The 144179-nt window shown below is 40.0% G+C and overlaps 1 long non-coding RNA gene across 3 annotated transcripts; it reads right to left on the bottom strand.

The window, feature by feature from the left end:
- Window positions 1-24686: 24686 nt before the first annotated feature.
- On the bottom strand, window positions 24687-143708 carry LOC307182694. 3 transcript variants are annotated; one of them, XR_013827240.1, is made up of 7 exons: window positions 143573-143708; window positions 137533-137712; window positions 124439-124587; window positions 55564-55663; window positions 51500-51684; window positions 34230-34301; window positions 24687-24884 (listed from the first exon to the last, which is right to left on the bottom strand). It is a non-coding gene; the product is annotated as an uncharacterized lncRNA (long non-coding RNA). The 3 variants fall into 3 exon arrangements; XR_013827242.1 differs by having other exon boundaries at window positions 137533-137703; window positions 143573-143707; XR_013827241.1 differs by lacking the exons at window positions 24687-24884; window positions 34230-34301 and adding an exon at window positions 47090-47228.
- Between the last annotated feature and the right edge of the window lie 471 nt (window positions 143709-144179).

The following is a 144179-nucleotide window of genomic DNA, read 5'->3' as shown; positions in this document are numbered from 1 at the left end:
GCCTGTAGCCTCGGGGCGGGAGGAAAATGTGCAGGAGCTCCTGCCCGGGCCGGATCCGCTATCAGCAGCGAGGCGTCAGACACGCATTGCAGTGACCAAGAGAGCAGCCAGCAATTTTGCTCCGGTCTAGTGGCAGTGGTTTTTAACAGCAAGCGTTTTCCTTCCTGAATCCAGAACACTGATCGCCGAGATGCCTCGTTCATGAAAATACTTGTTTAAAATGGAAAAGGTGAGGGTAGGAAGCGGGAAGTAAACAGAATGGGTGAAAAAGATCCCCGGTCCACAAACACACTTTTAACTTCAACTTCTCAAAGTTACTCAAAGTAATATAAGACCTGGTTGAAGCAGCTGAAAGTTTCATTGCAATCTTGAATCTCAAAGGAAGTTGAACAAAATAGACGGAAGTGTGGAATCTTGGTCTACTGCCTTACGTTTAATAATCTTAGGAATTCCCACATTTGAAAACTAGAATTCTAGCTAATTAGGCAATGTTATGGATACCCTTAACTACAGGTTGGAGTCAACAAAGATACAGCATTGTTCCTAATTAGAACACAGAACAAGGGAATTTCAGAGAAGGACGTCGGGTACCAGCCTCCAAGTCCTCTTGCAACTGACCTATTTTTTAATATATAAATTTAAAAACACCCTGTCATCATGAAGGAATTACATAACCAAGTCCTAGTGATGCATGTTTCAGAAACAGCAATTCCTCAGTGGGAATCACTGTTCCTGAAAATGTTAATTCAGATTAATAGTGTGGGAATAAGCAAGTCATTGGCCAAAAAAAAAAAAAAAAGGTTTGAAAACAAGATGGTGAACTGGCAGCTATGCTGGTACATATGAACCTTCTAAGTTGGGCCGCAAGTTTGTTTCTAAGTGTTCAATGTCAACAGCTAATTAGTGATGCTGTATTAGCAGTTCCAACAACCTGGCAGACATAGCCACAGTAAGTAATGGCTATTTGATGTGGCAGGCCTAAGTACTCCTTCCTCTGCAGGGTTAACTTTTTTCACATTCTAATGTGACTGGTTGTTTGCATATCTGTCTTGCTTCTAAATTTATAGTCTTCAGGGCAGTAATTTTGTCTTCCTTTCCATGGGACCCAGTGCAGTGCCTGGTAAATGACAGGCACTTAATAAATGCATGTTGATTTAATTAATTGTTTTTTAAATAGTATAAAATAACTACATTTAAAAAATGTTTAAACTGACTCATATATATAATATACATATTTATATATGAAATAGAAAGGAGAGGAGCAAGAAGGGGAGGGGAGAAGAGGAAAAATAACTCTCAAAAGAATAACTGTCATAGCTGAGTGGGCGTTTAAATTATCCATAGAAATATCACCTGCTGCTCTTATTCTATGAGAATTCTTTCATGTTTGTCTATTGACATGTACATTTAAAAGTTTTGTGTTTGGAGAGTGAAGCAAGTCAGAAAGAGAAAGACAAATACCGTATGCTAACACATATATATGGAATTTAAGAAAAAAAAAAGTCATGAAGAACCTAGGGGTAAGACAGGAATAAAGACACAGACCTACTAGAGAATGGACTTGAGGATACGGGGAGGGGGAAGGGTGAGCTGTGACAAAGCGAGAGAGAGGCATGGACATATATACACTACCAAACGTGAGGTGGATAGCTAGTGGGAAGCAGCCCCGTAGCACAGGGAGATCAGCTCGGTGCTTTGTGACTGCCTGGAGGGGTGGGATAGGAGGGTGGGAGGGAGGGAGATGCAAGAGGGAAGAGATATGGGAACATACGTATATGTATAACTGATTCACTTTGTTATAAAGCAGAAACTAACACACCATTGTAAAGCAATTATACCCCAATAAAGATGTTAAAAAAAATAAAAATAAAAAATAAATTAAAAAAAAAAAGTTTTGTGTTTGGAACTCAGAAGTGCTGTCCAAAGTGAAATATTATCCTATTTTTCAGAATGCAGCATATCATTTAAGTTGGGTGTATGCATTTCTGATAAGGTAAGAAACATTGTTAGCTCAACTCACCCTGGACTTTGCCTTAATCAATGTGGTAGTTCACAAAAGTTCATGCACTGCCAATATGGCCCAATAGGCTGCAGACCAAAGTTTGTATGACGTGCCCCCAAATAGAGGCACTATAGTTGACAAGGCAATTCAACTATCAGGCACATTTCAGAGACCAGGTGGAAAATTAGCTACACACACACACGCATGCACGCACACACACCAATCCATAGCTACCATAGAGCCAGAACATCAAGTTTACAAAGAAGGAATAGCTCTGTTGGGAGTAGGGGTGGTGGTGTTCCAGGGGAGGGACACTATTTTAATATAGCAGTGGCTTTTCATAACATAGTCTGTAACCATTAATGTCTCTAAATCAAACCCTCTAGCAAATACATGTTGGCAAAGCTATGGAGACCCAGAATTCTGGCCTTCCAGAAGCTATCTCCTGAGCAAAACAAGCTCAATACACCTTCTCACTTTCTGCCCCCCGCAAAAAGAAATGGCAAGAATAAGGATAAAAATTATTTCACATAAGACTTACCTAAAAACCAGTTAACACATATATCTTAAATATACTGTTATCTATATATCTCAGTTATAGATTATGGTCAAAATGATTTTAATAAATCTGTTCAATTATGTAATACATTTTCTAGAGAAACATTTAAAAAGAGCCTAAATAGCTCATGATAAAGAGAACATTATCAAAAATTTTAAACACTGTCTTTAGAACATAGCAAATTTGGTATTAAACACTGGAATTTTCCCACAACTTCTCTCAAGACTTGGATTTGCTCTCAATATTTCATGCTTCATGATATATTAATAGCTTTGTATTTGAACTTCTTGTGTAGTGCCCTCTAATCTTAATAGAGTTAACCCCAAAGACAAAATCTAAGTGGCTGATTTCTTTTAAGAAGTTGAAGTCCTAAACTGATAACTTCAAATTTCAAAACTGTCACAACCAAGACAGGTAGTTGTCATGTAATTACATTAATTTATAGCAAATACTCCTAAAGTACTATTACAGAATAGCAACAAGTTTGTGATGAAAGTTGGATTTTGGGCTGGTATTATTATATCAAAAAATAATGACATTTTCCTTATACATGTGTTCATATAGAGTAATTATACTTCACCATAGATTTCTAAATAGCACATAGAGCATTCCCTAGGGATGTTTTCTCATGAATTATGGAGTACTCATCCTAAATGGGCTGTATTGGCACCAAAGAACACTTTGGTCACATTATAAAGCCTAAAGAGCAATAGTAAAGAGACAATTTGTTGTTGTTTTCAGTTCACATTTGAAGGAGGGCTTTCACAGGGGTAGGTTTCTTATAGCGTAGATTTTTATAAGGGGCACTCCTGTATGTGGATTTGCTTATATGTGAAAACAGTGCTGCTAGTTACAAAGGCTTCATTTTTCCCATCACAGGTATCAAGGCAAGAAAAATCCTAGCCAAGAGAATGGATGCAGAAGGTCAAGTGCCTATTAGACTTCATTCCTGCCTTCAAACAACCTACAATCTGGTCTCTTTCTATTTTTCTGCTTTCTTTGTGAAGCCCCTAGGAGCGGTGCTTTGGGATCTAGGAATCCATACAGCTAGACCTGGGCCAGTCGGGTACAGCTAAATTTACAGAAACCAATTGAAATTTATTAGTTTCAGGAAGTATCTCTAGGTGGATTTAGTTACAGTATTTGATTCTCCCTGAACTGTTAAGAGCAATTTCAGCCTAAGTCTAGAAGGACACGCACTTTTTATCCTTTGGTCCTTCAAGAACACTTATTTCGTTAACCCCATTTTCTGCCTGGCCCCCTTCCACTTTTGCACAGAGTAGCTTTTTTTCATTTACATTGTCTAAGTCAGGCAGTTAGAACTGGGCACCTCTGGGCCGAGCCCTTGTCTGCCTACATGTTTATCAAGCATTATATACACTTACTGCACTCTATAAATAATAATAACAGTAAGCACCTTCTATGCAAAATTAGAATGTGAGCATATTCATCCAGTCTAGAATGCTGATTTGCTTTAGTGCATCGTAATTATCTCATGAAACCAATGGTATAACGGGCACTACATTATACAACCTTCCAAAAATATGTTACTATATATTCTGGCAGGGAGATGCACCTGCAGGTTTTTCTCCACCCACCTCTAAGATACAGAAAAGACAGGGTGATACTTAAGTTGCATTCATGTTGCAAAGTATTCAAAGTAATCTCCTTTTCAGCCTTTTCCATCCAAAGAGCCAGCCAGTACTAAGTATGTTTAAGACATATTTGTCCAGGAGGAGTAAGTTGAACAGGAAGATGGGAATGTATAATTTGTCCCACATAAAGGACATGAGAATTATAGATTGCCACGCACTTATTGCAGGAAACGTAGGGCCTGGGGGCATTTATATAAGTGTTAACCATTGATAACTGCCAATGGCCACCATTGTAAGCTGGTTGAACTTTCATTGTTCGATTAAACAGCAATCAGAAAATTAGCCTTGACTTCACTGTAAAAACAGGGAACTTCCTCCCATTTTCAAACTCAGAGGAAAGAGCAAAGAAATTGCTGGAAACATTGTCAAAAATACTTCCTGGTTTGTAATATGCAGAGCTGCCATCTCTTCCTGCAACAAACTTACCAGGTTGAGGCAATTAAGCTGGAACTGCAGCTTAAATCATTAAGCAGACAGGTCATATGCCCAAAATACCTGTGACATTTGAAAATATATAGTGTTGAAAGAGCTGTACTACATAAAATTGAAAAACACACACGATTTTACTAAGAAGAGGAAGCTCCCTTGCTTTTTGCCCAGAGGTTTTCTTCTGATGCAATAATGTTATTTTAATGTGTCAGGATGGAAACCTTGGTCAGAGACTTCTGCAGTCACAGATTCCAGTGTCTCTGGCTGTATTTTTAGTCTTCTGAATTAATTGGATATAGCACCATATAGTAAGAAATCCCTTTGACACTGCTGCAGAAATATACATAAGGCGTAGTTCCCAGAAAGAGCCGCTGGCTGGCCATGGAGCAGAGAGATGGGCAAAGGCACCAAATCTGCACAATCCCGGCTCTTTCTCTCCAGCAGAGCAAAACCCATTGATTTTTACAGTACATGGAGCTGACTTGGGAGGATTTTATCATTTGAAACATTATCTAGTCCACCATAGTAATCATTAGGTTTGTATGTCTTCACTCGAAACTGCTTAAAAAAAAAAAAAAAAAGATGCTTGACCTAGTCTTCAGATTTGTGTGTAAAAGACCATGGCAAATGAGAAATGCAAGTCAAACTGTCTCCAGGACATTCCCATTACTTACAATAGCCCGGAGATGGAGGCAACCTAAGTGTCCATCATCGAATGAGTGGATAAAGAAGATGCGGCACATATATGCAATGGAATATTACTCAGCCATAAAAAGAAACAGGGTTGAGCTGTTTGCAATGAAGTGGATAGACCTAGAGTCTGTCATACAGAGTGAAGTAAGTCAGAAAGAGAGGGACAGATACCGTATGCTATCACATATATATGGAATTTAAGAAAAAAAATATGTCACGAAGAACCTAGGGGTAAGACAGGAATAAAGACACAGACCTTCTAGAGAACGGACTTGAGGATATGGGGAGGGGGAAGGGTGAGCTGTGACAGAGCGAGAGAGAGGCATGGACATATATACACTGCCAAGCGTGAGGTAGATAGCTAGTGGGAAGCAGCCGCATAGCACAGGGAGATCAGCTCGGTGCTCTGTGACTGCCTGGAGGGGTGGGATAGGGAGGGTGGGAGGGAGGGAGATGTAAGAGGGAGGAGATATGGGAACATATGTTTATGTATGACTGATTCACTTTGTTGTAAAGCAGAAGCTAACACACCATTGTAAAGCAATGATATAAGGAGAAATGTATAGTACCCGTTCTCTAGCAACTACTTATGAAGTTCGAAATTAGACATCTTAGTTAAGACACCATCAGAAGATATGTCCTTCTCAATGCTCCGCATCAAGGGGGAAATATTTATAGCCGGGGGGATGGGTGAGGTTAAAGTGAGAGAGGACATTTCGGGCTTGTGTGTAAGCTTATATCCCAGAGGTCTATTGGCAAGAGGGGTGTATCAGTCAAGGTTCAGGATAGGGAACAGAAATTACTCTGGGTATTTTAAGGAAGCCATGATTCAATGTCTAGAATTTGGTACCCCAAAAATCATTGGAAGATCCATTGGAAAAAGTTCTGATGGGAGGCTTGAGACTCCAGAAATGACATGCAAAAAAATACAAACTGAATTCCCAAGCCAGCCATGATCTCTGAGACTGCCACTGGAGCTATGAGTTCAAAAATAAGTACTTCTGGGCTTCCCTGGTGGCGCAGTGGTTGAGAGTCCCCCTGCCGATGCAGGGGACACGGGTTCGTGCCCCGGTCCGGGAGGATCCCGCGTGCCGCAGAGCGGCTGGGCCCGCGAGCTATGGCCGCTGGGCCTGCGCGTCCGGAGCCTGTGCTCCGCAATGGGAGAGGCCACCACAGTGGGAGGCCCGCGTACCACAAATAAATAAATAAATAAAAATAAGTACTTCTGGGACTTCCCTGGTGCCGCAGTGGTTAAGAATCTGCCTGCCAATGCAGGGCACATGGGTTCGAGCCCTGGTCTGGGAAGACCCCACATGCTGTGGAGCAACTGAGCCCGTGCACCACAACTACCGAGCCTGCGCTCTAGATCCCAGAGCCACAACTACTGAAGCCCACCCGCCTAGAGCCGGTGCTTTACAACAAAGAGAAGCCACAGCAATGAGAAGCATGCGCACCGCAAGGAAGAGTAGCCCCCGCTCGCCACAGCTAGAGAAAGCCTGCGCGCAATAACGAAGACCCAGTGCAGCCAAAAATAAATAAATAAATTTATTTAAAAAACAAAAAGTACTTCTGCTGCGCTGCTGTGCAGCTGTTTCTGGACATTTGGAAAGAGGCCTCTGAATGGAGGTGCCTGGGCTATTGGAATGCAGATATGTGGGTGAGGGTGGCTGGTCTTGGGGGCCCTGAGTCCTTGACTGCAACTCCCTCTAGAAAACTGCAATGATGTGCTTGTGCACCAAGGCTGGTGTGATGAGGACAGATTGCCCCATGGGGCCGACCAGGCAAAGCCTTTGTAATTAGCTGGCCCTGAACAATCCCATGTAGGGTTTTGGTCTGGAGCTAGACTCCTCAGGGGCATGTAAAGAATGCTCTGTAGGTGGAGGATTAAAGCCCTATAACAGAGTTTGGGTCGGAGTGCAGGGGCGGGGGGGTTATATAAATACTACAGGTATATGTATGTGTTCCTTTGTTTGTGTGTGCACTTGTGTGTGTGTATATGTCATTAACTCCCTGCTCTTGTGGTGGCCTGGAGAAACAGATTACGTATTTTTAGACTACATCCACATAAAGCTATAGAAAAAGGTATTTAAAAAAAAAAAACTCCAAGATACCCACGAAGAAAGGGTATTCTTTCAAAGTTTACTTGCTGATTTGTTCTCCAAGACTCCAGGAATGCCTTAAAGCAGCAGTCCCCAACCTTTTTGGCACCAGGGACCAGTTTCGAGGAAGACAGTTTTTCCACGGACCGGGGCAGAGGGGTATGGTTTCCAGACGATTCAAGCGCGTTACATTTATTGTGCACTTTATTTCTATTATTATTACATTGTACTGTATAATGAAATAATTATACAAGTCACCATAATGCAGACAGGAGGCGGAGCTCAGGCAGTAATGTGAGCAATGCAGAGTGACTGTAAATACAGGTGAAGCTTCGGTAGTCCGCCGCTCACCTCCTGCTGTGCGGCCCGGTTCCTAACAGGCCACAGACCGGTACCAGTCCATGGCCCGGGGGTTGGGGACCCCCGCCTTAATGTATAACAGCAATGTTAACAATGACCCTGGTGTATGGATTTTTTTCTGGAACTTCTGAATCTTTTGAAAACAGCAAAAGGAAACCAGGTGAGGGAAAAGCCCCAAGACCCAAGCACTAACTCTTCTTGAAACACTTCAGAGGTGGTCCATGTCTGCTCATGTGCTAATCACATTTGGCCCCCTTTCTCCATTTTCTCTATGACTCTCTGGAAAAAGATGCAGTTTGGACAAAGGGAAATAGGTCATTTCTTCTCAAACTTTTGATGGAGACTTTCTGCATCCCTTAAGCTATTTTTTGTTTTTGTATCTTGTCTTCCTGAATGCCACCTACGTACACATTTTTGAAACTAAAGTGAATCAGAGGGACATGGAGATGGATGTGTATCCTAGATTAAAACACAGGCCTTTCTTGTCTTGAGGACTAACAAAAGGATTCTTATACATCTAATTTAGGGAGTTTCTTTTAAAATATAGCTGAAGCCCAATTATTTTATGTTGAATATTTTTAGTATTTGGCCTATATATGGGACATGTTTCTGGCTGCCTAACACTTTTGAAAACCCTTCTAATTTTGGGAAATGTTCCATTTTGTAAGTTCCACCTTTTCAGGATTAAAAAAGTGGATGTCTCACTGCCTCAACCTCCTTTGCAGCTAGAACACAGGCAGTTAACTTGGCACCAGTAGTCCTTTGCACCCACAGGAGACTTCAGTTCAGAAGTGAGCTGTGTGAGAAATAACCTCTGGCTGAAGTGTCCATATTACTGGAGAGAGTGATGGAGAAGACTTTCAGCTTTTAGCAGAAGCTGTGATTGCAAGGCAAAGTATAAGAGGAATCCCTTTTGGCAGCAGGAGCAGTTGAAGCCAAGAGGAGTTGCTGGCAGCCTTGCAAAGCCCAGTATACCTAATGCAGTGGCAACTGTGGCCATAATTTCTCCTAAAACCAATTCTATGGCGTGGTTTAGAAGTTTTAGTAGAACGTTAGCCCTGGGCTTACTTTTCTATATTAGAATTATGTTGAATCTGTTTGATCAATTTGGAAAGAATTGATATTTTAACAATTTTAAGTCTTCCACCCCATGAACACAATCTCAGCACGGATTGTAGTTTTCAGTGTGTAGTTTTGCACGTTGTTTGTCAGATTTATCCCAATATTTTATTATTTTGGTGCTACTGTAAATGATACTGTTTTTCAATTTCAGTTTCTGATAGCTCACTGCTAATATATAGAAACACACTGACTTTTGTATGTTGATGTTGTATCCAGTAACTTCTCTAAATTCAGCTTTTAATTCTAGCAACTTTTTTTGTCCCTTTCCATCAGATTTCTCCCATAGGTAATCATGTGAATAAAACTGGTTTTACTTCTTCCTTTCTGATCTTGATGCCTTTCATTTCTTTTCCCTGCCTGGCTGCAATGGCTTAAAAGTCCATATGATGATGAATAGAAGTGGTGACAGTGGACATCCTTGCCTTGTTTCTTATCTTAGGAGGAAAGTACTCAGTCTTTTACCATCTGTGTGATGTCAACCAAAGATATTTTTATATACTCCCTTTATCAAGTTGAGAAAAAAAATTTTTAATCAGGAATGGAATTTTGTCAAATACTTTTTCTGTGTATGTTGAGATATTCAGATGGTGTTTCTTTTTCACTTGTTTATATGATGAATTATTTTCATATATTTTCAGATGTTAAACCAATTCTGCATTCCTGGGATAAGCCTCACTTGGTCATAATATATTATCTTTTCTTCATATACGTTGTTAGATTTGATTTCTAGTTTGGTTAAGAATTTTACATCTATGTCTACCAGGGGTATTGCTCTGTAGTTTTCTTTTCTGTGATGTATTTGTCTGGTTTTGGTATACACGTAATGTTATTCACATAGAATGGTCTGGGAACTATGCCCTATGCTTCAGTATTGTGGAAGAATTCATATAGAATTGGTACTACTTACCCCTTAAGTATTTAGTAAAATTTACCAATGAAAATGGAATTTTCTTTTTAGGGAGAATTTTAACTATACGTGCAATTACTTTGATACATATAGGGCTATTCAAGTTATCTACTTCTTCTTGGGTAAGCTTTAATAGTTCATGTCTTCCAAGAGATTTGTTCATTTCCTCAAAATTGTCAAATTTACTGGCATAAAGTTGTTCATAATATTTCCTTATTATCCACTTATTATCTGTAAAATCTGTAGTTATGTAACCTCTTGTATTCCTGATATTGGTCATTGGTGTCTCCTCTTTTTTGTTTCTGATAAATATGGCTTGGAGTTCAATTTATCTGTCTTTTCAAAGAACCAGCTTTTGGTTTCACTGATTTCTTTCTATTATTTTTCTGTCTTCCACTCTAATCTTCAATTATGTCCAATCTCCTGTTTACTTTGGGTTTAATTTGCTCTTCTTTTTCTGGTTTCTTAAGGTGGAAACTGAGGTCAATGATTTGAGACCTTTTTTATTATCTAATAATATTGACATTTAGTGCTATAAATCTCCCTCTAATTACTACTTTAATGGCATCCCACATATTTTGATACTTTCTGTTTGTACTCACAGCCAGTATAAAATACTTTGTAATCTCTTTTTGATCTCTTGACTGACTCATGGATTATTTAGAAATGTGTTATTTCATTTCTAAATATTCAGATATTTTCCAGAGATCTTTCAGTTATACATTCCTAATTTAATTCCATTGTGATCAGAGAACTTGAGACTTTTTTATGACCCAAAACACAATCTATCTTAGCAAATACGTGCCTTTGAAAGGAATGTGTATTCTGTTGCTGTTGAATCAAGTGTTTTATAAATATAAATTAGGTCAAATTGATTTATAGTGTTATTCAAATCATCTACATCCTTACTGATATTCTATTTGTTCTATCAATTAGATTTAATTCTCTGATTATATTTGTGGATTTGTCTATTTCTCTGTGCAGTTCTATCAGTTTTTGCCTCGTGTATTTTGAAGTTCTTTTATTAGATATATAAACATTTAGGACTGTTACCTAGTCTTGATGAATTGAAGTCTCTATCATTATGAAATAATCCCATTTATCCAACATAGTATTCTTTGTCCCGAAGTCTGCTTTGATATTAATATAACCACTCAAGCATTCCTTAGATTAGTATTAGCATGGTATATTCTTTTCCATTCTTTTACTTTTAACCTGTTTGTGTTGGTTTCTTGTAGACAGCCAATAGTTGAGTCCCACTTTTTTAGCCAATCTGAAAGTTTCTGCCTTTTAATTACGGTATTTAAACCCTTTAGTTTTATGTGATTAATTATATGTTTAGACTTAAATTTACCATCTTGCTATTTGTCTCATCTGTTTATGTGCCTTTTCTTCATTTCCTGCATTCTTTTGAATTAATGAAAAATTGTAATAGTTCCATTTTATCTCCTTTGTTGGCTTATTAGACATAACTGTTTTGTTATTTAGCAGTTTTTTAGGGGCTTTACTATCATCTAAATATCTTTATCTTTAACTTCAAGTGATGTTATACCATGTCACATATGGTGAAAGAACCTTACAACTTCCATTTCTCCACCCTGTCTTTTGTGCTATTGTTGTCATTCATTTTATTTCTACATGTTTTAAATATATGTAAGCATAATTGTTTTAACAATTCATTGTTACTGTTTTTGCTTTACATAGTCAATTTTCCTGTACAAGATTTAAGTAAACAGGAAAAAGGCCTTTTATTTTTAAGCACACAGTTACTATTTCCAGTGCTCTTCATTCCTTTGTATACATCCATATTTCCATCTGATATTTTCATTCTGTTTGAAGGACTTCCTTGAACATTTCTTGTAGTGTATCTCTGTTGGTAATGAATTCTTTCAGCATTTTTATGTCTGAAAAAGTCCTTATTTTATGTTTGTATTTAAAAGTTATCTTCACTGAGTATAGAATTCTCATTGATAATTTTTCTTCCACTACTTTTGAGATATTGCTCCACTGCCATCTCACTTGTACTGCTTCTATTGAAAAATCTGCTGTAATTCTTATCATCATTCCCTTCTACTTAATATCTTTTTTTCTCTGGCTCCTTTTGAGATTTTCTCCTGATTGTAGATCATAGTTTGGAGAGTTTGATTATGATGTGCTTTGGTGTAGTTTTCTTCATAGATTTTTTGTTTTGGCTTGGTTTGCTTTGGTTTTTTGTTTTGCTTGCTTAGTTGATCATCTTGGATATATAGATTTCTAGATTTGAAAAAATTTCAATCATTATTTCTTTAAATATTTTTATCTCAACCTCTGTGTGCTTTCTTCTGTAGACTTCAAGTTCACACATGATAGGCCATTGCAGTGGTACTACATCCCAATAATTCTCCTGGTCTTCTTATTTGTTGTTGTTATTGTTTTCTCTTTTTTGTCTGTTTTTCATTTTGCATAGTTTCTTTTGGTATGCCACCAAGTTTCATAATCATTACTTCTGCAATGTTTAATCTGCCAATAATCCTTTCAGTGAATTTTTTCCTCTCTGAGATTTTAGTTATCATCCTTAGAAATATGATTTGAGCTTTTTTATTTATAGCATATCTCTACTTGTTCAGTCTTTCCTCCAGCTTTTTGAACATCTGGAATACAGTTATAACTATCTTAATGTCCTTGTCTGCTAATTCTAGCATCTATTTCAATTCTGGGTCCACTTCGATTGATTTAAGTTTTATCCTCATTACGGATCATATTTTCTTGCCTCTTTGCATGCCTGGTAATTTTTGATTGAGTGGCGGGCATTAAGAATTTTACCTTGTTGTGTGCTGTTTTGTATTCCTATAAATCTACTTAAGCTTTGTACTTGGATACAGTTAAATTATTGTAAAACTGTTTGGTTTGTTTGGATCTGGCTTTTCTGACTTGTTAAGCAGAGTACTGTCTAGTCGAAGGCTAATTATTCCCCATTTCTTAGGCAGGATCTTCCTGAGTGTTCTACCCAGTGACTCCAGAATTATGAGTCTTTTCATTTTGGCTGATGGCAACAGGCCCCATATAAACACCAAGTATGTTCACTCCAATCTTTTTAAGTGTTCTTTCCCCTGCTTTGGGGAGTTTTCTCATATGCATGTGTTTATCAGTGTCCTGCAGAATATTCAAAAGGTACCATTTGGCGATCTCTGGAGTTCCCTCTCTGCACAGCCTTCTCCTCTCTGGTATTCTGTTCTGCAAACTTTAGCAGACATAACATCTCCAGATTCCCAACACCATCATGCATAATACTCACCTCATTTGTTTCCCATTTCTCAGGGAAAACGGTTCTTCATTAACTATTGTTCAATCTCTTGAAAACCATTGTTTAATACATCATTTTTAGGGTTTTTGGGTTTTTTTTTTTTAGTTGTTTCTTCCAGGAAACAATGCCTGTTACTCCATCTTGACCAGGAGCAGAAGTTGAGGTCTGCTGGATAATGCATGCTGACTTAGAACACCTTTGCAAAGTTCTCTTGACTGTTTCTAGGAGGCTTCAAAAGGTGTCTTGTATGTGTCCTCCACAATTATCTGGGATGTTCCACCAGGGATCCAGTCTCATGTGTAACAATCCCAATCAAAATCCCAGAGGAATTTTTACAGATGTCAACAAGCTGACATAAAATGTATATGGAAAGGCAAAAGAAGTAGAAGAACCAAAACACTTTTGAAAAATAAAAACAAATTTGGAGGCCACATATTACCTGATTTGAAGGTTCACTCTAAAACTACAATAAGGCTGTGACATATTGGTGAAAGGATGGATGAATGGAATAGGATATAAAGTACAGAAATAGACTCACACAAATACGGACAATTTATTTCTGATAAAGGTGCAAGGAAATCCAACAGTGAGAGAATCATCTTTTCAACAAATGTTGCTGGGAAAATCAGACATACATACATGAAAAGAAATAAACCTTGACCTATACCTAACATCTTTACAAAAATTAATTCAAAATGGATTATAGATCTAAATGTAAGATGTAAATCTATAGAACTTTTATAAAAAAACATAGGAAATCTTTATGACCTTGATTAGGCAAAGGATTCTTAGATATGACACTGAAAGTACAATCTGTACAAGAATGAATTGATAAATTGTATCTCCTTAAAACTAAGAACTTCTGCTCTGTAAAAGCCAGTATTAAAGAAATGAAAAACCAAGCCACAGACTAGGAGAAAATATTTGCAAATCAGACATCTATAAATGCACTGATATGTCCAGAATAAATAAAGAAATCTTGAAATTCAACAATAAGAAAATAAACAGCCCTATAAAAATGCACAAAATATTTCAAAAGATACTCCACCAAATAAGATATATAGATGGCAAATAAGTGTGTGAAAAGATATTTAGCATTATTAGTCATTAGGAAAATGCAAACTAAAAACACCATGTGATACCACTATTCACCTAGTAGAATGACTTCAGAAACAAACAAACAGGGACTTCACTGGTGGCACAGTGGTTAAGAATCCACCTGCCAATGCAGGGGACACAGGTTCAAGCCCTGGTCCAGGAAGATCCCACATGCCGCAGAGCAACTAAGCCTGTGCACCACAACTACTAAGCCTGCGCTCTACAGCCCGTGAGCCACAACTACTGAGCCTACATGCCGCAACTACTGAAGCCCACGCACCTAGAGCTTGTGCTCTGCAACAAGAGAAGCCACCGCAATGAGAAGCCCACGCACCGCAATGAAGAGTATCCCCCACTCGTCGCAACTAGAGAAAGCCCACGCACAGCAACAAAGACCCAACGCAGCCAATAAATAAATTAATTAAATCTATTTTTTTAAAAAAAGAAACAAACAAATCCTAATAATATCCTGGTGAGGTTGTAAAGCAACTGGAGCTCTCACACATTGCTGATGAAAATGCAAAATGGTACAGCCACTTTGAAAGCAGTTTGACAGTTTATTACAAAGTTAAATATACATTTACCATATGACCTAGCCATCTCACTCCTAGGGGGTAGGATTGAAATGAAAACCTATTTTCATAAAAAGGCCCATATGAAAATGTTTGTAGCAGCTTTATTCATAATCACCAAAAACTGGAAACAATCAAGATGTCCTTCAACAGAGGAATAGATGAACAATCTGTGGTACATCCATATAGTGGAATGTTAATCAGCAAACAAAGGAATGAACTGTTTGTTGATGTATGTAACAGTATGGATGATTCTCAAATGCATTATGCCAAATGAAAGTAACTGGACATGAAAAAGTAAAGAAGAATGATTCCATTTATATGATATTCTAGAAAAGTAAAACCTTAGGAATGGTAAAGATATCAGTGGTTGCTAGTGGTTAGGGCTTGCAGGAGAGATTGACTACAAAGGACAAGCAGGAAGCTATTTTGGAGGATGAAGGAGCTGTTTTATTTCTCAATTGCAGTGGTGGTTTGAAACTCTTTGCATTCATCAAAACTCATAGAATAAAACCCGAAAAGAGTGAATACTACCTTATGTAAATTAAAAAATAAAATTTAAAAGACTATATACTGAATATCGAGACACCCACCACTTTTCCATGACTCAACTCCAAGAATGCAGGCAACTAGGCATATTCCCCAAGGCTGGAGACTAGAGAATTCTTTTCTCTTGAGATATAAAAAGACTGAGTGGAGGATGAACGGAATATTTGCATATACTGACATTTGATAATACACACTGAAACAGCTGGGCCTCTGCTAGGAAACTCACATGGAGCCCTAGTCAATATGGCCTGCCTTTACACACACATATTCCAAACAGCTTCTTAATATAAAGAAGCCATGGGCAATCAAGGGAAATAACACAATCCGGAAAGTTGAAAAAAATTTTAAAACATGCATTTATTTAATCTCCTCAAAGAGCTAAGAGAAAATACTGACTCCATAAAAAATAATAAAAGACACAGATAACAATAAAGAATTCACGGAAATTAAAAACAGGATAGACAAAAAATAAATTAATAAAATAACAGAAGGGCTGGAAGATAAATTGAGGAATACCTCCCAGAAAGTAGAATTTAAGATAAAGAGACACAAAACAGGAAAGAAAAATTCTGGAAAGTTGTGTGATTAATTCAAGCTTCCACATCCAAATAATCGCTAATACAGAAAAGGAAAACAAAGAAAACACAGGTGAGTAGATTTGGGTAATAACAAATACAAAATAATTTCCTGGGATTGAAATAATGAACCAAGCAAAATAAACAAGAAAGGACCCAAGCAAAACTTATCATAATTTTTAAAACTCCAGAGATTTTTTTTTTTAATCCAGAAAGCTTCCAGGGAAAAAAAACTTGTTAATTCAAAGGATAAAGAATTAGAATAACATTAGACTTTGTATCAGAAACATTGGAAACCAGAAGACAATGGAGCAATACCTTCAGAATTGTGAAAAAAAAAAATTAGGATCCATACCCAGGCAATCTACCAGAAGTACAAAGGTGATATAAACACATTTGCAGACATTCAAGGTCTCAGAAATGTTACTTGCCAATTCCCATGCACTCTTTCTCAGGAAGCTACTGGATGATACTGTGCAGCAAAATAAGCGAGTAAACAAGGAAACCAGAGAGCAAATGTAAGGAACAGGGGATCTAAGACAGTAGTGAGGCACAGGGGAGTCCCAGGATGCCATGTCCGCAATAAGCCAGATCATATCATCCAGAATAGGAGAGAGGGCTAGATGCATTGAAAAACTATGCCTCCAGGGGGAAACACACTAGAATTGGTAGGTTACCTGCTATGTTTCCCCTTGTAGAAAAGTAATTAAAATAGTATCATGGGTTTTATAGTTCTTGTGAAGAGTTTCAGAAAAATTTGTGATGGGAACATGAAAAAAAATTAAAAAGCAAGTAATAATGAATCAAATGTCAATTCCAAGGAACATAGAAAGTTTCATTAAAAAGAAAATACAGTCTTGGAACAAGATTTTCCTCAGGTGTGAATGATACTTTCATAGCCATGAAAATGTAACATTGGTTATTGATCTTATTGAAAAGTTATATAAATATATTGGGAAGGTGGAGGAAGTTGAGGGTTCGGGTGGTCTTATCAGAGTTTCAAATGCTCATCTTTCATACCAAGAAGTCAGCAATCAGTGCCTAAAACTGAAAAATCGAACTGAGAGTAGCATTTTAAATTATATAGGCAGTTATCAGAAGAAATAGCTAAAAGAAATAAAGAGCGTGCTTCTGAGAAACCCAACTCAGATATTAGAGCAAGGGAGTACAGTTTTTTATTAGATGTGTTAATTTCTTTAAACTTCATGTGTGTTTTACTTTGCTGAAAATAGAATTTAAACATTTTTAACAGAAATTGCCTGTTGTGAGAATGTCAGAGTGGAAGTCTGCAAGTTAATATTTTTGGAGAAAAGAGAAAGCTGTTTTCTGTTTTGAAAATCTGCCTGGGCATAGAACTCTCTTAGTTATTCTAGAAAGACAGAAGCTCAGCATGAATCTTAACTTTCACACCTTCTTCTTATAGCATTGTTTTTTTCAAGGGTGCAAACTTTATATTTTAAACTTTGCCTTTTAACTATTTTCTTTTTTGTAATATTTTATTTTTTTAAACATCTTTATTGGAGTACAATTACTTTACAATGGTATGTTTCTGCTTTATAACAAAGTCAATCAGCTATACATATACATATATCCCCATATCTCCTCCCTCTTGTGTCTCCATCCCTCCCACCCTCCTTATCCCACCCCTCTAGGTAGTCACAAAGCACCAAGCTGATCTCCCTAAGCTATGTGGCTGCTTCCCACTAAATATTTATTTTACATTTGGCAGTATATATAAGTCCATGCCACTCTCTCACTTTGTCCCAGCTTACCCTTCCCCCTCACCATGTCCTCAAGTCCATTCTCTAAGTCTGCATCTTTATTCCTGCCCTGCCCGTAGGTTCTTCAGAACCTTTTTTTTTTTTTTTTTGGATTCCATATATAAGTGTTAGCATACGGTATTTTTCTCTTTCTCACTTACTTCACTCTGTATCACAGACTCTAGGTCCATCCATCTCACTACAAATAACTTGATTTCATTTCATTTTATGGCTGAGTAATATTCCATTGTATATATGTGCCAAATCTTCTTTATCCATTCATCCGATGACGGACACTTAGGTTGCTTCCATGTTCCAGTTATTGTAAATAGAGCTGCAATGAACATTGTGGTACATGACTCTCTTTTTTTTTTTTTTTGCAGTACGCGGGGATCTCACTGTTGTGGCCTCTCCCGTTGCAGAGCACAGGCTCCGGACACGCAGGCTCAGTGGCCACAGCTCACGGGCTCAGCCACTCCGTGGCATGTGGGATCTTCCCGGACCGGGGCACGAACCCGTGTCCCCTGCATCGGCAGGCAGACTCTCAACCACTGCACCACTAGGGAAGCCCCATGACTCTTTTTGAATTATGGTTTTCTCAGGGTATATGCCCAGTAGTGGGATTACTGGGTCGTATGGTAGTTCTATTTTTAGTTTTTTAAGGAATATCCATACTGTTCTCCATAGTGGCTGTATCAATTTACATTCGCACCAGCAGTGCAAGAGGGTTCCCTTTTCTCCACACCCTCTCCAGCATTTATTCTTTGTAGATTTTTTGATGATGGCCGCTCTGACCTGTGTGAAGTGATACCTCATTGTAGTTTGGATTTGCATTTCTTTAATGATTAGTGATGTTGAGCAATCTTTCATGTGTTCGTTGGCGATCTGTATATCTTCTTTGGAGAAATGTCCTTTTAGGTCTTCTGCCCATTTTTGGATTGGGTTGTTTGTTTTTTTCGTACTGAGCTGCATGAGCTGCTTGTAAATTTTGGAGATTAATCCTTTGTCAGTTGCATCATTTGCAAATATCTTCTCCCATTCTGAGGGCTGTCTTTCATCTTGTTTATGGTTTCCTTTGCTGTGCGAGAGCTTTTAAGTTTCATTAGGTCCCATTTGTTTATTTTTGTTTTTATTTCCATTTCTCTAGGTGGTGGGTCAAAAAGGATCTTGCTGTGATTTATGTCATAGAGTGTTCTGCCTGTGTTTTCCTCTAAAAGTTTTATACTATCTGGCCTTATTAGGTCATTAATCCATTTTGAGTTTATTTTTGTGTATGGTGTTAGGGAGTGTTCTAATTTCATTTTTTACATGTAGCTGTCCAGTTTTCCCAGCACCACTTATTGAAGAGGCTGTCCTTTCTCCACTGTACATTCTTGCCTCCTTTATCAAAGATAAGGTGACCACATGTGCGTGGGTATATCTCTGGGCTTTCTATCCTGTTCCACTGATCTATCTTTCTGTTTTTGTGCCAGTACCATACTGTCTTGATTACTGTAGCTTTGTAGTATAGTCTGAAGTCAGGAAGCCTGGTTCCTCCACCCCGTTTTTCGTTCTCAAGATTGCTTTGGCTATTTGGGGTATTTTGTGTTTCCATACAAATGGTGAAATTTTTTGTTCTAGTTCTGTGAAAAATGCCAGTGGTAGTTTGACAGGGATTGCACTGAATCTGTAGACTGCTTTGGGTAGTAGAGTCATTTTCACAATGTTGATTCTTCCAATTCAAAAACATGGTATACCTCTCCATCTGTTCGCATCATCTTTAATTTCTTTCCTCAGTATCTTATAGTTTTCTGCATACAGGTCTTTTGTCTCCTTAAGTAGGCTAATTCCTAGGTATTTTATTCTTTTGGTTGCAATGGTAAATGGGAGTGTTTCCTTAATTTCTTTTTCAGATTTTTCATCATTAGTGTATAAGAATGCAAGAGACTTCTGTGCATTAATTTTGTATCCTGCTACTTTACCAAATTCATTTATTAGCTCTAGTAGTCTCCTGGTAGCATCTTTAGGATTCTCTTCATCTGCAAACAGTGACAGCTTTATCTCTTCTTTTCTGATTTGGATTCCTTTTATTTCTTTTTCTTCTCTGATTGCTGTGGCTAAAACTTCCAAAACTATGTTAAATAATACTGGTGAGAGCAGGCAACCCTATCTTTTTCCTGATCTTAGTGGAAATGGTTTCAGTTTTTCACCATTGAAAACGATGTTGGCTGTGGATTTGTCATATATGGCCTTTATTATGTTGAGGCAAGTTCCCTCTATGCCTACTCTCTGGGGAGTTTTTATTATAAGTGGGTGTTAAATTTTGTCAAAAGCTTTTTCTGCATCTATTGAGATGATCATATGGTTTTTCTCCTTCAATTTGTTAATACTGTGTATCACGTTGATTGATTTGCATATATTGAAGAATCCTTGCATTCCTGGGATAAACCCCACTTGATCATGGTGTATGATCCTTTTAATGTGCTGTTGGATTCTGTTTGCTAGTATTTTGTTGAGGATTTTTGTATCTATGTTCATCAGTGATATTGGCCTGTAGTTTTCTTTCTTTGTGACATCTGTGTCTGGTTTTGGTATCAGGGTGATGGTGGCCTTGTAGAATGAGTTTGGGAGTGCTCCTCCCTCTGCTATATTTTGGAAGAGTTTGAGAAGGATAGGTGTTAGCTCTTCTCTAAATGTTTGATAGAATTTGCCTGTGAAGCCATCTGGTCCTGGGCTTTTGTTTGTTGGAAGATTTTTAATCACAGTCTCAATTTCAGTGCTTGTTATTGGTCTGTTTATATTTTCTGTTTCTTCCTGGTTCAGTCTTGGAAGGTTATGCTTTTCTAAGAATCTGTCCATTTTTTCCAGGTTGTCCATTTTATTGGCATATAGTTGCCTGTAGTAATCTCTCATTATCATTTGTATTTCTGCAGTGTCAGTTGTCACTTCTCCTTTTTCATTTCTAATTCTACTGATTTGAGTCTTCTCCCTGTTTTCTTGATGAGTCTGGCTAATGGTTTATCAATTTTGTTTACCTTCTCAAAGAATCAGCTTTTAGTTTTATTGATCTTTGCTATTGTTTCCTTCACTTCTTTGTCATTTATTTCTGATCTGATCTGTGTGATTTCTTTCCTTCTGCTAACTTTGTGTTTTGTTCTTCTTTCTCTAATTGCTTTATGTTTAAGGTTAGATTGTTTATTTGAGATGTTTCTTGTTTCTTGAGGTAGGATTGTATTGCTATAAACTTCCCTCTTAGAACTTCTTTTGCTGCATCCCGTAGGTTTTGGGTCATCGTATTTTCATTGTGATTTGTTCCTAGGTATTTTTTTTGTTTCCTCTTTGATTTCTTCAGTGATCTCTTGCTTATTTAGTAATGTATTGTTTAGCCTCCATGTATATGTACTTTTTACATATTTTTCCTGTAATTGATATCCAGTCTCATAGCGTTGTGATACTTGATACAATACTTGTGATACTTGATATAATTTCAATTTTCTTAAATTTACTGACGCTTCATTTGTGACCCATGATATGATCTATCCTGGAGAATGTTCCATGAGCACTTGAGAAGAAAGTGTATTCTGTTGTTTTTGGATGGAATGTCCTATAAATGTCAATTAAGTCCATCTGGTCTAATGTGTCCTTTAAAGCTTGTGTTTCCTTATTTATTTTCATTTTGGATGATCTGTCCATTGGTGAAAGTAGGATGTTAAAGTCCCCTAATATGATTGTTTTACTGTCGATTTCCCCTTTTCTGACTGTTAGCATTTGCCTTATGTATTGAGGTGCTCCTATGTTGGGTGCATAAATGTTTACAATTATTATATCTTCTTCTTGGATTGATCCCTTGATCATTATGTAGTGTCCTTCTTTGTCTCCTGTAATAGTCTGTTTTAAAGTCTATTTTGTCTGATATGAGAATTGCTACTGCAGCTTCCTTTGATTTCCATTTGCATGGAATATCTTTTTCCGTCCCCTCACTTTCAGTCTGTATGTGTCCCTAGGTCTGAAGTGGGTCTCTTGTAGACAACATATATATGGGTCTTGTTTTTGTATCCATTCAGCCAGTCTATGTCTTTTGGTTGGAGCACTTAATCCTTTTACATTTAAGGTAATTATCAATATGTATGTTCCTATTACCATTTTCTTAATTGTTTTGGGTTTGTTACTGTAGGTCTTTACCTTCTCTTGTGTTTCTTGCCTAGAGAAGTTCCTTTACCATTTGTTGTGACGCTCATTTGGTTGTGCTGAATTCTCTTAGCTTTTGCTTGTCTGTAAAGGTTTTAATTTCTCTGTCGAACCTGAATGAGATCCTTGCTGGGTAGAGTAATCTTGATTGTAGATTTTTCCCTTTCATCACTTTATATATGTCCTGCCACTCCCTTCTGGCTTGCAGAGTATCTGCTGAAAGATGAGCTGTTAACCTTATGGGGATTCCCTGGTATGTTATTTGTTGTTTTTCCCTTGCTGCTTTTAATATTTTTTCTTTGTATTTAATTTTTGATAGTTTGATTAATATGTGTCTTTGTGTGTTTCTCCTTGGAGTTATCCTGTATGGGACTCTCTGTGCTTCTTGAACTTGATTAACTATTTCCTTTCCCATATTAGGGAAGTTTTCAACTATAATCTCTTCAAATATTTTCTCAGTCCCTTTTTTTCTCTCTTCTTCTTCTTAGACCCCTATAATTTGAATGTTGGTGCATTTGTTATCCTAGAGGTCTCTAAGACTGTCCTCAATTCTTTTCATTCTTTTTTCTTTATTCTGCTCTGCAGCAGTTATTTCCACTATTTTATCTTCCAGGTCACTTATCCGTTCTTCTGCCTCAGTTATTCTGCGATTAATTCCTTCTAGAGAATTTTTAATTTCACTTATTCTGTTGTTCATCGTGTTTTTGCTCTTTAGTTCTTTTAGGTCCTTGTTAAACGTTTCTTTTATTTTCTCCATTCTATTTCCAAGATTTTGGATCATCTTTCCTGTTGTTACTCTGAATTCTTTTTCAGGTAGACTGCCTATTTCCTCTTCAAATTTTTGGTCTGGTGGGTTTTTACCTTGCTCCTTCATCTGCTCTGTTTCTCTGTCTTCTCATTTTGCTTATCTTACTGTGTTTGGGGTCTCCTTTTCGCAGGCTGCAGGTTCCTAGTTCCTGTTGTTTTTGGTGTCTGCCCCCAGTGGCTAAGGTTGGTTCAGTGGGTTGTGTAGGCTTCCTGGTGGAGGGGACTAGTGGCTCTGTTCTGGTGGATGAGGCTGGATCTTGTCTTTCTGGCAGGCAGGTCTGCGTACGGTGGTGTGTTTTGAGGTGTTTGTGACCTTACTATGATTTTAGGCAGCCTCTCTGCTAATGGGTGGGGTTGTGTTCCTTTCTTGCTAGTTTTTTGGCTTGGCGTGTCCAGCACTGTAGGTTGCTCGTCATTGAGTGGATTTGGGTCTTAGTGTTGAGATGGAGATCTCTGGGATAGCTTTCACTGTTTGATATTACGTGGAGCTGGGAGGTCTCTGATGGACCAATGTCCTAAACTCGGCTCTCCCACCTCAGAGGCACATGCCTGACACCCTGCCGCAGCACCAAGACCCTGTCAGCCACACGGCTCAGAAGAAAAGGGAGAAAAAAAGAAAGAAAGAAAAAAAGAAAATAAAGTCATTAAAATAAAAAATAATCATTAAAAATAAAGAAAAATTTAAAAGTAATTTAAAAAGGAAAGGAAGAAAAAAGAGAGCCACCAAACCAAAAAACAAATCCACCAATGATAACAAGCACTAAAAAGTATACTAAAAAAAAGGACAGACAGAACCCTAGGACAAATGGTAAAAGCAAAGCTATACAGCCAAAATCACACAAAGAAGCGTACACATACACACTCACAAAACGCGGAAAAGGAAAATATATATATATATGTAAAAGAAAAGAGAGCAACCAAACCAATAAACAAATCTACCAATGATAATAAACTCTTAAATACTAAACTAAGATAAACATATAACCAAAAACAAATTAGATGCAGAAAGAAAACCCCAAGTCTACAGTTGCTACCAAAGTCCACCGCCTCAATTTTGGGATGATTTGTTGTCTATTTAGGTATTCCACAGATGCAGAGAACATCAAGTTGATTGTGGAGATTTAATCTGCTGCTCCTAAGGCTGCTGGGAGAAATTTCCCTCTCTCTTCTGTGTTCGCAGAACTCCTGGGGTTCAGCTTTGTATCTGGCCCCGCCTCTCCGTGTAGGTCGCCTGAGGGCGTCTGTTCCCCACCAAGACAGGATGGGCTTACAGTAGCAGCTGATTAGGGGGCTCTGGCTCACTCAGGCCGGAGAGAGGGAGGGGTACGGAATGTGGGGCAAGCCTACGGTGGCAGAGGCTGGCATGACATTGTAACAGCCTGAGGCGTGCCGTGTGTTCTCCCAGGGAAGTTGTCCCTGGATCATGGGACCCTAGCAGTGGCAGGCTGCACAGGCTCCCAGGAGGGGAGGTGTGGATAGTGACCTGTGCTTGTACACAGGCTTCTTGGTGGCTGCAGTAGCAGCCGTAGCGTCTCATACCCATCTCTGGTGTCTTCGCTGGTAGCCACAGCTCGCGCCCATCTCTGGAGCTCGTTTAGGTGGTGCTCTGACTCCCCTCTCCTCACGCACCCCAAAACAATGGTCTCTTGCCTCTTAGGCAGTTCCAGACTTTTTCTCAGACTCCCCCCCACCCTGGCTAGCTGTGGCGCGCTAGCCCCCTTAAGGCTGTGTTCACACAGCCAACCCCAGTCCTCTCCCTGGCGTCTGACCTCCAAAGTCCAAGCCTCAGCTCCCAGCCCCCACCCGCCCTGGCGGGTGAGCAGACAAGCCTCTTGGGCTGGTGAGTGCTGGTCGGCACTGATCCTCTGTGCGGTAATCTCTCCACTTTGCCCTCTGCACCCCTGTTGCTGCACTCTCCTCCCTGGCTCCCAAGCTTCCCCACCACCACCCACCATCTCCGCCAGTGAAGGGGCTTCCTAGTGTGTGGAAACCTTTCCTCCTTCACAGCTCCCACTGGTGCAGGTCTCGTCCGTATTCTTTTGTCTCTGTTTTTTTCTTTTTTGTTTTGCCCTACCCAGGTACGTGGGGAGTTTCTTGCCTTTTGGGAGGTCTGAGGTCTTCTGCCAGCATTCAGGAGGTGTTCTGTAGGAGCTGTTCCACATGTAGATGTATTTCTGATGTATCTATGGAGAGGAAGGTGATCTCCACATTTTACTCTTCTGCCATCTTGAAGGTCTCCTCTGTAGTCTTTCAAAATATAATTATTTTCTACCAATATAGTCACCAACTCTTTAATGCCAATATTTTGCTGCCCTAGACAGCTGACTACCAGCCTATATAATAAGATTGGACCTGACGCTATGAAATTAGCATAACTGAATGTCACAACAGGTAGGAAAATGTGGAATCAGATTTTAGTAAAGTCAGCCCTTAGGCTCTCCAAGAAAGAACTCAGCCCTCAGAAAAGGTCCCAGATTGACACCTCAAGGTTGAAGTCCTATGCCAAGGTCCATGATGCTCTAGTAGTGAAGAGCTTTGTACAAGCGTTTGTTTTAGTGGTCAATTTTATGGAAACCAGAGATACTGCTCAAGGAACTGCAGGGCTGTCCTAAAATACCTCACACCCTCAGGAAAGTGACTGATGAAATAAAGACATGCCTGTGCAGGTCTCCAAGAATCTTAGAGGCAAAGTAAATTTGACTTGTGTGACATTTGTTGGCTCAGACGTCTGTGAATTTCTACTGTATTAGGTACCTTACTACCCAGAGACAATGGACATAATTTGGTTAGTTTAGGACAGGTAAGCCGGGTGAAAATTTCCATCAACTTTTACTTGTAAACAATATATAAGTGGATTTTTTTAAACACCAGACTATCAGTCTGTGCATTTAACATTCATTGTTTCTTCCAGATTGTCAAAATGTACTGAAACATGTTATTGATAGTATTCTCCCATGTTCTCTATCTTTGATGCACCTCTAGTTGTGTTCTTTTTTCATTCATGGTATTATTCATTTGTATCTTCTCTATTTTTAACACTCTTACAGAGATTTATCTATTTTTAATTTTCAAGCAACCAACATTTGGCTTTTTTATGCTCTCTACTGTGTCTTTCCTTTTATTTTTGTTGATTCCTGCTCTTATCTTTACTATTGTCATATGCTACTGAATTTTCTAACTTTCAAAACTGGCAGTTGCATTAGTTTTCAACCTTCTCCTTTCCTAATACACATTTTAGGCTAAAAATTGCCCTTGAAGCATCTCTTGGGTTACATTCTCCAAGTTTCAATATATGATGTTTTTCCTGTCATTTAGTTTTTGTATTTTTTTAATTTCCACTTTGATTCATCTTTAATCCATGAGTTATTTAGTTATTTTAAATTTCCAAATACATGGAGATTTTTAAACTCATGGCTTTATTTTTAACTTCTCATTTAATCAGGTATGGTTAAAGAATGTGATCTATATGATAACCATTTATTGAAATTTTTTGAGACTTTTTGTGTACCCTAATATGTGATCGATCAGTAAATGTCCATATTGTTGGAGAATATTCATATTCTCTAAGTGAATTTCCTGTTGTCCGTTGAATCAAGCTTGCTAATTACATTGCTCAAGTTTTCTATATTTCTGATATTATTCTTGATCTATAAATAATGAGAGGTAGGTTGAAAATTTTCACTCTGTGGTTAGTATACGTCAATTTATTCTTGTAATTCTATTAATTTTTCCTTCATGTATTATTAGTCTATCATATTACATATTTAGAACTGTTGTGACTTTCTAATGGATATATTTTCCCACTCTCTAAATCATACGCAGAAGTCTACTGTTTTATTTTCAATCACTGCCAACCCATTCCCCAGCTTACATTCAATGTTTGTCCAGTCTTTTAGCTCCATATTATTTATTGTGACACCCCACAATTTAGACATTATTGTTTTATACTCTCAATAGTGAGCAGATTTAGTGATATATTTATGATTTTATTTATATGCCATTTTATTCCCCATAGCTCAGATCTTTTTTGCAGATTTCTTCCTTCCACTTGAAAAACACCCTTTGGAAATTCCGTAAGTGAAAATTTGTTGCTGGTAAATTCTTTCAGTTTTATTATACAGAAAATATTTTCCTCTTGCTTGTGAAAGATAATTTTGCAAGAACACAATTCTTGTTTTACAGTTGTTTTCTGTCGGTACTTTGAATATTTTAATATTCTACTTTCTTCAGTCTTCATGGTTGTCGATGACTCAGCATTCAATCTAATCATTATTCCTTCTTGGGTAAATTGCCTTTTTTTCCTCTGGCTGCCCTTAATGATTTCTCTTTATTTTTTGTGTTCTGTAGTTCCACTGGATGAGTCTAGGTGTAGATTTCTTTTTATTTATCTAGATAAAGATGTGTTGGTCTTCTGGATTGGAGGTGTGCATTTCAACAATCCTGCAAAATTCTCAGGCATTTGACTTTCCTTTTCTGTTTTCGTCTTTTTCTCTAATCAGCATTCCTCATAATTCTCTCTTCAGCTATGTCTATATGGCTCTTTAGCCATCCCATTAAGTTCTTTTTCTAAATCATACTTTTTTTCATTTCTAGAATTGCAGTTTGTTTCTTTTTCAGATCTGTCTGGTCACTGCATAGCCTCTCTTTCCTTACTCTTTTAAAGCATTCTCTTTCTTTAAACATATTAAACCTCATTGTTTTACTGCCTCTGATAATTCTTTGTGGATCCAGCTTTGTGTTTGCTATTTCTGCTAAATTTCATTCATATTGGCATCTGTGTGTGTGTGTGTGTGTGTGTGTGTGTGTGTGTGTGTGTGTGTGTGTGTGTTTAACTAAGGGTTTTACAGTTGTGGGCACTGTCTTTTGTGGGAGGCCTAAGTAGAGGGTACACTACTCCAGGAAGAAGTTGACTCTCCTTCTGAGGTCAATAAGTAATGTTTAACCAGAGTCCCCTTTATGTTAGGATTTTACACATCACACAAATAGTGCACATTCAGGGCTGAAACTTCACCCCTTGTCAAGGCTGGTGACCTTGAAATCTTCAGAGAAGATTCTTTGTCACTCCCACTCAAAATTGAGACTGGTGGAAATTCCCTGGCAGTCCAGTGGTTGGGACTCTGTGCTTCCACTGCCGGGGGCCCAGGTTCAATCCCTGGTCAGAGAACTAAGATCCTGCAAGCCGTGCAGTGTGGCCAAAAAAGAAAAAACAATCGAGACTGAGACAGTTTTCCTTGCTGCCTGAGTGTTCTGGGCTTTTCTTCTTGATCACCATTTTTCTTTTATATTAACACTTCCTAAAACCCTTTCTGGGAAAGCTCTAAGTGTGAGGCTCTCTAGATGTCCTCAGAGATGACAGCAGTTTCAGTAATTCCTTCCCACCTTGGACTGACTTTCTCACTTTGTCTGACCTCAGTGATTTTCTTGACTTTCCATGGATATGACTTTTTAAGTATATTTCTCCCATGCCTAGAATTCTTTCTCATTTGCAGAAGGAATTTTCCTTGAATTACAGCACTGCATCCATTTTATCCAGAAGCCTTTGGTGCTTGCGTCACATGGTGATTTTTTACCCTTGGGGTGGATGTAGAGCACAAGGAGACCAGAAGGAAGGGTGTACTAAGTCCATTTTAAGCAAGTAGCAGCTGCTTCAGTATCCTCTGTATGTACCTCATCAGATCCTTTTCCTCTAGAGCCAAACCCTCCAGGATTAGATCAAAGCTGCGTCTGATTCAGCATTTGACAGGTGGTCATTGCCAACATATAAGCCTCAGATGGAGATTCAATGGAGAATGTCACAAGCATCACATTGTTGTGTGTTGCAAGGATGGAAGATGATTCTAATTCATTCACTCGGTAAATATTTATTGAGTCCTGGGCACCATGCTAAATTCTGGAACTGCAAATTGAAATAAAATTCAATCCCTGCCTTCATAGAGTTCACTAATAGGGAGAAGCAATGGACAGTAAATAATCAAAAGTAATGCAACTAAGCTATGCTACAAGGATTTACTAGGATTTTTGGAAGACTGGAGAACAGAGATGTCACTGTGGCAGCCCAAAGGGAAGGGATGTGTTTTCTAGTCAAAGGATAGAAAGCAAAAGGGATGGAAGAAAATCATGATGACAACCGGCGGTAGAAGGAGTTAACGAACTTTCTCCCACGCTGTTCTACATCCCTCTCGCTCCCCCCACCCCCATACAAACACAGAACATTAGAAAATTTGCCTAGTGACTTTATTGGAAATGGAAAGAGTAAGTTAGATAGGCAACAGGAACTAAACTTGGTGACTTTCTGTAAAACAAGAAGAACTATCAGGGCCCAACTGACCCAGGGAAACAGCACTATGAAGGGGAAAACCATCCAGGCGAGGCAGAACTAAAATGGAATTCCTGGCTGCTGTGATATTCAGAGCAGGAAGCAGAATTCCAAATTGCAGTTGGCGAAACTTGGCTATGAACTGCCAAAGAATTTGGACCAAACTTGGTAACAGAGACCCACTAGGAGGGGTAATTGATTTCAAATGTTATCAAGACAGGAGCATAGAGGACAAATTTGAGGTGAAGGATAAGAGAGATGAAGACTAAACATCCACTTCCCATAAGCTCTTCAAACCCAGAGCAGCTGATTCTGGTTCCAGTTCTTCAGCAACAGAAAGATCCCCATGATCCAGTGAGCCTTCCTGACACCCCCTGGTAAAGATGGCAGCCTCAAACTCCTGAGGGAGTTCTTGGCTGGCTAACCTGAAAACCCTGCTTTCCATTCTTCCTTAAAGCTGCCTGCCCTACTCTATAGTCTGTGTTCCATCATCCTCCAAATCTGATGACAGAAGAGGCTGTTTCCCAAGCTTGAATGGACCGTTCACTCTTAGAGGGCTTACCAGTGTCTCTGTGGGGAAAAGGAGATTTTTTAAAAGACTATAACTTGGGGCAATTATATGAGTTCAGGGAATCTTACAGTGTCTTCATGGCCAGGATCTCTGGGCTATCTCCTAATTCCCATTCTTAATGTCTGGGAACTTCAGAAAACTCCCAAGATTCCAAGAATAAGTATTTCAAGCATCCCTCTTCCTCAGATTCTGAACGTAATGGGAAGTCACTTTGTTCCCACAGCCCTACTCTCAGAAATCCCTAGTCTAGCTCTGGTCTTGCCTTCCTTTGCCCACTTTTTGCTCTAAAGGGGTTTCTCTCCTCTCATTCCCCTCTCACTCCTTTACTTTTCCTCTCCTCCAGTTCCATAACCCCAACTAAAGTTCTTTTCTCCAAAAGTGGTTTCTGTGGCATGGGCAGGTCCCAGCCATAGGTTGTAGGTGACTCCAGGTATGCCCCACCCACCCCTGGTAAGAAGAGGCTGGACTTGATCTCTTGACCAGAAGTCTTCACCTCATGAAATTTCAAACAAATACGGAGATTTTCTTGTTTGTTCTGTTTTGCTCTGTTTTAAGATTGTAGAACAAAGTAAATTCTAAGACTATTCTCTTACAAAATCAAACTGTCACAGAGGGGGCAAGAGACCTTGAGAAGCCTCCAGGGGTCTTTAGAAAGAATGAATGGGGAAGTAGCAACTTGAAATGATATTATTTCTGCTTTGAGTCAGCATACTACCAATAAGCCCTTAAAAGCATGTTTATTGCCTAGCTAGGTAACGCTCTTAAAATGTTCCAAAGTACAGGACCACACTGCAGCCAAAGGAATAGGATTAGCTGTGGCTAAATATGCTGAGAATTCTTTATCATTTACAGAAGAAGGAATTTTCCTTGCATTACAGCACTGAAAACAGAGCTAACTTGTTCTCATTGGCTTCCTCATTATTTCTTTTTCTTTCTTTCTTTCTTTCTTTATTTATTTAGGGCTGCATTGGGTCTTCGTTGCTGCACTTGGGCTTTCTCTAGTTGCGGCGAGCAGGGGCTACTGTTCGTTGTGGTGCATAGGCTTCTCATTCCAGTGGCTTCTCTTGCTGCGAAGCACAGACTCTAGGCATGTGAGCTTCAGTAGTTGTGGCCTGCAGGCTCTAGAGCACACGCTCAGTAGTTGTGGTGCAGGGGCTTAGTTGCCCTGCAGCATGTGGGATCTTCCCTGACCAGGGATCAAACCTGTGTCCCCTGCATTGGCAGGTGGATTCTTAACCACTGTACCACCAGGGAAGTCTGGCTTCCTCATTTTAAGTGAGATAATGTGTTTCTGAGCAGTTGAGTAAAACAAGGAACCCGTATGAGGCATGCATACTTAGAAAAATGGGAGAAAAGCAAGACCAGAGTGCCTTAAAGTAGAGAAGAAAAGTCTAAATTACTCGATAAGAATTATGTCTCTCATTTCTCGGGTTTGGACTTCACTGGAAATTCACTGAGACATTCCGTGCCCTAGATCAGAATTTGTTAAACTATATCCAAAAAGGCATAGTTACTGAAATACCCACCTGATAAATTATTCTTACTTATAAGTATAGCAGTCATATATCTTAGACTTTTCTGGGACAATTCCAGTATAAATTTATTTTATTCTTTTCTATAAAGGCAGTGCCTTCAGTGTCTAACCAAGTGTAGTTTCCTATTATTCAGTTTAGAGATTAGAAAACATCTATTGCTGGACCACATGTTCTGATTTTAAGTTTAGAAAATTAGGTTACCATGAACCCTCAAAAAATGTTGAAGTGATATTCCACTATATTTATAATACTCAGAAATCAGAGCTAATTTAGCTTAGATTCACAAAACCATTGGAATGTAAAAGCACTGGTAAGGTAGCATAATTTATCCTTCTCTTTCAGATAGTCAGTCACACCTGAATCATCCCAGACTAATGAGAATTCATCCTGTCTCTAAAGACAGTCAGAAAAGCAGATCAACAAATCTCTTCCATTACACTCTTCCTCTGAATGCATAGCCGTGAACTGAATGAGAGAAAATGTAAAGTTCTAGACCTAATCTTCCCCCACCTGTGGTGAGGGCTGTTTGCCCCACATCTAACTGGTGATAGGGTCCAAATTCTGTTTTTTCCCTAAACCATTTCCAAAGTCAGCAAAAATTACTATATATTGTACTAGCAAATTTGTTACAATATAAAAGACCCTGCTTGTGTCCCTGTGCTATACTTTCTCTCACCTCTCACTGGTACCCTCAACTGCTCTGTAACCCATGGACCCTCTTGAACTCTCCATACCCAGTAAATAAGCTCCCCAATATCATTAACTTGGTCACTGAACACTTATTCCATGTCCTTCCTTAACTAAAATCTGTCTCTACTCTGGAGGACACTGCATTCCCACCAGCCACTGGAGATGCTCATCTCCCATCAGTGTTTTTCTAGGATCAGGGGTTAGAGTTGTCATTTTTCATCTACCTTCCTGTAAAAATACCTTCCTTTTAATGCTCATGCCACCTTACTCTACCACCTTCTTCTCCCTCCTCTGTAGGTTTATTGCTGAGGTCATGATAACTTCTGTCACTCATTAAAGACATCTGGTTCACATACTCACTTTCTAACCCAAGTCTTGCCATATTGTTCATTCTTAATGTGGATGACCCTCAACACCTCAACTCCAGTGGCTTTCACCTCTAAACCTTTCAGCCTACATTACCATCACCACAACACAGATCTTGTGGTCATCGATAAACATGCCTCTGAAGTCTTCAACTCCAATTTTCTACACATGACCTAACTTTTTCTTCTAGGTCTTTCATGACCTCAAGTTATTGATTACCTGAAGGACTCCCTCGCCAGCTTATTCAGTTTCCTTGCATCCCAGGCCTTTTGCAGCAGCTGCTTGGGGCTACGACCCTGGATTTCTGCTGCAATACACCTTCTCCAACTCCATACCCAGATAAATAAACCTTCTGGAATGGCAGCTTGAAGCCATTTCAAAGCCACGGTTTCCAACCTCAGCTCTGCCCCCAGTCTCACCATCTGGGAATCCTTTAACTATCATTGGTCAGTCCCCAAACGATCATTTCAGACCAACCCTACTCTCCTCTTCACATCTTCCAAGCACTACTCTTCATCTTTCATTCCCTCAATTTCAGTAGACAAACTGGTCTCTTGCTACTTGGAAAAGAAATGAACTACCTGATATGACTTTCCTTAAATTTTGCTTCCCTTCTCCATGCCTTTATAAATCCTAGCTTCTCTCACACCTGACCTTGCCTCATTTCCTCTGGTCCCAGGCAATGAGCTACAGTCCATGGCCAGTCTCTCTACCTGTGCCGTTGAGCTCACGCTTTTATGCCAACTTCAGGGCCTTTACCATCAGCCATCTTCAGTTTCTCTTTGTTACCTTCAGGACAGCAAAGTCCATACTTCCTATCATGTCTCTTACAATCTCATCTCTTTTCACTCTCATCTACTCTTCTGTGTTCTAGAACTGCATTGACCAACATGGTATCCACTAGCCACATGTGGCTATTTAAATTTCAATTAATTAAAATGAAATAAAATTAAAATTCAGTCACTCAGTTACACTAGCCATTTTTCAAGTGACCAATACCCACATATGGCAAGTGGCTACTGTATTGGACAGCACAGACATAAAACCTTTCCATCTTAAAGAAAGTTCTCTTGGATGGCACTGCTCGCCTTTACTGAAAATCTTGCATATGCCTGAAAGAACCAAGGTTTTTCATGTCTCTGAACCTTTGCACAGAGAGATGCAAGAACTATTTCTATGTCACACCATTCACTCTGGCATCCTACACGTATTATGATGTGGATATCCACTTCCGGAAGCAACTTCTGGTGTTGCAAAGAAGCACTGAAGTTCTTAACACCAGTCTTTATGGGGTAATTAGTGTACCTTTAAGGCACCCCGTGCCCTTAAGGCACTTTTACCCATCTCTCTGGGTAAAAGTAAAGACTAGGAACATGTACTAATGGAGAGATGGAACATTAATACTGCAAGGAGGGTTTTTAGATTCCATTGTGCCATTCTTTCCCAATTTCCATATAATCAAAATTTGAACTGTCATTGTCAATAGAGCAGCCATCTTACCTTCCAGCTTATTACAGCCTTCACCTGAAAAAACTTTTTCAATTTTTTGAAGACAGAAGCTACAATAAACTACCTAATTACTTTTGTTGAAACTTTGTTTTTAGTGCATCCAAATTCTCATGCAGCAGAAAGAATATTTGGACATACAACCACAACACTATTTTAGAGAAGTTGCAATGAGAAAGAGTAGAAAAGTGAATTTTTTCAACTCTACATATTTCCCTAAATTAAGTCTTTGCTGTATGACTTGATTATTTCATTTAAAATGAATTCCTAAATTCACTAATAAGACCAGGAATTGCAACATTTCAATATAAATATAAAACAAATTCAAAAACCAAATATCAAGCTTGTGATAATTACTTAACATTTTGAGTATGCTTCCCAGATATCAGGACTGGGTAAGAGACAGGAGACTGGGTCTGCCATCAGCTGGGCAGGTAGCTTCAGCTCGTGGGCCTCAGTCTCATGAATTAAAGTAACAGAATCAGTGTAGATTGGAAGTTCCCTTTCCACTTGAAAAGCAATGGTATTGCTGGGTTGTGGGGAGGAAGGACATTCTTTAAAAGAATCAATGTGTTCTCAATTTTATGTAAAGAGCAATGTAAACCCACCTTCAAGCCGCTCTCCCTACGAGATTGGCACCACTTAGTTCTTTTGCATAGACATTCTGGAGTCTCCATCACCTAAAATGAGAGAAATAAATATGAGTGCAGTGCATCTGCAAGAGCAATTTATGGAGACAGGAAGTGGAGGGGTATAGGAGGAGATTGTAAGACACGACAATTCACAGGCTGGTGTGGCCTCATTAAGACCAGTGGGCATGGGGAATTCCCTGGCGGTCCAGTGGTTAGAACTCCGCGCTTCCACCGCGGGGGCGCCTGGATTCCATCCCTGGTCGGAGAACTAAGATACCGCAAGCTGAGTGGTGTGGCAAAAAAAAAAAAAAAAGACCAGTGGGCAACGCCTTCTGTCTTCAATTAAGATGCATTTGCCTTGGCAGTACCTAGCACTTGACTTTATTCACCTTGGTTTTTCATTTGTATAGAGGCACATTTCTAGCATGAAATAGTCTTTTAAAAGTATTGCAAATACACAAACATTATTTGTAAATGTCATTTCAAAAACATTTAGTTGTTTCAACATCTTAGAGTTTGTATATACTAATAAGTTTCATCTTAAATATTTCAGGCAAGAAGGTTAGACATGAAATGCTGCTCTGGTTTACTGTTTTTCAGTATTATGGTGATACATGAGTCGAGAAAAGGACACACACCAAGGTGGAGGAAAGAGTATATTTTTCTTCTGCAATGTGAAACTTTTAATTATTTTAAATGTGTGACTTAGTCAACTTGGAACCAGTCCACTTCACAGTAAAATAAAAAGAAATGAAAATTGATGATACAATGGTTCAGTGACTAAAAAATGTAAAGTTATTATAAATGGAGTATAAACACCTGTCTAATCTAAGCAGTTGCTGCTTCTGGGGTGTGTGTGTGTGGTGTGTGTGTGTGTGTGTGTGTATTCAGTTAAAATACCATTATACAGATTATTTTTATTTTCTTTGAAGACAAAAATAAAAGTTATTTTTAATGTACCTTATAGATACATATATTCTTTAGAAAGCATCTTATGCCACACAATTATTTAAGGAACAATTATATACAAACGGCACTTAGCAGTACCACACGCTCCAATGCCCTCCTCTCCAAACAAAAATAAAGAGGCTTGTTTTGCTTTGAAATGATTCTGAATTAACACCCAAAGCAAGTCTAACTTTCCAAATTAATTGGTGAAACCATAAGGTTAGGTGGCCTCTATATTTTGCTAGCTTTAGTGAAGATCTAAGGAGGAAAGGTGAAATTTCTACTTTTTAAAATTATCCACCATATGTGCATAGATATTATAAAAGCAAAACTTATAAACCACTAAATGTCTATTCATACTGCATTGACTAAATAAACTACCATGTAACCAGCCATGGAATATTATACCACTGTTCAAAGGAATAAGATGATCTGTCAATGATAAACGAATAAATATATTTTAAAATGTTTTAAGTGCAGAAGTGTATACTCACATTCCCTGAGTAAAAATACTAATTTAGTCATAAATTATAGTATAGCACATGTATATTTGTGTGTGTGTGTGTGTGTGTGTGTGTGTGTGTGTGTGTCTATAATACAAATGATGCCAATGGTTACCACTGGAAGACAGGAAAGAGAATAAAGGAGAGTCTCACTTTCTATATAGTTTTGAATGATATCATTTTTTAATGATCGAAAATTACTTTTATAATCAGAATAAATATTAAATGTCCTATAATATGGTGCTGATTCTCCTGCCAATAAAATAAGAGGGTCTGGGAGTTGAGTGGGTAAAATGCGAGTGGTTCCTTTCACTATGACACCTAATTACTCACTTGTAATATTTTTGCTTCTCATGACCATGATTTTGGAATCTTTTTTTTGGGTCATGTGGCACGTGGGATTTTAGTTCCCCTACCAGGGATTGAACCCATGGCCCCTGCATTGGCAGCACGGAATCTCAGCCACTGGACCACCAGGGAATTCTCATTACCATGATTTTGAACTCTTCTGGCTTACATGTCTTATTTCCCAAAGAAGGGCTCCTTCCAAGCTCCTTCCTCCTATGACTCAATGATTTCACTGAACTTTGGGGTTCTCTTGCTGCTGAACTAATAGACAAAGAAGAGAGTCACTGCTCTAATCTGAGTGATTGACCTTGATTACCAAACAGAAATAGAGTTACTGACACATACCAAGGCATGAAGGAGTTTTTATAACCCAGAGAATCCCCTAGGGTGTCTCCTAGTATTTTTATATCCAATACTAAGGATTATGGAAGACCACAGCAACCCAACAGAGGTAAAGCCAGGAAGAGCTCAGGCACTTAGGGATGGAAGGCTTGGGTCACCCCACCAGATATAGAACTCTGACCATGGAATTGCTGGCTGAGGGCAAATAGATACAGAAAATTGGTAGTGGGCAAAGGAAGGTATAAATACCAACTATATTCTTCTGACTTATTGCAGGACTGAGGAATATAATAGCTCTACATACTCTTCTTCCTTGCTTTGTTATGTATATATTTGTATGTAATTGACCAATTTTCTATTTCTTTCCTCCTCTTCACTTCTGTTTCTATGCGGTGATGGTTAACTGTAATTTGATTATGAGGTTATTGGATACAAAAATAGGTTTGTGGCTGAACTAGAAAAGGAATGAACATCTTCAGGGATGGATACAGCGTTTAATGGGGTTTGGGCCTTTTCTTTGTGAAGAGGGTGTGTTTTATTTGCATGGGGGATGGTTGCATAATGCGAGTACTTGCTGCTGTTAGGAAGACTCCATTGCATAAAAATTTGCTTATGGATATCGAGCAGGCAAAGGTTAAGCTGTGATAGAGTGGTTTGACTCTCAACTTTGACTTCATACATTTTTTTCTATTTGGAGATACTAGAAAGCTAAAAACTACATTCCTCAGACTCTTCTTGCTGCTTAGGATTCTGGATGTAAATTTGGTTCTGCCAATTAAACACATTCGTCAGAGCTTTTTTTGAACACAGAAGAAAGATATACCATCTTTCTGCAACATTGTGGACAGACAAGCAAGCTCTAAAGGGTGGGGGATTTGCAGTGGCCATATGTCATAACCCCACTGTCTAATCACCAGCTACATGGGTGGCAGTGGAGGTGATGGCAGCAGCTCTTGGAAAAGTGGCTGCAGCAATCACCAAATCCTGGGATCACACTAAGAGTGGTTGACATTGAAGTCAAAGTTTCAGTGAAATACCTTGACTTCCACACCTCCATCACTTACAGTTATTTAATCGACAACTTATTTCTATGTTAAATCCTTTTATGTGTGGAAAACCTAGAGTATCTTTCCTGAATTAAAGCCCAATTGATATAAAACCCTAGAGTTACACTTGTTTGTGCTCAAAAAGAGGCACGTAAAGAATGCTCACTTCAACACTGCAACAGCTCCAACACCATGACCTACATGTCTAATCACAGGAGAATGGGTGAATAAATTAGGGCACATATCTACTGTGGGATGCAACAGTTTAAAAGAATGAAGTGAGGGCTTCCCTGGTGGCGCAGTGGGTGAGAGTCTGCTTGCCAATGCGGGGGACACAGGTTCGTGCCCCGGTCCGGGAAGATCCCACATGCCGCAGAGCGGCTGGGCCCATGAGCCATGGCCACTGAGCCTGCGCATCCGGAGCCTGTGCTCCGCAACGGGAGAGGCCACAACAGTGAGAGGCCCATGTACCGCAAAAAAAAAAAAAAAAAAAAAAAAAAAAGAATGAAGTGAATCTGTACATACTGACATGAAAAACGTTCTAAGACATACTGGCCAGCTAAGGAAAAAGGGAGTTACATAATAATTGTGCCATATTAAACATATTAAATGTACATATTATAAATATTGCACGTATAGCACATGGTTTGGTATATATGCCATGCATCACCATATACTTGAAAGAATATATACCAAATTCATAATAGCAATAACTTCTTTGGAAGGTATTGGCATTGACAGTGGTGATAAAGGAAGACTTTAATTTTATGTACAATGATTGAATTTTTAGAATTAGAATATATCCCTGTATTACTTGATGATTAAAAAGAAATTTTAAAAAATAAGAACAATTAATTACACCTGTGAAGAGTAAAGCAATTATAAACATTTTTAATATAAAAATGTGTAACATTTTAAAATTACCTGGAGCTACTTGAACAACATCTAGGAGAGGACTGGAGAGAGAGGGATGTAAAACAAGCTAACTTTTGTCTTCTTTGGGAAGGAGAGGGCAACAGAGTGGGTGAGAATGCATAGATATTACTTTGTTCTTGAGAATGACAGGGAAATTTAAGTTCAAATACATTTTTAATGTAAGGGTAGTAACAGAATAAAAATTGGACATCTAACTTTTAAACACTTGAGAAAGAGATCAAAGGAAACTTGATCAATACAACAAAAGACAGCAAGGGAACAAAAGAAGCTAGAACACACAGTAAGGAGATGATTTTCTGCGAAAATGTAGAGCATCAAAATTGACTCAAGAGCATATCAAATTCGCATAGTGTACTAACTATGCAAACCAGGAAAGAAACTGAAAAGCTTAAAAATAATAATACTGTAATGAAGAAAAGAAAAGGCAATAGACCCATATGGTTTATGGACAATTCTCTCCATTCACTGAAGGTTTGATTAAGTCCCTATGTTATTTGAGCAATTACAGAAGATAGAAAAATCAGAATATTTCCCAGTCAATTTTATGAGGTTTACATTGCTTTAAAGTTAAAAATGAACAAGAATAGCATAATAGAAGTGAACAATAAAAGACCAATATCAGTTATAAATACAGTTGTAAAAATCCTATATGGAACATTATAACATTAAATTGAATTATATTAATTCCAAACTTGAATTATTTCTAAGAATTTAGGAATGGGTCAACTTTAGGAAATCTGTTTGTGTAATTCATTACTCAAATGAGTTAACTGAGAAAAATATGAATATCTTCATAATTGCCACAAAGGTACTTGATAAAATTCAATATCCAATCCTTAGGGGAAAAAATTCTTTGCAAGCTAAGGAATAAAAATATATTCTCTTACTGTGACAAAGAGTATCTATTAAAAACAAATAGTAAATATCATAGCTAACATAAAACATTAGTGGCACTCCCACTGAAATTAGGATTAAAACAAGGATATAAGTTTTGGGGTGTTTTTTAACATCTTTATTGGAGTAAAATTGCTTTACAATGGTGTGTTAGTTTCTGCTTTATAACAAAGTGCATCAATTATACGTATACATATATCCCCATATCTCTTCCCTCTTGCATCTCCCTCCCTCCCACCTTCCCTATCCCACCCTCCCTATCCCACCCCTCTAGGTGGTCACAAAGCACTGGGCTGATCTCCCTGTGCTATGTGACTGTTTCCCACTAGCTATCTATTTTACATTTGGTAGTGTATATATGTCTATGCCACTCTCTCACTTTGTCCCAGCTTACCCTTCCCCCTCCCCATATCCTCAAGTCCATTCTCTAGTAGGTCTGCATCTTTATTCCCGTCTTGCCCCTAGGTTCTTCATGACCAGTTTTTTTTTTCTTAGATTCCATATATATGGAATATATATGGTATTCCATATGTTATATGGAATAACATACGGTATTTGTTTTTCTCTTTCTGACTTACTTCACTCTGTATCACAGACTCTAGGTCCATCCACCTCACTACAAATAACTCAATTTCGTTTCTTTTTATGGCTGGGTAATATTCCATTGTATATATGTGCCACATCTTCTTTATCCATTCATCTGTTGATGGACACTTAGGTTGCTTCCATGTCCTGGCTATTGTAAATAGTGCTCCAATGAATATTGTGGTACATGACTCTTTTTGAATTATGGTTTTCTCAGGGTATATGCCCAGGAGTGGGATTGCTGGGTCATATGATAGTTCTATTTGTAGTTTTTTAAGGAACCTCCATATTGTTCTCCATAGTGGCTGTATCAATTTACATTCCCACCAACAGTGCAAGAGGGTTCCCTTTTCTCCACACCCTCTCCAGCATTTATTGTTGGTAGACTTTTTGATGATGGCCATTCTGACTGGTGTGAGATGATATCTCATTGTAGTTTTGATTTGCATTTCTCTAATGATTAATGATGTTGAGCATTCTTTCATGTGTTTGTTGGCAGTCTGTATATCTTCTTTGGAGAAATGTCTGTTTCAGTCTTCTGCCCATTTTTGGATTGGGTTGTTTGTTTTTTTGATATTGAGCTGCATGAGCTGCTTGTAAATTTTGGAGATTAATCCTTTGTCAGTTGCTTCATTTGCAAATATTTTCTCCCATTCTGAGGGTTGTCTTCTCATCTTGTTTATGGTTTCCTTTGCTGTGCAAAAGCTTTTAAGTTTCATTAGGTTCCCTTTGTTTATCTTTGTTTTTATTTCCATTTCTCTAGGTGGTGGGTCAAAAAAGATCTTGCTGTGATTTATGTCCTAGAGTGTTCTGCCTATGTTTTCCTCTAAGAGTTTAACAGTGTCTGGCCTTACATTTAGGTCTTTAATCCATTTTAAGTTTATTTTTGTGTATGGTGTTAGGGAGTGTTCTAATTTCATTCTTTCACATGTAGCTGTCCAGTTTTCCCAGCACCACTTACTGAAGAGGCTGTCTTTTCTCCACTGTATATTCTTGCTTCCTTTATCAAATATAAGGTGACCATATGTGCATGGGTTTATCTCTGGGCTTTCTATCCTGTTTCATTGATCTTAAAACAAGGATATAAGTTTTTAAGACTTTTTGCTACATCACTGTGGAATTATTAGCAAAAAGATCAGAAAAGAAATAAGGTACAGAGTCATAAGTTGAAGGGATAAAACTGAAATTATTTGCAGATATATGATTTAGTTCTAAGAAAATTAAGGGAAACAACTAAAAATATAATAAAACTAATAAAAGGTCAGAATGTCAGCTGAGTGCTGAAGATGCAAATGAAACACATAAATCTCAATAGAATCAGAAAAGAAGAAGGAGGAGAAGAGGAAGAAGAAGAACTGAAATGGAAAAAAAATTCCATTCACAATAGTAAAAAAATTATAAAATGCTTAAGAATGAAATATTCAAGATACAGAGAAGAAACAACACTTTCCTGGAGAGTATTAAAAAAAAAAAAAAAACGGGCTTCCCTGGTGGCGCAGTGGTTAAGAGTCCGCCTGCCTATGCTGGGGACACGGGTTCGTGCCCCGGTCCGGGAGGATCCCACATGCCGCGGAGTGGCTAGGCCCGTGAGCCATGGCCGCTGAGCCTGCAGGTCCAGAGCCTGTGCTCCACAACGGGAGAGGCCACAGCAGTGAGAGGCCCGCGTACCGCAAAAACAACAACAACAACAACTTTGAGTTAATGGAGCTACATTAGATGTTCCTGAATGGAAAGATTCAATCCTGAAATCATTCAATTCTCTCTCAATTTGGTCTATACATTTATTTTCAGCACAAATTGCTTCCTGTTAAAAAAAATTACTTTTGAAGCCATCACATAGCTACAGAAAAGGTGAAATACAATAGAAAACCTGCTTTTTTCTGGAATATTTGAGAGTAAATTACTTTACCATTTTCCTATCATCTAAAAACTTTAGTGGGTTTTTCCTACAAACAACGATGTTCTACATAATGTCAATATAGCCATTAAAATCAGAAAATTATTATTGTTGTATTACTGTCTTCTAATCATTAAACTCCATAATCGTTTCAACAATTATCTCAATAATCTTTTACAGCAAAAATGCCCATTTCAGAATCATGCATGGCATTTAGTTATGCCTCCTTAGTCTCCTTCAATCTTTAATAGTTCATCCCTTGACTTTCATGACCTTGATACTTTAGACGACTGTAGGCCAGTTGTTTTGTAGAATGTCCTTCAATTTGGGCTTGTTTCATGTTTCCTCAAAATTGAGTTCAACTTATGCTCCTTTTCAGGGATACCATAGACATTGAACCACGTTCTGCCGATCCCCCGGCTAGGCTGTCCTCGCTTTATGGATGCCCTCCAGGTCCTACTCAGGCTTTGACACACAATATGAAGCAACAGCTCTGCATGTTTCCTTCTTCACTCTACCTGGGCTCTAACATCCCACTCCAGACTTCCTATATGAGCATCCTTCTTACCCTCCTCTGACTCTGACACCCCATGGCAGGACTGTATAAATTTAGTGCAATGCCAACCATAATTCCAAACAAAATCTGTTTAGAACTTTAAAAAATGATGCTAAAATTTTACTTGAAGAACAACTTGAGATGAGTCAAGATATATTTGAAAAAGAAGATTGAAAAGACTTACTTTACCATATGTTGTAACGTAAAACCACAAAAATTGAAATAGATTCTGAATCAGGGACATATTCATGAAAAAATAGAGATTAGAGAAAACAGATTGAAGAATATTGTGGTATTTATAGTCAGAGTAGAAATAACAAGTTTCTTGAACAATGTTATTTGGAGAAGAGCATTAATTAGCATTCTGTATAAGGATTTACACAAAAGTTTAAGTGTAAAAACCTAAAATCATAAAGCAATGTTGATTCATAATATTATATTTCTGGGCTAGGAAATACCTTGCTGGACATAGCAAAGGAGAAAGGAAAAGACTGAAAACTTAGACTACTTACAAATTAAAACATCCTATATAGTAACAAAACAATGGTGGCTCCATTTGTCTCCTGCAGTTGCCTTCATATGGAAAATGAGGGCTTTGGATAGATGATTCTGAAGATCTCTTCAAGCTCTGAAATGATAATTCTCAATACTTTATGCATATGATTGTACTTCCATTGTGTTCATGTCTGCCTTACATCTGTCACATAATGTAACCTCCTTGAATCATATTTTTTAAATCCATTCTTCCAATCTCTGCCTTTTGATTAGAATGTGTTATTTACATTCATTGTAATTATTGATAAAGTACGATTTATGTCTGTCATTTTACTGTTTTATCTTGTCTTTTTTCTTCTTTTGTACTTGCAACAAAGAATACGGGCTTTGGGGCTTCCCTAGTGGCGCAGTGGTTGAGGGTCCGCCTGCCGATGCATGGGACGCGGGTTCGTGCCCCGGTCCGGGAGGATCCCACATGCCGCGGAGCAGCTGGGCCCGTGAGCCATGGCCACTGAGCCTGCACGTCCGGAGCCTGTGCTCCACAACGGGAGAGGCCACAGCAGTGAGTGGCCTCAAAAAGAATACAGGCTTTATAGGATTAGTCCAGGAAAGTTGATAAGCAAATAAAACAAAGGGCAGCAACTACAACCTACAGCAAGAACGACAATCCGCTGGGGGTAAAGCGTGATCTGATTTGCAGAACTGCCACTGAAGTCTCTGCTGAGCTTGCTAATGATTGGACAGAGGTTTTCTTAAATACCGGTAAGTCTCTCAACCTTTGCCAAAGGGTCCAGGTACATTATAGCATATCTTCAATGCTCCAGCAGTTTATAACTCTGCTTTAATCGTCACTTCCTACTTGCACAGTCTCAAAGTAAGGTGGAGATGAGAGATTAGGGTCTTCTCAGGTGTTTCCTGAACGTGAGCACAGCCCTGCATGTGTGTGGCCTTCCAGATTGTCAGAAATAAGTTTTCCTAGTGCTCTGTGCATATCTCTTTCCCATGCTTTTTCTTTTGAGTCTTTTGGTCAGCCTCTTGCATATCCCAACTTGTAACCCCATCTCAGGCAGTCGTGATGTTAAATGATTTCCACTGATCATTTTCAACAAATACCCTGACAATAGGCTCTCCACACAGAGCAAGTTCTGAGTCCAGTCAAATACAGACAAACCTTGAGAATGGGGCTGGAGCAGCCAGACAGATCAAATAGAAACAATTCTCTGGGGAGAGAGCTTTTGCGGCAGCTCCAAACTTGTCTGCTGCCTGCAGTGGCTGCTAGGATGTTGGCTTTCACAGTTACCATGGTTACAAGGCCATTAGTTTTCAAGGCTAGGGGAGAAGGGGAGAGAGCAATTTACAATGCCACCAAACTCGCTGAGTTTCCAAGATGCAGCTTTTCTTCTCGCATTGAGGTTCCTTGGATTGCTGTAAACTTTTGGTTACTTTCCAGAGTTCTGAAAAAGTTTATTTTTGACAATTTTTGTCAGTATTCTGACTGCTTTTATGGAGGAGTCGTTTTCTGAGATCCTTACTCCTATCATTTCTTGAGAAGCCAATGTGCTTTTGCCATTTTTGGTTTTTTTTTCAGATTCTTTTCTGTTATAGTTTATTACAAGATATTGAATATAGTTCCAAAGTCTTCTCTTTTAAAACTCCTCTCGTCCATAGAATCACACATTTTTATGTCTTAGAAGGAAGCTCCTAGAGTCCAGTTTTTTCAAAACTTCTAGAGTAACAGAACCCTTTCTCTGAATGATACCTAGAAGCCCCCAAATTACTACTATTACTACTACTATTGTTACTGCTGTTGCTGCTGCAGCTGAGTCTGATTTGGTTGAAGCGAGGGTAGACAGGAGGGTCACAGACTTCTATCTGTTTGGTCCATTTTTGTTGGCTTGTTGTCACCTTCAAAGATGTTTTATTTAATCCCAAGGGATCCTGGGAGTGGAGGAAACCAAGGTCCAGAGATAACTGTCTTGTCCAAAATCATTAAGCCAGTTAGTGCAGAGCTGGGACTAGAAGTTAAAGTTTAGTGCCCTTCAGGTCCATCACCTGTACCATCGTTATCACCACCTGAGACCCGGCTTATTGCAATACATTCTTAGCTGTCTCTGATCTCCCCTCTCCTACGTCCTCATTTACAAAACATATGGTATTTTGTGTTCTTTGTGTCTCTCCTCTGCACAACAGGCTTCTATGGCTCTCCATTTCCTATGAAATCAAGCCCCAGTCTTTACGGGTTCATTTCAGGTTCTTCATAATCCAAACTTTTTCTTACATTGTTCCCCAATCCAAAGCCACTGTGCCAGCCTGTCTGCTTTTTTCACTGATCCTTGAATCACCCCCAAGTCTTTCCTTATATTTTTCCCTCTACCTGGAATGCTGACTTTCCATTGAACCTGTCCTTCAAGACTCAGATCAAGATTCTTGAAGCCTATTCTAACTATGCAGGTTCACAGTTACCCCTTTTGTCTTTTTGAGGACCATATGCATTCTGTACCATTTTTTGGCTTTTAAATTTCACATGGGTAAGAATATGCATTGTCTCATGAGTAAAAACATAACTTCTGCTAGGACATGGACCATGGCTTATTTTGTATGCAATACTGACGTGGTGCTGTGTGAAAACCAACTGTGTTTTGTGAGTGAATTAAGCATAGTCAAAGACCTTTAGTTCCTCTTCAAGGGCTATAGATAACATTCTGAGCCATATCCTTTGAGCTATCTTATAGATACTTAAACCCCTTCCACCAGGTGGAAGAAGTTAACTACATGATGACCAGACTATAACCACGACATAAGCTGCCACAGTTCTGAGCGCTGGCCTCAAAGAAATGGGAACAAACTGACCCTGGAACTGAAGATTAACTGTACTTAAAACAATCAAGAGGATGCTGATGAGACCACTGCATGACCAATTTCAAGATGACTGTCAGAGCTGACTGTGTTGTTTCTGCACATAGCCCCCTCCCTTCACCTAAAATAAGCTCTTGCCCACTCATTGTCAGTGGGGAGAAGTCAGGCTTTGAACAGGAGTCCACCTTCCCCCTCAGGTTGCTGGCCTCTGGAATAAAGGACACGGGTTCGAGCCCTGGTCCGGGAAGATCCCACATGCCGCGAAGCAACTAAGCCTGTGCGCCACAACTACTGAGCCTGCGCTCTAGAGCCCGCGAGCCACAACTACTGACCCTGTGCGCCTAGAGCCCGTGCTCCACAACAAGAGAAGCCACCTCAATGAGAAGCCCGCGCACCACAATGAAGAGTAGCCCCCGCTCACAGCAACTAGAGAGAAGCCCACACGCAGCAATGAGGACCACCACAGCCAAAAATAAAAATAAATTTTTAAAAGAGAATACTGTTGTCATATATTGTTTAAAAAAACATTTTTCTTTAGTCATAATCTCATGGCTAAAATATTTCTAATGAATTGAACCTGAACTTCCCATTTTACAAAAGACAACAAAGATACCAATCACACAAATGGAATATACATTCACACACCATTAGACAGAACTGTCACAATCCTCCAAGACAATGACTGATAACAGAGTCCCAGACAAACACTTCCCCAACACAAATGGTCCTCGACATCAGAACCAACTGGCAAAATGCCCAAATGACACTCAGTGCTCACAAACGGTCCTCAGTGTCAGATGCACGTCAGAATCAATTGGCAGAAATGCCCAAATAGCACTTCGTGCTCAAAAGAGAAGTTTGCCCGGCTGCACACCCGTGGACTTACTTGGTCACGGAGCTCGTCAGTTTGTCCAGCATGTTTCCGTTCCACCAAGGAAAAGCGTACGTTGACAGCCAGTGCCGAGCAGGGGAGAAACAGGAAGGATCCCCCAAACACACGGTTTCGGCAGCTGCTAGGAGCGTCCCCCCAAACCCCCTTCCCGGGGCCAGCGAGCCTCGAGCGGCGGCTCCTCACAGCCATCCCGGCGCGTCATCATGGCGGCTCAGCTCGGGGAAAACCCCGGGAGCAGATATCGCGAGAGTGCAGCAGCCCCAGGTTGGGAGCCAGAAACTGTAACCGAAAATGGGGTCGGGCTGCTCGCCGCTCTAAAGCCAATAAAGAGGCCAGGTTGGTGGGAAGGAAAGTTTGCTTTATTTCAGAGGCCAGCAGCCTGGCGGGGAAGGGGGCAGAGGCCTGTCCAAAGGCCGACTCCCCCCACTGACAATCAGTGGGCAAGAGCTTTTCTAGATGCGGGGAGGGGGCTACACGCAGAAACAGCACAGTCAGCTCTGACAGTCATCTTGACGTTGGCCATCGGTGGTCTGATCAGCGTCATCTTGATTGTTTTAAGTGCAGTTAATGTTCAGTTCCAGGGTCAATTTGTTCCATTTCTTTAAGGCCAGCTCTCAGAATTATGGCAGCTTATGTCATGGCTACAGTCTGGTCATCATGTAGTTAACTTCTTCCACCTGGTGGAAGGGGTTTAAGTATCTGTAAGACAGCTCAAAGGATATGGCTCAGAATGTTATCTATAGCCCTTGAGGAGGAACTAAAGGTCCTTGACTATACTTAATGACAAAAGTATTATTACTTAGTCTGTTGGACTGTTTTCCTTTGTTTCTGCATTTTCTCACTTCTCTGATTAAACTTATCCTTTGGCTAAAGTTTTTCCACAGACAGAAGGCAGGCTGAGGACATAGGGGGCAAGCACCATAGGGTCCTGCTCTGTTTCACTATGCCTGTTCAATTTTTACATCAGGGTTATGCTAGCTATATAGAGTAAATAAAAGAGCTTCTCTTTTTCTTTCTTAATACTCTTCAACAGTTTAAAATAGTAATTATCTGTTACTTGAAGGTTTTGCAGAACTCATTCATAGATGGCCTATTGCCTTTTGGGAGGTGTTGATATTTATCTACTTTTCACTATCTACTATAGTTAATGATCTAAACAAATTTTCTCTTTTAGAGCCAATATTTTTTTTTTAGATTATCATTTATCTCACCTGGATTCTCTAAGTTTGAATGCTGCCGAGTAGAAAGTTAGACTAAAAAAACCACCGTAACAAAACAAAATGTTTCAAATAAATGGACTAATGAACATTTCCTTGTTTGGATTAAAGATTACATTGCTTCTTTCTACTTGACAATGGAAAAAAAAATCCCAATTTAGATAATACTTGGAGGAACTATGATTCAAACCACATTTCTGTATTAAGCAATTTATAAAACAAAACAATCCGGTTTCAAGTGTGTCTTGCTCGATACTAAATTGTGTTCTAATTGTCATAAGACAAACCTACATATGCGGATTATGTAGTTTCTTACATTTTAGATGAAAAATTAAACCCTTCAATAATGGAGAAACAATGAAAAGGTACTTGAAAATAGGTGGAGACATTGAGATTCCTGACAAATGGTGAACACTGCTTTAGAGATGTGGACATCGCAGTGGGGTCACAAGCTCCAGGAGCACATGGTGGGTGATTCTGCAGTTGACATGGCACGCCCGAGACTGCCACAGAACAACCAGAGAGAGTGGGTGTTCATGTCATGGTTGTTTGCATAGTGGCCTCTATAGTGTCCCTCCACCCTTTCCCAGCTGCGGGGCTGTCCATCCACTCCCTCCCAGCTGCAGGGGTGAGGCCCAACTAAACCACTCAGGCTAATCCCATCTCTGCTGTTAAGACTGGTTCCGGGGCTTCCCTGGTGGCGCAGTGGTTGAGAGTCCGCCTGCCGATGCAGGGGACACGGGTTCGTGCCCTGGTCCGGGAAGATCCCACATGCCGCGGAGCGGCTGGGCCCGTGAGCCATGGCTGCTGAGCCTGCGCGTCCGGAGCCTGTGCTCCGCAACGGGAGAGGCCACAACAGTGAGAGGCCCGCGTACCGCAAAAAAAAAAAAAAAAAAAAGATTGGTTCTGGTAACCAGACTGAAGCAAATCATCCCAGGACATTTGGACATAACATTTATGGGGTTGCACTGTTGGACCTCTGCTCTGGTTTTGAATTATATTCTTACGTCTGTACCTCTAGGGTTCTAAATAATTTTTGAACAGCTACACCAGCAGAGTTCAGCACCTGGCTTTACTAGTGGTATCTCCTGCTTCTTTGGGAGAGGACATGACAGTTTCCTAGTCCCCCTGGGCTCAGGCACAGGCTTCAGAGGTAACAACTCCAGATAAGAATAGGCACATCTGGTTTCAGGCATGATCTAGGTGAGATAGGGACTTTAATCAGGGTTTTTAGAGTTGGGATTCTGGGGTTCTAAAACATGCTTAAATTGCTTCCAAGATAAAGTGTGTTTTCTTGGGAGAAGGTTTACTGTTTTTATTGGATTCTCCAAGGAGTCAATGAATTGAAAAGTGTTAGTGTATTAGTGAGGGTTTTCCAGAGATACAGAACCAATAGGAGATCGGAGAGGAGGGGGGGAGGGAGATAAAATGAGAACTTGGCTTATGCAATTATTAAGATTACTAAGTCCCACAAATCTGATGTCTGCAAGCTGGAGACCCAGGAAAGCCAGTGGTGTGATTCACTCCAAGTTCAAAGGTCTGAGAATCAGGGGAGCCAGTGATATAAATCCTAGTCCAAGGGCAGGAGAAGATGAAATGTGATGTCCCAGCTCAATCAGTAAGGCAGGGGAAAAAAAGGGGACAAATTCCTCATTCCTCTGCCTTTTGTTCTGTTCAGTTCCTCAACAGATTGGATGATCCCCAACCACTTGGGGAGGGCAATCCACTGATTCAAATGCTAATCTAATCCAGAAACACCCTCACAGACACATCCGGAAACAATGTCCAATCTGGGCACCCACGGTCCCGTCAAGTTGACAGATAAGATTAACCATCACAGTTAAGAGCCTTGGTAGAGGTATCGTAGACCCTTTTCCTTGAGTTCAGGCAAAAGTGCAGAAGCAGTAATCCAAGGCTTGTGAGAATCAGCAGAGTAGAGTCAGGTTTGTACCACAGGTAAGAGACAGGATGTAACTCAGCCGTTCTGGCAGTGGTTCTCAATCTTGGTTGCAAGTCAGGACCGCTGGGGAACCTAGAGGAATTCCTGACGTCCAGAGAAATGCCCCGTGGGTTGAATAAGACCGCATTGTATCCGGGTTGGAGGTGTTTGTGTTTCTGTGACTTAAGTATTCTCATCAAGGGAACCTTGAGCAGATTCACCCAGAGAGGTCAAGGTCCTGCCTTCAGCTCTGCAGCCCCTCAACAGATCAGATCATAGTTCTTCAAGAAAAAAGTCCCCTTCCCTCCAAGCAGGTGGAGTCAGACAATTTATACTTCTAAAGAAAATTACTTGGGAGAATAATTACTTGTGATGGAATTAAAATTCAGTGTTTATGCACAGATACCAAAGTCTTACCTGCTCAGGATCTAAGGGATAACATTAGAAGTGTGCTTCATAATACTCTTGAATGGCATCTAGAAAGCACTGGAATGTATCCTACTGAATAAATAGCCTCATGTTTGTGTTGAGGCTTAACTGATATAAATACTCAGGACTTGTACCTGTTCCCCCACGAAGACTTCCACAGAGTCTAAAAGTTTAAAACCTTGTATTTTCTTGATATTCATCACAAATTTTCCAGTTTCTGGTCATCCCATTACTTCCAGTGGCAACCTCTTATATCACATTATCTCAACAAATCACTCATCAGAGTGATTATTTCAGAGAGAATTCTTTCTGAGCAAAAGCATTTATTTCTAAGATTTCCATTCTCTTTGCAGCCTATGAAGACTGATCATTGTAATTAGGCATAGTCACTATTGAATTTTGATTAGTGATCTACAAAGTAAACTGTAGAAACATGAAATATCCAAATCAGGACATAGTCTGAATATAAGGCATGTTAGCAATATACTTTGGTAAAATATTTAAAAGGGGTTTATTGCTTAGCTGTTTTTAGCATTTATCTTAATTATTTAAAACCCTATTTTTTAAGCATTTAAATAATGCTTCTGGCAAACCCCCCTTTGGTTTGAAGGTAAGTAGGCATTAACTTTTTTTGCAGATGCTAACAAAAGCTTGAAATTAACTGCCCCATTCCACACTCACTGCGGTTTTCCCCCGTCTCCCCAATATATTATATATCTTTGAGTTTCTGATCTTTCTGATGTAATGCATCAACTAAATTCTGCATTTTTAAAAAATAAGAAATATCAAACCAGACAAGCCTATGGTGAAAAGTTCATCAAGCACTTGAATTCAGTGTAGCAATGTGTCTGCCTCTGAATTCTAATTGGATAAACACCAGTTTTTGATGACCAGTTTAGGAACTGAATGATGGTGGGGGGTTTAAGTGACACATCTAGGGAGCATGAGGACCCTACATCCCAGAGTGACTGACTTCACTCTCAAAGTTCTGGATGCTTGAGGCACTAGACAGGCAGCTCTTCCTCTGAGCTGTCCTCACCGCTGGGAAATAAATCAACAGAAAAGGCTCAGACTTCAGAGCCATCCATGTAGCCCGGGTTCACATCCCCTTTCGGTCACCCAATGCCCTGTGACCCCTGTGAAGCTCACAAACTGTGAAGCTCAGTTTCCCATTGGCAAAATGTGATTACTAATACCTACCTCAGAGGATTTTATGGGGATTACATAAGATATCTGGCCGGGGGAGGGGGAGGCAGGCAATGAACAGAAATGATCCTTATTGCATATCCCCAGAGTCTACTGGCATCACTGCATTTTCTTTCAGCAAAGAAAAACTTATTAAAATCCATTTAAGAATACTCACTTGTAGGGCTTCCCTGGTGGCGCAGTGGTTGAGAGTCCGCCTGCTGATGCAGGGGACACAGGTTCATGCCCCGGATCCCACATGCCGCGGAGCGGCTGGGCCCATGAGCCACGGCTGGTGAGCCTGTGCGTCCGGAGCCTGTGCTCCGCAACGGGAGAGGCCACAACAGTGAGAGGCCCGCGTACCTAAAAAAAAAAAGAATACTCACTTTTATATAACTGTATCTCCTAACATTTTCTAGACCAATAACTAATATTTATTGAATGTCTGCATTGTACAAGGGATGGGGCTTGGTACTAAGGGTAGAGAAGTGAACAGGACAGACCCCAGCTTGCTGCTCCTGCACTTCACAGATAACAAAACCCATCCATTTACTTTGTTCATCTTCGGTGGTTTCAGCAAGGAGTCTAATAAGCCCTCCTAGTTTGAAAAAAAAACAAAAACACACAGAAAGTATATTATTCCTTTTAGGAATTTACTGAATGATCACTGTAATAAGCATTTGTATCTTAATTCAGCTAATCCTCAAAATAATCCTATGAGGCAGGTTCTATTATTATTGCCATTTCACAGAGGAGAAAACCAAGGCACAAAGAGATAAGTGATGTGTTCACATCATAGCACAAATACATGGCTGACCTTGGACTGTGGACCCCGGCAGCCAGGCTGCAGACCCTGGCACTTAGCCCCTGCCTCCCCTGAGTCACACAGGTGGAGCCAGGCCCGGAAGCAGCCTCGTCTTCTCGGCCTTCAGGACACAGGGCACATGTAGGCATGTCGTGCCATGTGCCATGGATGCAGTTTGGACAAATGTCCATAGGCTCTGGGAAGAAAGAGGACCCGAACAAATTCTTGCTATCAGGTGGTTCTAGCTCTAAAATTCTCAACCAGGAGGGGAAGGTGGGCAAAGGCTCACCCTTAAAACTTCTGGGAAGGGTTCAATGTGCAAAGAGAACTCACCCTGAGATGTGCTGGATTGTCCCGAAAACTCGTGTTTCCTTCCCGGAGAGAGGGACTTTTATTAACAAAAAGTGGATTAAATGAGTGTTTCTTTACTGGGGACATCAGGAGACAGAAATAGTGGGGCCTTCCCATAAATTGTGGCTCTGCAGTTGATGCTTTGGGGGTTGTTTGAAGTGGAGGGCCATACACGAAAGGAAGAGTTACATCAGGATCTGTAGCCAAGAACCCTAACACTGACCCAAGAAGAATGGCTACGAGAAGAGCACCCCTGCCAAGTTCGGAGCCGTGCATGGTCCCTACAAGTGACTGGCGCACCCATGGCCCCCGTCACACCGAATGCGTGCGTTCTAAGAGGCAGCAGCGCTTGCCGGGGCTGTAGATGGCTGCACCAAGGCCAAACTCCCAGCTCCACAAAGCTGTCTAAGCTGGTCAGCAGTCCTCCTGGGGCCTGGTGAGAAAGCTCTGCCCAGAAGAGGGCTCCCCACAGAGCAGTGACTGATGGGCCTCACTGGATCCATTTCTTACAGAGTTTGTATGTGACACATCCCGAGGGAATCAGCACTATAGGAGGCCAAGCACAAGTGGAGAGACACACAGACACATTAAGAAGAACCATAACATGGAGAGACGTTAGCTATTAGCTCAGGAGCGGCAAAAGAGACGGATAGTGGCTGAGACACCCTTCGCCGTGGAGCAGTGGACCCACGCAGCGATGCCCAAGGTGAGGTTTGCAAGATGATCCTCTGTGACATTAGAAGAAAATATTAGAGCACCTATTTACATTTCTTTATCTCATTGCTTCTTCATTTTTATTTTTTGCATACATTAAAAATACATATATTGGGGGGGAATCATCCTCAAATTTTTTCACTTTTGAAGGATCAAAAATGTTTGGAAGCCACTGCAAAAATGTATACAAAGCAGTAGATGCCCACATCTGCAGGGACAGCCACCAGAGTGATGTTACATCCAGAAAATGTTCCCATTTGCCATAAGACCCAGACCTAGGGCTGCTGTCTGCACCTATGTCTCTCCCTGTACTTCTGTACATTAAAGACCCACTAACGAGGTACTGCAAGTGAATCTCTGGAAATAGTCCGACCAACAGACAGGGGCCAATTTTGGTCTATGGTTTCATGAGGGCAACAGCCATATAAGAAGCTGAGGAGGGCTTCCCTGGTGGCTCAGTGGTTGGGAGTCCACCTGCCAATGCAGGGGACATGAGTTCCAGCCCTGGTCCAGGAGGATCCCACATGCCATGGAGCACCTAGGCCCGGGCACCACAACAACTGAGCCTGCGCTCTAGAGCCCACAAGCCACAACTACTGAGGCCCACGGGCCTAGAGCCCGCGCTCTGCAGCAGGAGAAGCCACCACAGTGAGAAGCCCATGCACCACAACAAAGAGTAGCCCCCGCTCGCTGCAACTAGAGAAAGCCTGTGTGCAGCAACGAGGACCCAACACAGCCGAAAATAAGTAAATTAAATAAATAAATTTAAAAAAAAAAAGAAGCCTAAGATAGGGGAGATCAGAGCTACAACCTCAAAAGGAGACTCAAATGGTCACAGGGAGAAGATGCGAGCTGTCCATGGATACCATCAGGGAAAGGAGGAATTTGGAATTGAGGCTAGCATCCTGTTGACCTGCATTAAAAATTTCATCTTTTCTATCGTTCACCCCCTGTTGGATGTACACCTCTGAGGTGGTTAACTTGAATGTGTTACATTGAACTTCCAGGTAGCTACACAGTAGAGCTCCCTAGGGATCATTTAACATTAAATATTTAAAAAACAAAAAGAAATTTCAAGGCAAGGTCTCTAAAAGTCATCAAACTTTCATAGATTTTTATCAAATTTTCTACCTACTCTGTAGGTCTGGTAGCTGGAAAAGTTTTTCCCACAGAGAAAAACAAAGAAAAAGTTGTAATAAAGAAATGATGAGAAATCCACTGAAGAAACAAAAATAGAAGCCATTTCCAAACCAGAATTGAAAGGATTTTAGTGATTTTATTCCATATCCTTAAGCAAAAATGAAATAATTGCAAATATAATGTAACATGGTATTTTACGCATATTGTGTTCTAAATTCTGTAATTATTGCTGCTGATGGTTGAATTCATGAGCCTGGTAACATAGATCAATGGTGATTAGCCATCCTTTCCATGTTCTATACATGTGAAAACTTGGCTGTTTCTTCATAAATGACCTTTCTTGCAAAAGGAGAAAATATTTTCATAAACAATTTCAATAACCTTTCATCTGTGGATACCCTCCCTCTTTGTCGATTCCATTTGTCCCAAGTAAAAATATCTTAAGATGTTAACATACTGTAAGTTGTTATTACAGTATTCATGATACCTCTGCTCCAGAAGACCCATCCAATCACCAAAAGTTCAGTCAGGTTGCTGCCAAAACACCTCTCAGCTCTATTTATGTGTCCATGTCTATCCAGCAAGGCTGACAGACACAAAGAGAAATTAATCATGGTCTCTGGGCTAAAGGAGCTTGCACTCTAGCAGGGAAGATAAGACATGCACATAAATAATTATATTACAAGATCAAATATGCTGTAGACTGTACAAATGGCAAACATAAAATGTGGAACGATGTCAGGAAGGGAGCATTCACTTCCAGGGGAGGGGGAGGGGTGTCATAAGATTTACAGAGAAAGGTGCATTTGATTCAGGCATTAAAGGACAAGTAGGACTTAAGAAGCCAGAAGAGGAGAAGGCAGAGGAGAGGGAGAAGGAGGGGAGGAGAGGTGGGGGGAGCTGGGGTGGGGGGCAGGAGGGTAGGGAGAAGGGGAACCCGAAAATCGCAACTTCTAAGACAAAGAATGGAAAAACTTGGAGTCTGGTTTAAAAAAAAAAGAAAGAAAAAACAACTTATGGGATAGAGTTAGCTCCAAAGTAATTAGAGACAAGTACAGGAGTAGGTAATAAAGAAGGATAAATTAGTTGGTTGGTTGGTTGGTTGGTTGGTTAAAAGGCTATGGTTAAAGCATCTTCTCTTACCTTTATCTCTTTCCTTCTTCCAGCCTTGTTTGTCCTCATTCCACTTTAGAAACCCATAAACTACTGGTTTTGTTTATTTGTTTACTTACCAGACTCTCTTCGTGGACCAGGAGCTCCCTGAGGGCAGGGCTGGTGTCATTTCCCTCTTTGTAGCCACAAAATCCAACATGGAACTTGGCAGGCACCTGTCTGTGGGAAGAATGAATGCCACGCTGTAGGAACCATCTCTGTATAGTAGTCATCTGGTTAGGTTCAAGATTTTGTTATGAGTGACCAAGTCTAAATGTTAACAGAGGAGGAAAACAGGACAGCAGCTCAGCAAGGCACCTGGAAAGTCAAGCCAACCTGGGTTGGAGTCCATCTCTGCCACTTCCTCAATCTGAGCGAGACTTTACACAGACACTTCCCTGACAAACATACATTACCCTCATTTGTAAAATTTTCATAATAACACTTACCTCCTAGGGCTATTGTAAGGATTCAATAAGCTAATGTGTGCTAGACCTTTAGCACATTGCCTGGGACATAGTAAGCCCTTCATTTATATGTTATCTTATTATTTAACATTAAATACAGCTTGTCAGTGACGCTTGGAAGGCTGCTCAAGATATCAGCGTGACATTGGTTTTATGTTCAAAGCACAGAGGCTGGATAATAACTGTGCTTTTTTTGGAATCTAAAATAGTACCGACATGATTCTTTACCTGGTGGGTGTATTTCTAAAATATTGTATTTATTTTTACGTATGACACACACACACAGAATTCAAAAACACACAAATATACAGTGTAATGTATAATTATGTAGTAGATATGCTTGTAACCAATGTCCAAGATATAAAATCGAATACTGGTCGCTCCTCTGAAGCCCCCCCCCCCATAACACTTCCTATTCAAAATCCTCTTTCTCTCTCTGGAGGTGACCACTGCCCTGATTCTTATGGTGGGAGGTCTTGTCCTAGCTCTCCTAGTGTTTCTTTATAGTTTTATTCCCTACAAAGTGTGATTTCTCTTATTTTTCAATTTTATGTCAATTAGAAATATACTGTATGCATTCTTATGTGCCTTGCTTCTTTTGATCAATATTGTGTTTGTAAGATTCTTTTTAAAGAAGCTGTATTTTTTCATTTTACATTGTTACAGAATTGCAATGTGCTAATGGATGTACCACAATTTATTCATCCATTTAATGTTTATGGCCATTATACCGCTAATGGACATTTGGTTCATTTACAGTTGAAGACTATTATCAAAATTCTGCTTAGAACACTCTTATACATCTCCTGAGACACCGTTGTGTGCATTTTTCTAGATATATCCCCAGGAGTGGGATTGCTATGTTGTGAGGTATGTGTAGCTCCAATTTTGTTGGAAAATGCAAACTGTTTTCCAAAGTAATTGTAGTCATTTCTCCTCCTACCAACACTGTATGAGAGTTCTGTAGTCCACATCCCAGCCAACACTTGTTATTATCAGATTTTTAATTTTGCCACTCTGGTGTGTGCACTGGGATCTCAGCTTGTACTTTCTGATAATTAATGAACTTGAGCTTCTTGGCATCTTCTTATTAGTTGTTTGGATTTCCTTTTTTGTGAAGTGCTTATTCAAGTCTTTTGCTCATTTTTTTCTTTGGGTTGTCTGTCTTTTTATAACTGATTTTTGGATACAAGTTCTTTGTCGATTATGTGTTGCAAATATCATCTCCTTCTGTGGCTTGTATTTTCACATTCTTTGTGGTGCCTTTTCATGAATTTGATTACTCAAGTTTAATGTCATTACAATCTTTTCTTTTTCTATCATATTTTAAAACCTTGTCCAATGGTACAAAGATATGTATAATCATATAAACACTTTTAAATGTTTCTTTTCACACTTAAGTTTATAACCCACATGAAGTTGATTTTTGTGTGTGGTGTTAGGAAGGGGTCCGGTTTCATTCTTTTCTCCTTTAGATACTTAGCTAACCCATCATCATTTAACAAGAACACCGTCATTTCCCCAACTGTTCTGGACTACCTCCTTTATCATAAGTCATATCAGTCTATGCGTGAGTCTGTTTTGGCTATCCTTATTCTTTTTCAGGAGTCTGTTTATCTGCGACAGATCCACAGTCATGACTGATATCGCTTCACAAATCCTGATATTTGGCAGAACAAATCCTCTCTCCTCGTCACTCTTCTTCAAGAGTGGCATGAATATTCTTGGGATTTTTTTATTTCTTTGTAAAATTTAATATCAGCTGGCCGATATGAAAATCAGTCTCTGGGGATTTTTATTGGAATTCCATTGAATATGGAGATTGAGTGGGGAAAAATTTAAATCTTTAATATATCGACTCTTTCAATCCATGTACATGACAATATCACTCCATCTATTTAGATCTTACTTAATTTCTCCCAATAATGTTTTGTAATTTTTCTTATAGAGTGCTTGTACATTTTTTGCTAGATCTTTCACTAATGTAAATGTCTGGGCTCTTTTTACTGTATATCAAATCATTTATAATATCTTGCATTTACTGGACCCCTTCTGTTTTTCAGATATTACACCAGACACTTCAAATATACTATGTGTTATAATCCTCACAGCAACTTTATTATCTACTCCTACTATTATGCCCATTTTACTCATGAACATACTGATGCTCAAAAGGGTTAAATACATCGCTCAAGGTCTCACAGTTAATAAGTAGCCAAGCCAGAATTCGGAGCCAGGCTTATCTGATTCCCGAATCATTCTATGCTACTATCTCAGAGGGAGACGTGCCCTGAGGGAGTTGAATGCATTTCAGGTAGCTTTGATGGGTAGGAAAGACCGAGGACCTGGGGCACTGACCAGGGAGGATGGAAGGAGGGGAGGGATCCCAAGCACTCAGAAAACTGAATTAAGGTGTTGAGATGAGCAATGATGGGGGATCACATAAAGTAGGGAGGTGCTGAAGACAAACATTGCTCAAGCCGCCATATTTCTTAAGGCAAAGAGAAGTCAACCAATTAGCCTGGGTGGAGCTAATTGGCCTGGAGCTCCCGGGTGTCAGGTTTGCTTCAGTGGCATCACTTCTGGACACACAGAGGTCATATCAGCAGTCTATGTTATCCACTTGCTATTTTTAAAGTGAATTTTATTACCCAATTTTCCAGTCTCTTTCAACTGGTACCTTTCATTTGGATTTTCATCTTGGCATATGCATTTCCCCTAATGCTTACAGCTGTTTGCTCAAGCCAATTTTGAGACTAATTTTGGGAGAACTCATCTATACTGAATAGATAGGACATATGAGAACATGCCTCTCATATAGAAGATTTTTATGGACAAAAATTCTTTGATATAGTTCCTAACCATCAATCTGCATTTTTAAAATGTAGTTAAGAGTGCAACTGGCCAGGAACTCTAAGAAGCAGGATGACAGGACAGATGGTCCGAGATTCTCAATGTCTGATGCTAGACTTGAAAATGCTGCTGTTCCACAGTGTTGATCTGCCTGCCTCTTGAATTCCTCAGAAAATGCATGTTGCCTTGTAGTTGATTTTGAAGAGAAATAGCTGTGTAAGGTGAGCAGCCGTTAAATGCAGCTTTGGAATAACTGGCCTTCCTCCGTTGTTCAATTCGTAATAGCTGCAGTAGCTCAGACTGCTAAAATAGATCCAATTATGTAGAAAAATATTAGAGGAACAGCAAGTATTTCCTCAGCTATCATACCTTGCCTAGAAAGTAAGCAAGGATTTTTTTTTCTTAGTTTATGACTCTACAGAAATGTAAGGTCCAATAAAATATAGAAACCCAGAAATAAAAATATAGAAGAAAACTCCCACTTAGCATAGGTTCAGACAATACTGAAAACTACAAAAGTAAAAGTACGATGGGGATGTGGCAAGATTATAAAAAGTAAGAGGCATGATTGGTTTAAGAACTTTGATGCATATTTAATACAGTATAAGTTTTTGTCAGGAAAAGAACTGTAGTACACATTTGCACATATATCTAATATAAATACATAAAATTTTAAAATAAAAATAAATTAGTAAATGAATAAAGAGATTCATATATTTGATGTGTATTTTATCTCATGGTAGATGTACATTATCTGAGATAAATGCTAATAGACAATGTCAGAAATCTGAGCATTAGTGTATTCAGTAAATTACTTAATCATTTCAAAGTATGTTCAGCTTCTTTCCCCATTTTGCCCTAATTTTAGCACCTCATTTTGTGAGCCATTTCTAATTTCACTTGTCAATTGTTGCATTCCTATTTCCCCTATTTGGGGAGATTTCTTAGATTCTCTTGATTGTCCTTTCCATAGCTCTTCAACTTTAAGCTAGCCCCACCTTATGATATTTTTTAAAATACTTTTTAAAATGTTAGAAAATTGGGAAGACACTTTCAAAAAAAATTATGTTGTTCGTGGTTGTTAGGTTCTCAGGCCAGTTCATCTAAACAAAACAACACAAAACCATTTCTTGCAAATTGTTTCTGGAGTTTAACTCCAATAATACTTCAGAGTCTCTATACCATTTCTTACAATTATATCATGGGAAATAAATTCCTTTTCAGGCTGAGATGTCAGAGATGCATTTTAGGGACTTCCCTGGCAGTCCAGTGGTTAAGATTCCGCGCTTCCACTGCAAGGGGCACAGATTCGATCCCTGGTGAGGGAACTAAAGATCCCACATGCCACGTGGCGCAGCCGAAAGAAGAAAAAAGAAATGCACTTGATTCCCTTACTGCAGTGGGACTTGGACCTCCCCTTCATCTGTCCCTTCTACCTTCTGAGGTCTGACAATGGTGAGACCTTGTCCAACCCAGGACACTTGGGGGTCTTCTATAGGCTAGAGTAGGGGCTCCAGCCAGCAGGACCAGTGGTGGGCTGGAAATGTGGAAAATGAGGCAGTGCCTTGGGTGGAAGTTTAGGGAAGAGGTACAGGTTCAAGGTCAAGTTTCTGGGTCAAGGCTTTCTTTTGATATTCTGATTTAGCCTAGGTTCTGCCTCCTCTGTCAATGTTCTGTTCCTGATACTGTTCACAAGTAGTGGTGCCCCAGACTCTCTTTTCCTTTCCACTACCTGTTGCCTCTACCCAAGACGGCATTCCTCCCTGACCAAACATGAACAAGATCAATCTGCCTGCTTCTCCCCTGTAGCCTTCGTGCAAGGACATGAGCCCCTTGAGAAGTTCTTAAGGGTTTTGACCACTGAAGGTGATTGGGAAATGCATGGGTGATAAGGTGATTCCTTCTTTCTGTCTCTCTTCTCTTTCCCCCCAAAACATGGAAAGGAATATCAGGTCTGCACATACATGTTAATAATGAGTCTTGCACATAAAGGCTCAAGTCAGAGTTCTCCCATCTCATGGTGTCTGAAACAAAAGGCTTCTGGGATCTTCTTTCACTGAAGAAGCTACTAACTGCCCCCCTTACAGAAATGTGTGGAGGATGAATTAGGGTAACGTGGGTCAAAGTACTCAGCACAGTGCTTAGCACACAGAGAACGTCTTAAATAAATGATCACTTCTTTTCCATTATGGGCCTTTCAAAGTTTGGTCAAATGAGGGAAGCAGGGCTTCCCTGGTGGCGCAGTGGTTGAGAATCTGCCTGCTAATGCAGGGGACACGGGTTAGAGCCCTGGTCTGGGAGGATCCCACATGCCGCGGAGCAACTAGGCCAGTGAGCCACAACTACTGAGCCTGCGTGTCTGGAGCCTGTGCTCCGCAACAAGAGAGGCCGCGACAGTGAGAGGCCCGCGTACCGCGATGAAGAGTGGCCCCCACTCGCCGCAACTAGAGAAAACCCTCGCACAGAAACGAAGACCCAACACAGCAAAAATAACTTAATAAATTCCTACCCCCAACATCTTCTTAAAAAAAAAAAAATGAGGGAAGCAGCTATTTTTACAAAGCCAACAACCACTTGGCAGGTTTAATTTGAAAATTAACACAGCAGTATGTATTCTGCAAATCCCGTTAACAGAGGTTGTCAAATAGTGGGTCCACTGAACTCATTACACTTGACATTTTTAACAAGTAAGCAGAGATGGCAATTTCTAGTCAACGGTAATCTCAGATCAAACTATTTTAGCATCAAAATTTGACTTATTATGAATTAATCTTCTCAGTTTGGGGTTTTCTTTTGTGTAGAAATATTTGCTCATGAGTTCTCTGAATACAAAGAAACCCGAAAAACTAAAATGTAATTTTTGCAGTTAACAATAGAACACAAGTAAGCTAAATTCTGCCATAAAGGGTATTGTTTTCGGGATGAAGTTCATAATATGGGAAAAATTACAATATAAATGATGTTGTCAAGTTATATTTTTTCATGCCATTACTCTTTGTTTGATGTTGTAGCAGGAAAAAAAATGAAACTAATAGTTTCAGAGGGACTTCTTATGGGAGGTAGGAATTCGGGTTTGGAGGCCTCTGAGCACATCAGGTTTTCTTCACTGGAGAATGGAAAACCATTTCAAGAAGGTAACATAAAAAAAGGACTGGGGATGAGGCAAAAGGGAATAAAAATGGGACAAAGGCGTTAATGGCAGGTCGTCTTTGTTTGAATTCCAGTTCACCACTCAGTAACTCCATAATGGTGAGCAATTTAAACTCTGTGGATCTTAATTTCTTCATCCATAAAGGAGGAGTAATATCTGAACTGTAGGCTATCATGAGGATTAAGTAAAGCAATCTATGTGCCTTTTGCTCAGTTTCTGACACACAGTAGGTGCTTAACAATGTTAATTCCAAATCCCCTCCCTTTCCAGACAAGGAAGTATAGAAAGCATGCCCAGAGTATTTTAATTTACTTTTTAATAAGAAAATATTTATGTAATGTTTACTGTGTGCCAGGGTCTGTCCTAAACACTTTAAAAATATTAACTCATGGGCTTCCCTGGTGGCGCAGTGGTTGAGAGTCCGCCTGCCGATGCAGGGGACACAGGTTCATGCCCCGGTCCGGGAAGATCCCACATGCCGCGGAGCGGCTGGGCCCGTGAGCCATGGCCGCTGAGCCTGCGCGTCCGGAGCCTGTGCTCCGCAACGGGAGAGGCCACAACAGTGAGAGGCCCGTGTACAGCAAAAAAAAAAAAAAAAATTAACTCATTTAATTCTCATCACAACCTGTGAAAAGTGCTATTATTCTCTCTCTTCTACAGATGAAGAAACTGAGGCACAGAGAATTAACAACTTGCCCAATGGACACAGCAGGTAAGCGGTGGGGTCACCTTCAAACCTTGGCCATCTGGTTTGCACTTAAATCCTACACATGCTATCTCTCATAGAAATGAAAGAAAACGTTCAATAGCATTCTTTGTTGTCAGAATTTCATTGTCAAGGGTGAAATATGATATAGAAGATGTCAAAGGGATGGCCATAAAAAAACATTATTGAAAATAAAATAATACTAAATATGCCCCCAAATATTGTACCTTAAGGACCCACCAGGCAAAGGGAGAAAGCGCAGTATGGGGATGAGAAGAGAGAGCATCATGGTGACAGAGGCAAGGGGTGGCAGGACAGTAGAGAAAGAATGTTAAGGCCAAGACTGGGACACCAAAGTCATCACAACTAACATGGTGCTTTCCCACTACCCAGGCGAGTGGAAATCATGGTTATGACAGAGCTTGTCCCCAACTTGTAGAAAACAGCACCACTGACACTGGGTGCCAGCCATCACTGCTTTCCTTGAGGCACAAAGATTTCTTTAAAATAAACATCTGTCCTAATAGAACGCTGTTTCTGTAGGTCCATGGGATGAGTTTCCTCTGGGTTAGAAAAGAAAACGGAAGAGTTTTATAATGAATGCTCCACTGCATGTCTCGCTGTCCCTCCAGGACGAAGAATTCGCCAGCTGCTGAACGTTCCGCTGGCGGAAAACCCTCACCTGCCAGGCCCCTTCAGGAACTGTCTCAGCCTAAGAGCCACTTCACCCAAGGCCACACCTCCTCAGGGCAGACCAATCCAAATCAACACAGAGGTATAAGGGGACAACACTGGGTCCAACTGGGACAACATTGAAGGACCATCCCCGCATCGGCGCGTCCCGGGGGTTGGCTAAGGCCTTCGTTGAGACTTCATCCCAGCCTGGCTTCTCCATCTGCCTAATCCTGCTGCTGTTCTTTCCTTCTCTCCCACAGGTGTGGATCCCACGGGCACCAGTAAGCATCCTACAAACTACTGTCCATCCAGAGTCTGTTCCCCAGGAAGCCCAACTTGCAACAATTTTTTTTCATGTACTATTGTATATGTATGTATGTATCTCTCTATCTATCAATCTATCTATACTAGTGTGGTAATCCCAAGTTCCGATAATCTTAACTTTAGCAGATTTCTAGTCTCTCCCTTCTGCACAGGCTGGATGCCCTTGAGGTGGGTGATTAATATGGCATAGAGAAACGACATCAGAAGCATCTCAAACTTGGGTCACACTTGACAATCCTCACTGATAGAGGTATTTAACGGGTATCTCAGGAGACTGTTCACTTGAGGACACAGATGTGATACCATAGTCCTGGTCTGGAGATTTGCCTGAATGCTAAAAAATTCTTAGTAAAATGTTTTCACTGGAAAGAAAGCTAGTAGCATTCCTGAACAATACTAGGAATTGTAGGAATGGGCTTATGAGGAAACACATTGTTTTCCTAGTTAATTGGTTTGTGTGTATGTGTGTTTGATTTGTTTTGTTTTAGGTGGTGAGGGGCTGCACAGACTTTATAAGCATATCTTTGAAACAAGGCTGACCAAATTTCAGGCCTGCACATTTTTGTGGGCTCAGTGATGAAACAGTGCTGCTATTTTAAGAAGTGATTAAGAGCAGCTTTTTTTAGACCAAATATTTAATCGAGATTTTTCTTTCTTTGTCAATTGTTCTCTGACAAGTGAATTCATTTCCAAGTACGTTAGGCAGAATGAGATTCCAAGAGGCCCAGGAGTATCCTTCCAGACTCCCTCTCAACAAGGGAGACAGTGTCCTCTTCCAGATTAAAAAGCCCTCTTCAGAGGGAGCGCATAACAAGCCTGCTGGTAAGACCAAAAGCTGAGCAGGATCCTGGGGGGGAGCTGGCAAGGGGCCATGGACCAAGAATTCAAGTTTATGAAATCCTGATCCATTTCGCTCCTCTAAAGACAGCTGAAAGACATGCAGCTTCTTTTAAAACTCAAGATGTTGATCTACTGACATACAGTAGAGCTTTCCTCAACTCTGCTCTGTCACCTTTTCCATTTGGAATCTTGTTATCTAAGCAAAAGTGCTAATAAAAATTGACACCAGCACATTTTTTTGGAGCTTGGCTTGGCCAGCGTTCAAGAGCCATGATCTAATTGGAATAGTTCCTACGAGTGATATAACCACAGGGTGTGGGAAAGCATAGGACATGAAATGCAATATTCACATTCAAAACAAATACAGTGCAATAGGTTGTGACATATATAAATTCCTCTCTTATTCAATAGGTCTAAAGAAATCGACACATAGAAACTGACCTTAAGACTGATTATAGGATACTCAAGAGTAGTATTTTCCCATTAACGAAAAAAAAAGTATTAATATATATGTGATTTACTTTGGAAAATACTCTGATGCACCAAAATGCTTATAAATATGAATAAAAGGGTAGGTATCCAGTTTTCACAAGTCTCTTCCCCTCTTTTGCATTTGGTTAAGGAAGGGGAGTGAACGCAAGATCTTCTATCTGATTACAGAGAGTACCAGCAAGGGGGAGCTGGTCCAAATTACACGCCATGCTGTTGGATGGGTGCGTATAGTACAGACTTTCCCCTGCTGCTCTTTCACAATGCCCCCAACATTTCTCTCATAGGCTTGAACCTGCACTAATCCTGACGGCAGGGATTGTCATTCTCAAAATCTCTCTGGTAGAAGAATCCACATCTGAAAAGCTTAAGCTTGTCTCTTTCTTTCCATTTTCACCGTCCAGCATTTCCCAAAAGGTGGTCTGTGGGATGTTAAATGCATTACCCAATAAAATCTTCCATGGTCAAGTACATTTGAGAAAGAATGGGCTTAAATAAAATCCAGATTTCCTACTGCAGAGTGTTGCAGATTCTCCTACATGCTAATGTGCATTGCATCTCTTCAAGTAAGAAACAAAGTATGCACTGTCTCCCAAATTTACTGGACCATTTAACTTCTTTTTTTTTTTTTTTCAGGGAACCACTTGTGGGGTTAGTGTCCCAAGGAATCTATTTTGGGAAATTTTATAATCATTTGGGGAAAATAAAAAAATCTTACAGTTGTTTCCTAAATTGCTCATTTTGTATCCATATTTAAAATATTTGGTTCCTGCATGCCATACATGTATTTATTGGACGGCATGTTGGTAGATATTAAAGAAATCAAATTATACTGTGCATTCTGAGTCAACTCACCCAGCATTGAGAAAAAGTCTAATTTTGTGTGCTCAGCCCTTTTAGAGGTTCAGGAAATTTCAATACAAGATTTCAAATAGATAAAAGGCAGTATTAGCATAGATTCTTAAGGCCTTGAATCAAAGACATCCATTCAGACAGCAAATTAGTTAATTCTTACTACCGTTCCATCACTATGATGGAAGGAAATACCCATGTGCTCGCCCTTTCCGAGCCACAGAGCCCTCAAGTTGATGAAGCATTATCTGATCTGCAGCCTCTGATAATACCTATCAGCCACCAGCAGCCGACTGTGATACACCGCTGAGGAGTGAGTTAAGCAACTCTCACTTGAAAAGGATCAGAAACAATCACAAAATCTAATGAGGTGCTCCTGACACGGCAGGAAGAGGGCGTAAAGAAGTGAAATATCAGGATGTGCTTTCATCAACCAACAAAGCCAGCAAGACTCTCCCTGAACACATGCAAGAAAACCCAGAAACATAATAGCAAACAAGAAAACAGCTAGTGTGCAGAAATCACTTAGATAATCCCTGTGCTATAGCTGTGTAATCCTTAAAACGAGCTATAGCACCAACATTAAGTAGACTTGTTATAAAAATTACATAGTGCTTAACACATATGCAGGAGGCACTCAATCAATATCATTATTATTATTAGAACAAAAGGTGAGCGACAGAAATGCTGTCAAAATTCTAGTAATTTGCTAAAAGTGTCAACAATCTCAAGACTCCCTCAGGATGTTATTAAAAAGCCAACAGTAGGAACTAGTCAATGGAAACGCAGATATCAAAGTAGAGGAACAGAGGAGGTAAATTACAGATGGAATTTTAATCCAAGAATCACTGAGATTATTTTTTTTCCCAGGGGGACTCGAAGTTTTGGCCGTCACTTGCAGTGTCCTCATGAGGGCTGCCAGTTGTTAAGTTTCCCAAGAGACTGATGATATGGCTTAAAGACATCCACCAAATAGTAAAAGAAAGCAAATTGGTGGATTTTCATCCCTGAATTGCCAATTTTTCTAATGCAAATTGCCTATGAAGGAATCAGCATGAAAATCTCAGCCCGGAGCAACAGGTAAGGAATCTTGGTTTCAGACACCCCAAGAGTGATGACATAGAAATACATTCAGAGGAGCTCTTCCTAGTTACCTTGTCTTCTATATTCTCTATACCCCTGCCCTTACTTGACCATCCTCACAAATAAGCCATTAGACCCTGCCCCCACGTGGAGCACGTTCAGCTACTATAGAGAAAACCCTGCTTAGTTTCCACTGCCACAGAGCTTCTTGTGCATCCTTCACCCTTAAGGCAGATGGAATACTGAGTTGGGGAAAAAAAAAAGATTATTTGCTGCACACTAAATTCCCATTTTTATCCCCAGGGTTTCTCTTTCTATACAAAAGCACAAGCTTTTGCTAGAATCGGGGGGAGGATCCTTTTCCTCCAGTGAAACATTTATACCAATCCTTGGCCATTCATGTATTTCAGGATCTATTTGCTGGACAGCACATTCCTCTGACTGTAAAATATTCTGTCCCCTTGGGACACCAGTTGTCTCCAAACCGGAAGACCTGACCTTCGTTTCAGCAGAGACCGGAAAGGAATGTCATTTCCTTGTGGTCTGTTAAACAATGTGACCTCTTGTTCTGCGTTGGCCTCTGGCTCCAGCCCACACCGCTTCCCTCAAAATCACTCACTCTTGAAGATCTCGCCTTAGACCTTTTTCCTTTGCTTGCTAAAAACCAGCGGTGGATGATGCTGCTGGAATGTGGTCAAATTCCTTATGAAAAGAATAGATTGATTTTTGACAATGGAAGGGGGCTCAGTCCTAAGCCAAAGGTCCCCGATGATGAAGAACACCCCTCTGCAAACTTAGTGCATCCCTGCAGGAAGACCATGCCTCTCGGGAGAGCAGCCACTCTGCTTTACTCAGGAACGAGCCTGATAATAGAAGGATCTAACTGAACTTGACGCATTCTCATTAGAGCGGCTGAAACAAAAGCACATATGGATCTTTCTGAATCATTGAACACACACTGCTTGATAAATTATATTCACATTTTCAGAGGCTCCATCTCAGAACGTCTCAGCAGGTAAGAGCCAGCCTTCGCTCTGCATTGCTACTTTTCGCCACCCTGAAATGGATTCAGTGGATGGGTGGGAAGGAAACAGGAAAAGGTGACTGTCAGCTGCTGGCAGGTTTGTCTTCAACAAGGCTTGCTAAGTGAACCCCAACATTGAACCTCAAGACACCAGTGCCTTTTCCAGAACTGCTGCTCTCCATAAAAGAATAGGAATTCAACTAATGTTGAAAGGGCTGGAAAGGGTGACATCAATCTTTTTCTTGAAACTATGCTTCTTTGACTCTGTTCTCTGAACACTTGGTGATTACATCATTCTCCTTTGGGCTTTGATTTGGGCAAGAAAAGTGTCCTGAGTGAAATCAGGTAAAAAGGAACAGGTCAGACTTGAGCAAGGCCACCCGCACAGGTGACTGCTTCTGTGCCATGTGACAGGAGCTCAGGGCCAAATCTCAGAAAGAGCCTGTGCCCATGAAGATTTTATGGCTAGCAACGGAAACCCGCTCCAAATAACGCAGCAGAAAAAGAACGTGCTGGAAGCACATTGAGTAGCTCCCAAAATTGGCCAGCAAGACCGGGGAACGAGGACCAGAAATGTACGTGGGTTCCTTTGCTGCTGCCGCTCCCCCTCCCCCGGCTCTGGACACTGAGCTCGGCCACTGGTCTTGGGAACTGGAGCGGTCCTGCTTCTGTGTCACTCGCTCCTCATTCAAAGTTCCAGTGAGAGCATGTGATTGGTCAAGCTGAAGCATGTTCTCGCACCTCGCTGGTGAGAGCGAGGTGGGGACAAATACCTGGCCCTTTGCAACTTCTTTGGTGGGAAGCAAGTGAGTTTGGATGTTCAACAGAATCTCCCCCCCCACCCCCCCAAAAAAGGAAAGGAGGAAGGGAGGGAGGAACCTGGACAAATGTTCATTCATTTGAGAACCCCTCAACAATTCTGACAAAATGTAGCATTAACCAGTTTCCACAGGAAAGGCCACTGCCCTCTCTGTATCATCTTCAATCCCTTCAAATTCTGTCTTGCCCTTACTAAGCAAACACAATTTGAAAAAAGCCATTGGCAATTCTGATATAAAATCTAACCCTAGTCCTCCAAATCCCCTGGGAATAACTGCCCTAAAACATTATTCAGATTCCTCTGCCTTACTGAAGTTTTACATTGCCTTTCTTCTAAACTGAAGGTTATTTTAAAAGGAAAATGTCTGAACTGTTTAAAAAGAAGAAAGAGAAAAAGGTAAAAGCAATTTGTTATTTTGAAGATAATGAAAGCAATCTCAAATCCCCAATTTTTCTTCCACCTGAAAAAAAATTCCTAAGAAAAAAGATTCTTAATTTCTCAGAATAGCTTTTAATTTTGTTTTTCTTCTCATTGGCATACTTTAATGACAGCCCTACAGGAAAAGATAACAGAGCTAAAAAAAGTGTTTCAGAATCATGACACAGAAAATTTTACTGTTTTTTAAATAGTAGAATGAATACTATTCTGGTTATAGAATCTGCAGAAGGAGAAATAATCTTAGAGGGAACAAAAACACAGAAAATATCTCTTTGGTCTTTTTTAAAAATATATGCCGTTGCCAAATTCCCCTGAGAAATGGATTCCCTGCTGGTTTTGCTTCCAGACAGGCAATAAATTACATAACCCCTGAAATTCCTTTTAGTGAGTCTTAGACACAAGTTGTTAACTAACCCAGCACATGACCAGGCTCCCCCACCGAAGCAAACCGAAAACTTAGGCAAATTCCAGGGGATTCTTCCTGATCACTTCCCCTTCAATGGCTGCAAAAATAAAGCTCCTGATAGATAGCCTCATCCACCAGAGGGCAGAGAGCAGAAGCAAGAAGAATTACATCCTGCAGCCTGTGGAACAAAAACCATATTCACAGAAAGATAGACAAGATGAAAAGGCAGAGGGCTATGTACCAGATGAAGGAACAAGATAAAACCCCAGAAAAACAGCTAAATGAATTGGAGATAGGCAACCTTCCAGAAAAAGAATTCAGAATAATGATGGTAAAGATGATCCAGGACCTTGGAAAAACAATGGAGGCAAAGATCAAGAAGATGCAAGAAATGTTTAACAAAGACCTAGAAGAATTAAAGAAAAAATACAGATGAACAATACAATAACTGAAATGAAAACTACACTAGAAGGAATCAATAGCAGAATAACTGAGGCAGAAGAACGGATAAGTGACCTGAAAGACAGAATGGTGAATTCACCGCTGTGAAACAGAATAAAGAAAAGAGAATGAAAAGAAATGAAGACAGCCTAAGAGACTTCTGGGACATTAAATGGAACAACATTCACATTATAGGGGTCCCAGAAGGAGAAGAGAGAGAGAAAGGACCAGAGAAAATATTTGAAGAGGTTATAGTCGAAATAAATGCAACAACATTCACATTATAGGGGTCCCAGAAGGAGAAGAGAGAGAGAAAGGACCAGAGAAAATATTTGAAGAGGTTATAGTCGAAAACTTCCCTAACATGGAAAAGGAAATAGCCACCCAAGTCCAGGAAGCGCAGAGAGTCCCATACAGGATAAATCCAAGGAGAAACACTCTGAGACACACAGTAATCAAACTGGCAAAAATTAAAGACAAAGAAAAATTATTGAAAGCAGCAAGGGAAAAATGACAAATAACATACAAGGGAACTCCCATAAGGTTAACAGCTGATTTCTCAGCAGAAACTCTACAAGCCAGAAGGGAGTGGCACGATATACTTAAAGTGATGAAAGGGAAGAACCTACAACCAAGAACACTCTACCCGGCAAGGATCTCATTCAGTTTCGATAGAGAAATCAAAGCCTTTACAGACAAGCAAAGGCTAAGAGAATTCAGCACCAGCAAACCAGCTCTACAACAAATGCTAAAGGAACTTCTCTAAGTGGGAAACACAAGAGAAGAAAATGATCTACAAAAACAAACCCAAAACAATTAAGAAAATGGTCATATGAACATACCTATTGATAATTACCTTAAACGTGAATGGATTAAATGCTCCAACCAAAACACACAGGCTTGCTGAATGGATACAAAAACAAGATCCATCTATATGCTGTCTACAAGAGACCCACTTCAGACCTAGGGACACATACAGACTGAAAGTGAGGGGATGGAAAAAGATATTCCATGCAAATGGAAATCAAAAGAAAACTGCAGTGGCTATACTCATATCAGATAAAATAGACTTTAAAATAAAGAATGTTACAAGAGACAAGGAAGGATACGATGTAATGATCAAGGGATCAATCCAAGAAGAAGATATAACAATTTTAAATATATATGCACCCAACATAGGAGCACCTCAAAACATAAGCAACTGCTAACAGCTATAAAAGAGGAAATCAACAGTAACAAAATAATAGTGGGGGACTTTAAAACCTCACTTACACCAATGGACAGATCATCCAAAATTAAAATAAATAAGGAAACAGAAGCTTTAAATGACACAAGAGACCAGATAGATTTAATTGATATTTATAGGACATTCCATCCAAAAACAGCAGATTACACTTCCTTCTCAAGTGCACATGGAACATTCTCCAGGATAGATCACATCTTAGGTCACAAATGAAACCTCAGTAAATTTAAGAAAATTGAAATCATATCAAGCAGCTTTTCTGACCACAATGCTATGAGATTAGAAATCAATTACAGAGAAAAAATGTAAAAAACACAAACACATGGAGGCTAAACAATACATTACTAAATAACCAAGAGATCACTGAAGAAATCAAGGAGGAAATCAAAAAATACCTAGATACATATGACAATGAAAACACGATGATCCAAAACCTATGGGAGGCAGCAAAAGCAGTTCTAAGAGGGAAGTTTATAGCAATACAAGCCTACCTCAAGAAACAAGAAAAATCTCAAGTAAACAATCTAACCTTACACCTAAAGGAACTAGAGAAAGAAGAACAAACAAAACCCAAAATTAGCAGAAGGAAAGAAATCATCAAGATCAGAGCAGAAATAAATGAAATAGAAACAAAGAAAACAATAGCAAAGATCAATAAAACTAAAATCTGGTTCTTTGAGAAGATAAACAATATTGATATACCATTAGCCAGACTCATCAAGAAAAAGAGGGAGAGGACTCAAATCAATAAAATTAGAAATGAAAAAGGAGAAGTTACAACAGACACTGCAGAAATACAAAGCATCCTAAGAGACTACTACAGGCAACTCTATGCCAATAAAATGGACAACCTGGAAGAAATGGACAAATTCTTAGAAAGGTATAACCTTCCAAGACTGAACCAGGAAGAAACAGAAAATATGAACAGACCAATCACAAGTAATGAAATTGAAACTGTGATTAAAAATCTTCCAACAAACAGAAGTCCAGGACCAGATGGCTTCACAGGCGAATTCTGTCAAACATTTAGAGAAGAGCTAACACCCACCCTTCTCAAACTCTTCCAAAGAATAGCAGAAGAAGGAACACTCCCAAACTCATTTGATGAGGCCACCATCACCCTGATGCCAAAACCAGACAAAGATATTACAAAAAAAGAAAACTACAGACCAATGTCACTGATGAACATAGATACAAAAATCCTCAAGAAAATACTAGCAAACAGAATCCAACAACACATTAAAAGCATCATACACCATGATCAAGTGGGATTTATCCCAGGGATGCAAGGATTCTTCAATATACGCAAGTCAATCAATGTGATACACCATATTAACAGATTGAAGAATAAAAACCATATGGTCATCTCAATAGATACAGAAAAAGCTTTTGACAAAATTCAACAGCGATTTATGATAAAAACTCTCCAGAAAGTGGGCATAGAGGGAACCTAACTCAACATAATAAAGGCCATATATGACAAACCCACAGCAAACATCATTCTCAATGGTGAAAAACTGAAAGCATTTTCTCTAAGATCAGGAGCGAGACAAGGATGTCCACTCTCACCACTATTATTCAACATAGTTTTGGAGGTCCTAGCCACGGCAATCAGAGAAGAAAAAGAAATAAAAGGAATCCAAATTGGATAAGAAGAAGTAAAACTGTCACTGTTTGCAGATGACATGATACTATACATAGAGAATCCTAAAAATGTCACCAGAAAACTACTAGAGCTAATCAATGAATTTGGTAAAGTTGCAGGATACAAAATTAATGCACAGAAATCTCTGGCATTCCTATACACTAATGATGAAAAATCTGAAAGAGAAATTATAGAAACACTCCCATTTACCATTGCAACAAAAAGAATAAAATACCTAGGAATAAACCTACCTAGGGAAACAAAACACCTGTATGCAAAAAACTATAAGACACTGATGAAAGAAATTAAAGATGATACCAACAGATGGAGAGATATACCATGTTCTCGGATTCGAAGAATCAATATTGTGAAAATGACTATACTACCCAAAGCAATCTACACATTCAATGCAATCCCTATCTAATTACCAATGGCATTTTTTACAGAACTAGAACAAATCGTCTCAACATTTGTATGGAGACACAAAATACCCCGAAGAGCCAAAGCAGTCTTGAGGGAAAAAAATGGAGCTGGAGGAATCAGACTCCCTGACTTCAGACTATACTACAAAGCTACAGTAATCAAGACAATATGGTACTGGCACAAAAACAGAAACATAGATCAATGGAACAAGATAGAAAGCCCAGAGACAAACCCATGCACCTATGGTCAACTAATCTATGACACAGGCAAAGATATACAATGGAGAAAAGACAGTCTCTTCAATAAGTGGTGCTGGCAAAACTGGACAGCTACATGTAAAAGAATGAAATTAGAACACTCCCTAACACCAAACACAAAAATAAACTCAAAATGGATATAAGACCAGACACTATAAAACTCCTAGAGGAAAACATAGGAAGAACACTCTTTGACATAATTCACAGCAATATCTTTTTTGATCCACCTCCTAGAGTAATGGAAATAAAAACAAAGATAAACAAATGGGACCTAATGAAACTTAAAAGCTTTTGCACAGCAAAGGAAACAAGACGAAAAGACAACCCTCAGAATGGGAGAAAATATTTGCAAACAAATCAACAGACAAAGGATTAATCTCCAAAATATATAAACAGCTCATGCAGCTCAATATTAAAGAAACAAACAACCCAATCCAAAAATGGGCAGAAGACCTAAACAGACATTTCTCCAAAGAAGACATACAGATGGCCACGAAGCACATGAAAAGCTGCTCAACATCACTAATTATTAGAGAAATGCAAATCAAAACTACAATGAGGTATCACCTCACACCATTTAGAATGGGCATCATCAAAAAAATCTACAAACAACAAATGCTGGAGAGGGTGTGGAGAAAAGGGAACCCTCTTGCACTGCTGGTGGGGATGTAAATTGATACAGCCACTACGGAGAACAGTATGGAGGTTCCTTAAAAAACGAAAAATAGAATTACCATATTATCCCGCAATCCCACTACTGGGCATACACCCAGAGAAAAACATAATTCAAAAAGACACATGCACCCCAATGTTCATTGCAGCACTGTTTACAATAGCCAGGTCACGGAAGCAACCTAAATGCCCATCGACAGACGAATGGATAAAGAAGATGTGGTACATATATACAATGGAATATTACTCAGCCATAAAAAGGAATGAAATTGAGTCATTTGTTGAGACGTGGTTGGATCTAGAGACTGTCATACAGGGTGAAGTAAGTCTGAAAGAGAAAAACAAATATCGTATATTAACGCATGTATGTGGAACCTAGAAAAATGGTACAGATGAACCAGTTTGCAGGGCAGAAGTTGAGACACAGATGTAGAGAAAAAATGTATGGACACCAAGGGGGGAAAACCGTGGTGGGGTGGGGATGGTGGTGTGATGAATTGGGCGATTGGGATTGACATGTATACACTGATGTGTATAAAACTGATGCCTAATAAGAACCTACAGTATAAACAAACAAACAAAACAAAACAACTAATATTAAACTTTCTTTGGGTTATTTGTATGGAAATATGTTAATATAAATGTTTCAAACATTACATGAAATTTCTAAAAATCTTATATGTTCTGGTATAATGTTATAAGTCATAATTCTAGTTATTACTTTAAAATGTATATCTCAGAAATAACTAAAAAAATAAAATCAATACCCTCAATACCAACACCAGTGGAACAACTTCAGAAACCAAGAGGTTTCTGTTGTCTCCCAATTAAGATGGGAAAAATAGCAACTTACACTTCTTCCCACCTCTGTCCCCATTTCTCGTTTGCAAGTATCCTCTGAGCTATGTTTCTGCCTTAAAGGTAAATTATTTTTTACATTAAAAATAAATTAATTAATTAATTGAAAAAAAATAAAGCTCCTTTGAATTAATTACTTTCCTTTACTTGTGGAGATCTGTTCAGAAGGAATTACTTTATAACCCCAGAATAAATGTTGACTTTTTGCATTTTCAGTAGTGATTTCGTTTTTTGGAGAGAGAACATCTTCATGTATCACAGGTAAAATTAAACCTTGATTTTAAAATGGAAGGAGTTATGTAGTTAGGATGATCTTTGCAGTAGTCAAGTAAGGAAGTTTCATAGGAACTGCACATTTTATGATGGTTATATTGGTTACTAATTACTGGTTATATTAATTAAGACTAAGCAATCTGATAAGTCTATGTGTGTTTTTCTAATGCAGGTGTAACAGCTGGGTCTTTCCAACATTATACCTATTTTGGAACTATTTTGTAAGTGTGATTCTCACTTGATCTACTTTATTACAGCACCCAGAGAATGACTACCCATATGGGTCAAGTCCACCTGGTCCAGATGCTGCTCTATACAATAACTGAAGAGAGTCTTCCAATTTGAAAATGTATTTGGTTGAGAATAATTAAACCTAATGATATTATCACAGATATAGGCAGCAAGTTATAAATAATTGAAGTCCAAGTCCAGCCTGGGTGTGGGATTATCTACTCATCTGTTCTCTCTTGGTGAAGACCCTGGCTGAGAGCAGTACAGCCAGAGTCATGACCTCACTGCTTCTATTTCATTTTCTATTCCTGCTTCTCCATCCTCAACTCACGTTCTTTAATCACGTGCTTCTCACTGGGGAGTGCTGGTTTGGTGGCTTTAACGTGTCATTGCAAAGAGTTCTGTCTCATTATCTTCAATTGCCCAAAGTTTAGCCCTGAGAGTACAATCTTTTGTCTTCAGAGTTCTTTCTATTACTAATGACTGCTGCACAAATCTCTACAATGTAGAAACTGCAGAAGTTGTGGCTTTTCTCAGGCCTTTCCAGCAAAAGAACAATGTAGTGTCACGTTTAAGAAACCTCTGTTTATGAAAATTTTTGACAGTTACTCCCTGTGTGATTTTGCACGAGTTATATAATCTCTCAGAACCTCAGGAATGTGAAGTCTGTTCCTGTGATTGGCACCCAATAAAGCACTCACGGAATGGTAACTGTTCCTATTACTTCTTCAGAGTGTCCCCTCCTGGAGAGGTGGGAGCAGGTTCATGGAAATGTAACGGCTTAGTTGAAAAATAAATATTGCCCAGTTGAATTGTTGCCTAAAGAATCTTCCTTATTACCCCAAACCCTTTTTCTTAATGGTTTTCTGAATCCACTGTAAATATCTTCTGTACCCACTCTTCCCAGGCAAAGGAATTATTTGCTCCCAAGACTGGGACTCAGTAGGTTATATACAAATATATGTTATTTACTATTTATGTATCACATGAACAGTGGGAATTTGAAACTTCAAGTATAGTTAATTATAAGTTGTTTATTCAATAGCACTCACTACTTGAAAAGTTCTAGGTGGTTCTGTGTTGCAAGGTCACTGACAAATCACAGCAGTTCCTCCAAGTGGCCTACTTGAACCCACAGAACCTTACAGATGAAGGCCCAGCAGACCTATCATATGGACGATGCCATGGTTGCAATTGTGCAAGTTAAAGTGCATCCTCGGCCTTACTTACTAAGAGATGTGTTTCTAAAACACTGACAGCTAAGACATGGAAGCAACCTAAATGTCTATTGACAGATGAATGGATAAGGAAGATGTGGTACATATGTACAATGGAATACTATGCAGCCATAAAAAAGAATGAAATAATGCCATTTGCAGCCACATGGATGGATCTAGAGATTATCCTACTAAGTGAAGTCAGACAGAGAAAGACATATATCATATAATATCACATATGTGGAACCTAAAATACAATACAAATGTACTTATTTACAAAACAGAAACAGATTCACAGACTTAGAAAACAAATTTATGGTTGCCAAAGGTGAAAGGTGGGGGTGGAGGATAAATTAGGAGGTTGTGATTAACGTATATACAGTACTATATATAAAATAGATAATCAACAAGGACCTACTGTATAGCACAAGGAACTCTACTCAATACTCTGTAATAACCTAAATGGGAAAAGAATCTGAAAAAGGATACATACATGTATATGTATAACTGAATCACTTTGCTGTACACCTGAAATGAACACAGCATTGTAAATCAACTATACTTCAATATAAAATAAAAAATTTTAAAAACCACTGATGAATCTGTGTTTGGTTACAGAAAAGGGCGGGGGTGGCAGGAGGATGAGGAAAAGTACCTGACAATAAAAAAGAAAATTGTGTAAGCACTTTGAGGGAAATGAAGAGTAAAGAACTCTGTTAAAGAAAGTGCCTTTTTTGAAGCATAAAAGGAGTAGTGTAGGAACCAGAGATGCGTTTGAAGGGAGCATGGGTCAAAGAGTCTCAAGTACATAACTTAGTGACAGTGAATCCGTTGTCAGTGAACATGTAATTAAAAGGTGTTCATTTGGGGGAAGGTTGATGGCAAAACTTATAATGGAGACATTAACCTAATACCACCTGCCCACCCCACCCAGTCTCAGCGTGACTAAAATAACTGGGACGGTCATCACCTTGTGACGTGACACCCGAGGAAGCACCGTACACCGCCCGGGAAGGAGTTGCATCTAAAATATTCAACCTGAATCTTACCAGTTTTCTAGGCCTAAATTTCAGTTATAGAAAAATATGGAGGACAGAAGAACAAATGTGTTGACGTGATGAGGTAGCATTGACCAAGTTCACAATGTGAGACATTCTTCAGGATAAATGACTGTTTCTCTAACAAACTAATGGCGTGAATAAATGGAGTGGATCAGGGTGTGTGGATTAAAAAGACCTAACGTTCATTAAATGCAGCATGGGAACCTTGTGTGGAACCTGCTAATAAATAAATCAACCATAAAAAGACAAGTTTGAGACAATCAAGGACATTTGAATATTGTCTTGGGTTTAAATGAAATTAAAGAAATTATTGTTGATTTTAGTATCTATGGTAATGGCATAGTAGTTACGTTTCTTTTTTTTTAAATAGGAGGAGAAAGATCTTGTTAGTTAGAAATGCATATGAAAGCTTTAGGTATGAAATAACATGATGTCTGGGATTTGTTTTAAAATACTGCAGCAAAAAAATGGGTGGCGGGACGGAGGCATAATTAGCTAAATGTTGATAACTGCTGAAGTTGGGTATATGTGGGTTTATTATACTATACTCTCTACCTTTGAGTATATGAAATTTTCCATAATAAAAACTGTAAAAAGTGTTTGCTTTCCTAATTATCTGTATATTATAAATGTGCTTAAAGCTTAAAAATTCTATTTATTTACAACATAGTAGGAACTATATTTAAGCTACATCTTAGTTTGGGCTGTAATAACGAAAATATTATAAACTAGGTGGCTTATAAACAAATATTTATTTCTCACAGTTCTGGAGGGTGAGAAGTCCAAGATCACAGTACCAGCAGATTTGGTGTCTGATAAGAGCCCACTTCCTGGTTTATAGATGGTGCCTTTTTGCTGTGACCTCACATGTGGAAGGGACATCTCTCTGGGATCTCTTTTATTGTTTTCCTTTTTTAATTTTTTTTTTAAATTTCTCTGGGATCTCTTTTATAAGGGCACTAATCCCACCCTCATGACCTAAGTACCTCCCAAAAGCCCCACGTCTTAACACCATCACCTTGGCGGTTAGATTTCAACATATGAATTAGTGGGAACCCAAATATTCAGTCCATAGCAAGCTAAAAGTGGAAATTTCCCCTAATTGGGGGAGTCAGCAGTCTAATTTTGGAGGTAGGAAAGTTGTCAAGAGCTGTAGTTTCTTGGGCATAACTGACATACACATAGATTTTCAGCATCTCATGAAAAGAATACATATAATCAGTCTCCCTTGACATGTCAAAGTGAACCTTTATGATCCCCTCATGATAAATGTACTCTTTGTGTCCTGGAGATTTTACTAGAAAATGGAATGGCCCTGGCAAAAAATTGACTGGTTTTGTTACTAACACACTATGATAAATTGGAAGCACTGATTTAATCAGAGACCGAATTGAAAAAAACATGTCTCTTTGACAAGGAGTTATTTCCAACCCTATCTGCCCCAGTATTATCCCTGATACCAGTGAAAGAGGAGGCTCGGCTGTAGCACTTGGTTTAATATGTTAAATATTTAAAAGACTCAAAAGTCTAAGGAGAAGAAGTTATCCCTGGCAAAAAAAGTAAGAATACCTTTGTCAGCTGGGCAGGGCATATGAAGAGAAAATGATCAAACAAGTTTCTGAATGACGCCTTTACAGTGAGGACATGGAATCTGTCACGTCCAGGATATTAGGGGACAAGGAGCCTTCCCTTTATGGGGCCAACAGAAGAGGGGTGTCCCAGCTTGACATATACAGATGGAGGCTACCTTGCACACACTAAATGGTGTTGACATTTCCAGAGTCAGTGGACGAAGGAATAAGATATAAGCCTTAACATACTTGACGGCTGCTTTAAACACACATGGGGTGTTGGTGTTAGGAATGACCTAACACTCCCAAGGTCATTTTTAGTACCCCTAGAGCTCCTAATGCCTAATTCTCAGTCCAACAGAAGAAGTTCTCCCAAAGTGCTCTGCTTTAGGGACAGTTCTAACGACCTCATTTCAAGATCATTATAAACCAATACTGAGACCTTCTGTTAACTGGAGGCCCACAGTTGACAGTCCTTAAATTTCAAGACAGAGAAATGAGATGCCACCATTCTCGGCCCAAGCCACATCAGGAAATCTAAGTTATCCCACAGCGATTTTGTATCACTTAGAATTTCTACCTAATATTTTATACTTAGTAGGAACACAATATTTTTAGAAAGAATGAATTTTCGTGCTTTTTCATAAAAACTGTTGTCTGTTCTTGATGGTACATCCCATCCTGTTCCTACTGGTCATGACATATCCAGCCTCTCTAGTCTTTTCTTTCAATCAGTCAGACACTCCCGTCACCTCCATAAAAAGCACTGGGCCACAGTCATCATCTCTTTCATCATCAAGCATCTCCTCTTATGGAGATGCCCGTTATGTCCAGCACTATCTTAGGTTTAGGAAGGTTTGGATGCGGAGAAGGATGAAGTATATGCTCTACCACATGAGCAGTTGGCAGTGACTGCCCTCCTGCATCTGAAAAGCTTTACATCTTGTCAAATCGTAGCAGTATAGGCTTTGCATTTAAATAGTTACCGACAATGATACATTTCAAAGTGCTTCTTTGTTAAACTGATGTGGACATTCACTGGTGACATCTGTCATTTGGAATTTTTCCCTTAATAAAATTGATTGTGGGGACTTCCCTGGTGGTGCAGTGGTTGGGAATCCATCTGCCAGTGCAGGGGACACGGGTTCAAGCCCTGGTCCGGGAAGATCCCACGTGCCGCAGAGCAACTAGGCCCGTGCGCCACAAATGCTGAGCCTGAGCTCTAGAGCCTGCGAGCCATGACTACTGAGCCCGCGTGCCACAACTACTGAAGCCCATGCACTTAGAGCCTGTGCTCTGCAACAAGAGAAGCCACTGCGATGAGAAGCCCACACACTTCAACGCAGAGTAGCTCCTGCTTGCCGCAACTAGAGAAAGCCCACGTGCAGCAAAGAAGACCCAATGCAGCCAAAAATGCATAAGTAAATAAATAAATTTTAAAAAAAGAAAATTGATTGTGAACAAGTAACAAAGAGCGACTGCTTCAGGACATCTGGCATGTGAAAATGGGCCCTTTGCAAAGAACTGGATGTTGATGTGTTTTCTTTAAAATGGTACCTTACCTGAGCTACACAAGTGTTAACAGAGTAGAAGAATTTTTCTCCTGTCTAAACAAAGTCGCTATGTACAGTTCATGGGGCACAAATGCTTCATGGGAGAATGAACAAATTATGCCTCTGAAGAGTTGGTGAATATTTATTCTGACACAGCTTCCACAGGACAACCAGCAACCTCATTTGAAGTAAATTCCTTAGTCTGGTCCAATAAGAAAAATTGTGTTGGAACTGTGCTCCCTGCTCTAAAGAGGGCAAATCCATTCACTGCTGCAGAAAAGTCTCTGGGATGGATCTAACCTATTTGCTTTTGTGGGTTTTGATGCTGCTGAGTAAGCCAATGATATTTCAAGCGGGTGCCGGTTTGGACACAGTCGAGAGAGCTCTGTGGAGTGTTTTTTCTTCAACCACTCAACCATGACTGCAAAAACAAGATCAGTACCAGAGATGTGGAGTAACTTGTCTTGACAGCAGTGAACTAATGAACATCCATCATTAGATTGTTCGAACATCTTTCACAATTGAAGAGCTGACTTTAAAAGAAATTGCAGTAAAGTCTTCAGCATTTTCATAGCATTCATTTGGAGCAACCTGTGGTGTTTATCTGTAGTTTAAATGCAAAAAGAAAAGAAAAATCACACGAATGTTTCATGCAAGGCTGCTTCTGGAACAAAATTAATAATGGCTGCAATTTGCAAAATGGTTCTGTCGCATTGTGGAGGCTAAATCTGACTAATTTAATTCCCTTGCAGTGATGGCTTAAAATATTGCAGAAGAAACAGTCAAAACACTGTGAACATGGCACAACTACACAGTCCTCTGCTGACCGAGAGCCTTCAGAGAATGCCTGCCAAGATTATTCTTAGCTCAATGATGTGTTTTGCTTTTCCTCGTAAACCGAAGAGTGCTTTTCCAGATTCATCCATTTTCATTTTGGGGGAATTCTAATTGGCTCCCAGTGAGGCTGGGCAGCCACCAAACTGATCATATGCCAGTTTAATTGACTCCAGAGATATTTAACAGATTGTTCACTATTTCACTGTGTACTGAAGGGTAGCTGTAACTATTCTTTTTTCCTGTCATAACCATTGTGGCCGTTATGACAGCCCTGCACATGATTTATTTTGTGGCATTTTCTATGCAGGGAAAATAATAATGCTTCACCACCTCCACCTCCTCCACCGCTGAAAATATGATTAAGATCAAAGGTGGACTCCTGCTTATACATGAAAAATAATGATTGCTAGCCTGTCAATTTGTAGAGCAAATTGTGACACAATTCCATATAACGCTGGACATCTACAAAGATGTATTGCAGTGAAATCGTTGTGTGATTGTTCATTCCATCCTTCCAAAACAAGCGTTTCATCGGCTTAAGAAAATGTAATAAACCTATTCATCAGATGTTTAATGAATGAGTTTTAAATAACAAGTGATCATAGAAAACATCTTTGAAACATTTGAATCCAAGCTTTTGTTTCTTTAAAAACAAATCCATTAGAGAAAAAAGAATTGCACTTCACCATATTGTTTATGGACTACAAAGATTTAACTTCCTGGTGATAATTTATAAAGCAGTGAAATGAAAATATGCAAATTTTCAGGAAGCATTCAACATAAGAGGCTTTTCTTGTTTAGAAAAGTTTAGTCTGTTTGATCCTTTCAATTCAGTGAGTTAACACTGAGCATCGCAGACATGTTACATTACAGGGAGAGCTGTGAGTTCTAGCTTGATTTTCGGCAAATGTGCAAACTGGAGGGACAGGTGGGGGAGAAGCAAGCAAAGATCAGGAAAGACCACTCTTAAATGAGAATATGCTATAATCAGAGGCAGGAAGGTAGTCCTTCTGCTGACCTATGGGGCACAAAGAGCACTGTGTCCATTATATTGTAAGTGAGCCCAAAAGCCAAATGGCAGAAGGTGCAGGAAGCCGTCATAAATTTTATAACCTGATCTCCTCAAACGAGAGTTTAGTATTATGAAGCTACACTTTCATGCAACGAGCACAAAAGGGCGCTTCACCGAACCTCCAGTAACCATTCATTCATTTCTTTACTTTTTCTTCTTTTGCCAGCTCTTTTCCTTCATCAACTTCCCAAGCGTGTGCCACAATTCCACTGTTCCCTGTGTTTGCTCTGCTGGAGACGTGGTTGGACCAGGCATCTGATATGTTGCTGGAACTCAGCAGTCTGGGGCGCCTGCTCATTGTGAAATGGTAGCAACGGTAGGAAGCATGGATAGAGTCCAGGTTCCTTAACACATCTAGTAAGATCTTTCATGGTCTGGTCCCCACTGAGCATCATTTTGCTCTGATTCTCTTTCTTCTCTTCCTTTTTCCTCATCCTTGCTACACTGGGTTTGAACATACTATATAAAGCATGAACACCACTTTAACACCTGCCTTAGGATATTTTCCAGAGAAACCTGTGCTAAGAAAATCAGAAAAGGAAAATTGTTCTAGAGCAGACACACAGGACAGGATCTGAGGGTTGAATTGCTGTTCATCTAAACCACTTCCTTCTACCTCTCAGGCTGCTTTTATTCCAGCAGAAATTTACTGCTGAACTCTTCTTTTTTGTTTTTTTTTGTTGTCGTTGTTTGTTTGTTTTTTGACCACGCAACTTGTGGGATCTTAGTTCCCTGACCAGGGATTGAACCCAGGGCCTTCGGCAGTGAGAGCTCAGAGTCCTAACCACCGGAACGCCAGGGAATTCCTGCTGATCTCTTCTTATATTCTCCATATTTCCCATAAATGAGCTCATCTCTTCTCGTAGCTTCGAAGACTGTACTGATGATGATGATTCTAAGATCTTATCTCCAGCTCCGACAGTTCTCCGGGGCTACAGATTTACGTATCCAGCTGCCTTCCAGACTCATGAATGCTTCAAACGCAATTAGTTCTGGCCTGAATTCATCATCTTCTCCCCACACCCCATCTTCCCCTACTATCCCTTATCTCAGCAAACCTGGAGTTGTTCTTGATTCCTCATCGCCTCCGCCTTTCAGATTCGTCTAGGCATCAAGCCTTATCTATTCTTCCCCATAAATACATCTGAAAACACTATTTTCTCCATTCTCACCGTGACTACCCTGATTCACCCTATCAACCCACCATCCATTCTTGCCTGCAGTAATGCCATGACCCTCTCATTGGCCTCACTTTTCCTAATCTTTCTGCCTGCAAATCCCTTCTCCATGCTACAGCCAGAGTGATCTTTCTGAACTGCAAACCTAATCATCATTCTGCTTAAAATGCCCCAAAGTTTCCCCCGCTGTTTTTAGGAAAGAGTCGAATCTACCTAACAGGTCTGCTAAGATCCTTCATGAGGCTCCCTGCTGAGGTCACCAGCCATTGTCATCCTCACCTTCTATCTTAGCCCTGATGACAGTATTTCAGTGCCTTACCGGTAGCTTGTACCCTCTCTCCTCAGAGCCTTCACATAGGAAGCTCCCTTTACCAGGAATACTCTTCTCATCTCTGCCATTCCCTACGCCACCCTTCAGGTGTCAAATCTGGCATCCCTTTCTCCCAGAAGCCCCCTAGACTAGATGTGATCTATGGCTCCTCGCTCTTTTCGTCCTGTAATACGTCACACGTTACTGTGATTGCTTGTGTAATTGTGATTTCCCCCACCAGGCTGTATCACTTGTTTGCCTCACTTACAGGCCTAATGCAGGGCACAGGGCCTGGTGCACAGGAAACATTCCATAAATATTTGATGGATGAATGACCATCATTTTAAAGAGACAGAACGGCTCCCAGGCAGGGCTAATTTCACCATGATATGATTAAATATACTGACACGTCTAAATAAAGAATGTATCAATCATTAAAAGGAACTGGTCAGTTAGGAAATACAGAACAAGGTGAGTCACTGAGGTAGGTGTTAGAATGCCTATCCAAGCACATCTAGGGACGAAGGAGTATTAGCTAATGGACTTCAAATACTGTGGTCCCATTAGTAAGAACATCCCTTTTATGAAATGGATCAGCCTGATGCTATTAACTCCCCACTTTCTAATTCCATACTCATGTAGCAATTTTATAATTATTATTTGGCTTCCCATGTAAGTCTGTTTATAGGGAGAAAGACATGCAGATTCTGAGTATTTCAGGTCTCTGTGACAGTGATTTCTCACTGTGATTTAATGAATTCCCTTACGACTGTGGTGTGCACAGATCATGAGAAGACCAGGATGGGGTCCAATCCACTCTTTGCTCTGTGGACATTTCAATGGCTCTTACTTCACTTCTTAGTTTCAGTGGCCAATGGTTGCAGGAGCAAAAGTCCCTGGAAGCCCACAACAGAGGGTGGAAGGAGCTAGACCGGGGGCAGGGGTCATGCTCTATAACTGTCAGTTCTTTTCAGCCAGGATCCTTTGCCAAGAACCACAGCACACAAGCAGGCAGTTTTTGTAACATTTGGTTCTTTGGTACATAGAGCGAGTTATCTTAAAAATTTCCAACTACTGAAGCCCGCGCGCCTAGAGCCCGTGCTCTGCAACAAGAGAAGCCACTGCAATGAGAAGCCCATGCACGCTACGAAGAGTAGCCCCCTCTGGCCACAACGAGAGAAAGCCCACGCGCAGCAATGAAGACCCAATGCAGCCAATAATAAATAAAATAAATTTAAAAATTAAAAAAAAGGGGGGCTTCCCTGGTGGCACAGTGGTTGAGAGTCCGCCTGCCGATGCAGGGGACATGGGTTCGTGCCCCGGTCCGGGAAGATCCCACATGCCGCGGAGCAGCTGGGCCCGTGAGCCATGGCCACTGAGCCTGCGCGTCCAGAGCCTGTGCTCTGCAACAGGAGAGGCCACAACAGTGAGAGGTCCGTGTACCGCAAAAAAAAAAAAAAAGAACTATATTATCCAACTTTCATTTTGAAGGTTAAAAAAAAAAAAACAGGAGACCAGAGAGAGGATTCAGGGTACCCATTGGCACGCAGCTGCTTAGTGGCTGAGCTGGGGTGGAAACTCACAGGTCCTAAGTCCTACATCCCACATTCCCTCCAGCATACATGCTCCTCCAGCCCTAATGGAGTACAGGGAAATAACACTGACCAGCGACCCCGGGACTTGAGATCAGCCATAGGTGCTCATCAGATGTGTGACTGGAGGCAAATCCAGACAGCCTTGGAGGAACAGTTTCCCAACCTTTCAAACATGTGGTTGAACTCGATGTCTCTAGCTTCACTTCCACTTCTACGTTAATCTTAAACTGTAGCAATCCTCCAGTCGAGAATAATCTTCTATGTCATCTCTTTTTTTAAATCTGTTTTAATGCAAGTAAATTGTATTTATGTAATAAAGGAAGCTTCTGGTTGATAGAGTTATAGAACCATTTTTACTACTGCTCTTCACCAGTGACTCATTCTCCTTGTGTGGCCCCAGCCAAACCCAGAAGAAGACTTCATCTTCAGACTATGCATCTGAATCTGGTGAGATGCTGGGACACCACAATCTACCTCAGGAAGTCCTCCCTGGGAGGTCCACCTGGAATGTTTCATTCTGAGCTGTGAGTTAGGGACCGTGGACTAGACAGGAGTCCCAAGTTCACTCTGGAGCAGACTCAAAGTGCCCAGGAAAACCTTGAATGTTGCTGTTTTCCAGAGGTGATTTAGGACAACCAATCTAAGGTAACCTTCACCCAAACTGAAATCTCCACCGCTGCCCATGCTGGGGCCAATGAGCAGACTTTCCAAGAGAGATACATGTCTTTAGTCTTCCTCAAGGGACTCTGAAAAGGGGCTGAAAGTGTCCCACTGAAGGGAAAATGAATGGACACGTAGTTTACCATATGTCTCAGAAGAGTAACACTCAGACAAGAAATATTATCAAATGATTTCTGTTATGGGCTGAATTGTGTTTCCCCCCCATTCATATGTTGAAGCCCTAACCTCCAGTACCTCAGAATGTGACCGAATTTGGAGACAGGATCTTTAAAATGTAATTAAGTTAAATGAGTTCACTAGAATGGGCTCTAATCCAATATGACTTGGTGTCCTTATAAGAAGAGGAAATTTAGACACAGTTACAGAGGGAAGACCCTATGAAGACACAGAGAGAAGACAGCCAACTGCATGCCAAAGAGAGAGACCTCAGAGTGAAACCAACCCTGAATGAAACCTTGATCTTGGACATCTAGCCTCTAGGACTGCGAGAAAATAAATTTCTGTTGTTTAAGTCACTCAATTTGTGGTACCTGGTTATGGTAAGTACCGATTCCTCTGTTGATGGACACTAAGGTTACTTCCATATCTTGGCAATTGTAAATAATGCTGCTATGAACATTGCAGGGGGAGGGGGGAGGCATGTATCTTTTTGAATTAGTGTTTTTGGACAAACTGTAATTTTTAACGATTCCCTTACTTTTAGACATTTTAATTGTTTCCATTTTTATCATTATAAAAAATACCATGAAGGATATCCTTGAAAATGTATCATTATGCCTTGTTTCCTAAGAACGAATTTCTAGAAGTGGAATGGCTAAGTCAAATGTATACACATCATTAAGGTTTTAACATATATGTCAAATGTTCATTCTTAAAGGTTTTACCAGTTTATACTCCCCTTTCAGTGTATTAGGATTCTAGCTTCCGATAATAATTATTATTATTCTAATATTAATTGGGTATTTACTATGTGCCAGAAGATATATTCAACACTTTATTTCACTAATTCCCTCAAAAACCCTGTGAGGTGGTTACTAATATTAGCTACATTTTACAGATGACAAAACCAGTCTTCAAGAAAATAAATGAAATGCCCAAGTTCCCTTTGTTAGTAAGAGGAAGAGCCAGGAAACAAAACTAGCCTATCTGACTCTAGTAAATCCCCTTTATCCTTTGCCGATCTTGGGTATTACGATTTCTTATACCTTTGCAAATGTGATAGGCAAAAAATCTATTTTTAATTTGGATTTCTAGGCTTATTAATTAGTTTCAACCTCCCTTTTTCTGTGTTTTGGCCATTTTGTTGCCTTGCTTTTTCAGAGTGAATTGCCTGTTTCTGTTGTCTTTTCTGCTATTAGTGTGCAACCTCTCAGCAACTAAATGTGGAAGTTGCCACATACTTGTGGTACTCAGGCAGACTCCCTGAAACCTCGTCTCACTAAGAATTGGAACAGACACTTCTGATGACTCACTGCAGCCAAAGTTTCAGGGTAGTCTCATCATCTTGCAAGTAAGATGTGTTTGGAGATAACCCACCCAGCTGCTCACTCCTTTGGTAGACTGTAAACTATTTTGATTGAGTGGTTTCCTAATTTTTCAATGAAATCCAACTTTATGGTTTTTAACAAATTTGACACCTTTCCCTCAAATTTTGAAAAGAAAGGAAAAAAGGGGGGAAGCACCACCAACCCTTCCTCGGGCTAGCTTTGCCTTTGTGTAATCACCAAAAATGTTACAGCACACCTGAAACTAACATAATATTGTAAATCAACTGTATGTCAATTTTTTAAAAATATTTATTTATTTAGGCCACCCCAGGTCTTAGTTGTAGCATGCATGAGGGATCTAGTTCCCTGAGCAGGGATTGAACCCAGGTCCCCTACACTGGAAGCGTGGAGTCTTACCCACTGGACCACCAGGTAAGTCCCTATATTTCAATTTTTTAAAAATGTTACAGCAGCCCAGCCCAACCACCGGAGGAAGGATGCACGACTTGCCTGATGGTGGTGACAGGGAGCCTGTGGGGAGAGGAGAACTCATTGTTTGTATCTGTTTTGTGCTACAATCAGTGGTTAGCCTTGCAGAAACATTTACCTTGGGGATAGGTTCAATGTGTGGGATGGATAATTACACGTCGAGGAGCTTAATTTTGGATGAGAGAAGCCACTAATTCATGGCAGTCACACAAGACTCCAGTGAGGCTCTGTGCTGTTGGGTCCAAGTGCTCCGTGGTGTGGGACGGGGTCAGGGTTCCATTAACCAAGTATAGATGAAGGCGGCAAAGAGACTCAAACAGCAGCTTGAGTCTGGATGGTAAGTAACAGCTGCTTCCCTGTTCAATATTTTAAATTCCAAATTTAGAATCAAAATACAGGGAAAACCCTTTAGCTCCCCTTAACAATTGCTTTGTTTGTTTCTTTTTGCTATATTTAAAGAGAAAGGGAAAGCTTCCCTCTCTGAAATCCCGTTGATTGGCCCTCAGTTCAGAGGACGTGCGCATTAAGACGTGTTGATCCTTTAATAATTAAGAGCAGTCTTGGGATTGTTGACCTCCAGCCTTATTCAGCCTATCAGCAATCACAGTCAGCAGTATCTGTGGGAAAACCAAGCCGAAGGGAGTTGAATCGTTTAGCCGGCAGCATCAGTGCCGACGTTGACAAGTCCCCTGGCGCGGCTCCCTCACCCGCTCACGAGCTGCCATTCACGACAGCCAGGTAGTCGATAAAGCACACGCATGGGAGTCACTCAGTGCCGACGTTCCCCTTGGCTCACGGGAGGAATCGTGTCACGCTGGGAGCTTTAGTCTACATTACTCTGTAACCACTATCAAATCATACAAAAATTGGAGGCGAAGCTGCTTTCATCAAATTCCAAAGGAAATGCCATTAATATGCAGCTGTGTGCCAAAGAATATGTAGTTAGTCTCTTTAAAAGGCTTTATAATCGAAAATAGCCAATTAAGATGACCTTAAAGTCGTAGAAAGCGGTTCATACTCATCATTAGTGCCTCCAGAAGAGAGCTTACAAAGGAACGTGGCTGACAGAATGAACACTGTCAAAAGTGCAGCAATGTTCTCGTCCCATTGGCCTTCCTGGCAGGCCAGGGAAAGAAGGATGGCTACTGCACCCCATCAGGGTGCCCGGGTGCGTCTGCTCTTCTCAGCAGGGGCTCAGGGAGCCACACAGCTGTCCACACACTCAGAGAAGGATCAGCTAAAGCCCTGCTCAGCCCGGCTTTGCCGCTGACCTGGATAAATCCAGATAACCACTTCATTTTCCCTAAGGGGATAAAGGGAGACCTGCTCACACACTAGATGAATGCTATAGTCCACAAATATAATGTTTTACTGGGGTCTGTAAACACAGGTGGACAGGGACACTGCACTCTTTCTTTTCCAGACACCAGATATGGTGTAATTGGGATTCGAAAAAGAGATTAATCTAACAAACAGATCCAAAAGCCCACCTCGCTCAAATCCTCTCCAAAGAAAAGGTTACTATGTCCTAAATTAATATCTATTTTATCTAGCAAATAATTTGTCAAGAAACATTCCTTTTTAATGCAATCAATGTGTTATCAGTAATCTTTCATAAGCAAAAACTGCTTTATATTTTAAGACAAAATGCAACACTATTTCCCTCAGAAGATACAACCACTATAAATTTGGATAGCCTGTTCTATAACTGCTTGGAAATTATAACTATATCTAGGTCTAACTAGGATATTCTTTATCCAAAATTATATCAAGTATGAAAACTGTGACTAACTTCTAATTACCAAGAAAAGATAATTACATGCAAAACAAATAAAACTAATCAAAATCATTAGCAGAACTTGCTAATCAATCACTGAAATCCGATTTGGCCATCCAGAAGCCCAAGAGTGTGCAGAGCAGGGAGGATGGGGCATGAATTAAAAGGACACCTCTGAGAATCCCGGAGATTGACAAAGGGGTGACAATATCCATGAATAATATTTGCAAAAGTGAAACTAGAGATAAAGGTATCAGCTGGGAACATGCTACTTTCTAAACTATCATGAACAAGGCCAGCCGTTTCCTGATGGTTCTTTAATATGCTCCTAGCAAAGTTTATCTATTTATAGCTTCTGACTGCCACCCTACCACCCACATGGTATGGGACAAGGAAATACGGTCCAAAATAGTTTTGCCCTATTTCCTTTCCTCAGAGGAAATGGGTTTTAGTCTTCAAAATCAGCCCCTCAGCTCACGTCTCCTATGGACCCTTCCCCTGTCAGCTTGGGATGCCCGGCTCCACTCACCGGGAGAAATCTCAGCTCAGGATGCATTGACGTGCCTTCTCAGCACTTCAACTTAACCCCCTTATTTTAAAAGTGAAATGTTCTGAAAAGAGCACACAAAATACAAACAAACCTTCAAAAGGAACAGACAATGAGAAGCAAGGCAAAGAGGAGGCGAATTGTGATAAACAGTAGGAGGAGCAGAAATAAAGATGAGAGAAAACAGTAGCTGCACGCAAGAAAATTCATCATGGGTGAAGAAAAAGCATCTAGGCAGCTGCCAGACTCAGACAGGGGAAGATGCTTCCTGTCAATAAAAGAATTAATCAGCGGGGAAATGATAGAAATGGAAAAGTAAAAAGTGCATTAAGGAAATTTAGTCACATCCATTTCCTAACTATAAGGAAGATTTTTTAAAAACATGTGAATATACCCCACTGAAGTAATGTCAGAGAAGGCCTAGTGGACAGTCAAAAATTTCACTATGGCCCAGTGGTAACAAGGCCAACCCCACTGCAGTATCTCTGGAGAGCTGGAACTCCCATCCCTGCCTAGGTGCAACTAGGAGCCTCCCTGCTCTGGTATCAACAGGTGCCAAATGGGGAATCTGGACCACCCAGATCCCCCTGGCAGTAATAAGGGTCCTCTTTCCCTGTGAGAGCACTGTCAGAAACTTCCAGCTAAAAACAGAGATTTATATAAGATCTAGAGTCTCCTAATACAATATGAAAATGTCCAAATTTTAATAAAAAGTCAATGGATACTAATCTCAAGAGACAGAGATGTTGGAATTATCTAACAAATATTTCAAAGCAGCCATGATAAAAATGCTTTCAAGACCAATTGTGTACATATTTGAAACATGAAAAAACAGAAAGCCTTAGCACGAAAAATTGTCTCCAAGAAGAATTAGGAGATAATGAAGAAAAAACAAATGGAAATTTTAGAACTGAAAAGCACAATAACAAAACAATAACAAAACAAAACACAACAACTGACATTAAAAGACCAGGGACTTCCCTAGCGGTCCAGTGGTTAAGACTTCGCCTTCCAATGTAGGGGGTGCAGGTTCAATCCCTGGTTGGGGAGCTAAGATCCCACATGCCTCGCGGCCAAAAAACCAAAACATGAAACAGAAGCAATATTGTAACAAATTCAATAAAGACTAAAAATGGTCCACATCAAAAAAAAAAAATCTTAAAAAAAAAAAGCCCATTGGGTGGATTCCAATAGCAGAATGGAGAAGAGAGAGGAAAGAATTAGTGAACTGGCAGACAGAGTAATAGAAATTATTCAACCTTAACAACAGAGAAAAAAATGAAGAGAGACTCAGGGACCTCTAGAACTATAAGAAAATATTTAATATGTATGTCATCAATTCCCAAAAAGAGAAGAGAGATTCTTCTTACTTTATTCTTATTTTTCAAAATTATTTTAGCTATGAGTTCCTTCGCCTTTTCATATAAATTTTGGCATAATCTTATGTATGCTTGCAGAAAACTCACTGGAACTTTGATATGATATATATTAAATCTGCATATCAATTTGGGGAGAATTGACATCTTTACTATGTTGAGTCTTGTAATCCATGAACACAGTATCTCTCTCCCCTTATTTACATCCTCTTCGATTTCTTTCATCAGTGTTATGTAGTCTTTTTCATAGAAGTCCCATACATGTTTTGTTAGCTTTACACCTAAGTATTTATTTTTTTGAATGATTGTGAACGGTACTGTATCTTTAGTTTAGGTATCCATGTATTCAGTCTACCTGATTTCAGGATGTACTATAGTAATCTATACTATCTGTACTGTACTACAGTAAATCAAAACTGTATGATATTGGTGAAGGAATAAACACATAGATCAATGGAACAGAATAGAGAACCCAGGAAGAGACCCTCACAAATAATGCCCAACTGATTTTTGACAAAGGTGCAAAAGCAATACAATGGAGAAAAGATAGCTTTTTCAACAAATGGTACTGGAGCAATTGGACATCCACAGGCAAAAAAATAAAAAATAACTTCAATCTGTCTCACACTTTATACAAAAATTAACTTAAAATGTATCACAAACTTAACTGTAACCACAGGCAAAAAAATAAATTTCAATCTGTCTCACACTTTATACAAAAATTAACTTAAAATATATCACAAACTTAACTGTAAAGTTATAAAACTTTCAGAAAAAATAGGAGAAATTCTTCAGGATCTAGGCAGACTTCTTAGACTTGACATTGAAAGCACAATCCATAAGTAAAAGTTGATAAGTTGGACTGCATAAAAATTATAAACTTTTACCGGAGCCTGTGCTCTGCAAAGGGAGAGGCCACAACAGTGAGAGGCCCGCATATCGCAAAAAAAAAAAAAAAAAAATTATAAACTTTTACTCTGTGAAAGACTCTACTAAGAGAATTAAAAAAACTAGCTACAGACTGGGGAACAAAACTATTTGCAAACCACATATTAGACACAGGACTGATATCTAGGCTATATAAAGGACTCTCTAAATTGTTCAACAGTAAAAAAAAAGAAAAAAATTAAAAACAGAATTAGAACATGGGCAAAAGACATGAAGAGACATTTCACCGAAGAAGCTATACAAATGGCAAATAAGTGTATGAGATGTTCAACATCATTAACCATTAGAGAAATGCAAATTAAAATCATAATGAGATACCCCTACACACATATCAGAATGGCTAAAATAAAAAATAGTAACAGAGACTTCCCTGGTGGTCCAGTGGTTAAGACTCTGCACTCCCAGTGCAGGGGGCCCAGGTTCGATCCCTGCTCAGGGAACCAGATCTCCCATGTCACAGTTAAGACCTGGTGCAGCCAAATAAATAAATAAATAATTTTAAAATAAAATAAAAAATAATGACAACACCTAATGCTGCCAAGAAAGCTGAGAAACTGGATCACTCATACATTGTTAGTGGGAATGTAAAACAGTACATCCATTCTGGAAAAGTGAGGTAGTTTCTTAAAACAAACAAACAAAAAAACTAAACATGCAACTACCATCCAACCTAGCAATCACACTCCCGAACATTTAACCCAAAGAAAAGAAGACTTATGTTCATACCAAAACCTACACAAGAATGTTTATAGTATATTTATTTGTAATAGCCCAAAATTGGAAATGGGTGAATGGTTAAACAAACGACAGTACATCCATACCATAGCAATAAAAAGAAATGGACTGGGACCTCCCTGGTGGCGCAGTGGTTAAGAATCCGCCTGCCAGTGCAGGGGACATGGGTTTGATCCCTGGTCCGGGAAGATCCCACATGCCGCGGAGCAACTAAGCCCGTGCACCACAACTACTGAGCCTGCGTACCACAACTACTGAAGCCCGCGTGCCTAGATCCCGTGCCCTGCAGCAAAAGAAGCCACCACAATGAGAAGCCCGTGCACAGCAAGGAAGAGTAGCCCCCACTCGCCACAACTAGAGAAAGCCCGCACGCAGCAACGAAGACCCAATGCAGTCGAAAATAAATAATTTAATTAATTATTTTTTAAAAAGGGAATGGACTATGAATACATGCAACCACCTGGATGGATGTTCAGAGAATTACTTTAAAAAAAAGCCAATCCCAAAAGGTTACAAGACTGTATGATTTCATCTATGTAACATTCTTGAAACAACAAAATTATAGAAATGAAGCCCAGATTAGTTTCCAGGGATTAAAAAGAGAGTGAGCGGGAGGAAAGTAGATGCGGCTATAAATGAGCAATATGAGGGGCCCTGGCGGTGATGGAAATACTTCGCATCTAGGCTGTATCAACGTCAATATCCCATTGTGGTACTGTTTTGTACTTTTGCAAGATGTTACCATTGGGTGAAACTGTCTAAAGGGCACATGGGAACTCTCTGTAGTATTTCCTACAACTGCATGTAAGTCTACAACTACCTCAAGATAAAAATTCTAATTATAGGGACTTCCTTCGTGGTCCAGTGGTTAAAAATCCACCTTCTAATGCAGGGGATGAGGGTTCGATCCCTGGGGATCGATCGGGGAACTAAGATCCCACATGCTGGGGGGCAACTAAGCCCATGTGCCACAACTAGAGAAGCCCGCACGCCGCAGCGAAACATCCCTCATGCCACAGTCAAGATCCCGCATGCCGCAACTAAGACCTGATGCAGCCATAAATAAATAAATAAATAAACTTAAAAAAAAATTTTATTATAAAAAGTATCAGGATATATTCTTCCCCCATGGGAAAATAAGGAGAAAGGATCAATGCAATCCATTCCAATGAAAGAAACATTGAGATGAATTTTTCTGTAATATGAAATCATTCCTATATTCCAGAGCAAATTTTAAAAGTTGTTCACGGCAACAAAATTGTATTCATCAGATGCTTGCTGTTGTCCCCTGCAGTATCTATCTTGGGTAACACTCTATTTTCAGTCTTGGTGTATGGTGGTGTGTTCAATATTTGTTTGCCTTTATTAGTGAATTAATTTTTGTACTGTAATTTGAACTTAAGGATAGAACACTCTGTAACCATGGTGATCCCTGATTGTTTCTTGTTCACATGATATTAGAATGAAGTGGTGGATTTCTTCCTGGTCTCTCTGAGCATTGTCAACTGGATGCCAGGTGTTCAGTGAGAAAGAAAAAGCAGAGACAGTCACATGTCTCACGTAGGAGGTGAGTCTGCTAATGTACTGGAGGTGATGGTCATAAAGATCAAAAGGAAGGGGTAGAAAATAGACAAGACTTCACAGAAGCATAGTTTACATGAAGCAACAAATGGAAATAGAATTCTGAAGTTCAACCTTAGTCGAAAAAACCCAAATTTTCTTCAATGCCTTTTCATTCCACTTTGCATATCCCCTTTACTTCCATTGACTTATTCATTCAACAGGAATTTACTGAATACCTACTACATGCAAGGATGGCTCTGAGGAAAAGTCACAAATATGAAAGGGAAGCTCTCTTCCCTTGAAGATATTATAACTTAGTGGGAATGACAGGAATATGAAAACAGGAATGTCCAAACAAGGCATCATTGACCCAAATACCAATAGAAATGTAAGCAGAATGTTCTGATAGCTCAGGGTAATAAATACTCACCACCAGTCGTTGCTCAGCCCCTGTAGATGACCCACTTCTTCCCAGGGGTCTGAGTCTCCCATCATGACTTGTTTTTCTCCAGCACAACCTACCTCAGGACTCTAATCTTTGCTAGGGTTAACCAGATAAATTAATGCCAACGAAGGTATCAATGCCTGATTCTGGTTTAATCTATGATTCTTCCAGATAACATAATTCATGCAAATAGGTAGATGAGAGCTTCAGTCATCTCATAGTTACATCACAGTAGGAAGCAGAAAGCACAGGGTGTTTGAGGATTGAACAGGTTCTTGAGGACCCTGAACCTCCACAGAACAGGGGGCTGCCCCCAAATGACCTCATCTCTGAGAGGAAAGTTCTGGGTGAAGTTCAATCCACTAGAACAGATTTTGAATTTAATGCTGTTGTTGCACAAATATTATTAAATCAACTCTAGCTAAAAGCCAGAACATATCCATTTGTCATTAGCTTGAGTCGATTGTATAATATGACTCATTAATCTTTTTCACCGAACTAATCTTAGGTTGCAAAATAATTCATTCTCCTTGGTATCAGTCCAATCTTCAGGCTGTAACTAGATTTCTAGAGACTTCCTTGATTGTAATGAACTTTCCTTGCTGACATCACCAGCTACATAAGCAGCAAGATCAATACGAAATAGTGACTTAGATGTTGGGCACATTTGAAAATAACATATAGGTCAAGTGCATTTGTTGAATACATAATGTATTCAACAGCCCTGTTTACATCTATCATTTCATTTAACTCCTATTAACTACCTGCTGAGATAGACATTTGAGCTCTACTTTAGAGTTGCAGAAAGAGAAATTCAGAGAGGTTGAATGACTTTTCCAAGGTCACACAGCTAGGAAGTGGTGAAGCCAGGATTTAAATTCAAGTCTGTCTGACATCAAAGCTTATGTACTTTCTGTGGCAGGTCCTAACCCCCAGTACTTAGGAATGTGATCTCATTTGGAAATGATGTAATTCCATTAAGGATCTCACGATGAGATCATCCTGGACTTAGGTTGGGCCCTAAATCCAATGACAAGTTTCCTTATAAGAGACAAAAAAGGAGAAGGCACAGAGACATAGAGTCCAGGTAAAGACGAAGACAAAGATTTAAGTTATGCAGCTAAAGCCAAGGAACACCAAGAACTGCCGACAGCCACTACAAACTAGGTGAGAAACATGGAATGGATGCTGTCTCAGAGCTTCCAGACAGTACCAACCACGCTACCACCTTGATTTTTTTACTTCTGTGCTCCAGAACTGTGAAAGAATAAATTTCTGTTGTTTAAAAGAAAAAAAAATTGTATGTACTTTCCTTTATATCCCTTTCCACATGCAATTTGGAGCCAGAAAGGCCAAATAACGATTTGTCTGTCATTTTCACTAAAGATGGAACAGGAATAAGTGCCTTACATTTCAAAAGGTGGAAAATTTTTCCTAAATAATAATGCCTGTGAGCCATGGGGTTATGTAACCACAGGCTGTCTTTGAAATATTGTTAGAATAGATTGAACAATGGACTGGAAGTTCTGTCTAAAGAAGAGGTTGAGTTAGAACAGCATGCTTCTAAAGTTCACGTCTCAGATCCACCTTTCTATCTATACAGACTGTTGGAAAACTTTAACATTGTCAAGGTGGTACTCTCTAAAATTAACTTCTCTGTGTTTCCAATAGCTCAAATCAATCAAAAGCAGAGAAGTCATAATGAGTGTCCTCCACAGCAGGTCCTGAAGACTTGGTCACGCTGAGGTCACCAAACCTCTTTATCCCTTTGAAGTGAAGAAAAGGACAAACACAGCGAAAGTAGTTCCCAATACTCACTACTAGGTGAAAGGAAGAATGGCCATCCAGGCACTCTCTCTGACAACTTCCAGCCACTCCCAATCAAAAAAAAAAAAAAAAAAGTGATAAGCAAGATATAATCTGGTTTTTTTGTGCATGGCCACAATTTTCTCCACGCTCCATCCATTCCTGCCTTCATATTCATTCCTTTGGTCTGAGCATCAGATCATAAATATAACTTATATAGTATTTCATTGTACATTTAGTCACATGATATAACATTTCCTTAGTTTTAAACAATGTATCGTTTTCACCATTAAAAGAAGACAATAAGCTTTAATAGCAAAAGCCATATGCCCCAAACCACAATTTGTCTCTTTTCGTACAAGTATGAGCAGATGGCTACAGGCCTATTAGGATGATTCAAACTTAATACATGATTCAGAATCATTTCCTTAGATGAGCAGAAGGGGTTCCAGCCTGAACCTAAACAGTCGTCATCCTAGGATTCAGACATTCTCATCATTTCTGGACGGGCCCAGTGATGGGACACCAAAAATCTATGGAACCAAGACTGAAGAGACTGGTAATCAGGCACACAAGCTTGGTTCAAGGTCAGGGGCCCACACCCAGCTGGACAACTGGAGAGGCAGGAGATGCTGAGCACGGTGCAGTCACTCGGCACAGCCAGCTACCCCGTCCCATGCAGACAGGTGTTTGTTGAGAGCCCAAGACGGTTCTCCTCTGGCCAGGTGAGAATGTTACATGAGGTTTAGAGACAGGGAAGAGTCTCCCCACTTCACTAGAGAATACAGCAGGGCTTCTGTGCATCTGCTACCGCATCTTTGACACAGCATGCAGAATGTCAGTTGTGGCCCAACTGAAAGGCAGCATGACCCTGTGCTGGATGTGGCCATGTGTCACCCCCCACCCCCAGGGTCTTGGTGGACACCAGAGAACAGGCATCAAGTCACCGTGGAGGAGGCCCAGCAGCAGAGGGGGAGAAGTCAGACTCTGTGAGGAACCTAAGAGGACCATGCTTGGAAATCCACCAAGATGCCCTGGAGGGTTTTTTGAGATATGTGAGAAGGACTTCAAACTGAGAAATTAGGGATCTTACAAGAGTTGCTGTGTACAGGGAAGAGGAATATCACTGGCTACTGTTATCATCACCTTCATTTTAACCACTTAGGTTGCCTAGGAAACCCAGATTACAACCTGCTGTGCTGAAACCTGGGGTAATGGAAAAATACAACTGCAACCAGACCTTGGAGAAAGGGGAAGGCTGAAGGGAGCTTGACCAGCTATGAGTTCAAGAATATTCCAGTAGCTTCTTCATGAGGTGAGTCAAATCAAACAGTTAGTGGTGTTTTGTTTCCCCTTTATTAAAAAAAGAAATTCGCAACTATGTGAGAAGCTATGGGATTTGTTTTCAAATCCAATAATTTCATTTTTGGTCTCAATATCATATTCTTCTTCAAAAGAACTTATGGACCATTTGCCTTTCCATTGCCATTCTAAAAACGTCACCAAAATTAGGGGTACAATATTTGGTGTATACATCTCTGTCTTCATTTCTCATAAACAGCTCAGGCACAATGCATCTAAGCAGATCTCATTATCTTTTTATCCAACTCTACTCCTCCCCCGTGCAGTTTCTATCTCAGTAAGTGACCTTCCTAGACATCAATAACCAATTAAAAAGCTAATTCCAGGTGGAATATCTACCCTCCCTCTAATGAATTAAACATATAGCCATAAATTCAATTAAAAGATTGGAAAACCCAATATTATAAAGTTAAAAATTCTTCAAAAATTAATCTACAATTTCAACAAAGTTCCAATAAAAATTTAAACAAAGTTCTGATGAAATTTGACAAGCCAATTCTAAAATTCAAAGGGAAGGGAAAAATGTGAAAGAATCACCAAGAAAATTTTAGGAAAAGGAAAAAGAGGGCAGACTTGCGCTACTATATAGCAAAACTATACTATCAGGCTACAGTCCTCACCATCGTGTGATGGCAGCACAAGAATAAACAAACCTAGTTCAGACACAGGTCCATCCGTATAGATGAGGGAGAAAGATTAGTGGGAAAAGGATGGCCTGAATCTTAAGTAAATAGTACTGATACATGGAGAACAGTATGGAGGTTCCTTAAAAAACTAAAAATAGAACTACCATACAACCCAGCAATCCCATTACTGGGCATATACCCTGAGAAAACCATAATTCAAAGAGTCATGTACCACAATGTTCACTGCAGCACTATTTACAATAGCCAGGACATGGAAGCAACCTAAGTGTCCATCGACAGATGAATGGATAAAGAAGATGTGGCCCATATATACAATGGAATATTACTCAGCCATAAAAAGAAACGAAATTGAGTTATTTGTAGTGAGGTGGATGGACCTAGAGTCAGTCATACAGAGTGAAGTAAGTCAGAAACAGAAAAACAAATACCATATGTTAACATATATATATATGGAATTTAAAAAAATGGTTCTGAAGAACCTAGGGGCAGGACAGGAATAAAGATGTAGACATAGAGAATGGACTTGAGGACACAGGAAGGGGGAAGGGTAAGCTGGGATGAAGTGAGAGAGTGGTATGGACATATATACACTACCAAATGTGAAATAGGTAGCTAGTGGGAAGTAGCCGCATAGCACAGGGAGATCAGGTCGGTGCTTTGTGGCCACCTAGAGTGATGGGATAGGGAGGGTGGGAGGGAGACGCAAGAGGGAGGAGATATGGGGATATATGTATATGTATAGCTGGTTCACTTTGTTATACAGCAGAAACTAACACAACATTGTAAAGCAATTATAATCCAATAAAGATGTTAAAAAAAAATAGTACTGATACAACTGGCTAAGCTTTTCAAAAAGATCAACAATCTATATTATATAGTATATATATATATTTATATTTACATTATTAACCCAATTTATTATACAAGTCAATAAATTCCAGATAGGTTAAAGATCTAATTATAAAAACATAAAGCTATAACATGGATGAAACTTAAAAATATTATGCTGGGCTTCCCTGGTGGTGCAGCGTATAGGAGTCCACCTGCCAATGCGGGGGACATGGGTTCGGTCCCTGGTCTGGGATGATCCCGCATGCCGCGGAGCAACTGGGCTCGCGAGCCACAACTGCTGAGGCCCGCCTGCCTAGAGCTCGCGAGCCGCGACTGGAGAAGGCTCACATGCAGCAGTGAAGACCCAACATAGCCAAAAATAAATAAAATTAAAAACAACAACAACAACAACAAAAAGCATGTAGCACTGTGATGTACATAATGTGATAGGAAAGTGGTACAGCTACACTGAGATGTGCTAGTGGTTTCCCAAAAAAAAAAAAAAAATTATGCTAAGTGAAAGAAGCCAGTCATAAAAGACCACATATAATATGACCCCATTTATATATGTCCAGAATAGGCAAAACTATAGAAACAAAAACTGATCACCTACGGTCGGGAGGTAGGGGCATGTTGAGGGGAAATGGAAAGTTGCTACAAATGGGCACGGGGTTTTTTAGGGGGCAGATGAAAATGTTCTAAAATTGACTGTGGTGAAGGTTGCACAATTCTGTAAATATACTAAGAACTATTGAATAGGAGAACTAAGAACTGCTTTAAATAAGGGAATGGTATGATAGGTGATATAGATCTCAATAAGGCTATTAATAATATGTAAAGCTAAAAAATCCAAGGAAAATATAGGAGAATGTGTTTATTACCTTGTACCAGAAAGCATTCACATACACACACACACACCACACACACATTTTTAAATAAACTGTATGACATAAAACCATGTAAGAAAAGACCTTATTAACAAAGTTAAAAATCAAATAATAACTAGAAAAAAATATTTGCAACGTATATAAGAGACAAAGAATTGATATATGAACACACTCACCTTCACACACATACAAACATACCTATAAGGAAAAAACAACCAAACAGAAATTAATAATCGTTATAAATGAGACATTAAAATTTGAAAATCATTCAATCTCATTATTAATGTAAAATATTATTTAAATCAGCATTTTTTTGCACAGCAAAGGAAACCATAAACAAGACAAAAAGAAAACTCTCAGAATGGGAGAAAATATTTGCAAAACAAGTGACCAACAAGGGATTAATCTCCAAAATATACAAACAGCTCATGTAACTCGGTATCAAAAAAACAAACAACCCAATCAAAAAATGGGCAGAAGATCTGTATAGACATTTCTCCAAAGAAGACATACAGATGGCCAAAAAGCACATGAAAAGATGCTCAACATCACTAATCATTAGAGAAATGCAAATCAAAGCAACAATGAGCTATCACCTCACACTGGTCAGAATGGCCATCATCAAAAAATCTATAAACAATTAATGCTGGAGAGGGTGTGGAGAAAAGGGAACCCTCCTACACTGTTGGTGTGAATATAAATTGGTACAGCCACTATGGAGAACAGTATAGAGGTTCCTTAAAAAACTAAAAATAGAACTACCATATGATCCAGCAATCCTACTCCTGGTCATATATCCGGAAAGAAACACAATTTGAAAAGATACATGCACCCCAATGTTCACTGCAGCACTATATACAAAAGCCAGGACCTGGAAGCAACCTAAATGTCCATCAACAGAGGAATGGATAAAGAAGATGTGGTACATATATACAATGGAATATTACTCAACAATTAAAAAGAACAAAATAATGCCATTTGCAGCAACATGGATGGACCTAGAGATTGTTATACTGAGTGAAGTAAGTCAGGCAGAGAAAGACAAATAGCATGTGATATAACTTATATGTGGAATCTAAAAAAATGGTACAAATGGACTTATTTACAAAACAGAAATAGAGTCACAGATGTAGAAAACAAACATAGGGTTACCAGGGAGGAAAGGGGGGGAGGGATAAATTGGGAGTTTGGGATTGACATATACACACTACTATATATAAAATAGATAACTAATAAGGACCTACTGTACAGCACAGGGAACTCTTCTCAATACTCTGTAATGGCCTATATAGGAAAAGAATCTAAAAAAGAGTATGTATATATATGTATATATATATGTATATGCATAACTGATTCACTTTGCTGTACACCTGAAACTAACACAACATTGTAAATCAATTATATTCCTATAAAAGTTTTTAAAAATCAGCATTTGCTGATCCATCAAATTGGCAAAAATGATTTTAGACTGATACTATCCTATTGGCAAGGGTGTGGAAAAATGAGTATTTTCATATGTTGTTGTAGGGGCAGACATTTGTCAGAGTTGTTGGAGGGTAACTGTGGGGCAATTTATTAAAGCTTTATTTGTGCATCCAATTTGGTCCAGCAATTCCACTCTAGCTATCTGTTCTGAAGACATATTCCTACATGTAGATAACAAGCATGGATAAGGATTTTATCTGGAGTATCACTTGCAAAAGTGAAAATTTGGAAACATTTTAAATGCCCGTATTTTTGAACGTGGTTAAATCATCATATGCCTACATAAGTAGCTACATAAGTAGCTCCAAAAGATGGGACAGACTTACATTTACTAATAGAGAAACTAATACCAGTGGTGGGTTGGTTGGTTGTTTTTGAGGAGATTGATATGGATATCTTGCTATATCTGTGTAGATTTTTTACCCAAAATTATGTATAACTTATCTAATTAAAAATAAGTGGAAACAATAAGGTGCAATATATTAGTGAGGAACATTTTGAGAAAAATATCAAAACCAGACTTTGCATTGGTCTCCAGCAGAGATTTTAAAATGGACTAATGTAGTTAAAATAAGAGTGTTTAAGGATCCTGTGATCCCACTTCTTGAAATTTACCTTGAGGAGAAAAAGGCACATGTGCACCCTCCCCCAAAAGTACGCATCAGGATATCCATTCCAGAATTTTTTAGTTAAAAAAATGGACACAAATTAAAGGTTCACACATCAGGGGATGGGGATGGCTATATAAATTATGATGGGCATATCAAATAAAATTCACTACAGCCATTTGAAAAGATGCTGTAGATTTTTTTGACTTGGAAAATGTCTTACAACGTATACTTAAGTGAATAAATCAGATAAAATAGAATATATAGTTTGATCCCATTTACATAAAAAATGGTTTCCATAGCCTTGTGAATTCACATACATAGAGAAGTATCTCGAGGGATATTTAATGAAATATTGATATGGTAAATTAAAATTATAAAAATCATTTATCTAACTTTTTGTTTAAAACTTAATATGTATTGAGACTATGTTAAGTAACATACACTCATTATTTCATTTGATCTTCATTATACTATAAAGTGAGAACTATTATTATCTCCATTTTTTTTAGGTTTGAAACTGAAGATAAAAAACTTATACAGGACCCTCCAGAGCTGGTAAGTGATGTGGCTGAAATCTGTCTTTCTAACTCTGAAGCCCATGCTTCTAACCTTATTCTATTTCTGTACTCCACACATTTTCTTACACGTATTTAAGTAATTTATTAATTGATGGTTACTGTGTTGTTTCTAAGCCTAACAGTTGCCAACCAGTAGGGAGTTACTGAGAACTGTACACAAGGGATAGTCATAAAGACTAGAAAGAAGTGGTCTGCGGCTCAGGCACTTGTCCTTCCCTTGCTCCTGGCAGACCCTGTTCCCAGCAAGGCCTGGGGAGAGTCTAACACTACGCTTGTAAATGCAGCCCATACGGTGCTGGACACACAACACACAAACACACACACAGTGGCATTTTGTACGGCATTTTGTGACCTCTCTCTTTTTGCCCTTTGAGAATCCATGGCGTCTTTAAGAAAAAGCTGGACTAGATACTCTCTCAAATACCCTATAACTGTTCTTAAAAAAAAAAAAATCTGTGGCAGAAGTCTTTAGCAGACATTAAGAATATATTTGGGGGTCTACTTAAAAATTCAAATTGTGGGAAATTCCCTGGTGGTCCAGTGGTTAGGACTCCATGCTCTCACTGCTGAGGGCCCAGGTTCAATCCCTGGATGGGGAACTAAGATCCCGCCAGCTGCTCGGCACAGCCAAAAAAAAAAAAAAAAATTGCGATTTAACAGATTCCTTATAAATATATTGCCCATCCACCCTGGGACTGTTGGATAAATGCATGGCAAGTTACCTGCAGTTCCTGTGGCTAGGGTGGGTCCTACGGATGCAATATATCTGGATTTTAATAAAACATCTCATTTAAAAGCTCAAATAATTAGACATGCAACATACATGGTTCCTAGCAAGTTCAAAGCTGATTGAAATCCTCTCCTCACCCTCCCCCAAAAAGAATGCAGATAATTATCTGACGTTAGGAACAAAAGTATGTTGAGAGAATCATAGATAATACAAATACATAGAGAGATGGAATAATAAAATGAATGCTGCTGGAAGGACTATTAGGTTCATTTCAACTAAAGCACTAAGTACACAAATATTATCTTAGGAAAGAGAATTTAACACGCATGCATTCGTAACTAATACGATACATATTCCTTTGTGCTCATCTCATCCCAGGGTAGGAAAAGGCCATTCATAGGAGAGACGTCCTGTTGTTATAGTGATGACTTTGGGGGTCACTGAGAAATGGCAGTGGCAGACAAAGAAAGAGAGCCCAAGGCTATCTGTCCCCATGTAGTGCTCACCTCATGGTCAGTGGGCAACCGTTTTGAGTAACAGTGGTAATAACCCCATGGATGCCTGTAATTTGTACCCTGCTTGAAAGATTAACTCAGGCCAATGTGTCAAAAGTCCACAAGGAAATACAGAAATTAATGACAACAGTTATTTGATATTGTAATAAATATACACATTTAAATATATATAATGTTATAAAATAAATACAATAAAACAAAAAACTATTTTATAACAGAATGAAGAAAAAAGGGAACTAATATTTGTTAAGCACCAACTATGCACCAGATACTTCATGATGACAATTTCACATCAACACTGCAAAGTATCATCAACCCCATCTCACAGACAAGGAAACTGTAGTCCGGATAAGTGACTCACACAAGTCAAAAAGGCAGGGACAGAAATAGAACTCCAACCCAGGCCAAACTGGCTCTAGAATTCATGGTCTTTTCATGCTATGGCATCACTTCCCCAGATGGGGGCCTGAATTTCCCACCAAATAGACATACTTAATGTATATCAGTCTACTCGTAGTATGAACTGCTAAAAACCACTCACTGGGGTCCATCAGACAGAATGCTTGGCTGAAAAGGGGGAAGAGAATGAACATGGCAGTTTGGTCCTATTTGTTCCTTACAACACCACTAGGAATTATGCAATTATTTCTCATTACCTGGCTTTCTTTTCTGCAATGAAATTTTTATGAGTAACAAAATAACCTCATAAAGAAATACCTTGAAGTGAGTAATTGTTGAAACAATATATGTCTTAGAATCCACATCTTAGGGCAGTGGGCAGCACCTGCATCCTTCTGCAGAGTAAGCATGCTTCAGGGCCCGCAAAAACCTCCTTTAAAAGGCCCAGATGCTAAAATTGCTCTAAAGCAGTTCTGAGCAGCCTCCAGCCTAATAATGTGTTTTAATGCTCTTGACCACCCTGAAAATTAGCGATATTATCCCCATCTTAAAGATGAGGAAAGGGAGGCTCAGGAAGGCAGGACAGCCCAAAGCTTAATATCACAAATCCTCTTCCTTAACAGCTAGGGAGACAAGGCATCTATCTCAGCTTGGTTCCATCCTATGACATCTGCAACTCTTGTGCTGCTGATGGATGTGCCACTAGTAGGGTCTGACCGTTGGAGGATAAGCACTGATTGGATTTGCCTTGCAGGAAGAGGTATACTGTCTATTGGCTTGGAGAGAAGGCAGATGGTGGGGAGAAGGGATGATGATGGTGTGAGTCTGTCATTTTCCAAATGGTTGCTGCCAAGAAGAGAAGAGCAGCTGATGAAAATCATGTGTGTCAAAGTAAGGAGACTGGGAAATACTTCTTTTTTTTAAAAGACATTGTTTTTCCTATTTGCAATGGAAAAATCTCTTTTTCAGAAAGAATAATCCCAAAATGCACTATGTAATAAGCTGTACTTTATAGTTAAGTTGCTTACAAGGTCAGTAAAAGACAAAAGAAACAAGATTCACAAATGTCTTATTTAACAACAAAAGTTATTCAAAGTCACAGCATTATAAGATACTGTAGTGCATGCTACTATGTTGATCCTGAAATTTCAGCAAAAATTTTGTTAAGACTAGCAAAACAGTAACAGAGAAAAAGAGAAATGTTTCAAAATATTAACATGGAGCGCCTCCCTCCAAATGACCCAAGTGAAGATGACCCCACAATGAAGATCAAAATGAACAAGCCACATTTGCAGAGATTCTAATCAGAGTTTTAGTTCTCTAATCCCGATCATGAGAAGACAAATAAGGGCTGCCAGACGTATGAGAAAACTCTCTAATGTGGAAGATAAAGATCAGAGCAAACAGAAAACAAAACAAAACAAAAAACCAACTTGGAGGAAACAAACAATGCAAGGAGCAGAATGCTTTTAAAACAATTGTAATTAGTATCCTCGGAGGCACAAGGAAAATATTGCATTCCAGAAGCAAGAACAGAATCCTCCAAAAAGGAGCACTCAGAAAACAAAAAGTTTTCTTGAAATTATAAAAAAATGATAACATAAATAAAAGTTTTAATATAAGGATTACAAGACCCAGAAAACTGGGGGAAAAGATAAATAGAAGGACAACTAAAGAAATAAGAAAATTAAGAAACAATTCCAGGAAGTCTGGCATCAGAATTATCAAATTATCAGAAAAAACAGAGACAACAAGGGAGAGGAAATCATAAGCAAAATTTTTTAGAACTAAAAGGCATCAGTTTCCAGATTGAAAGGCTGACTAAGTAGCCAAGACGGTGGAAGAAACTGACCCACCGTAAAGCACAGCAATTCCGAATACAGGCATACCTCAGAGATACTGTGGCTTTGGTTCCAGACCACCACAACAAAGTGAATATCATAATAAAGCAAGTCACTCGAAATTTTTGCTTTCCCAGTACACATGTACTGGGAAAGTTATGTTTACACTGTATTATAGTCTGTTAAGTGTGCAATAGCATTATGTCTAAAAAACCATGTACATACCTTAATTTAAAAATACTTTGTTGAGGGGCTTCCCTGGTGGCGCAGTGGTTGAGAGTCTGCCTGCCGATGCTAGGGGAGGCGGGTTCGTGCCCCGGTCCGGGAGGATCCCACGTGCCGCGGAGCGGCTGGGCCCGTGAGCCGTGGCTGCTGGGCCTGCGCGTCCGGAGCCTGTGCTCCGCAACGGGAGAGGCCGCAACAGTGAGAGGCCCGCGTACCGCAAAAACAAAAAAAAAATTTGTTGCTAAAAAATACCAACCATTATCTGAGCCTTCAGTGAGTTGTAATCTTTTTGCCATAGTAACATTACAGACCACTGATCACAGCTCACCATAAGAAATACAATAATAATGAAAAAAATTGAAATGTCGCGAGAATTACCAAAATGTGACAGGAGACGTGAAGTGAGCAAATGCTGCTGGAAAAATGGTGCCAAGAGACTTGCTCGATGCAGGGTTGCCAGAAACCTTCAATTTGTATCTGCAAACCACAATAAAGTGAAGCACAATAAAACGAGGTCTGCCTGTAGTGTGGACCAAGAAAATCTCCTGCAAGTTAGAGAGAGAGGAAAAAATGGCCATATTCAGAGTGTCAGGATTCAGAATGGCTTTGTACTTTCCAAGACCAACACTGGAATCCAGAAGACGATAAAATAATGTCTTCAAAATTCTAAAGGAAAATTATTTCTAACTTAGAATTCAATACTCAGCCATAAATTATAGATAAGGTAAAATTAAAACACTCTTAGAAATGTAAGGTCTCAAAAAACTTGCTTTTCTGTACACTTTCTCAGGAAGCTATTGAAGATGCCTTCACTAGGTGAGGGAGTAAAAGGAGAAGGAATATGTAGGATTCAGGGAAGAGGTGATTCAGAACAGGTGAGAGAAAAAGGGGAATTTTCAAGATGATAGTGAAGAAAAAGTCCTAATAATAACTGGGCACCAGGTATACAGATGAATGAAATAATGTGATTCAAGAGAATGGCATGGCAATGGCTGCCACCCTGATTTCCTCTGCTATAATATCCACAAAGAGAAACAAAAAACAAGATGAGTTCAGAAAGCCCACCCAGTCCTGGAATGGGCCCAAAAGTAATCAAAGATGATTACTGTCCAGCCAGCCTAGGAAGATCTCTAGGGACAATGTCTCAAAAATGTATATATAAGAACTGATAGATTAGCTGTTGTGATAAACTTTGTGGAAAGTTTTACTAAAAGGTCATTAGAAGAAATGGAAATAAAAATAAATACAAAGAAAATTCAGCAAATGAACAAAAAGGGATTCTTAACTTTATGAAAAATATAAAGGAAGGAAAAATAACCATATACACAGAGATGCTCAGTTATAAAGAATATTAGAACAATCATCATACTAATTTAACCAAAATGAGTAGTAGAACTATACTGGGAAGATAAGAAAGGAGGAACAAAATGACAGAATAAAGAGGTAGCTATATCTTTCATGATAATTTAATAGATAACATCTAAAATGGACAAATAAAGAGATAGCAATATATGCATAGTTTTTAGAGCTTTGGAGATGTGTAAAGGCCAGAGGAGCTTTATTTATTTATTTACTTACTTTATTTATTTATTTATTTATGTTTTGGCCACATTGGGTCTTCGTTGCTGCACGTGCGCTTTCTCTAGTTGCGGCGAGTGGGGGCTATCCTTCGTTGCGGTGTGCGGGCTTCTCACTGTGGTGGCTTCTCCTGTTGTGGAGCACGGGCTCTAGGCGCACGGGTTTCCGTAGTTGCAGCATGCAGGCTCAGTAGTTGTGGCTCGTGGGCTCTAGAGCTCAGGCTCAGTAGTTGTGGCACACAAGCTTTGTTGCTCTGTGGCATGTGGGATCTTCCCGGACCAAGGCTCGAACCCATGTCCCCTGCATTGGCAGGCGGATTCTTAACCACTGCGCCACCAGGGAAGCCCCCAGAGGGGCTTTAAAAGAGTTGAATTTTCCTCCCATGGGAATTCCCTGGTAGTCCAGTGGTTAGAACTCTGCACTTTCACTGCTGAGGGCGCAGACTCCATCCCTGGTCCGGGAACGAAGATCCCGCAAGCCTTGCAATGTGGCCAAAAATTTTAAAAAAAGAAAAAAAAAAGAGTTGAAAGTCATTGCCTTTGGGGACTGGGACCAGGAGAAGTGAGATGGGTTGAGTCAGGAAACAAATTTTGTAATAGATCTTTTACTACTATTTGCCATTTTAAACTACATGCCTGCAAAGCTTTGATTTAAAATTTAATTTGAAAATGAAAATAAAGAAAAGAAAAATGCTGAACTTCCAGTATAAACAGGTAGGCTCTCAAGTGATTAATCTGAATATTAAAAAGAGACATGATATTTTTTGAACCCCTGCCTGGGTAGGGGTATAATACAGATTACACCTGGAATAACCCAACTCTTTTCACCTTAAATATTTTCATTTGTATTTCTGTGGTGCTTTCACCCTTTTTAATTGCTTGCATAGTCAGTGATCTAATCTTCTCCAGGATCCAGATTTTCATCCACAGGCAGAACAGGATCTGTTACTTGCTCATATTATTTCTCTGAAACTCAGTGGTATAGGGAATAATTACCCTCTCCTAGGAAAGAAGATACTCTCCACTATATATGTAACCTGCACTGCCTTGAATATTCAAAGCCCCTTGGAATTGTAAGTACTTCACAGTTTTCAAAGTGCTTTCTCATGTTTTTATTTGATCTTGCAACAGCTCTGAAAGGTAGGCCAGACAGAAGCTCAGAGAGGTTAAGTGACTTCCCTAAGGTCACTCAGCTGGTCAAAGCAGAGCCACGAGTAGATTCATCTGCTTGTGACTCTCTTCACCTACCACGCTGTACAGCAGCCTTGTTTTCACATTTCATGGAGTTTAATAAGCTCCAATTGCTGGCAGCCGAACAACCAGATGGTGGGGAAAAAAGATAGAGGGTGTGTGTGAATTTACTTCTCCAAAGTCCAGCCACTGCATCCAGACCTGGCCTAAGAAAAAACTGCCCTCTGCTCAGGAGATCAACCCCAGAACTTGTCCTGCAAACAGCACAAATTTGGGGTCTTAGGACTTTTCCACATTCAAGGTTCTCTTCTAAAATTGGAAATGTCCCTGAAAAAGAGAGTAAGTACCTTACTACTTATCCTTCAGCAGGACTGGTTGGCAGTCAGCTGAAAATAAGCCTGAGCTATTGGAAGATGGTTAAGAGAGGAAGAGGCACGGATTTATCCTAATTCCATATTGTTCCCGGGCCATCCTAGCCAGAATTATTTTAAAAGATTCCTTTAGCAGGAACATCATAAGGGGCCAACTCTTATTTTGTGACTATATAGAGTGATTGAAAAAAAACGACAACAACCAAAACCCAAAATTTTCCTGTGCAGTTCAGGTCACTGAGAAGCATTTAGGATAAACCGGCATTCGAATCATAAGTTATTTGTGTGTCAATTTAAAATCAGTTGGATGTTTCATCTTGTTCATCAGGAACAAGATTTTTCTCCCTATTTTTAGCAAAAATTGCAAGCTGAGCACGTGCAGTCTCTGCTAAACAGAATATGAACAAGGATTTCTTGTAGCTCCTCAATGTATGGGGAGCATAATAAAGCTCAGAGAAGGACAGAACCAAAAACAAGCTGTGACGACCACTAGCAGATACAAGTCAAACTCAACTCTGGCTTCTGAGCTGGATATTAGTACTCTACCTTTTTAAAATTTTTATGAGTATTACACATACATTTAAATTTATGGCCTATGAGAATCCATTTGTGCCAGCTCTATGTATAGTGAGTAGCAAAGTCCATGCAAATTTAAATATAGAGTAGGGCTTCCCTGGTGGCGCAGTGGTTAAGAATCCGCCTGTCAATGCAGGGGACACGTGTTCGAGCCCTGGTCCGGGAAGATCCCACATGCTGCAGAGCAACTAGGCCCGTGCACCACAACTACTGAGCCTGCGCTCTAGAGCCCATGTGCCACAGCTACTGAGCCTGTGCTCCAGAGCCCGCAAGCCACAACTACTGAGCCTGCATGCTGCAACTACTGAAGCCCGCACGCCTAGAGCCCGTGCTCTGCAACAAGAGAAGCCTGCGCACCGCAAGGAAGAGTAGCCCCCAATTGCCACGACTAGAGAAAGCCCACGTGCAGCAACAAAGACTCAACGCAGCCAAAACTCAATCAATTAATTTTTTAAAAAATAATAATAAATATAGAGTAAAGGATAATTGTAAGATATCTCAACCAGGGATTCTGCTATTCTTCACATATTTTAAAGGCATAACACACAGAGGTTACATAACTGCCTTTACGGAAAACTCTGCATTCAGAGTTGTTTTCGAAGCCTGTTTGCAGCTGAGTGTTTACTAAATCAAGCACTAAAAACTAGATTTACACTGGTTGTTCGAAGCTGAAAGCCAGCTGCAGCTGCCATTAGAGCAATTCAATTTCTTTTTTATAAAGCACAAGTAAGGCTCAATTTACTAAAGTTTTATTTCCTTTTTATGCATCACATATGCTAGGGGAAAAAATTAAGTTTATGAGATTAAAAATGAGTTTTATGCTAAATGTTTACAAAGTTTCAGCTGGTTGCATTTGCAAGCCCTCAAACCCACCAAGTTCAACTTCTGGGTTTTTTTCTTTTCCATTTCAACGAAAGAAGGTCTTTGGGTTTGTCAAAGGATTTTTCCCCAGCCCCCTTCTCTGTTCTCATCTAGCTCTGCCTTCCTCTTTCACATCATACAATTTTACAACAGTTGAGATAGACAGATAAATATGTTCCTTCATGATGTCAAAATCTTTAGTAGGAATGTTCTTGTATGAACTCAATTGCTTTTTTTTTTTAAGATTTTTTTTTTTGATGTGGACCATTTTTAAAGTCTTTATTGAATTTTTTCTGTTTTATGTTTTGGTTTTTTGGCTGCGAGGCATGTGGGATCTTAGCTCCCTGACCAGGGATCAAATCCGCACCCCCTGCATTGGAAGGTGAAGTCTTAACCACTGGACCACCAGGGAAGTCCCTCAATTGCTTTTTTAAATGGTTCTTTTTTTCCTCCATTCCCTGTCTTGATTTACCTAGTCTGGTGATGTTTTTCATTTCTGCAGTCATCTCTAAAAAAGCCACATAGCTTTTACTTGATAGAAAGAAACATCTAGATAACTAACTGCTGCTGATTTGGAGAAGAGTACATTTCATCACTTAATTACAAACTACAGTAGCCTAGAAAAGGATGAGTGTTACATTTCTTTGCTCCAGAATTAATGGGCACAGAGAATTATTAGTTTTTTAAACTGTGCATACTTAATTCAGGAGACCCCAAGATAGCCATTATAATAGATTTCACTATGCAAATTCTCCCTCCCTCTGAAACCCTTTGGCCTTTCTAAGGATTGGTTTTATAAATTCCTCCAGTTCAGATTAAGCTCTTGGTGAACCTATCATCTTAAGAATCACTCATTGATGTAGAGAACAAATGTATGGACACCAAGGGGGGAAAGTGGTGGGGTGGTGGTGGTGGTGGGATGAATTGGGAGATCGGGATTGACGTATATACACTAATATGTATAAAATAGATAACTAATAAGAATCTGCTTTATAAAAAATAAAAAAAAGAAACACTCATTGAAAAAGACAGGGTAGAAAAATACAAAAAGATGAAAAAGGCTTCCAGACATAAGGCCAGAGAAACCATCCAAATTATCAACGGAATAAGTCCATTTATGTTCAGTAGCTCATCCTGCCTCTACTTAGCTGTCAAAAAGTCAAGTTTCAAGCCTTCTTAGTATCAGTAAAGGAGACTCTAGAGTCTTAAAGTATGAGATTGGGAAAAGGAAGGAGAAAAAAATCAACTTGTAGACCTCAGAGTAGATGACAGATGGGAAGCGTCCTGTGAGAATAAGTCATCATGCTGGCCAGGGGAGCTCAGGTCTGTGCAAGCGTGTTACAGAGGGTTCCATAAAGTGTTCTCAGCTGGGCAGAGCTCACAGAACCTTCAGCGCCGAGATTCTTGAGCAAAGAAGAGAAAAGAAGGTCATCTCCCAGGCATTGCCCTACATGAGGGAAGAGTTGACATGGATCAACTTAAGCCAGAAACACTAGCTAGGGGTCAGTTGACTAGAATTCTCCAGGGAAGTGAACCAAATAATCTCATTCCAAAGGCAACTCTTGGCAAATAGGATAGCTTACACGACAAAGAGTGAGAAGAACACCAACCACAGAGAAAGGAACAATCCCCACGTAGAAATGAACGTTGAAAGATGCCTACAGAACACCGATCAATCCCAACCCGCAGCCTACAGTAGCAAAGGTGGAGCACAGTGGAGATGACCTTGGGCACTTGACCTGAAGTGCTTCTGGCAACAAAGGAGAGCACCTGGAACTTGGCCAGGAGAGGGAGGAAATTGAAGGGTGGGGTTGCCTTGACTTTACAGTAAGGGACTTAGACCATAGATCACTTTTTACTGGCATGTTAACTGTCCCCCACCCCTGACCTCCACTGCTTGAATTGTACCCCTTCAAACTATTACACCTGCGAAAATGAGCATCACACCAACAAACCATCAACCACACCCTTGGGATCCTCACCCTCATTTAGGGGAGACAAGGGACATGTTTATGAAACCAATAGAAACAATGAAGACCCAATTGGTAAGGTGTTACCCACAATTCATCAGAAACTTGGGAAGACAGAGGGGCCCGTGTATGTAGGAGTGGTCAGAGAAGTTTTTCCAGAAGGGATGGGCCTTGAAAGACATATAGCATTTGGATAGAAGACCAAAGGTATTTCCAGCATATGAAGGGATATGAGCTAAAGCATCTGATGCAGGGATGAGAATGGCATGTTTGTAGAAAGGAGGACAGCAATAAGGCCAAGGGGAGCACACGGCTAGGAGAGCTGCAGAAGATAACATCTGAGAAAAGGATTAGACTCAGGATTTGGAGGACTGTCAACACTAGGCTGAAAAGCAATGACAAGCCTTTGAAGGTGATGAGAAGAAACATGGAGGGGCACCTTAGAGAGAGCAGTCTGCTGATCGGACAGCAGGACAGAGTGGACAGGAATGAAGACAGGTCACTCAGGGGACAGCGATAATGATCCAGGCATGAGGTAATGAAGCACAAGTGGGAAACTGGAAGCCACACAAGGAGAAAAAAGTTGGGGTATTTATTCCCCACACACACGACCCCACCCCATCCCATTCCTCATGAGAATTTAGCAACGGTTGCATTTCTCTAGGAACTGGTGGGTGGTCCCCCTTCATTAGATACAGCTCTCTCTGGACTCCCATAACATTGTTTACTCCTTTTCAAGACTACGGGTGATAAGAGCACCCCAATGGTATTAGCACCTGGGAGCTTTCCCATCCCTTTATGGTTTCTTTAATTTTATCTCCATGTCTTTTTTTTTTTAATGGGCCATTTGTGTCTCTGCAGCCCCTGACGGATGTAAACACCAAAAACATTTGGAAAGAAAAGTAAAGAAGTCATGAATTGGGCTGGAAGAAAAAAGAAGGCTGTTGAATACACTTTTGAGTGTGGGGACTTGGAAAACATAGCATAGAAATATAGAGCAGTGGTTAGGAGTAAAGGCTCTTAGAACAACACTGCCTGGGTGAACCTTGGTTCCTCTACTTTGTAGCTGTGTGATGTCAACTGGGGGCACATGGCTTCACATCTCTAGGCCCGAGTTCCTTCATCTGTAAAATAGGATAATAATTCCTTTAAGGACTAAATGAGTTAATACATAAAAAGTGCTGGACTCCCTGGTGGTGCACTGGTTGAGAGTCCGCCTGCCAATGCAGGGGACGCGGGTTTGTGCCCTGGTCTGGGAAGATCCCACATGCTGTGGAGCGGCTGGGCCCATGAGCCATGGCCGCTGAGCCTGCGCATCCGGAGCCTGTGCTCCGCGACGGGAGAGACCACAACAGTGAGAGGCCCATGTACCACAAAAAAAAAAAAAAAGTGCTTAGCATGGTGCCAGGCTTCGTGTATATGCTGCTTAGGCATTTTCCATTATTATCACAAGAATTCACATAGGGAATATTGATTATGAACTAAAATTTATACACTTTGAGCTTAATGGTGACAATAGAATACTTAGATGGAAATTTACAGGAAGCACTTGGAAATAAATACTGACATTTGGGTAAGAGGAAATTACTAAGGTATAGACAGATAAACTTTGAAAATGAATGACCTTTCCAAAGGGAAGAACACATCAAAAGAACAGCCAAGTTCGGAAAAATGAGCTTTGGAGAAATGTAAAGTAGGTAGGAGGATGATGAGAGATGAAAAAAAGAACAGGAAAAAAGAAGCAGAAGAGCTGGATTTCATGGTATTAGGGAAGATAAAAGAGCCAGAAGCAATGCAAATGACAAGTGCCTTCTATCTTCACAGAGATTACCTGGGTCTTCAAGAGATAAACTTGAGGGAATGGAGTAGAAGTGGGAATGGAAGGGAGACTTGGGTCTTTAAACAAAAAACTAGAGGAAATAGGTACAGCCGCCAGTAGATTATTCTATGGATTTTTCCCCAGGATGCAACAGACATGGGCATATTTAAGTGGAAAGAGGAAGAAATTAAGAGAGAGAAAAAGGGAAAATTCTAGGGAAAGAAAAAACAAGTAAGGTTGCAGAATGCTTCTGGGAAAAGATAAGAAGCTAGGAATAGAGGGACTTCCTGGTGGTCCAGTGGTTAAGACTTGTGCTTCCAATGCAGGGGGCACGGGTTTGATCCCTGGTCAGGGAGCTAAGATCCCACATGCTGCATGGCGCGGCCAAAAAAAAAAAAAAAGCTAGGAGTAAAAATCAAATCAGAATTTCTTTGGAAAGAGAAATCAAAATTCTAAGTGTTTGCAGGGTTTTCTTACCCTAATGAAATTCTTTTCACTTAGAACAAAGCTAGCTACTGAGATTTTAATTATTATGGTCCAGCTGTGAATCTGAGCAATTTTAAAACAAAACCAAAAAATGGCAGCCTATACTCTTTCATTGCAAAATAACATTGTGGTTAAAAAATGGTCTCCAGAGTAGACTGGCTGAGTTTATATCTCCAGACTTGTCACTTGGTAGCTACGTGCTTTGGGGCAAATTATCTTTCTATACCTAAATTTCCACATTTCTAAAGTGGAGATAATAATAGTACAGGCTTCACTGGGCCTCTCTGAGGAATAAATAAGATAACGCAAATTAATTGTTCGGAACAATGCCTGGGATATAGTAAAGATTCAATAATCCTTAGTTATTATTATTCACACATATCCACCTTGTACAATAATTATATCTTAATTTTTTCTCCTAAGGACAGTACTCTGATTTCTTTCAACTCAAAGAGAACATTAATACCTAAAAACCCCATGATATGGGAGGGAGGGCGACGCAAGAGGGAAGAGATATGGGAACATATGGATATGTATAACTGATTCACTTTGTTATAAAGCAGAAACTAACACACCATTGTAAAGCAATTACACTCCAAAAAAATAAAAATAAATAAAGTCCAAGAAATATTTTTTAAAATCCCATGATAATGTAAATTCAGATACAATGCAGCTGGACATTGGCAAGTATCTTCATCCGTGTTCAGCCTTGCTTTTTGAGTGGGGCAGGGCAGGCAAAGTTCTCATCTTCTGGAGGGGAGACACATGCGATCAAGGGCAAGACTGGGTGGAGAAACTGTGCCACAGAAAATAAGGGTACAAAGGTAGCATCGCCACACCCCCAATAATCTGTCAGGCCAATTTCCCTCACACCGGGCTGAAGAAGTGGGCATCAAGTGACCTAAAGATTTCTGGAATTCCTGCTGCTGTCCTGAAAGTCCAGCCAGACCCAGGACCCAGAATCTTCCTCATTGATATTTAACCAGAGTGGCACCAAATGGCATGTGGGACCAGGAAGAATTTAAATGGCGTGGTCCACCAGCTGCAGAGGCTCACCTCGTTACTTGATTTATCTCACGATCCTGTTGACTCCATATGTACACTATCGGAACTTTGGTACCCTCATTTGTCAAGTTACAGTAGGGTTTTCCTGTACTTCAGCTGTCTTCAGAAAGTTGTTCTAGGTTGATTAATAGACTCTTAAACCTGTTAGTTTTTCTATCTGCCCTGGCCAAACTCTGATTTGCTCGAGGGCAGGGTTCATTTTAATCTAGTTGTGTTTTTTCCCCCCATCTCCCACTACGACCAGCACAATGTAGTAAGAAAATAGTTACCATGGCAACACAAGAACGGGGCTCACGGAGCTTAGGAGGGACCTAGCCTCACCCGACCATTCCATCATCTCCATATCTCCATCAACCCCTACTCATTTCCCTTTTCAAATGAATTCTGCCCCTAATTCCCTTTTTCGTAGAAATTCTGGAGCAACTTCTGAGTCGGTACTAAATAAATGTTGCTGAAATTTTCTGATTTGACCAGTACGCTGCATCCCTTTTTATGTCCCTGGAGTGTGTCTCTAGCTCCCCTTTGTGGAGAATAATGACCAGGGTGTCTCCAGCAGCTAATTCAGCTGGGTCCGGGTCCCAAGAGGAAAGAGACAGAGATCCTGAGATTAATTTAGTTGACCTACACAGAAAGGCAAATGCTACTTTGATAGCTAATTGCTAACTGTTATCAAGAGAGAAACAGCCTAAATAGAGACAAAAACAGGAAAGAGACTGGAAACAGGCACCTGGCCAACTACTTTGAATTGAGTGCATAAAAATCCAAATTGTATCCACTCTTCCACTTGAGTCCTCATAAGATCCCAGACAGCTCCTCTTCTCTTGAGCCTGGAAAATCCTTTTCCAGTCTTTTTTGGACAATCAAAGGCTTTTAAAGTTGCCCATTTAGACATCTGCCGGTGTTTGTTACAGCTGCTTAAAGTTCACAATGGAGCAGAGTCTCCACCCAGGAATCACTCTATCAGAATGAGATGACTGCCTTGCTCCTCCCACCCTAGCTTATGTCAGTTTCTGTTACCATCTTTCATTTCTCTCACCCACCGATCTGTTCTGCTACAAGCGGGCAGATAATGGCTCCTCCTTTGCAGTGTCTTTTATCAACACTAATACAGCACTGCCATCTTCGTTTTTCTTATTGTTTCCGAATTGATGCTGCCCAGCGTGTAAACTCCAAACGGGGTAATGAATAAATGGTGCATGGTTTGATTCATCTTTGAACGGATGGGTTGACTAAAAGACTCTCTTTGTTTATTCATTCAGTATCCAGGTGCTGGTTTTAGCTTCAAGGAGTTGACAGCACATTTGGGAAGACATAGACGCACAGAGTAGGAAGGTTAGGAAAGGCTTTCTCAAGGACAGAGTACCTGGGACTTCCCTGGTGGTCCAGTGGTGAAGACTCCAAGCTTCCACTGTAGGGAGTGCAGGTTCGATCCCTGATCAGGGAACTAAGATCCCGCATGGCCAAAAAAGCTTAAATGTGAAACTGCAAGCTGGAACGATGGGGACGGTATTCATAGAAGGAGCTGTGTGTGCACCAAGGCAAAAAGGAGCACAGCTCATTCAGGGAGCAATTCACGTGGCTGGAAAGTAGAGAGGTAGGAAGGGACCGGCTAAAGGTCATGTTGGAGGGAAAGAAAGCCATACAGAAGAACGTACAGTTCTTTGGCAAGGGAAGTAATGAAAGGTTTTTTTAAACATTCTGAGATTCTTCAAATTCGAAAGCTAGCCCCAGAAAGGAGGATGATATTCAGTGCTGGATAACTCAAGGCTGGGAGAAAAGTTAAGAGGCTGTTAAAATAAGCCACACTCGAAATAATAAATGGATAGCGTGGAACAATCATGGAGACTGATAAGATGTGGGGAGGTCAGAAAACAAAGGAGTCACTGATGGTTCATAGGTTTCTGGCTGAGCAACCAGGTAGATTGTGAGACCACTCTCTGACCCAGGGAATATGAAGAATTCAGGAAGAGTTTAGTTGTTAGACGCACTGACGTTGAGGTTTCCACGGGACTTTTAAGAAGAAATGTTCAATATACAATTAGATATTGAATTCAAGAAAAAATTCAATACTAGAGACATAAATATGGGAGCCCTTAGCACAATGGTGGGAGCTAAAATTGTGAGAGTAGATAAGTTCATTCAAAGAGCCTGTGGAGCATGAGAATCAAGACCAAACTGACCACAAGCAGACCCTAGCCTTGACAGATGTCTACCACGCCACACTGAAACTGTACCCAAAGACAAATACCATATGATATCACTTACATGTGGCATCTAAAATGTGACACAGATGAACCTATCTATGAAGCAGACACGGAATCACGAACATAGAGAACAGACTGGTGGTTGCCAAGGGGGAGGGGGTTGGGGGAGGGATGGAGTAGGAGGGTGAGGGTCAGCAGATGTGAGCTTTTCCACATAGAATGGATAAGCAACAAGGTCCTACTGTATAGCACAGAGACCTATATTCAGTGTCCAATGATAAACCATAATGGAAAAGAATATCTAAAAAAAGAATATATATATGTGTGTATAACTGAATTACTTTGCTGTACAGCAGTAATTAACACAACATTGTAAATCAACTATACTTCAATTAAAAAAGAATTTTTTTTAATAAAAAAAAGAATGGAACTGCACCCAGAGGGAATTTCCTGGAGGTCCAGGGGTTAGAACTCCATGACTCCACTGCAGGGGGCACGCGCTTGATCCCTGGTCGGGGAACTAAAGTCCCACAAGCTGCATGGCACAGTCAAAAAATAAATAAATTGCACCCAGAACAAAGGAAAGTCCTACTCCCCCATATTCTCCGGATCGGTTTACTTACTGTTCTATAGTCTTTCACGGGTTTTTGAAGGTCATTTTGGAATTTGTGTAATTTCCTGAAGATTACATTTTTCAAATTTGAATTTATCCAATGAACTAAGAGTGAGAGTGGGAATGAGGATGAGGATAGGTGAGTCACCTGATAGGACTGAGGTGGGTACATTTGATAGTTTCACTCAAATAGGGTATCAGTATTGATACAGCTAGCGTCAGATCCACCCTAGAAAGTTTTATTAGGTATCTTGGTACTTCCCAGTGGTAAAAGTTAGTCATCACAAAGTATTGCTACACATTTTAATGATGAAAAAGAATATTGAGGACGCATGTGGTCTATAAAAATTCCATATCCCTCTGCACTTCTTCCAACACCCACATGGGTACACCTTCTCTCAGTGCCTTATGGTTATTCCATGAGGTCACGTATCCTGCCTTGGTCAACACCGGGTCTTGGCGGGCTCCCCTGATCATTATCTACTTGATCCTACTCTTTTCCCTCACTTTTCAGCATGTTCCATTCACCAAGACACTTGAACAAGCCACTTGGCTGTGTGCAGGCGGCTTCTGCTCTGTATTAATCAGGATTATCTGGGTTGCAAGTGACAGAAACCCAAGTCAAACTAGTTGAGGCGAAAGGAGAAGTGTATTGGCTCCAAGAAGCTTGGCTCAGACATGCTCTCTGTCTGGTGTCTCTGTCCCTTTCTGCACCTTGGATCCCACCTCTCCCCTCCTGGACTCACCTTCTCCACAGAGCAGGAGGCAGCACCACACTTCTCGTCTCCTAGGATTCACTCCAGAGGAGCTCTCAGACGCATTCTCACGGGTCCTCAGTTCAAAATGCCTAAGAAGTTTCTCTGATTGGCCAGCCTAGGAAACGCATCAACCTCATGACCACACATTTGTCCAGAAAGATGGTATTCCCAGAAAAAAAAAAAAAAAAGCAAAATAATAGACATCTACCATATGCTCATTGTCGAATCCTCCCTCAGTTACCTCGCTCCCCTGCAGACCTGTCTGTGTGCCTTACAGACCAGGGAAGCGTTTCCTCTTTTAAAGCCTATTTCATTTTAATTCTGCTCAATCACTCGTTAAGGTCTCATCTACTCCCAGGCTGACACTCTTCACTCCTCTAAACTTGCCTAGATACCTTTCCTTCCGGGAATCACTTGTGAAACTACCTGCCTTCTGCTCGCCTAATGAAAGCACAGATGAGATGGGAGGAGGTCAGAGTTCAGGCAAGCAGGATTGCCAAAAAGAGAGAATATTTTCACTGCTGGTTTCATATGACAGTTTTGCAATCCTACCAAGTAGGAAGCTTGGTGAATTCAAAGAGGAGAAATCTATCATTTCTTTGTGCTAACTCTGATTTCAAAAAAAACCTCTTTAGAGACATATGGCAACTTAAGAAAGCAGGAAACCAAAGTATGTGACATTCTTGGATCAACAAATAAAATGAAAACCTCCTTAAAAGTTAACAAGGCAAAGATGAATGTGGATTCTAACATGTGAAATTAGCGGTATTTAGTGATTTAGGTCTCCTGGAGGTTATTACACCAGAACAGAGTCAACACGGAACTTAGTTTGATCTATAGTTCCAGTAAAAGAAATCTGCAATTAACCCTGGTGTAATCGGAGTATGGAGTATTTCTAATGGGTCACTGAGCAGTTTGGTGATTACCCTTCTGTTCTTTGAAAGTAAGAAAACACAAGACTGATGATTGGCTGCAAGACAGATTTGGAAAACGTGACGACACCCAACATCATTTATCTAAGGTTACATTTGAATACAATCAGTTCTAAAATGTGTTAGTCATTTTACTCCATTAAATGTTTGACAGCCATTTCTTTGTTATACATATTGAAAACTTCCCCTTCATCAATTACTCTTATAATTTTCATTTTCTTGGCTATGTGGCTTCTAGTAGAAGAAACAAAATAAGCAAAGATTATGTTTTTATAAGTTATTTTCCAATATTCAATCTTCTCCCAATAAATAAACATTAATTCAAAAATCTGAATGTTATATATAATGGTTATGATTCACTCTAGTTCATTCCTAGTAAGTTGAAAACGGTTAAATCTTTCACATCGTTTTTCAATATAAAAAATCATGTTTCATGGATATTACCACTAGGTGGCTCAAATGGCTGAAATATTAATTCAATATATGAGCAGGAAAAAAAAAACTTTAAAGATTTATACCTTTTTCTGTAATTATATGCTTTATACATTAATTTCTACAAACATATACTACTTATAGACTATCACTATAATACTACACATGGGAGACAATTACATTAATATAGGTCATCATCATGTATGCCATTTTTCTGAAGGAGAGAGGATTAATGGACAAAATGAATGAGTTATGTTACATTTTGTCATAAAAATTTAATAATAAAATAAATTAAAATCTTGCCAGCTGACAGAGAACACAGTATTCAGAGGAGTCTAAATCGTCGGAGTCTCGGGTTGTATTTCATTTAAATTTATTCAGGCATTTGTAGAGATTACCTGCTATACTTCCTGGCAATCGTGGTTATTTATGTCTCTTAGAAGCAAGTGGCTCACAGCCAGAGCTCAAGCTCAATGTAGTACAGGGACCTTGAAAATCAAGCCATTCTTCTTTATAGTAAGTTATTGAAATGCAGGATGCTCAGGATACTGCGTCCATTACATTAGAGAGTTTGGGACCCTCTACTCTTTCTGATACAAAGAAAACAAATGCAGGAAGTGATTCTTTCTTCCAACTTTAATGAGCATCTTATAATTCTATTGGACTGTTCAGGATAGAGTACCAGGAGGTAAAGGAAAAATGGGTTCTCTCCAAGCTGGAAAGGAAAGAATTAAGCCTTTTGATTCTGTCAGAGAAAAGAAAGCACAACAGGGACTTTGGAACAAGGGGGACTTATGTGTTTCCTAACCAAGAAGAATCAACATGCCCTCCCATTGTTCTGGAGATACCTGGTTCTCTAGGCTTTCTTAGTACTAACAGAAGCTCTGCCCCAAGTTTAAAGTTTGGGACCATTGAAATCTTAAAGAAACTCTCCTTCAAGATGTTGGTTTTATCTTTGGATTATTTGTCTTTATCCTTGAATTATTTGTTTTGTAATCACCAACTATCTGAATCTTCCACTCTAAAAGTTATTTAATGGGCTTTACTTATGGAAGAAACAAGATCCTCTATAGGAGGAGCTTAAGGGATGATTTTTCCAACTCTAATAACAGACAAGTAGCATTTTTTCCCCTAATTTTAAAATATTTTCCTTGGCCATTTATTATTTGTCTTTTGGAAGTACATGTAAGAATCTGAGTTTGGCTTAAAAGAAAAGTACTGATTCTCCCTAAGGGAGGCATAATTTAGGTTCAGCTGCAGTACAGCAACAGCAGGTCCTGGTATTTTTACATTCGTGTTCACGCACCTGACATTTAGGTTTTATTTGAATACAGAATTGTAAATATAACATGAACCAGCAGTGATCACATAGCTCTTAAATATTGAGATCTAATTAATTCTCTCCAGGTTTAACAACTATAGTTGGTCAAAGTTCTAACCAGTTAGCTTTTGAGAAAGAGAATCTTCCCAAATTATTGCCATGAATAGTTTCCACTGAGTAACTAAAAAATAAAACAAATAAAACCATTCAAAGTGGCTTAAACGATCAAAAAGAGATACAGTGGCTTACATGACTGAACCCTAAAGGTGGAGTTGTTTCTCCATGTCATCCAAGACCAGGTTTACTTCTGCAGCTGTCTGTCCTTGGCAATGTCAGCTTCCCTTCCGGCTCTCCTGGTTGTCTGTTCGCAACAGCCTGGGCTATACTTCCATTCATATCTAAGGACAGAGAAAGAAGGTGGTTACTCAAAGTTTTTCCAGAAGAGACGACATTTCTCTCCCAGAAATTCCTCAGCAAGCATGGCCTTCAGGTTTACTGCCTTCCCCTGATGCAATAGCTCTGGCCAGTGAATGGGAGCCCAGCATTAGTGTCGACCCAGTCCACATGCCCCAGGTCAGTAGCCAGCAATGAAATCTGCTCCCCCCCAACTCCAGTAAATGGGTTACATGCAGGACGCTTAGATATCAGTGTAAACATCAGAGCTATCAAGGGGAACGGAGACAAAGTGGGGGAATGGGGAGAGGCAAAGGAGGGGTATATACTAATTCATACACCTGACTATATAGGTGGAACTCAAACCAAACTGCCTGAGTTTGAATCCAGGCCCTACCACTTCTTGGCTGGACGACCATGGGCAAGTCACTTGACCTCTCTTGTCGAGTGACAGGTAGGTCAATGATTGGCTTAATTGCTTATATCACAGGGCTTTTCTAAAATCCATGGCACTAAACCAAGCATTTATTACACTCTTCTCTGTGCGAGGATGTTCTGCTTTCAAAGAGCCAGCAATTCAGGAGAGGAAATGAGAGCTCGGAGTTGGTGGTAAAAATAGATGGGATAAGTTACATAGAAAAGATGTTGCCTAAAATGGCTTTTATTTTTTCTAATTGAATATTCTTTAGTAGCGACCACATTTTCTAGTGTTTTTCAAATCCTATGTGAAGTCAATATGATTTTTCTGGATAGTCATTTATTAATAATAAATATTAACAATAATTAATAATCAGTCCATAAACCTACTAGAAAAAAGAGCAACAAAACTGCAACTATAAAATGTGTAAAGTGTAATGTTCTCAATTGTCTAAGGTTTAAGACAATGGAGAGGAACAGAGGTGAGGCCCACTCAAAAATCACTGAAAGTTTTTCCTTGGAAGCATTTTTGTGCTTTCAGTGAAGTACGTGACAATTGGATATTCTGAACCTATTACCCAGGTCACAGAACAAACCTCACTGTGGACACCTGGGAAGTTGTCATTTCCCAGCCCTCTAGTTCTTTCCTGAAGTTGGGAATAGACAGATCTCCTTTGTTCTAAATAAGAGTTTATTCTCGGAGGGGAAGTGCAGCAGGTCAGCAAAGTAATTGAATAACTACCACCCCTAGAGGGAGCTATGGTGCCTTTTAAGTCACCGAAGTCGACTTCTCCCTCCCTTCCTCTCAGAGACCACCGCTGGTCCACTGGTCCCTGGGCAGCCTTCCTTCCAACTCTGAGTCCTCAGAATTTTGAACATCCTGCTTTTCACTTAGCGTTTTGGCCATTGTTTAAAAATATTGTCACAGTAAGATAACAGTTCTGCAAAATGGGAGTAGCCCAACCACATTAATCCCAGACAGAAGGTACATATTGTCTTTTCATCAAAGAAACAGATGAAATACCACCATTGGTATTTATAACTACTGGTAACTTCCTTATATCCTTTTGGAAATGCAGAAATAAAATCAGGATGGCAGAGAGAGGGAATGTTGATGAGCGCCTGGGGTGTTTAAGATGGAATCTTCAGGAAAGGAGCTCGCTGCCATTTCTACCCCGCTCTGCGGGGCTGGGGGACAGAGCCCTGTCTCTTCCTGTCTGTGTCCCAGTGTGTGGCTCAGATTTACATACAATAAATGTATGCCGAGTCGATTTCAATTTTTTTCCAGAACGTTTGTAAACCAACCCAGCTTAGATATGAATAAGAAAACAATGATATGGGGCTTCCCTGGTGGCGCAGTGGTTGAGAGTCCGCCTGCCGATGCAGGGGACACGGGTTCATGCCCCGGTCCAGGAGGATCCCACATGCCGCGGAGCGACTGGGCCCGTGAGCCATGGCCGCTGAGCCTGCGCGTCCAGAGCCTGTGCTCCACAACAGGAGAGGCCACAATAGTGAGAGGCCCGCGTAGCGCAAAAAAAAAAAAAGGAAAGAAAGAAAACAATGATATGAAAGAGAAAAACCACAAGACTGGGGTGGAGACTGGGGAAGATTGCAACAAAAATATTATCTCAAGAGAAGGGAGCGGCTGGGCTGGGCTCACTTAGAGCTGCAAGAACAACCGGTACTGGAAAAAGAAAAAGTCCACAGCATTCCAGGAGTGATGGAGCTGGGAAAGAGCATTAGGAGCTCTTGAGCCAGTCCCATTATTTTACAGATGAGAAGAGAGGTCCACGGCAGGAAGTAACTTGCCCGTGGGTTCTCAGCAGATCAGAGGCAAAGGTGAGACCATGAATGATTTCATCCACCAGGTGAGTCCCAGCTGCGCCACGTGCTGGTGGCCACTTCACCCATCCCAGACATCCAGAATAGAACTGGCTGGCCAAGAAGACGTGGTTTCCTGAAAAGCCAGGCGCCTGCTCAGAGTTTCTGTCAAAGCTTCAGTGAGCATTTCCAGGGCTGAGCCAAGTGGCTTACGGTTCACCATCAGTTAAAAGTAAGGAAGTGGTGAGGCTCTTGCCACTCACATTTTGCCTTGACCGTCCGAGTGCAACGCAGGGGATCACAGTTCTGAGCAAAGGACAGTCAAGGAGGGGCCCAATTCTTCAAAACTCCTCAGAAGGTCTTTGAGGATTCTTGACCCCAGAGCTTCCAAAAGACCTAGATTACTTAGAAATACTTTGCTGGTGTGATGCAAGTTCAAATCTGAAGGTGTACAAGGAGAGATGTCTCCATGCACGCGTATAAGGTACAACCGAATACTGGAGTGAAGAAGGGATGGCCTTCAGCAGGAGCCAGTGGTCCTAGCAGACCCCCTAGGCCTGTGGTTTTCTCCCACGCTAGCTCAAAAGTGTACTTTAAACACCTGCAAACACCTGAGCTGCACAGTAGCTACAACCTCCAAGATGGTCATTTTTTTAATAGATGCTAAAACAAGTAAATGAGTGGGTACTGCTTCCATTCAATCAGTCATTCCATCCTGCAAGGTCTGGAAGTGCCAGTGTGGGGAAGGAAAAGGAGGATGCCTAGACTGTAGGTGAGCAAATGAGCATGGCATTGTTCCAGTAAAACTTTAGTTACAAAAACAAATAGCAGCCCAGATTGGACCCTTGGGAAACAGTTGGCTGATCCCCGATGTAGATCCTCCTGGGGATGTCACTGACGTAGTTTAGCCACTGGCTGAAAATCCTACAGGTAATTGCCTAAAATCACATCTTTGCGAATTTTACCCACCCAGTGTTGTTTTGGTATGTTTTACATTAAAGAATATGTTCTTAGAGTCCGTCCATTTATTTAGTAAGGTTTAAAGGGATGAAAAGGCAAAGGATGGCAGATTTAATATTTCTGGATGGGAGAGGAGGGTATCTTTCCCAGTACGAAGCCTTCAAAAACAACTGGGAAGACCTGGAGAAAAAGAATCGGAGAGGATAGATGGCTGAATTAGGGATAAAAAGAAGGGAAATGGAAACATGAAGAGAAATAATACAAAGGTGAGAGAAAATGGAGTGAAGCTAGAATTCCTTACTTGGCTTTTTTCAGTCCCAGGACCAGACAGAATGTTTATTCCTCTACTGCCACCTTCAGTTCTTTTAAGATCCTGGCTCTCATTTGCAATTTCCACTATGGGGCTAAACCACCCAGGATGCAACTCCTATAGGTGCTTTTTCCATTTTTTATTTTAGCTACAACTTGTTGAAATCCACAGGGGTTCATAAATGGCAGAATCTGAGTAAATGATTTTTGAATGGAGGGAATTGGACAAGATCAAGGATTGCAGATAAATATGGCCCAAGATTAATGTCGGTATGGAATGGAGAACATGAAGCAGAGTTGAGGGTCCAGGGACAGAGGAACCTTGGAGACAGAGCCTACTTCTGTAAGTTAGAGAAGCGAGTTTGCATGCATTTGGGCAATTCCATAGATTATTAATTATGACTGGGATCTGGAGGTGTGAATTGCAAGCAAAATTATGGAAGGAAAAATAGCTCTGGGTATATCTGGGATAAAAAATCAGGGCTTAACTATCTCCTCTACATTTTATCATATCTGGTCAGGGAATCAGTGGTAATAAGATCACGGGGATATGATCTTTTTACAAATTAACCAAATCTACTCTATCATTGCGTTATGGCTATCTGTTTAAGAGTCCGTCTACATTGTAAGTAACTTGGGGCAGAAACAAGTCTTTTTCATCATTGTAAACCCAGCATTCCCTATAGCAACTGTCCAAAAGTTAGCAGTCAATGAATTCGTGTTGAATTAAATTGTTTCCTTTCAACGATAAAATTCAGAATTTTGAAAATTTCTTGTGGGAAGTTATCAATTCATCAGAATGGAGATGGAGAATGCTTTGTCCCTGGAACCTCTAAGAATTTGCCATCTGTTTCCATGCCTCCATCCTAAAGCTACCCTTCTTCATTTCAATTCATTGTTTGCATAGAGTCCAAAGCAAATGGTCATATCTTTGCTCTAATAACTGCAGTTATAAGGGTCATTTAGTTTCACAGTGACCCCAGGCTTAGACTCAGGCTGCAGCCACTCTAAGTCTCTCCCAGAGATGTGCAGCCTGAGAAGAGAAAGACTGAACAGGAAATGTCCATTGTCACCCTCTCAGGGCATCTCCTGGCAAGTCAGTCAACCCTGGTCCAGCAGTGGATGATGGAGCACGCACTGTCTAGGAGTCCATGATGATATAAAACAGCCAAGCTACTTAGAAGGTGATATGCATTTGCTTCTGAAAATAACTTCACATAATAGTAGAGGTTCAGCTACCAAGATAATCGAAACAAAACTAGGATAATCAAACGGGGCATCGTACCTCAAGAATTAGCCATACCTGCTGTGTTCTTAACCAAAGGGCACTTGAGTTTTGCTTTTCTCTTATGGTGGAGGACACTTCACTTGGTAAATGTGCATGCAACTCTCTTCTTACTCAGGTCAGAGGTCACTTCCTTTGGGAATCCCTCCCTGACCCTCTCCCCCACGCTCCCACTATTGGATCTGTGCCCCTCCTCTATTCACATTACTCTCATCATATCATATTGAAATGGTTTATGGAACCCTCTGCCTCCAGTGAATTCCTTTAGGTCAGGAACCATTTCTTAATTGCCTCTGTCACTTCAACCCAAGCGTCTAGTAGAGTCTCATTAAGTGTTTTTAAATGAATCATTCATTCATTCATGGTTTATGGAGTCAAAGAAATCACAAATTGAATTCTAGGGATCATGGCAGCTTCTCAGCCTTGCTAAGCAACTCAGTCATGGGAGAAGCAAAATAATCCCACAGAATTTTCCATCACACTTGACTGTTGGGGTCCCATGGACATCTCAGGGACTGGAGGGAAGACGTCAGAGATGCCCCAACAAGGCAGTAATGGATATCTGCCGTTCTGTCTTCACTCAGAGGGTGTCCTTTGTGATTTCTGAGCCACCTCACAATAGTTTTGGGCCATGGGAAGAGCCACGTGGAGATTGCTTGCGCTTCAGCTCGCTTCAAGGTCCAAGTGACCTTGAAACAGACTTCCTGTTGATCTTTATACCTAGAGGTCCCTTAACCACTTAAAGGCATAGGAACTTTCTATTAAGATTTGAATTATCTTTCAGTTCTGATTAGTTCTTCTCAAAAGAACACTTTGCTTCAGAATCCACTGCAGTGTCCTTTCAGGAGAGGTGTAGCTAGATGAAGGGCAATACCCACACCGTACTCTTGCTTTAATCTCTCAGCCAAATTAATAGATGTAAATTGGTGTCCATATGCATTCTCCGGCCAAGTAAACCATACTTGCAGAACTTGAAAAGTTCATTTTCTAGAAAACTGATACAAATAACTGGATTCTGTTTCTAAGGGAGCATATATGTATAACTGTAGATATATCTACAGTCTTCCCTTGGGTCATAATTATCTGCAAAAAAGAGATCAGATCAGATTCAGACTGTGAGCCTTTTGAGCTCCATTAAGATGCACGTCCACTTAATAAGAACAATGGGCTACTCAGATTCCCCATTTGTAAAGTCAGGTATTGGGGGTGGGACCAGGTGACCCCCCAGAGTCCTTCCAGTTCTAAGGAAACTCTAAGTAAATAGGTATGCCCTCAAGATCAAGAAACATCTCATTCCATCACCGGACGTATTAAAGACCACCTTGAGGCAGGAGATAGATGGGCTGCAGGCTAGACATTTACAACTGGCCTGCTGTTCACACTACCTGGACTGAGAAGAAGATGGGCTCCAGGCCGGACATTCATTACCAGCCCCCTGTTTACATTTTCTGAGGCAAGAGACAAACGGGCTCCAGGACTACATATTTATGAACGGACTCCTCTCTATATTTCGATATCTGCACTTCGATATAAGAAACAGCAACAGGAATAGGGTAGATAACCGGACACTGGACATTTTTATGGCAGGAACAGAGAGGGGCTAAACCCTATTAAAAGGTCAAGAGGTCATACATTTCCCATCCTTGGGGCAAGGGAAACATTGCATATGTGCAGAAATGCTCCTTGGGGGTCAAAAGGAGGGGGCACCACCCCATAATATGTGATGCTAAGGCCATCCCATAGGCTGAAATCCATCTTGGAAAAAAGTTGTGTACACAGGTTGGGGAGGGTCTTAGGGCAGGGCAGGTGCAGAAAAAGAAACCAGATAAGTGGCCAAAGGTAAACAAAGACCTGGAAGAACTGCCCTATATGAATGATTTAACCACCTCTTTACTGAGCGTCCTCATTAGGGAGGATGCCCACACCCTTCCTCTCCAGGTGAGCATCTCTGCCTTGTTTCTGTCTTAACTAAACAGCTTCTCTGTGTGCTCTCCCCCTTGCTGTTGAGCTGTGTCTCTAATAATAAACTTTGTACCTGTTTTTACAGTTTTTGCCTCTGTGAGAAATGCATTTTTCACTGGGGGCAAGAGCCAGGGGGTGTGGTGGCCTGGATTCCCGGTTTTCAACCAGGCTCCCCAGGTTCAATTCCTGGGCAGGGAATTAAGATCTCCCTTCACGCCACCACTCACTGCTGCCTCTCCGAGATCAACCTGACCCAACATGGTCTTATTTCTAACTTGCAGTCACTTCATTTGCAGACCACTCACAGTCAAAATGCAGATTGTTTCAATTACCCACATGCTTTAAGAAGACCACTGATGAGAAAGGAAGAGATTAGCCTGAAACATCCTTTAGGTTCGAGTGCATAATCCCAATTCCTAGGATATTTTACTACCGCAACTGTCTATGCTAGGTAGCTTCAGTTCTAGGCAGGCAAAGGCACACTATCAACTTTTAAAGTAAACACATATATATTATGCTCTGTGATTGGCTCTATTACTGTTAAAATCATTTCCTTTCGGGACTTCCCTGGTGGCGCGGTGGTTCAGAGTCTTCCTGCCAGTGCAGGGACACGGGTTCGAGGCCTGGTCCGGGAAGATCCCACATGCCGCAGAGCAACTAAGCCCGTGCGCCACAACTACTGAGCCTGCGCTCTAGAGCCCGCAAGCCACAACTACTGAGCCCATGTGCCACAACTATTGAAGCCCGCCTGCCACAACTACTGAAGCCCGTGCGTCTAGAGCCCGTGCTCTGCAATAAGATAAACCACCGTGATGAGAAGCCCGCAGACTTCAACAAAGAGTAGCCCCCGCTCCCCACAACTAGAGAAAGCCTGCGGGCAGCAATGAAGACCCAATGCAGCCAAAAATAAACAAATAAATTAATTAATTTTAAAAAAATCGTTTCCTTTCTAACCCAAGACTCATAGCTAAATAGCCTAAGCTTTGAGAGTTAAGCAGAAAGACTTCCCTTTCTGGCAGTTTTGGAGTTGGGAAAAACTAAAAATGCTACTTCTATAAAACTAAAGATAATAAGGCAAGAGAAATACACAGTGGCCAAAAATGACTGAGAAACTTCAACTAGAAAGATAAGAATAAGCTGGTAATATTAGACAGCTCTACAGGGTTTTACATGTTTTTGCAGCCAAATGGTTAGGTTCTCAATCCTAAGTAATGATAAGACCTTGAGCCTTTTTGAGGAAAGGGAGATTGAACTGAGGCTTCTGAGTCAAGAGAGATTCCAGAAGGTTTTACCCCCCTGCAAAAAGTAAACGGTAACAACAACAAAATGCCATCCAAAAAAGGAAGACTATTTGTCTTGGCCTAGACTTCGGATGGAAAAAACAATTCTCTCTCTAAAATGTATAATCATGAGCCTGTTCCATTGTCTGGAGATGTCTGAGCCCCAAAGCTAACCACCACAGCAACAAAAAGTCCTGCCAACCTGGAAACCTCCTTAGCAGAGGAAGTTAAAAACTGCTCTGGAGATTGTACAAGATTCCCACCACTTAAGATGAGCTCACAATCCAAAATTTACAAATAAACAAGTCAACCGTACTGAAAATCAAACTACTCAACACATGGTGGAAGAACTTCAAATAACGAAATTTTCAGAGACAAGAAGCAAGTATACATATAATAGACATATATGTATTAATAAGTATAATAAAGACAAAAAATTGAACACATGAAAGAATAAGACACTGCAAAAAATATAAGGTAGATTTGAAAAAGAATAAAGTAAAAGTTATATAAATGAAAGAGTCTCTGAAATTAAAACTTAATGGAAATGTTAAACACCATATTAGACACAGCTGCAGAAAAAAATTAATAAGATGGAACTTAAACCTGAGGAAATTACCAGAAGACAAGACAGAGAATGAAGGATGTGAAAAATATGAAATAGAAGTTAAAAAACATGGTAGATAGAATTAGAAGGTCCAACATAGTTATGAATTCCAGAAAAAGAAAATAAAAAGAATGCAGCAAAGACAATATTCAAAGAGATAATGTCTTAAGTTTTCCCAGATACTGATAATAACCTGATCCCTTAATTTCACGAAGCTAAACAAACCCATATGGGATTAATAAAAATTCCCAGCATAGAAAATTCCATTCAATAACTTATGCTAGACTAACTGGTTATTTATATGAAAAAATCAAATAAAATTAGATCCCTATCCCACACGATTTACAAAATTCAATTGCAGATAAATTAGAAGTTAAATAGGAGGGGAAAACACTTTAAAACACTTAGGGAAAAAATCTGGAAACTAACTATGATCCAAGGGCATGTAAAACATTATTAAACAGAATTTTTTTTAAAATAATTAACAAATGATTTGTTAATTAAAAGATATTTAAAAATCAGAAGCCACAGACTGAGAGAAAAAATATTAGTGACCAAATATTATAAAGAACTCCTATAGATCACTAGAAGATAAACAACCTCAAAAATGAGAAAAAATATACAATAATATAATCCTCAGAACAGGAAACCAGAATGGCAAATAAGCATATAAAAAGATGCTTGACTTTAGTAGCAGTCAGGGAAATTACTATTAAAACAATAAAGTATATTATTTACACTCATCAGATTGGTAAAAATGAAAATCTCTGACCGTAAGAGTTAGTAAGAATGTGAAACAACAGGAACACTGTTCAGGGAAACTGTCATTTGGCACAGACTTTAGAGAACGATTTGGCCAGAGCTGGTCTTGGTAAAGATGTGTGTACCCTAGGACCCAGCAATTCCACTCCCACGTGTGTATCCCTAAACAGATTCTTGCATAAGAGATGGAGAAAAGTTAAAGAATGTTTAATACACTATTTTTTAAACATCTTTATTGGGGTATAATTGCTTTACAATGGTGTGTTAGTTTCTGCTTTATAACAAAGTGAATCAGTTATACATATACAAATGTTCCCATATCTCTTCCCTCTTGCGTCTCCCTCCCTCCCACCCTCCCTATCCCACCCCTCCAGGCGGTCACAAAGCACCAAGCTGATCTCCCTGTGCTATGCGGCTGCTTCCCACTAGCTATCTACCTTACGTTTGGTAGTGTATATATGTCCATGCCTCTCTCTCGCTTTGTCACAGCTACCCTTCCCCCTCTCCATATCCTCAAGTCTGTTCTCTAGTAGGTCTGTGTCTTTATTCCTGTCTTACCCCTAGGTTCTTCATGACATTTTTTTTTCCTTAAATTCCATATATATGTGTTAGCATACGGTATTTGTCTTTCTCTTTCTGACTTACTTCACTCTGTATGACAGACTCTAGGTCTATCCACCTCATTACAAATAGCTCAATTTCCTTTCTTTTATGGCTGAGTAATATTCCATTGTATATATGGGCCACATCTTCTTTATCCATTCATCCGATGATGGACACTTAGGTTGTTTCCATCTCTGGGCTATTGTAAATAGAGCTGCAATGAACATTTTGGTACATAACTCTTTTTGAATTATGGTTTTCTCAGGGTATATGCCCAGTAGTGGGATTGCTGGGTCATATGGTAGTTCTATGTGTAGTTTTTTAAGGAACCTCCATACTGTTCTCCATAGTGGCTGTACCAATTCACATTCCCACCAGCACTGCAAGAGCGTTCCCTTTTCTCCACACCCTCTCCAGCATTTATTGTTTCGAGATTTTTTGATGATGGCCATTCTGACTGGTGTGAGATGATATCTCATTGTAGTTTTGATTTGAATTTCTCTAATGATTAATAATGGTGAGCATTCTTTCATGTGTTTGTTGGCAGTCTGTATATCTTCTTTGGAGAACTGTCTATTTAGGTCTTCTGCCCATTTTTGGATTGGGTTCTTTGTTTTTTTGTTATTGAGCTGTATGAGCTGCTTGTAAATTTTGGAAATTAATCCTTTGTCAGTTGCATCATTTGCAAATATTTTCTCCCATTCTGAGGGTTGTCTTTTGGTCTTGTTTATGGTTTCCTTTGCTGTGCAAAAGCTTTGAAGTTTCATTAGATCCCATTTGTTTATTTTTGTTTTTATTTCCATTTCTCTAGGAGGTGGGTCAAAAAGGATCTTGCTGTGATTTATGTCATAGAGTGTTCTGCCTATGTTTTCCTCTAAGAGTTTGATAGTATCTGGTCTTACATTTAGGTCTTTAATCCATTTTGAGCTTATTTTTGTGTATGGTGTTAGGGAGTGATCTAATCTCATACTTTTATATGTAGCTGTCCAGTTTTCCCAGCACGACTTATTGAAGAGGCTGTCCTTTCTCCACTGTACATTCTTGCCTCCTTTATCAAAGATAAGGTGACCATATGTGCGTGGGTATATCTCTGGGCTTTCTATCCTGTTCCATTGATCTATATTTCTGTTTTTGTGCCAGTACCATACTGTCTTGATTACTGTAGCTTTGTAGTATAGTCTGAAATCAGGAAGCCTGGTTCCTCCAGCCCCGTTTTTCGTTCTCAAGATTGCTTTGGCTATTCGGGGTATTTTGTGTTTCCATACAAATTGTGAAATTTTTTGTTCTAGTTCTGTGGAAAATGCCAGTGGTAGCTTGATAGGAATTGCATTGAATCTGTAGACTGCTTTGGGTAGTAGAGTCATTTTCACAATGTTGATTCTTCCAATCCAACAACATGGTATATCTCTCCATCTGTTTGTATCATCTTTAATTTCTTTCATCAGTGTCTTATAATTTTCTGCATACAGGTTTTTTGTCTCCTTAGGTAGGTTTATTCCTAGATATTTTATTCTTTTTGTTGCAATGGTAAATGGGAGTGTTTTCTTGATTTCACTTTCAGATTTTTCATCATTAGTGTACAGGAATGCCACAAATTTCTGTGCATTAATTTTGTATCCTACAACTTTACCAAATTCATTGATTAGCTCTAGTAGTTTTCTGGTAGCATCTTGAGGATTCTCTATGTATAGTATTATGTCATCTGCAAACAGTGACAGCTTTACTTCTTCTTTTCCGATTTGGATTCCTTTTATTTCCTTCTCTTCTCTGATTGCTGTGGCTAAAACTTCCAAAACTATGTTGAATAAGAGTGGTGAGAGTGGGCAACCTTGTCTTGTTCCTGATCTTAGTGGAAGCGCTTTCAGTTTTTCACCATTGAGGACAATGTTGGCTGTGGCTTTGTCATATCTGGCCTTTATTATGTTGAGGAAAGTCCCCTCTATGCCTACTTTCTGCAGGGTTTTTATCATAAATCGGTGTCGAATTTTGTCAAAAGCTTTCTCTGCATCTAATGAGATGATCATATGGTTTTTTCATATGAGCTCAGCTTTGGATTTGGCCCCGCCTCTGCGTGTAGGTCGCTGGAGGGCGTCTGTTTTTCGCTCAGACAGGACGGGGCTAAAGGAGCTGCTGATTCGGGGGCTCTGGCTCACTCAGGCCGGGGGGAGGGAGGGGTACGGAGTGCCGGGCGAGCCTGCGGCGGCAGAGGCCACCATGACGTTGCACCAGCCTGAGGCACGCCGTGCGTTCTCCCGGCGAAGTTGTCCCTGGATCCCGGGACCCTGGCAGTGGCGGGCTGCACAGGCTCCCCGGAAGAGGGGTGTGGAGAGTGACCTGTGCTCGCACACAGGCTTCTTGGTGGCGGCAGCAGCAGCCTTAGTGTCTCATGCCCCATCTCTGGGGTCCGCGCTTTTAGCCGTGGCTCACGCCCGTCTCTGAAGCTCCTTTAAGCAGCGCTCTTAATCCCCTCTTCTCGCGCACCAGGAAACAAAGAGGGAAGAAAAATTCTCTTGCTTCTTCGGCAGCTCCATACCTTTTCCCGGACTCCCTCCCGGCCAGCCGTGGCGCACTAACCCCCTGCAGGCTGTGTTCACGCCGCCAACGCCAGCCCTCTCCCTGCGCTCCGACCGAAGCCCAAGCCTCAGCTCCCAGCCCCGCCCGCCCCAGCGGGTGAGCAGACAAGCCTCTCGGGCTGCCGGTCGGCACCGATCCTCTGTGCGGGAATCTCCCCGCTTTGCCCTCCGCACCCCTGTTGCTGCGCTCTCCTCCGCGGCGCCGTAGCTCCCCCCCTCCGCCACCCGCAGTCTCCGCCCGTGAAGGGGCTTCCTAGTGTGTGGAAACCTTTCCTCCTTCACAGCTCCCTCCCACTGGTGCAGGTCCCGTCCCTATCCTTTTGTCTCTGTTTTTTCTTTTGCCCTACCCAAGTACGTGGGGGGTTTCTTGCCTTTTGGGAAGTCTGAGGTCTTCTGCCAGCGTTCAGTGGTGTTCCGTAGGAGTTCTTCCACGTGTAGATGTATTTCTGGTGTATCTGTGGGGAGGAAGGTGATGTCCGCGTCTCACTCTTCCGCCATCTTCCCCTCGTTCCAATACACTCTTTATTGACACTGAGAAAAGTCTGAAACAGCTGATCAATGGGAGAACAGTTAAAAAAATTTTTTTGTCTATTCACCTAATAAAATGCCATATATGAGTAAAAGTGAACAAAATAGAGCTACATCCATCAACATGGTTAAATCTCAAAAATATAGTGTTAAACACTGTACACCTGAAACTAACAATATTGTAAATCAACAATACTTCAATTTTAAAAATTAATAAATAAAAAATAAAAGATCATGTATAAAAAAAGATATATATATAGTTAAACAAACTGAATAAAAGGGTTTTATGAAGGATACACACAGTACAATACAATCTATTTAAAAATTAAAGACATGCCCAAAATACCATAATATTTAAGGCTACATATGTATAGTAAAAGTAGAAAAACTGGGGAGGGTGGGGAAGAACGATAGGGTTTTGTGGGGCTTCAGTTGTGTTTGTGATCTTAAACTAGGTGATCAGTATGTTGAGTGTGCATTATACTATCATCTGTTCTTCTTATAGGTCTACAGCATCTCGTAATTTTAAGAAATAACGAAAAAGAGATGCAAACTCCCGCACTCTGAGATGAAACAGTGAAACAATTTCTGTTTCATGCTGAGGAGCAGCAACTACAGAGATTTTCCAAATATCTGCTGCCCCCATGTGTGCCTACCCTCCCCGACTATCAAATTCTATACCCACATGGTCCCTGCATTACAGTCAATGAATATACGTTGACACATCATCATCACCCAAAGTCCATAGTTTACGTGACAGTTCACTCTTGGTGTTGTGCATTTTATGGGTTTCAACAAATGTATTATGACATGTATCCACCTATATTATAGTATCATCCAGAATAGTCTCACTGCCTTAACTTCTATTAATTCTTTTTTTTTAATTTTTTTTTTGTGTGTGTGGCTGTGTTGCATCTTCTTTGCTACATGTGGGCTTTCTCTAGTTGTGGCAAGCAGGGGCTACTCTTTGTTGCAGTGTGTGGGTTTCTTATTGCAGTGGCTTCTCTTGTTACGGAGCATGGGCTCTAGGTGCATTGGCTTCAGTAGTTGTGGCACATGGGCTTAGGTGCTCCACAGCATGTGGGATCTTCCTGGACCAGGGATCAAACCCGTGTCCCTTGCATTGGCAGGCAGATTCTTAACCACTGTACCACCAGGGAAGTCCCTTTATTAATTCTTAAGTTAGAAAACTTTACCAATCAAATTTAATTAAAAGAAGAGACACCTAGGGCTTCCCTGGTGGCGCAGTGGCTGAGAGTCCGCCTGCCGATGCAGGGGACACGGGTTCGTGCCCCGGTCCGGGAAGATCCCACATGCCGCAGAGCGGCTGGGCCTGTGAGCCATGGCCGCTGAGCCTGCACGTCCGGAGCCTGTGCTCCGCAACGGGAGAGGCCACAACAGTGAGAGGCCCGCGTACCGCAAAAAAAAAAAAAAGAAGAGACACCTGGATAATAATAAAAATAAATGCTTAGGCCACTACCAAATGAAACAGAGGTGGTTAAACAATATAAAATCAAAATGTCTTCGTTGGCTTAACTAATATCAAATTATTCTTTGTAGGTAATATATAGTTATGTAGGTGGTTTACAAGGCCTTATCTAAAGTTCAGCTGCTAGCAAGTTGCTTATAGCAGAGCAATGACCTCAGACTGTTTAGAATGAAAAAAAAAAGGAAGTACCACAGGTGAAAATTAAGAGCACAAATCAGAGAGTTTCATGCATTTTAAGGGCATGGCCTCCCCAAAACATTCACATAATGCCTCCAGTCTATGGGGATTTCACGGATCAACAGAAATTTCTTTGAAATAACACTTTCCTTGTTCAGCCCACACTTAACAATACATACCCACTCAGTGTCTTTCCTTATCATTACAAATAGAGGCATCGAATATGCTTTTGACCATTCTAGTCACTGTTCCCTGATTCTTGAACCTGGGATGTTTCTCCGCTTCCCAGATCCCTGGCTCTTTCTATGCTTCTATGTGGTCATTCCCTCACCTGGGATGACCAGCTCACCAGCTATGCAAACCCTCCCCACACCTGAAGGCCAATTTCCATTGTCACCTCCCACCTGAGCCTCAACTTCATCATCTATAGCTGGGTTAATAGTATTTCCCTTTTAAGGTGTGTGTTGAAGCATTAAAATAAATAACCCACATCCCTGTTGCCTAACAGGGCATCTTTCATGAACGGTGGATATTTGTATTATCTTCTGAACTTGCTAACTTATCTGTACATGACTGTGACATGTTTTTATTTGCTTGTATTATATTTATTTATGTAAATAGATATTTTTCCCTACCATTAGATTGTAAGTTTCTTGAGGCCAGAATTTGCTTTATTCATCTTGGTATCCCATGAAAACACAACAAGTTTAAGCACAAAAGTAAATGTATAAACACAGCTTTCATAAATAAAAAATATAAAAAAAGATTAAAAAAAACAAAACACAGCTTTCAGGAACTAAGTCAGAGTATCAATTCTAACTGTAGCAAAGAGAAGTGAACTGACTTAACCGGGACAGAGAATGTGCCAATTACGTATAAATCCAGTCCAAACCCAGTGCCTTGTTCGTACTAAGAGTAATTTCCTGCAAGGTTCCGATAGTCTCAATTTTACAACACGGGACTAAACACAGTTACTGGTCTAAGGAGAATGAACTCCAGAAATCCCCCAGAGAATAGAAGATCAGGTTTTAAAATGCATGAACCCTTTCTCGCTCACATAGTGATGTGGCTGAAGTTCATTCATAACAGTCTGTAAAGCTGCAATTGTGTGGAGGAAAGAGGCTGAGACTTAGAATCTGACAGCTTAAATTTCAGTACAAACTCTGTCATTATCTGTTTTATAACTTGGTACAGATGACAATCTCTCTCAAAGCCACAGTTTTCTCATTTCCAATACGGGAGTAAACATCAGCAATTCAAAGATTATGATGAGAATTAAATGAGATGATACAAGAGAATGTACTTTTTAAAAATTCCCAGATATCGTTAATATTTATGTAACATGGGATCATAATTCTCACCTGGATAAGTGTATCTTTATTTAATTTAAATATTCTCTTAAATGAAGTAATATGATGTCTGAGACTTGCTTTATAATAGAGATGGGGCAGAAGATAGAGGCTATAGAGAAACTAAGATCAGCCGTGTGTTGATGATCCTTGAAGCTGAGGGATGGGTACGTGAGGGTTCACTATACAATTCTTTAACTCATGAAGTTTTCCATAATTAAAAAAAAAAGTAATTCCTTACTTTGGTTATTTACTATTTAATTTTACTTAAAATAAGTTTTGTGTAGTGGAGAGTGCAGGCTCTTGAATCCCAGAATTTGGGTTCCAGTCCTGTTTTTCCATCTGCAAAGCAGAGATGATAGTTTTAATTCCTATCACATAAAAGCTGTTGTCAAACTTGGATGAGAAAAGCCTCATAAAGCCTCATGTGGCATACACAGGGCCAGAAGTTTAGTAAGAGCTTAATATATTACATTATGGAACCACATTAAAAACAAACCAGCGTACTTAAGTATAGGCATTCCTTCCGTTTAGCTCCTGGAGTGACTAAATGCTTTTAACTAAAATGAGGTAACACCAAGTTAAACCCTGTTTGAAAGTATTCAAGAGGTATATGTAAACTTACCCAAAAACTTAGCTAGCAAACTTCCATTAAACTGACATGTTAGGTGCCAATTTCCCCAAATCTTATAAAATTTCTACTTAAAGGTCCACCTAGTATTTCAGAATTTTTCTCATCACTATTTGTGGTCAAATTGTTGCTATTAATGGTGTTATAATTTATTAACAGTATCTAAAACAGGGTTTCCCTTATATGAATAGAGAAAAGTACCCTATCTTTTAAAACTTATCTAAGCAATATAGAAAAACTCAAAGAAAGGAAAAAATGATCCCAATTTCTCTACTCAGAAGAAAAGGCTCTTCATATTTAAAAACTCAATCTTTTCTTCCACATCACCAAATATTGTATGTAATTTTGATTGTATTTGACAAACCAAGAACCTTAGCCACAAAGTACCTACATTTACTGAAACAAATTCGATATCTTTCTCTTTCAATTGGGGGCATTTCCATTCGCTTCAGTGCAAAGCTCTTGAAATCAATATAGCTCCACTAAATTAAAACAAGAAAAAACAGGGCAAGCCTCAGTCATATTCTAGTATTGCGCTTGTTTCCTTGGTGTTTGTTTTATTTAACATTCCAAAAAAATGGAATTAGGCAATGGCATGTAAGTTTCACATGCCAGTTAAGAATTAATTTTAATCATAATTTGAGAAGCAAACTTTAGCTGCTGGAATGCTGCAAAAGAAGATTATTTTAGAAGGTCAGGGAAGCTTTAGAAAAACTGGTGAAACGTACACACACACAAAAAAAATTTTGCCACCTTTTTTTAGAGGGGTCTCCAGCACCCTGCAGTCCAGCCAAAGATTCCTCTAAGGTCCATGGACTCTAGTCAACAGCCTTGCTCTGGTAAGCCAATTTTTAAATTTTAGGATAAAACACTGCTGTTCTGAGAGACCTTTGGCCCAATGCTCCTGTATGAGCCTAGGAACCCTGATATTCACCAGTTATTTTTTCCCTCTTTCTTAGGGAGAAAAAAAAAAAATGGAATTAACAGACCATGACTCCTATTAAGCAACTTACCACAAGGCTCTGCAAGTTCTTCCCCAGAAGACAAATATTGCAACAAGGGAAGACTATGTTATGTTTGCAAAATGCTGGTAAGAATTTTCTCTCAGTTCAAAATATGTGTACCCTTGCCAGTTAGGGTAAATATTACGGAAAAACTGCCCAGTGAACATGCCCCCAGTGGGAGGAGAGCGGTGGCTGGCTGTCTTCTCACTGACATTTTCTATTCTAGAGGAGATGGTAAGGGCAGAACACTGCCACTCTTTAGAGGAGAAGCTCGCTCAGCTGGGTCACAGAGCCCCTCTGTGTGCTGCAGGCAAATCCCTTTGTATTCACTTTTGCCGGAGTAAATAAGAGTCTAAGACTGTTTAAAGATTTTATGAAGAAATATCTCATTTGTAGATGCCTGAAAATCAGTGAGCGTACTATCTGGGTACAGCTTAACATAGTTGTGGGTAGAAAACAAAGAGGACAGTTGAAAAACCCTTTGACTAAATCGTTAACTTTTGGTGCCCGCGAAGTCCCGCTCCCTGTTAACCTTAGAGAATCAAAAATATGCTTTTTAAGAGAAGTTCTTTATCCCTGATTTTGGCCAGGTCCTAAAGCAATTACCTTTTTTTTTTTTTTTTTTTTTTGCGGTACGCGAGCCTCTCACTGCTGCGGCCTCTCCCGTTGCGGAGCACAGGCTCCGGACGCGCAGGCTCAGCGGCCATGGCTCACGGGCCCAGCCGCTCCGCTGGGCGGTTTGCAAACATAACTTTCACTAAGTGCTGCCATTAGAACATGCAAAACACTTTACGATTTAAATTAAACTTAGTGACAGTATCTTACACTACTTCCTAAATTGTACTACTCAGTGCCAAGACAATATGCTTATTTAAGAACAATTAGGAACCTTTTTTCCACAAGATGATAGACAATCAACAAATTTAAAATACCCTTCAACATGTTTACCACATTTAAAATGCAGCTCCTGGACTTCCCTGGTGGTCCAGTGGTTAAGACTTCACGCTTCCAACGCAGGGGGAATGGGTTCGATCCCTGTCGGGAAATCGAACAAGATCCCACATGCCGTGTGGCATGGCCAAAAAATAATAATAATAATAAAATAAAATAAAATGCAACTCCTGCTGAAATTACCATTTTACAAGCATATACAAATTTTGAAATGCCAAACACTCAAGAAACAAGCTCCTCTGGTCTGTGAAGGATACTCGTAGGTCACAAATCAAAGCATACCTGGAGGTCTTAATTGGTTCCTTGGCTTTTCTTGAATTATTATGGGAGAGGAGGGAGACAGAAAGTTGGTTATTATTGCCTAAAACAAATAGACTGCCATAACCACGCCGAAACACTGTGCAAGCAGAGAACTCTTTAAAAGAGGGGAAAAGAAAGTCGGAAGTGCTATAGTAAACAAAGAGTCCATTGGAGGAAATGAGAGGTCAAAGTATAGTGCCTTTTCATTGGCTGAGTGTGGCAGTCTCTCATTGGCTGAGCTCTTGCCAGGCAAGAAAAGGAAGTCTTTTTCCCTGTTGGGCTCCACTATTGTAGGGCGTGAGAGGTCCCCCTCCTGGCCTCCCGACTCTTCTGAGCTTTTGGTTTATTAATCTTTACATTATAAAGTCTGTTTTCTCTCTACTCTGATTAACCTGTTCTATTTCAGTTAAAATGAACAGTGGTAATTGGGAACCAGTGACATATCTAGTACATCTAGCATATTGAACAATCAGAGTGGATCATTTTATTTTTTAGTGGATCTTTTTTTTTTTTTTTTTTTTCAGTACGCGGGCTTCTCACTGCTGTGGCCTCTCCCGTTGCGGAGCACGGGCTCAGACACTCACGCTCA

Source organism: Stenella coeruleoalba (genome assembly GCF_951394435.1).
Source record: "Stenella coeruleoalba genome assembly, chromosome: 2".
NCBI classification, from domain to species: domain Eukaryota; kingdom Metazoa; phylum Chordata; class Mammalia; order Artiodactyla; family Delphinidae; genus Stenella; species Stenella coeruleoalba.
The sequence above is the reverse complement of the archived record's forward strand: the minus strand, read 5'-3'. Positions and strand labels throughout refer to the sequence as shown.